The sequence below is a fragment of the Aquila chrysaetos genome, chromosome 26 (genome assembly GCF_900496995.4).
Source record: "Aquila chrysaetos chrysaetos chromosome 26, bAquChr1.4, whole genome shotgun sequence".
Lineage (NCBI taxonomy): Eukaryota > Metazoa > Chordata > Aves > Accipitriformes > Accipitridae > Aquila > Aquila chrysaetos.
In genome coordinates, this window is record NC_044029.1 from 5,408,457 (window position 1) to 5,552,635 (window position 144,179).

General features: G+C 40.2%; 1 long non-coding RNA gene across 10 annotated transcripts; it reads right to left on the reverse strand.

The window, feature by feature from the left end:
• Positions 1-23,049: 23,049 nt before the first annotated feature.
• Positions 23,050-78,689, reverse strand: LOC115336319. 10 transcript variants are annotated; one of them, XR_003921699.1, is made up of 10 exons: positions 78,358-78,689; positions 47,255-47,336; positions 47,091-47,153; positions 45,988-46,080; positions 44,481-44,521; positions 43,894-44,008; positions 43,527-43,646; positions 30,076-30,188; positions 24,413-24,490; positions 23,050-24,268 (listed from the first exon to the last, which is right to left on the reverse strand). It is a non-coding gene; the product is annotated as an uncharacterized LOC115336319 (long non-coding RNA). The 10 variants fall into 10 exon arrangements; XR_003921701.1 differs by lacking the exon at positions 45,988-46,080 and adding an exon at positions 64,465-64,615; XR_003921695.1 differs by lacking the exon at positions 45,988-46,080.
• Between the last annotated feature and the right edge of the window lie 65,490 nt (positions 78,690-144,179).

The window sequence follows — 144,179 nt, forward strand, 5'->3', positions numbered from 1 at the left end:
TGTTAAAGAAGTAACATGTTAATTCTACATTTCCTGTATTTTCTATTGCTTTCATTGCTAGTGTTCTTGAAAAGTTAATAGGCACTCACATCAACCAATATATGCCTGCAGCTTTAGCTTCATCTTAACATGTTATTACGTGATTATTATATAATGCACCAGAAATGACTTCTCATATTGTTTTTAATTATGATGATTAACTTGGATTCCTTCTTCAAAAGTCTAATTCTGCATCTTTATTTTAAATCCCAAGAGAGCTTCATTCAAACCTGAGACATGCCAGAACCAGCCAGACAAATTATGTCATCAACACGTATTTTATTACTGGTTACAAGACAAGTTTGCACTCTTTGGTGGATCTGTCCGTGTCAGTGAAGTAAACAACCTTGTTTGGTCAGGCTGTCTATGGATAGTGAATAACACGTTCAGTTAACCAGCTTTCTACAGAGGCAGAATGTGAGGAAGCAAAGATCATTTATTTATGGCATAATTCATATTTCAAAGCTATCATTTATTTATATTGTTGATGCAGTTTTCTTACTAGCGTCATATCACAGTTGAGTATGCTTTCAAACAACACCAGACCCCATATATTCCACAAACCAACACCCAGTCATCACGGGCTGTTAGTGCAGCTTTCCAGTATACGCTGCACAAACATACACATCCAGCAGAACATCAGAGCAAAATAATCCTTCATGCATAATTCACACTTCCAGTCTCTGCATGCTTTATGCACTGATGAATTACTCGGTTGTGCTGAGGTAATTCAGAATGAACTAAAAAGCAAATTATGGCAGGCATGTGCTGTAACATTATTATTCTGCAGGCCTCGATTTTGAAATTACTGTCTCTGAGACCTGATTCTGAAATATAATGTATTCAGCCTCCATGATATTTCAGCCCAGTGCCTTATGTCTGAGGATGTCCGTGGACTCGTTTCAAAAGCTTACACAGTCCAGAAACCCAATTTGATTTCTTTCTTTTTGCCTGAAATGGGCCTTGACATTTTAAAATCATTAAATGCAATCTCTTTCAGATGCTCACAAAAGGTCACAAAGGCTATGGGACTGCCCCTGTTATGCTACACCACCACAGCTCTGATCCACTTTAGCAGGGGAACTAAGTGCTCAAGGCATTCAAAATTGAGCTCCTAATGTATTAAGTGCATTAGTAATAGTCACAGTTCTGCTAAAATTTCCATTACAAGGTCTAGATTACCAAGAGGAACAGGCTGTTTGGGATGCAGTTGACATTAAAAAGGGTTTTAGTATTGTGTTGGATCAGAGCCTGAGCAAACACTTGACATTTTCAGGATTTTTTTTTTTCCTTGAAAAATATGGTTTTGGTTTGGGTTTTTTGGTTTTTTTTTTGGCGGGGGGTAGGGGGGGCAGGTTTTAAAAAAATATAGTTTGGGCACAGTCTGAGGGAAATACCAACATGACAAAACAGGGTGTGGATGACTCAGGACGTGCATTCTTGCTGCATGTAGCATATTGCATGTATCAGCAGCTGTTTACAAGCCTCTCTTTAATTTCACACCAAAAGCAGATGATGACAACCTAAGAGAAAAAGGAATAGCACTAGAAAACAGAACAGCTGTGACATGAATACCTTTCTTTCTGTTGTGCTTTAACCCCAGCCGGCAACTCAGCCCCACACAGCCGCTCGCTCACTCCCCCCGCGGTGGGATGGGGGAGAGAATCGGAAGAGTAAAAGTGGGTTGAGATAAAGACAGTTTAATAGGGAAAGCAAAAACCGCGCATGCAAGCAAAGCAAAACAAGGAATCCATCCACCCCTTCCCACGGGCAGGCAGGCGTTCAGCCATCTCCAGGACAGCAGGGCTCCAGCACGCAAAGCCGTCACTTGGGAAGACAAACGCCATCACTCCCAACGTCCCCTCTTCTTTCTTCTTCCCCCAGTTTTGCATGCTGAGTATGACATCATACAGTCTGGAATATCCCTTTGGTCAGCTGGGGTCAGCTCTGTCCCATCCCAACTTCTTGTGCCCCCCCCAGCCTGCTCGCTGCTGGGGTGGGAGGAGAAGCAGAAAAGCCCTTGGCTCTGTGTGAGCACTGCTCAGCAGAAAGGAAAACATCCCTGTGTTATCAACACTGTTTCCAGCACAAATCCAAGCCCCATACTAACTACTATGAAGAAAATTAACTCTATCCCAGCCAAAACCAGCACAATTTCATAAGCTACATTGTTGCCTGTTTGCCCTTAAAAAGACAATTTCTCAAGTTAATGAAAAGAAAACGTTCATCTGTTTGGAGAATACAATCCAGAACGCACTAAATTTGCTAAATTTAATTAGTTTTACTTAGTGTTGGACCAAGTATTAAGGCTGCCTTTTTCATTCAGTGACAGCAGGAGAAAGCCCTAAATCTCTTCTGGCAGGTCAGACTATGACCAGACAGACCTTTTTAAGAAATCCTCGCTCTCCTATTTCCAGCCCTTCCTCCTCCCTCCTCTCCACTGTGCCAGGGCAGAATTTACCGGGCCATGTGGCGAAGCCTATTTCTCACCCCGATGCCGTTCGTGGCACATCTGTGTGAAGAGCTGCGCTGACACAACCGAGGTGGCTGTAGAGGGTCACAAGTGGCCCTGGGTACCCCAGAGAGCATTCCCACTGAGAAATACGTACCCAGGGCTGCAGCCGGACTTTCGGTTGGGTAGTCCCATGCCCAAGTAGTAATATCTCAGTCTTAAATAACAGCCACCAGGACTACATGAGCATTGCTGTAGGAGAGAAGCATATGTTATAATCTAGTTTATCCGGAGTAATGTTGCCAATCTCACCGTTTCTCACAGCTCTCCTTGGTTAACAGATAAGGCAGGTATCAGAACCTGGAGCCACTTACAAAACCACATGCAGCTGAGTATTTATCTGTGCGTCTTGCATGTAGTGAGAGGCTCAAAAGCAGTAGGTGGGCATGCTGAAAGGTCGCAAGCACAAACATCCTTAAAAAAACCCAGCTATTCTGTTCAATGTATTTATTTTTATGTATTATGCTATTTCATCAGAGTAATTCCTCCTTTCTGAAAGTGTTTGAAACTGTTTGGTTTGTCATCATCACACCTATCAACAGGAAAGGATGTGGCTTGACCTTATGTAGGTGGTCTACATTAAACATTGCAAATCTTTGTACTCTGAACACTGAAGTGCTACTGCTTTTCTGAGCGTACAGTACAAGGGACAGAGGCTGAAACATGCATGTGACAGATAAATGAACATGGCAAAATATGACTGGAGCCCTCTGTTCTGGAAACATGTGCAGCATCTTAGCTTTACCTTCCTGAGAAGTTCCTCCAAATCCATAAGGAACAGGACCAAAAATAAGTGGATTTGCAAGTTCACCTATGTGAAAACATGCTGATGTCAAGTAGGAGAAAGCTGGCATGAACAGGCACTGTAAAATGAATGATTTGTGTCCACTTGACTGCAAATAATTCTGCAAGTGAGGATGACAAAAAGCATCTACCTGCAGAGAGCAGAGGTGGTCCCTTGGTTCCTTTAATATCTGTTGTCCAGTTCTGGTTTTCTTATAGGTAATAGCATCAGCTGAGTCTATTTTTACTACTCTGTGTCCCTTGTGGCTTTCACGTTACTTTCTTGGTGTGCTCTGCACACAATCCAGTCTTGTCCTCCATCCCTGCTGCTATTCCTTTACCACCCAGTATCTGCACATAGCACTATTATTTACGCAGCTTATGCAGAGACTTGTAATTCCTTGATTATTGTGAGCCATACCACTGGAGCTATTTCTTTCTGACAATATCCGAGTATTAGCTAGTAGTTTTTCTTCCCTGTACTATCTCTGATTGGATCCATATACTATCTGTCTGCTATGCAATGTGTCAGTGTGTAGGTCATCATGTGATGCCCTTTTCCATGAATTTCCACTGCTTAGCTAGAGCTCAGACTTCCCTAGAAGGATTCCTCATATCCAGGTTTCTGTGTTCTCTTCTGCAATACTTTTTTTTTTTAACTTTTCTTATGGGAATACAGATGCCAACCCAACAAAGCATTTATTCACGTGTTTCCCGAGTACCCCTATTGAACACAGATAACTATTTGTGTGCTTAAAATTAAACACTATTAATCAAATACTTTATTGCATTGACACCTTAATTTGCATCACATGTATCACCAGAGGTGTGATGTGGATGAAAATGTGAATGCTCGTACTAGCTCTGAACCTTGTAATGAAGAGCTGATTTCTAACACCCATCTACCCTGGTAGAAATCCAGCCTTTTTTGCAACTGAGGAGTAAGAGTTCAATAAAATGGTCTAGACTGATACTAGTGCAAACAAAAACAATGTTTGCATTGAAATTTTTTTTCAAAAATGTATACACTGTTGGTCTTGCAGGACAAAGAACTCTTGTTTGCAACTCTCTAGATCAAAGCCGTAATAAAATGCTACTGCACAGCTCAGAGAAACCCATCCATATTAGTGACATTTTTTGCCAAGTTCAGCTCCAAAGGAATGCAATTTACTGTATGCATATTCAGCCAAGATAAAGGCCATAGTGCACCGGTGTAGACTGCCACCGGTCTTATTTGTACAGCAATGTGGTAGTTTTCAGAGACTGCAAGGGCCAGATTCAGAAAAGGCTGTAGGTATCTGAAGTGAGAGTTCAGAAGAATTTAAGGTTGTGGAGTGAAAAGTGGGATCTGGGAATCTCACATCAACCACCGTTTATAACCTACAGCCAGGACTGAATTTGTCTGGGAGAAGAGAGGGGATGGAAGTGAAGGTCTGCCCAGTGCAGCGGCTGTCCTAGGGGTCCAAGGGTGAGACTCCTCACTCCTCATTTAGAAGTTCCAGCACAGACTTCTGTCTCTGAGCTAATCGTCTAGACTCCCTTTATAGTCACTAGAGAGAAACAGGCACTTCTAAAAGGCAATTTATCTGGCCCATTTTAAATGAGTCTGTGAGGAGAAAATGCACTGTGCTTTGGAAATACCTGTTTCTCACCAGAGACCAGAAAGGGTGTGTGGACGATGGCAAAGACACTGCGAGTTAGGCAAGGAGGATCCCACTTCAAATTAAGGATTCACAGATAAATTTCTTCTGGTATTTCCCAGATTTAGAGTGTAACTAATCCCCATTTGTCTTCTGTTATACGTGGGCAGGAAGAGGTGACATCTTACAGATATCTTTCTCTGACCTTTGAGTAGCATGGTACTTTTCGTAGATTCGTTTGATAGGCATCCAGATCTGCAAGCACCCTTATGCTGATATCTGAGAAGCGAAGCGGTGCGGAATACACAGTTACTAGCAAATGGAAACTGTTGATAAGTGAAATGTGCGTGTCGTAACATCTCATCAGCTCTACAGGTAATACCATTGTAGTCTGGGACAAGCATGATTTTGTAGCAAAGTCTGGCAGCGCCAGCAACAATTAAATGCAGGTTTATTCTAAAGAACTGATCTGTAGAAGCAGCATGAAATGCCTGCAGACACCTCCAGCCCTCCCCACCTCCCTGTTTACTAGATCATCAGATTAACTGTAGCAGAAATATCACTTCTTATAAGCTAGTTTTGCACCCAGGAACTTTACTCGGGGTTCTTGTAGCTAAATGAAGCTCCTTCCATCCCATCCCTCACCACCCGTAACAGCTCTCAGGAGCCAGAAGAGGCATCGTCGGAAACCCGCTACCATCAAATGCCCCATCCAAGCTCATGGCTCTCACACGGTTCTGTACCACCGAGGGCTGAGGTCACGGCAACGCTCACGAAACCCCCCCGAGCACATCATCCTGCCGGGGGGCTGTTTCCCCAGTCTCGGAGACGAACCTTCGACTTAGTGCACGTGCAAAGAAGCCAAAGAGGAAGAGAATTCCCTGCGGTTGTCATTCCCACCTCGCCCCCTGAGGTTATCTATACACAACACATGCCTTTTCCCAGATTTTCTCCGTATTTAACTTACCCTTAGCTAGGTGTTGTCATGCATTTGAAACCTGATGCTGAAGATGAGTATATCCGTGATCAAAATACAGCAGATGGATAAATTTTACATCTGAATAAATCTACGGGAACTGGTTCAGAGAAAAGAAAAAGAAAAGAAGAAGTGACATTACTAGCATTTAGGTTATGTTTTGGTGTCTGTACAATTAATTCAGAAAGTCATCTAGAGCAAGATAGCAAGATATTTTTAGCATATGACAGTTCAATACTGCTAAGCTTCTGTAATCCTCAAGTAGTTCTTTTATGGTGCACTTTTTAATTACATTTTACATGTATGTATGGCAGTTTGTAGTCTTCTTAAAATAAATATTTCCCATATATCCATATGCATGATCCACACTTATTTTGTAGTACAAGATGTGCTGACAGAGATTAAAAGATTGCAACACAGCAGAAGGCGTTGTGCTATCTTGCAAGTGCAAAATAGGTACCTTTATCTGACTCAGTTTTTAGCATCTGTCTTCCGATTCCTAACAGCTATTGTTCCACATAAAACTATAATCACCTCTCAAGCCTCATTTCTTCAGGCACTGACATTGTAGGCTCTTTGGGGTTGTAGCAAATAAAAACCTAAATGGAAGTTTAAGTCCCAAGGGTGAAAATGCTTAAACTGCAAAGTTTTCTTATTGCAGCCTTCAATAAAGCCTTCGCACTGGGGAAATACACCAGAGCCTTTCAAGTGGGTTAGACAACAGCTAATAATACCTGTTTTCATTACAAGGATGTAACACCTTGCCTCTCAGGGTGGGGTTAGGAAAAAAACCCCTTTCATTAAACCCTTTTTTTCCTTCCAAAAATGAGTACCTTGCAAAACTCTGGAAGCAGGGGTTTTGACTGAGGGGAAGGCTCGTAAAGGTAATCTGATTAGCTTAAAGTTGTGCCCAGGCTCAGTTAGCAGTGAGGCACGCGGAGCGCTGCAGTGAGCGAGGAGGTGACACGAGGAAGCTCCCTGTGCCTTTTGCCCATCCGATGGGGACACCAGTCCCCATTCCTGCTGGGGAGACTGAGGAATCGGGGCACAGCCACCAACAAGCGATTTGGGCTGTCCATCCCCGAGAAGGCTGCAGGAATGGAGGCTCCCTGCAGCGATGCTCCTCGGCATCACGCCGCATCCCAGCCTGCCCTGGGCAGTGCTGACCCTCGTCTCCCTCCTGTCCCACTCCTGGGGCACTGGTGTCAGCCCTCCTCCCTTGCTTCACTCACCAGCACCTCGGATGGGGGCACAGCGCTGTGGATTTGGCTCTGAGGAGTCGTGGGATGGGTTTTGTTTGGCTTAGTTGTCTTTAAAATATTTTCCTGTTTGACCTGGAGCCTGGTCAAAGCCAGGCTGGCTGCATGGGAAGGGGAATGGTGTTGCCCTACTGCTAACACAGACTGTGGGACCATAGATATAAGTTACAGTAAGAAAAGTCTTAATCCTATATTTTGTCTGTCTCCACCTTCGCTCCTCCCGTTGCTGCCAGCACCTCCTTTTTGCACACTTGGAAGGGATTTTATAATGTTTTTACTGGCAAATAGCTATGCTTTCTGGATAACAGGCTTTCTTGTAAGGAAAGAAAGATCAAATAAAGAAACAAACTTTAGACAAAACTAGTATCAGAACTTGCAAGTAAATGGGGGAGACATTGAACTGTGGTAATTCTATTGCACTTCCTAACACAGGCTAAGAAATAGGTCCCTCACCTCTCAGCTCATCACCTCACGTGTTCGACAAGGGGAAACCCCTGGAGACTTGCCACCGTTTCAGACATAAAGGCTGAGAAAAGAATTTGACATCCAGCAAACGGACAGGACCTTTAAGCGTCCGACTTTCCCGTGGAACTGTGGTGGAACAGGCATACTTCACCGGGATTGCCTGAGCTGAGCATGGGCTTCCTTACGGAGGAGAGACTCTGTGAAATCTTCCCCATTTACTCCACACTAACTCTTAAGCAGTAAGTGAAAAGTAAGTAAGTAGCATGAAGCGTCACTACCGAAGCATGAGCTACATGAGCCACAGGCACATCCACTGTGGAAACAACTCCTTAGGAGAAGAATAAAATCCTTTGAAATATTTAAATATTGTAATTAAAGTAATAAATAATATAAAATCTGGAAATTAATAGTGTAATTGTTAAAAATATTTTTAAGCCACCAACTTGCTAGGGAATTTTGTGAGAACAGGAGAAAAAACAAATGCCACCTTCTCTCCTAACGCAAACAAACTCTCTTAAATCCTTGCTCACAAGGTCTATGTTACCCAGATATGTTTGCCAGCAATGGGAAAAAAAGAATCTCTGGTATGGAAGCCTCTTACTTTGCATAGTTTTCACAGATTTTTTTATAAACTCCCACTACCTGTGAAGGTATTTCACAAGACACTATATGATTAGCTGTTGAAACTGTGGTTCAGCCAATATTTTAAAAGACTAATACTGAAGTGGAAAATTGAGTCGGTGTTAGTAACCTTGCAAAGAGGAGAAAACCTACCCAATAGAGGAAAATAAATCTATGACAGGACACTCATCTAGGAGTAAGGTAAATTATCCCTACAATCTATTTTCTGACTTTTTTTTAAATTTTAAACTGCAGTGTGTGCAGATCAATGGAAAGCAATGGGCATTTAACTTAAGTCCCACAGTATGAAAACCATTTTTCTGAAAAAAGACTTGACAATTTGTAATGCTTTTGCAACTCCTTTTTCTAGAATGAATGGCCTTTCCAGGTCAGTAGTAGAGAAACAGAAAGAAATTCTAAAAATTTTACAGTTACAAGGCCAAGCACCGTTAGGTCAAAAAGTGACAGATAGGGTTTCTAGTAATTTAATACTTAATATTTATTGCAATACTAAGTTGTGCCTATGGCAATCATTGCTGCACACTTAATTTTGCACAGAATTCCTGCCCCAGAGAACAGACAGTCCTCCCCGATCAGCAGCTATTCTGCATCTTACTTTGGTGATTATTTGAATCTAGACCTCATCCTCTCTACTATTCAAATTATTTTTAAAATTTAGGTTTGTTATATTCCTCTTCGTATTTTCTCTTCTCATTACAACCTAGAGGTGCCAATAGCAATTTTCGTAGTTGCTACGTAAAGACATACAAGAACATTTGTTGGTTTTCTCTTCTGATAAATTCCTGTGGTTTACTGAACTAGTCCTGCAGAAACTAAACAGCAAATGCGGCACGGTTGTGTTAATCTACTTTCTTGGATGAGTGTGGGACAAGCCAGGGACAGAAGAGGCAAAGGTCACAGCCATTGAGAGCAGTCACCATCTCCTTTCCCTGCACTTGAAGGCTTTGGGTTTGGCTGGGTTGGCAGCCGTGCCTCCTGCCTCCTCACCCCTTTGCAGCTCCTGACTAAAGGATCGTGATGGGTAGCAGAGAAGTAACTGCCCTTGCAGGTCCAGTTATTATTGTGGACATCAAAACATCTGCTGATCCCTGCCTCGCTCCTGCTGGTCCTTCTGGTAACGCAACGCCTACCCCCAGCGTTGTATCCTGCACCTTCACACCACACTCACCCTGCTGCTGCAGGAAACTGAAATGTCACCGACAAAGACAAAACAGGAAAAGAAAATGCAGTTTCCCCTTGCACCGTGAGGAAGATTTATGCTGAAAGTGGAGACGCTGCTGCAGCCAAGAGCCATCAGGTGCTGTGATCTTTCCACTTGGAAACCAGCAAAGCTCTCTTCCTGGCCAATTTTACTAAAGTATGTTTGCGGGTCCAATTCAGTGACGCTAGAAGGCACATGCATAGTAGGTCTCTGTCAGTAAGTGAGAAAAACACCTGGGAATTTCAAGGCAACTATAGTTTAAGTCAACAGGGCCTTTTACTTATTTACTGCTTTTCCTGGATTGGTTTATAAAATGATAGCTGATCCTAGCTTGTAAATACAAGCAAGTTCACCAGAATGAACTGAGTTTGGCGGAACTTCCCAAATGTGCCTCCCTACCTGGGAAATTTACTCATGATGCTGAGGTGTGGGTAAAGCAGAAAATTAAAGCACGTATGTCACCAAAGTACCATTAGCCCAGTACTCTGGAGCCCATGAAGAGAAGTGAAGACCAGAATCATAACACCTATATCCTTCTAATAAGGATACTATAATTAACCTTATTCTGTATCTGACATGTTTGTGCAAATGACACGTCGTTCACAATAGCAGCTCTTCTGAAAGGAGCTCATACTTGCTACAACTTCTTTGTCACAGTGAGGGAAAATATTGTGTGCCCAAAGCAACTGGACAGAAGGGTGGCATGGTTGAACAATAAGAAAGGTTCTCGGTCCTCTACTCAGTCTTCCCATGTGAAGCAACGTGCCTCTTAAGGAGTAAACCCTTTGGGTTTTATCCCCTTCTGATCCTTTTACCTAAGAAGCTGTGGTGAGACATGCCTACAGGGATGAGCCATTTGTGTTAGATCATCTACATATTCATGTTACCAGCTGAGTAAACCAAGGAAAAAAACCCCATACAGCAAAGGAGAGAAAAATATTTGCATGTAAGGTAATAGTGTCAGGAACACAGCATCATTTCTAAGCCACAGGCTGCTCACAGGGGTTTGTTTGTTGTTGTTATTGCTTTTTTGAAAGAGAGATATTAAACTCTGAGTCTAACCCATGCAATATTAGCAAGCTCTCACAGGTAGGGGTGGTAATTATAAGGCTTCATTCATTGGGAAGAATGTTGAAAGCCTGAGGGACATGGTTTCTTGGTATGGTATAATTGTACTTCCTTCTCATAAAAGGACGGTGCTTATTTCCCATAACAGCCTCGCAAGCTTAAATAGTTACCTTTACCAGACCCAAACCACTATCCATTCATGTCAGGGGAAAGAGTTTCATTGTCCTCACTGAGTGCTGCTGGATTGGGTTCATAAACCCTGTCAAATAAAGCATTTAAGCATGCAAATAGACTCATTGCTCTAAATGGGAACATTCATGTGCTTTGCTATGCTAATTATAGAGATCAAGAAATATCCGTATATCTACATGAACAGCAAGTCAGAAACAAGAACAGAATTGCAAAGACTTCATTTGGAACCAAAAGCTAGAAACCCTCAGCTGGACAATATTGAGTTGAGGTCCCCACCACATGGGGCCCGTGTACCTTCAAACCTTTCTTTGACTTGAGTAAGCTGCAGCTCTGTCCCTTTCTGTGGCTTTTCTTTAATTTTGAGGTCCTTTAGTTTCTTTTGCTTGTTTCCAGGGTTCTTTTAGGCCTTTTAATAAACTGCCGCCGCCTGCCTTTGGCTCCCAGAAATAGATCCGACCCTCCTCACAAAAATCTTCTCAACTTCAGAGCACTCTTTCCCACAGCTCTCTTGCGATGGATGTTCTGGGTCCAAGGATCCACAACGTTACGGTTGAAGCAGACTACAGACTTTATCAAGGATCCCGTACATAACTTTGAGGAAAAATGCTAAAGCTTTAGTCTTTTCTCTACCTCTGGTTTTCCAACAGTCTTTTATTCCTGGTGATTAAGACTGCAAGGAAACAAACACTCTCTCTCTAGCACATATGTTGTTTTCTGGAAGACTATTTTTTTCATCTCTTGATCCAATCTGGTAATTTTTTCCATATCTTTCCACCTGCTCTCTAAAAAGAGCAGTCTGACAGCTTGTCTCCTTTTTAGGAGTTTCCTAATTAGTCTAATCAAAAGATGATAGTCTCCCCCCAAATACCCTATTGCTCATCTACCCCTTTCTCTCCAAGGTTCAGTCATTTGCAGGTACTGTCTCCAAGACTGGTTCATTTGAGTGGACTGTCATCAGATTTAATAACTCTCATCATTCTCCTAATGACAGCTCTAAGGATTTCTCCCGTCAGCTCCTGTGGTTTAAGCTCAAGATGGAGGAAGCTGATAACGGAAAAGACAAACTCCTTCCTCCTGTCTGTCGTCCCATTCAACACAGCAGTAGAAGCATTACAGCACACACCTGGGGAAAGTCCTCTCTGTCAGGCAAAACGAATTAATAATGAGTGTATTCCTCAAATCCTTACTTAGGGTGTTAACATCCAAATAAAAGCCAAGAAAAAAAAGCAAAAAAATGCATTAAATTCTGCTTTATTTGGAAATCTGGGTAGGAAAAGGCAAAGCCAGATGCCAGGAAGATTACCAGTTCATCCACACTACAGGGCTGGAAACCGTGGGGAAGGGACCGCACCACCTCAGGCATGGTCTGTCTGGAGCTGTCCTGAGAAGGGCACAGTCACCATTTTAGGCCCGTAGCTAAATGTCACAATCTGGCTCTTAATCAGCTTCTTGCATTTAAAAGCTTCTTCCATGGGACCGTGTGTTTAATAACCACTGAGGGTGGTGTCTCCTAAAACGTTGGGTGTGAGCAGAACCTGAGGGCTCTTCCGTGGTATTCCAGCTGGCTGGTACATCTGAAAGCAAACCTCAGCCTGCTCTAGAAAGATGTATTCAATGCATTTCATCACCTCCCCATTTATTCATTCATGTACCAGTGGCCTGTGCTCCATGACTCAAAGTCTATTGAACTCCACAATAGTTGTTCTCATGAACCTCCCTGGGTATTTGATTCAGCCCCCCCCAAAGCAATTTGTTTTGGAGAGTTTTTCTTTCTAAACATTGTTCCTTTATAGATGTTTGAATCAAAGTTTTCAAGACTCACAATGTGTTTGGTAGCACATTTGGGGAGGGGCTGGGAAGTTGCATTACACAAAAAGTATAAAAGTCAGCAATTCTTTTTTAATCTGGAGAAGGAGATTATTGTGTTTTGGCTACAACTAAGAAGGTGTTGATTCAAAAGACTGCCATGATGCCCAAAATTAAAATTTATACTTTTCCAGAAAAAAGCTTGTAGTATTATGAGTCTTATGATGAGAATACACTTATAGTCAAACCATAGTCATAAAAAATCATTTCACCATAACAACAGAAAATAAGATGGAATGGAATAACTACCTGTTCTTTTATTAAAACAATAATAGATGAAAATCTGTCAAATGAGAATTTTTAAGGAGTCCTTCTTAGAAGTTAAAACCGGGTAAATTTATTACCTGGGGTAATTTGACCAAAGAAATTGATTTAAGGGGGATATACTAAATTATTAAATGTGAAGGGGAAAACAGGAAAAATTGTCTTCTAAGCAGCAACAAGTTTCTTAACTGTCCGTTAGTTTTCAGGATATTCCAGTTTATTTATTTTGGAACTAATACTTGTCACAGTTGCAATAATGAATCACATTTAATCAGAAGTCATTAATTTAAGTTCTAAAGCTTAATTGCTTGAATTCAGTAGATTGAGAATTACAATTTACCTAAATTTCCTAAATTTGAGCAAGAACTTTGCTTTATGCAAAAGAATCTTCAGCGGTACGCCTCTGACCAGACACCGTAGGTTCAGTCCTGAGAGCTGTGGTTACCATCAAAAGTTTTCTGCTGTTATTTCACTGCAGAAGGTTCAGACCAGGATGTAATCTCGAGTTATTTCAAAATCTGAAGGGAATTTGACTTTGGAAGAAGCATGGGCAGAAGACAGGATGGCTTGGTTCACATGGAGCTCTGCAAGAACTCTTAGCATGGCCTGTGTCAAAATGGAAAAGTCGCTAAAACTTGCTCTCCTGAGCTGTTACGCTCCCAGAGGACGGGGCCAGAGCAGCCGATGTGAAACGCACGCCACGTCCCGCCACATGGGCAGCGCCCACGTCCAAGTCCAGGGCTGGAGCTCTTCCACCTCCCCTTCATCCCCGGCGGGTGGTCCCGGGCAGGCTGGCGCAAAAGTCCCTTTTTCACCCTACGGAGCTGCGCTGTTTGTCGTGGACCAGCAGGACGTGTGCCAGGCTGGGCTGGTGACTCACGTCTCCTTCCCCCAGAGCTGCCCCTGCCAACGGCAGGAATTGCCCACCAGTCGGCCGGCGCTAACGGGAAAAGAGCAAAGGTTTGGACGCAACCCTGAGGTGGCTGGTTGGATGCCAAGGCAGACTTCGAGCTTGCTTGAAGGCACGTCTGTGTAGACATAACAAAGGGCAGCTCTCTCCCATTCAATCTCAGTCAGCCCATGGAGCTCACTTCTGTCTGAAAGACATGAGATTGTTCCTGCTGTCTGGTAATACAATTAAAAATATTTTATTTTCCTCCTGAGTCCTTGCAAAATGTGTGTGGATAAGTGCGTGTGAGTGTGAGAGACTAAGCACAGGCAAATGTGACCTCTCTAAATACGTTAGCATAGACTAAGCATTTTGTACTGTTTAAGCTATTCCGTTTTCTAATTTAAAAAGTCAGGGCATTAGTTCATTGTAATTCTATCTTGGAAGAGAAAAAAAAAGAACAGCAAGATTAGAAAAGTAAAACACATTAACGTCTTAATGTTCTGGTGAGCACACCACTGTGTGCAGACAAAGCAAAACTAAGTCTCTGCTTGGAGTCACAGTTTGCACTTTATATAGGTCAGAATGCAGCAGCAATGTGAGTAGGGAGCAAGCTAGTCCTGCATCCATGCTTCTAGCATACATATATCATATAACTTGAGTGGCCCACCTTCCCTTCCCCCTCAGAAAGCAAAGAGAAAAACAAACATCCTGGGAAAAATGTAACAAGAAATGTGTAAAATGTAAAATAATCTCACAGACTATAGTTTGACTGTTTTGTGAGTGCCAGGAGTTTTATGAATGAACTCTTTATGGTGTTCAACCAATAAACTTCCAACATTTGGAGGCTTTAATTACTGCTGCATTTTTCTTTTTTTTTTTTTTTTTTAATGCTTCATTTCAAACACCTCCAGTGGGACAGTGTAAATCACAGAGCTCAGACCTTTGTGAATATTATTATTCTTTCATGTGGCTCATCTATATTACCCAACAGTAAAATTCAGTGTCAATATTTCTGAGACAATGTGTACTTAACTTCTTTCTTTTTTTTTGGTCAGGTGCTAATTTATTATTCCCGTGTACCAGGAGCTGTCTGTTAATGATGCATAATAGGACTATTTTAGCCCACAAAGCGGGAGGAAATGCATATATAAATCATTCTCCCCACCACCACAGTCTTTTGGGAAGCACAAAGAGCATACATTAATAATGACTGTAGTGAATGCTAGCACTTTGTTGGAGCTAACGTGAAGAAGAAACAGCTTCCTCTCAGGTACATTCAACACTTAAAATAGATATCTACTAAGTGATATTTCTTCTGGTTAGCTAACAAGGATTGCTGGTTTCCTAGGAATGATCAAGGTTTTCTTGGCACCAAAACTTTGTCCAAGGGACATGAGAGAGTCTCTTCTAGTTGGAAAAGTCAGGAGGAACAAAACTTGTCCTAAACCCACCCACAAAGACTTGACCAACTGGAGTGATGCACTAAAGGCACATGATCTTTGACCAAGTGCTCTCTGGCTTAGACCTCTCTTTTTTAGAGCACCCTGGAAATAGATCCAGAAATTCTCCCCAGCATTCTAGAGTTTAAACTTCCCCCCAGTAAACGAGAGCAAACCTGTCCTTCTCCTCTGTGTCCGAATGTACTGGCGAGCGCAGGAAAAGCTCAACTGCACCACGTCAGGGTGCAATCCTGGCCTTGGAGCCCATTTCCAGCACTCACCTGCAGTGTCTGCTTAGGACAGGAGGGAACCAAGGTCAATGTATAAGATCCCTCCTGCTTCCAGCAATTAGCGATTTAAGGATTTCTCATGTTGGAGGCTGCATTCAGACTTCCATGTTTCATCTGTCCCCCATGGGTTTGTCTACAGTACACCCTTATCTCCCTCAGACATTTCTGCAGTGAGTTCTCATTGCTCCTCAATTGGTAGCTGTCCCACATCCCTCATCATCATAGACATTAAATAGTGCCATCAAAGATGAGATAAGCAAAACTGCGTGTAGTTTTCAAGCTACGTGCACATCAGTTATATATACAGTGGCCTAACAATGCTCTCTGTTCTGTCCTCCGCTCCTTTCCCAATAGTTCATAATATTTTGTTTGCTTTTCTGACTGCTGCTGAGCACTGAGCTGGCACTTTCAGACCACTATTCACAATGATGCTAACATCACTTTCCTGAACGTGGTAAAATAAAATCTAGAGTTGACATAAGTTTCTCCTGGACTATTTGGCTTCAATTATACTCCCCACCATATCGCTGGAGGCTGGAGAGCTTTTTTGGCACATGCCAGACTTTTTTCCATAGACAGCCCCTTTATCATCAGCCCTTCAAGTGGCTTGTGCAGCTGACATGGCACTGTGTATTCTTATTCTTGGGATGTTCTGGAACAATGTATTGTGAATTTGTACCCTGCACAAACACTCATTAGCTGTGGTTTATTCAAGAGACAGTTCGTTCTGTCTCTCGCTGCACTATTAACTGCCCTCCTTCTCCAGAATATCTCCTCCTCTCAGCAGAACACTTAACTTCTTAACTTATGGAGGGTAAAATGTTCTTTTCAGCTGGAAACCCACTTCATAAATCTGTGTGTGAATCTTTCCAGTACATCAGACTTGATATTTTATATAAACATGCAGATTTACAGCCATATTTTATGCAAACGTACATACCATTAATGTATGAAGTTCATTAGTGGCTCTTGATCGGGTCTAGACAAAACAAGGATCTCTTCAAGGGATACAATGAGAAGAGCTCATTAAGTATATGCAGCTAAGTGGGATGAGATCTGTAAGCAGAACTAATATCTTTCATTAGACAACTGGTATAGTTTGAAAAATAAAAAACAAGCTCTTGGGCACATAAGATATTCAGATCTGAAAGAAAAGCAGCAGCTTTCAAAGCTAAAGACAAGCACAGACCAATTGCTCAGAGTTTAGTTAAATATGTATCAATTAGATCATCTCTGAAAAAATGACAGCTGGTATCAGTGAAGTAGAGGTAGAGTACCACTAGAAAATGTAGAGTTAGGGTTATTTTTTCCTCAGCACTTGGCTTTTATCAACATTGAATTTCATTTGCAATTTTATCACCCTGTCTCTCCAGTAACGTGAAAGCTTTCTGCAGCTCTTCACAGCTCACTGTAGATTTGATTATTCTGAATAACTTTGCCATCAGCAACCTTTATCACCTCATTATTCCTTGCTTTTACCAGATGATTTACACTGAGTATCCATACGTCCTGCCTTATTATACAATACCAGCATACTAGTACTATATGGCAGTACAGCCATAATCTGTGCTGTACCCATCATCCAGTTTTTGTAAACTTCGAAGCATAGGAGAGTTTCATGAAGGTGACCATTGCACAGTGAGATAGTTCCTCAAACACTTGAGGATATTTGAGGAAGGATTCACTTGACAGCTCAATTTAAAAATAAAACAAATCCAGAAAACTTGGGGCATGCAGTATAGCTCCTCTGAGAAATGTTTATTTACATCAGCTGAAGATCTATCCATGTGTATTTTCTGCTTTTACCTACGCATCACATTCTATAGGTGCTCAAAGACCTTTACAAAATACTTTCTGTTTTGCTCTGAGCTGTAAATGTACTGGCCAATACCTCCCTAACTGGTGAGCCAGACATCATATCCTTTGACTTAGAGCCTTGTAACTGAGCGAACTTTAGTGGAATCGCATCTGCTGTGCTTTCAGATCTAACTTTGATTTGAACACCAGGCAAACAGAGGTATGGGGGGTTTGTTTACAGTTATTTCCTATATCTTGGAACAGAACTAAAAAAATCAATTCACCAGTAAATAAATGACTTGCATCATGGATTGGTGTTTTTGGCAGGAAATGCAATTTCATGATTGGACGTAGTATATCCACATGAGATTTGCCTGGGTTTCTGCCAAATATTTAACATAGTCTACATGTATTTTTGGAATTGGACAAGCTATTATTTAAATGCTGTAATGTGTACTTCAGATAGAACAATGTGCCTGACAAGCACGGTAGATAGTTGAAAAAATACTAATTATCATTATTTTCAGTTTCAGTAAGATTCGATAGTTCTTTTTCTGGAATTCTGTTGCCTTCCAAATTTTGTGTTAAAAGTTTGGGAAATAGGAGGATTACTATTTTTTTCTGAGTTTGCCTATTACCATGGAAATATGAATTCTTATAGACATAATAAATAAGATATCAGTCACAGTAGACTGCAGACCCTGATCCTGTCCCTGGGCTCTAGACTTTCTGTGCTTGTCTCCTGGAAGGGGAACAATAGATGGGCACGTCTCCGAAGCATTCCCTACTTGGCAGCAAAATGAGACTTCGCCCACTGTAAACTGTGCAGAGCGATGCCATGCCCTCTAGGTTACAACAGCTGGAAATGTTAATCCTTGATAATTATCAGTGGGCAGCTGAATTAAGACCTCACTGAAATGAGTGAGGAAGCTGGTGTTGCTCAGCACCATAGTGCTATGCCCTCTGTTAACCCACACTGTGCCAGTCTGCAGCAGACAACAGAGCCCAGAGATCCTGAATATTTTCCCCACGATGGTCACTCCAATACTAAAAGCCAATATATTAAGTCAGTATAATGTTCAATCAAAGATCATTTAATCTAAAGTGAGACTGAACTGAATTATGTTGCAGCACGTAGGTTTGCCCCTCCAAGCATTTCTACATGTAGATTTGCCCTCAAGCATTTCTGTATTTGTTACTCCCTCTTCAGCTCCTACAGTTTTCCTTAGAACTATGTCATGTAAGAAATTACTTTATTATTAAAGAAACGTGGATGGCAGGTCAAGGGAGGGGATTCTGCCCCTCTGCTCCGCTCTGGTGAGACCCCCCCTGCAGTACTGCATCCAGATCTGGGGTCCTCAGCACGGGAAAGACACGGACCTGTTGGAGCGGGTCCAGGGGAGGACCACGAAAATGATCAGAGGGCTGGAACACCTCTCCCATGAGGAAAGGCTGAGAGAGTTGGGGTTGTTCAGCCTGGAGAAGAGAAGGCTCCGGGGAGACCTTATTGCAGCCTTCCAGTACTTAAAGGGGGCTTATAAGAAAGGTGGGGACAGACTTCTTAGCAGGGCCTATAGCCATAGGACAAGGGGTAATGGTTTTAAACTAAAAGAGGGTAGATTCAGACTAGATATAAAGAAGAAATTTTTTAAGATGAGGGTGGTGAAGCACTGGCACAGGTTGCCCAGCGAGGTGGTAGATGCCCCATTCCTGGAAACATTCCAGGCCAGGCTGGACGGGGCTCTGAGCAACCTGATCCAGTTGAAGATGTCCCTGCTCGTTGCAGGGGCGTTGGAGTAGATGACCTTCACATTCTGTGATTCTATGATTTTAATTTCATTTTTAAAAATTAAATGGAAAATGCTGAAGAACATGATTTGTAAATGTATCTTTCAAGATATTTTTCACGGAAGGTGATATTGTCTCACCCTTGTCACTGCAAGACCTAAGCCTCATTGCTTTAACTTAACTTCCATAAATAAATATTAGTCTGTCAGAACCACTTTACTGCTTTGTTCAGGGGTTATAGCAGTCATAAAAGAAAAGAAGTGGTTTGGTGTCCATGGTGTGAAAAGAATTATTCACTTTCAGATTCCTATTTTTCTTACAAGTTAGACCTATTTTGTGGAGATATATTCAAAAGGGAAGATAGAAGCATGTATGGTAATAACTAAGATCAGCCTTAGCAGATTCTGCTGACTGTATTTAGACACTGTTTCATTTTGGGTTTAGGTCTAGCTGAAAAAAGGGCTTATGTGTCCAAAGCCAGGACTGTGAGAAAAAGTCCTGTTCATCTGTTGTCAAAACTGGAGTCTCATAAATATCACAAATGCCTTGGCTTTCCATTTGTAAAGCTCTTGAGAGTGGAGGAAATGCAGCTCCTCTGAACCTGGGAAAAAGATAAATTTTATAAAGTGGGGTTGTATTTTATTTTACTTCATTATCAAGGAAATAGACTGCCTTTTGTTATGTTTCTTTCCCAAGATAAGATGTTGGAAACTTTAAAGAAGAACAGATGAAAATTTGTTTTGAAAGGATATAATTAAGGATCAAGAGAAAACTAATCTGGATTTAAATAGCTTAAAGATGTTGTTGTATGTATTAATGCAAGAAAATATTAAACTGCAGTGCAAGTCAGAGGCTCTTTGAAAGAAGCCCAAGGACTCCAATGTATGAGCAGTCATGCTGAAATTTGGTGCGTATGGAGATAATCCATATGCATGGGTGCCAAAATTATTTAAAGAATTTTGATTGCAAGATTTAACCCTGGAAAATTCAACATTCAGGTCTTTCTGGTTTAACTCCTCCTCCATCCTCTCTTAGGTCTTGATTCAGTGAATCCAGGAAAAAAAAAACCCATGACTGGGAGAGGCAAAGATCCTGTGTTGTATATACATATATATATAAAGGTAAGTGTGTACATAAATATTTTGCTGTGCAGAACTGGCTTGCTGAGTTGTGGGACATAAGGATCACCTGGTTTCAGACCTTTCCAAGATCATTAGCAAATTCTGAAAACTAGTACAAGGACTGAAGAAGCAGCCACTGTGCCACCATGTGCATTGCTCATTCTATAGGACAGAATATATCACCTCTATACTGAAAGTTTTCAGTAAAACTGAGGTGAAGTATAGTGTGATGCTGTTTCCACAGAGGTCCTCAACAAAAGAGAAATCTCCCATCAGCCTCCATGGTGAAGGATTGTCCAATTTCATTGATGAGAAGATCACATACTGTTCCTCAAAAGGAAAATACAGTCATATATGCAAAAAGTTGTTCCAAAAATTAGGGTGATACCTGTGTCAGTATCTTGGTAAGCTACCTGACTGGTAAAGAGAAGTGCCATGTTTCTGGATACTCCCAGAGAAAAACAGAGGTTCTACGAGTCTAAAAATAAATTAAATTGTCTAATTCGTCACCTTCTTTGAATAGTGATTAGAAAGATAATCTCCATTCTCCAGGATATTTGATAAAACTTTAGTGTAACAGGCTGAGGATTTTCAATTTTATTTGTCAGATGTCAGCATCCTGGTTCATGAACATAAATTAAAATTTTTCTTAGATTTTATTAGATTTTTATTGGCTTTTAGGATCACTTAGGTTGTATTTGTTGGAAATTTTGACATACACATTTATAAGCTCTTATGTTTGAATTTTTGGTAGATTTGTTTTCTTCTAGGGAGTGGCTGCATGGATAGATGAGGGGAAAGAGCTTGATTCCTTTTATATTTGCCATGGTGAGGTGTATGAGCAATAAAGGTCTAAAGTTTAAGGGTAGTTTGTAGTGGATGTTTGGGGGGGGGGGTGAGTAGTGCTTCACTTTTTTTACCAAATTAATGTTTTAAATGACAAATAAATAAGAAAAAACCCCTCACACCTTATCCCTTGCCTTAATGAAATGCTAATTTAATCATTCTAAACATATGGCACTTTTAAATTATGGATCTGAGATAATAGTTCCAAGTGCAATAAACTGTCATGTAAACTGTGATTAAGCACCATAATAATACGAACACCCACCTATTGTATTAGAAAACCACTTTTACAGCGTGTGTCAGTGAGGCAATATCTCAAAAGATTGGTAATAGCTAGACCCAACCCTCTCCCCCGCACTAAAATATGACACAGGCGGGATTTGGCCAGCTGAGTTCAGACTGATCCGCTGTAGCGTTGCCCTCGGAGACTGGCAGAGAGCAGAAGACCCCGGTGGAGGGTGAGCGGTGGGCTTTCCCTGCCACGTGTCCTGCTGGTGGGCTGCGGGGTGATGCTGCTGGTTCCTGGTGGTTTCCCTCAGGCAGTCGCCTTCACCGCGGGGAGCTTATCCTTGCGGTTTCCCCATCCGAAACAATATTTGCTTACGGGATTCCTCCCTACACATCAGGGTGTAGTGTTTGCTCACCCAAGTCCTTGCCACTCTTGCTGCGCTGTGACCCACATCAGGGAACTGACCTCTTCGAAATAACGCCCCGACAAAAAAAAAAAAAAACAAAAAAACCCAATTACATTCCTTACCCTGAAATCATACATGAATTTCTCCCCCCGACGTGTGCTTGTCACTTGTGCAGTGCCCCCTTCCCACTGTCACCAGGGACGGTCCTGGGTGAAGAAGGTCCCACCTTCCCTTAATCCCGCGCACCCATCCCCGCAGCTGGGCACGTGGGGTTCTCTGTAGGGCCGTGCTGCCGCTTGATCGCTCGTACCGTTTTGTGGCACGGCTTCACAAACAGCTTAATCAACACAACTGAGGGGAAGGAAAACTCAGGAGGGTGGTGGTGGGAACAAAACCCTCAGGATGGGAACCTCTCGAACCAGCTTTGCCAGCAGAGATATTGCAATATGGAACTACACCCCTAGGCACCAGATGCGGCATCATGAATCCCAACCTAAAGCCAGCACCTAATTTTCAAGCGCTGTAGAACTGAGCTTTATAACAGCAAAAGCTGTTCTTTTCCTTTTTTTTTTTTTTTTCCTAAAATAAATCCTAAATGGCTTGTGACAACAAATCTACCATTTTAAATCTGAAATCTCTAGTCTTAGAAAGGTATAAAAACATCACTTGTGGGCTTGTTAAAACTGTTTAATGGAATATGGCATAGCATCTTATTTCCTTCTCAACCTTTTAAAATGTCATTTGGCATTGGGAGTATAGAGAGCTGTTGGAGCTGCTAATCAGAAATAAAGAAGCAACGGGACAACTCAGTGCCCAGACTTACATTCTCAATTAATAGTGATGTGACTTCAGGGAAGCCTGCACTTACATATTTCCAACATATTTCCAACACGTATGACAGCCTCTTAACCATTAGATCATTCCAGATCTTCCCTCATTCTAAAACCAGTAGTTTAATTACAGTTTAATTTAGATGCATTGTAGAAAAGTTCACTGATCATCTTTTGTCCCTGATAGCAGGCAAAACTAGACGGTCTGTGATGTCTTGACAGTTATGCTTGATACCTTTTTTTCTGTCTTATTTTAGATTAAATCACAAAACAAACTAGTTTCTCAATTCAAACATTAAAGTCCGGTCTATCTCACCAGCCTCCTTTTGAATATGCCACTGGTTCCTTAATGAAGTATGAATTACTGATTATGAAACATGAACAGATAAAATAAAATCTAAAATGAATAGCACACACCCTCTTACAGTTGAGCAGGAACTAAAGTCTGATTGTATTAATGAAGAGCATGATCTTTTTATGGATGAGAGGAATAATTCATTGGAATTCATTTGATTATTTTTTTTTAATATATTTCTTTAATTAACTGTATGGCTTGTAATATAATTAACTAAATGAAAACTGTGTCACAACCTGTAGCTCTGCGTGTATACACCTATGCACAGATCAGATGGGTGCTACGAACTCAAAGCTCCTTTCTGGAATTCAGCCATTCCCAGGGGTGGAGAGCATCGTCGTTCGTGCTTGAGCGGTTGGTTTGTCACCGCTGGAGGGGATGTCACCACCCCTCCTCCTGCAAAAACCCGCTTCGCCCAGCCGGGGAGGCAAGGGGAGGAAGGCCGTGCAGATGCACAAGTCCCTCTTGTGATGGGTTCTTGTTACGGGGAAAGAAAGTCTCCTTGCAGTCTCTGCGTAGTTCTTTAAACAACTTGAATTAAGTTTGAAAATCATTTGCCACTTCCTCAAGTGGCAGGTCTGTCTCTGGTAGCCCAGGAGTCCGGTCTGGAAGGTGACTGCCCGTCAGATCTATCATGTTCAGTAGGTCCAACCTGGGAGACACTCAGTTTACTGCTTCCTGACCTGCTAGTGTTGGCACGATTGCATTTTACAAATCCCAGCTCAATATGCAAAAAAGTACTACGCCAGGCCAGCTTTTAGGGTTGCTTCTAGGTTGAATCTGACCCGTTGTGCTTTGAATAGTAAGTGGCAAGCACAAAGAAGCTTTGATCTTGACTCGAGTTTATAGACAGACTATTTTTACTATACTTGGTAAATCAAGTGGTTTCATAGGTTAGATCTTAGAAGTTCCCACATGGGTATTTCCCAGTTTCATTCTCAAACTTTGCTGAAGGTAACTAAAGAACAGGAGTGAGGGAGGTTAAGGTGAGAGCAGACCTGTAGCAGGGTTCAGGTGGCTCCAGCTGGGCTGTGACCGCTCAACCGGCACCGGGCAGAAGGTTCAGCTGCCAAGGCTGGATGCTCTTCTGGAAGAGCCCTGCCATACCCTGGTGCTGCACCTTGGCCCCTGCCCCTTCTACTTCTGTTCTGCAACAGCTTCTCTGAGCACCAGCTGGGTCTCTGTGAGCTGAAATCCATGTCCGAATCTTCTGTTCCCTCTTTGAAGCTGAGTCCAGGTCCAGGAGAAAATTCACTTTGCCCCCAGTTCTTTGATAGTTTGAGCTCCCTCGAATCAATGGAAAACAATAAATGCTGAACCCTCTCTGGTCACAGCTCTGTGTGGTCTGAAAGGGCAACCTTAGAAAAGCTGCAAAATGGAAAACGAATTTGATTTCACAAAATGGATACTGCTTCATTGTCATTTTTCTATCGTCTCCTTTTGTACCTTGTTTATTCCCCCTAATTGCCTGTGAGACTTAGCATTTGTTGATAGCAAACCTCACCTACTTACCTGAAAATCCTCAGGGCCATGTTCACTTCAAAGCCCAGCCTCCCTGAGTGTTTACAGCCTCTCCAGTTTTGAAGTTATCTGGAAATATCAGCATATTTGAATTAATGTTATTAAAACACTCACCGGCTGTAAACATACTGTATTCATTCCAAATGCAGAGTTGTCATAATTTTTCACTTTAATTTTATCTAGTCAGTCCCTGCAAGGACTAAAATTTCTAAAAAGGAGACACCTATGTGCAGATCACTGGTAAAATTGTTTTCGATTTCTTTTTTTTTTTTAAATGAAAAATTGGCTTTGTGAAGAAAGCAAGTACAGGGATTAAGTCTGCTTAAATCTTGCCTGAACTGGAGTTCAGGTGTTTAGAACCCAAGTAATCCCCAGCCTGTGAACCACATCTGCCTCTTTACCAGGACTGCCTAGCCCTGGAGCTATTTATATTCACTAAACTCCCTGCCCAGTTTGGGAATCCTCTTGGCATGTATCTTGGCTTGTACATATGATGTAGAAACAAGGAACAGAGACTTTTATGCTGTATGCTCTAAGTTTCCTATTTAAAAATTCAGTGAAGTGGTGCCTAAAGTAGATACAGGGAAATAAAGGGGAGAATAAGGAAAAAGCAAGTTAAGGAGTCCACATATAATTTAGGAGTTTTCAAATTAGTTGGGCCAGATCAGCTTCATTTTAGGATATTTGAAGCACTACCTGAAGCAATCGCAAAGCTACTGTCTTTGAAAAGCGATCGTGAATGATGAGGTGTTGAAAGATTAGGTAAGGACAAATACACTGTACAACTTTAAAAAGGAGTCAAGAAATTAAAGACTAATCAGCTTGATTTCAGCTCCCAGGGAAAATCCTGGAACAATCAGTCAAACAAATATTTGAAGGCAGTTGTTTTAAATGCGTGCTCCTGAGCAATCCAGGAACTCAGTCTTGAAGAAACTAGTGTAAGGAAGGTGCAAACCTACCTGCATATGCATAACTGGAGATCAGTTACTTATGGAAATATTCAAGGGCATAAAAGGAAAAAAGTATTCTATAGAAAACCTTAGAAACCAGATTTAATTTCATTCAATGCTTTTATTACTTCCCAGATAATAGAATAAACATGATCTTTGGGGGAAGATTGAAATAATTAGTTCTTTGTAGCCTAAAGGAGAGAAGACTGGAGCTAGTCAGGGAATAGGGGAAAAGACCAGACTAAGCATGTAAACACTTTTGCCAAGAGGAAGAGAATAATCATTTACCCATGTACAGGATTGGTAAAAAATAGGAAAGGATGAGTTTAAACTGCAGCAAGAAATGCTACAGTTAGACATTAGAAAATCTTACATGGAAAGGTTATGAAATACCATAAGTGATGACCAAGGAGCCTGTGGATATGCCAGTAGTAGAAGTTTTTTGCTAGTTAGATCACTATATGTCAGAATACGTATAGCTGATCCTGTCTTGCAGCAGAGGAATGCAGTAGATAATAACCTCTTGGGATCCTACTTTCCTGTGATTTTATTGTTGTATGAATACAACAGAAACACTAGTTCACATAGAAAAGATGGCTCTTTGCAATTAATTTATAACTTGTTGAAAAAAAACAATGGCCTTTATTATGAAAGCTGAACCCACTGGCCTCTGTCTTCCATTCCTTTTCTGTTAGCCTGAAATACACTGATGTGAACAAAAAGCTCCTTTTTGTCCCAAGGAGGAGAGGCTTCAGGAGAGAAGGAATAGCAGAAAAGTCCATACTCCACATGGGTCACAGGAGGTTCTCAGCACAGGAGAGCTGTTTGTTACAGTAAAAAAGAGTCTTAGGCTACAGCTAAACAAGAGGTGAATAATTTGGGGAAAAAGTGTATGTGGACATATGATGAGCACACATACTTTGGTGTCTGGGGCATCGACGCTGTAAGCTGAGCTGGGTGCTCTGAACGCCTGAGGAAGCTCTCTAGGATCTATGTAGCTGCACCATAAAGGCTAGAGCCCAAAGGGAAGAAAAGGGAAAAAATATCAAGCTCAGGATTTGAAAGAACCTCCTTTAAGTAGAATACATCTGGGTTTTGATCACAGCAGTCTTCTGGAAATTCCGTATCAAGTGATCAACACAGGAAATACGTGGAAAGAAATGTTTCAGGGAAGAAAAACATTGTTGTCAAAAGAAAACATGGAGATTACTTTCTTTTCTTTTTCCCTGAAAGACTTAGAGTACAACTGAGGTCTTTTGTTCTTTTATATATTTAAAGAAATTTACCCTGGTAAAGGTGGCACAGCACTTGGTTAGCACTACTGCACACTCATTTGTGTTAATCTCATGATAAGCATGAAAAAGAATAGATTTACTTACTGCCTTTTGCGAAGACAAAGTACCAGATAAGTATTATTGTTGCCAATGGAAACACTATTCAGGTGCATAAACATGCAATAACATCCCTGCGCTATCTTTAGCACAGACCAATAATTCTGGTCACTATGGTTTGCTTGACAGTTACTGAATTTCTGCTGATGTGTTTGGCATTTGGTTGTAATTACCTATTCATCTGAATTAAAAGATTGATCACTGCAGTCAACGACTGATACAAAACAACATAAAAGAGATACATTAATACTGGAATTTTATGTAAGCATTGTTCCAGAGGGAAAAGAACATATGCAACAGGAAAATTGAGAAGACATCTGTCACAGTAGTCAAGCCTCTATCAAGCTTGATAATGATTATGAATCCATTACCATTGATATATTGCATAAAGCTGTGGGAATAGGAAGCTTTTCACATTACACAGAGAGTAATCAACATCCAGCAGAAGTAGTCCCATCACACACACACCTGCTGCGTGCCTCACATCAGAATATGTTATTTGAAAATCTAAATGTTATTGGCATGGCAGAAGGAGACAGACAAATAATGAGATTCACTTATGAGCTATTTTATTCCTCTCTTAATGAGGTTTTCTAGTAACAAAACAAGCATTTAGTAACTTGCATATATTCCTCAGAATGTGTTGACATACGTAATTTAATCAATACATTTCAAACACAGCCAAGTAATATTTCCAGACTGTCTCTTATGAGGAAAGTCCAACTGCTTGTAATAGAAAGGCATATTTCTTTCTTATATATTTATGGATATGTATTTTTCATATGCATTTATACTATTATTAAAAAAAAAAAAAGAAAAAACTTGGGAGTATGGGGGCATGAGTGTATGCCCTAGAAATCTGTGGCTGCAAAAAAATCTTGTTTCAAATTAAGCAGAAAATGCCTTTATTTCAAGCATTTTTTCCAGAGTTGAACTAAATTCAAATGTGTATAACATGAATAGGAGCCTGTGTTTTGAAGACAAGAAAACTACTAGAAAATGAATTCCTTCTAAGAAAAGCAACGTGCAGCTCAGAATCTGTTTTTGTTTTTTTTTTTTTTTTCTAAAACCAGATAAAACACACATCTCAGATGGCGGATTTATGTACATGAACTGCAGTCTATGTTTTTCAAACAGTTTCAAAATTTGCCAAAATATGCTTACCCAGCATGAGAATATACACACACACATATGCATATGCACATACCCAGACAGGATGTTTCAGCATATACATACACATACATACATATAAACAGAGTATATACACATGAATATATTATAGAATGTGTATATTGTATGTTTCAGCAAATATTTAGGTACTTTTTCCTACTAAGTGGTGTGACTTTTCAGATCTGTATCATAAAATTTAGGTGCCTTAAACCAAATGATGTGATGTTTTAACATTTTGGCTGCAGGTATTTTTGACACTTGAATCAACAAAAGACCTTATTACTTACTACCCTTTTGTTGGATTTATTTACATCACTAAAAAAAGGGGAGATGTATCAATTATATAAACTAAAATCAAAACAAAACTTTTAGCTTTTTAAATTATAAAAGACATTTTAAGATGACAATAGAAAATACACTTTTTACATCTATCTGTTACAGAGAAAGTGTGGTAAAATAGGCCATCAGATATGAAATCATATGGTGTCGGGGGAAAAAAGTCTAAAGAATAATAAACAACTAAAGTGGTGAGCTGGTGTGACAGATAAAGGACAACACAGGCAACAAAAGGAACAATAGCACAACTAGCAAACCAAAAGTAGTTTAAACATTTCTCTCAGACGTAGCAGCAGTCTGTTCTCAGAGTGAAAATGAATACATAAACATCCCTTTCATTGCAAATCACCATAGTCTAGCCAGGACGAGACAAAGGAAAAGCCAGATAATTGTCACTGTTCTATAAAAAGAGACAAATGTTATGTGACACAGAAAAGGAATCCTAATTTGGTCAATATGAGGAAAGTTAGGGTAGCTTTGGGGTTTTTTTTTTCTTCATTTCTTGTTTCCTCAGCATAATCCAAGAAGAAGCGTGTATTGCTGCAGGGTCTGTTCCGCTAGACATGCTCTGAAAATGGCAACTGAAATGCGTCCTTTAGGTGGAGGTACATGTGGTCTGTAAATCACGAAAGCCCTTAGCTCCTGGGCTGCTCAGCACTGCCAAGGCTAGGAGAGACCCGGGTCTTTAGGGAACTTACGCAGGAAAATTCAGGAAAAAAATTTGCCAGCCTCGTATGCCTTACGCAAGAGGAGAAGAGTTTGCCTCAAACCAGCAGCTGTTGGGGAAGTTCATTGGTGCTGGCACTGCTAAGTGGGACAAGAGTTTTTATTACTTCGCTGTTCAATTCCTTTTTAATACAGTAGAGTCATGTTGGGTATTGGCTCTAGTTTAAACAGCTCTTAAATCCCACTGAAGAACATGACGTAGTATCAGCTAGGTGTTGTTATGAAAGATCAGTGAATACAAGCAGGAGTTGAAGCAGGAGGAGTAAAAACTGAGAAGAAATGAAGATGGTGAGAAAAAGTGAAGGGACAAAAAACTGAAGTTTTTTTGGTTTTTTTCCCCGAAAAAAACCTGCTTGGCCAGGAAAATTTTGTGCTTATGATAATGAATTCATGAAAATATAGCACTGCTTTATAGAATGGTGTCTTGAATGGTATCAGCTGCATATGAAAGAAACTAAAATGCATTTCTGAAACCTCTGTAACCTATTAGAGAAATGTGTTCTGTAGTTTCAGATCTCGGTTTATAGCATGAGATCTAAGTCTTGGGAAAAAGATTCTTCAGAGAGTCTGATTTCAGCTTCGAAGAGACAATGGCGATTGGGAGGCCACACGGCAGAACCACAGAAGAATGAAAGCTCTAGAGATAAAATAAGATAATTCTACGATGGTCTGTATTACTAAACCACAAACTTACAGAAACAAGCAGTAACAAGAATGCGCTGAAGACATTAAGAGAGAATCTGAGAAGCACAGCCATACTGAGGCTGCAAGAAGCAGAATGCACTCGGTGTGGAAGAGATCGTAGCACGTACCCCGTGGACAGAACTGTTGCATCTGCAAGAAACTAATGCAAATGCCCACAGACAAGATTGCCCGTCCCTCTAAGGAAACAGAGTAAGCATGCCTGCATTTTCCACATGGATGCAGGTTTCTGTAGCACACCCTGCAGCAAGGCATTGCTCCGCGAACATTTAAGAGACTTTTCTTCAGCAGCCATCAGCATTTATTTGTGGGCACTGCTCAAAAGAGATTGAATGGGTGGAATACTGGTTGGAATAAGAATGAAAAACTTACAACATACCGAACACAGAGGTCTTTTGGAAAGGGTAGATCTAAGCGTAAATGGGCTGGTGAGACACTGGGACGTCCTGCTTCAAATCAGCTGTTGTTCATGGATTCCATTGGCACTTGTACCTACAGACACGGGACACAGAGAGCTCTTTCTCTTGCTCACTTACGTATTAGTTTTTCTCCAGTGACCTAAGGAAGTCTTCCTATGTGTTCTGGCACAGGCCCTTCCTCACCACCCAAAAAATGTCACCTAGCCCACTCTACCCCATCCAGCGTGACGGTGAGGTCCCCAGGCTGGCAACCACCGGTGCCCAGCTGGGAGTAGTGGTTTGATGGTTGGACTCGATGATCTTCAAGGTCTTTTCCAACCTAAATGATTCTATAATTCTAGTGTGGCTGAGCACCGTGTGCTTGAAGGACCAAACCCTGCTGAGGGCAGGGGGGTGCCTTGGCAGAGCTCCCCGTCCCGCGGCGCTTCTTCACGGCACAGCGTTGGCCCAATGTACAACCTCGCCCAGAGCTAGCTTATGGATCCCTGAAAATCCCTCCAGACTCTGCACACATCCTCGCAGAAACACTCATTTGTAAGTAAGCCTCAGTGGCAGCGGGGAAAGAAGTGTTTGTGAGCCAAATTTTGAAAGCAGCACTAAGTCTCTTAAATCCTGTCTGGTCCTCTGGGGTTCTAGCGTAAAGTGCTTTCAAGCTAGCTGTGTGAAAGAAGTAGCAGTAAAAATCCTTGGCTGCATTTTTCTTTTTATTTTTTGTTATTTTAGCCTTCGTTATTTTAGTGAGATTGAGGTGGATTGAGTTTTACAACTTGCTTCAGCCAGAAAATGTTTCCTTACTTTTTTTTTTTTTTTTAGTAGTAAATATTGCACTTAGATGATTTTGGAATAAAACGTTGAATTTAAGAATTTGAAAAAACCACTTAGTTTTGAAATTCAATTCACTACAAATGCGTACCTCTAAAGGACAGCATTTGCCTCACTAACAAACATGTATTTCAATTTTTCTGTTGAATGAAATTTGATGAAATTTGGGGAAACAAAATCTAGTAGTTTAGCCATGAATGCACTTTTTTGTCCTTGAAAGAACTGCTGTTGGATCAAAATAGGTATTGTCCATACATTTGTTCATGTAGTGCAAAATTTGCCTACATAAAATGGTCACAGGACAGCCCAGCCAAATGATTATTCCTCAGACTCTCTCTTCCTGCTGGCATCCCTGAAAACAAAATGCTGTTCATATAAGTGTTTATGGAAACTTAATTCGATAAAAGCAAAAATGCAGGTTCTTTTCTCCAGGCTAATTTTATTTGGAGATTCTGCTGCCTTTATTGCTGAGGCGTACTGTAAACAGCTTGACTAGTCTCAAAGAAATGAATGTGTCTATTCAACAATAAGGCTCTAATTAGTGTGAGTAACTGGGAGAGAAGCTGGACCTTACAAATTTGTCTTTTTAATCTACATCCATTTTGTTGCATCATGTTATTATTCATGGCTGGAAATTTTTTTGACATTTACATTAGTGACATCAAACCACAATTTTAGTCCAAATTCTTTGAAGTTAGTGAAATCACTTCCATTTACTTCCGTGGGAATTCGATTAGTCCTAATGAAAGTATATTAAAAACTAAATGTGTTTTTTCTTTGGAATGGAGGGAAAAGATAGCATCTTTTCTTTTGTGTACTTGGTGTACTTTAAAAACACAGATAAGCAAAATCAGTGTAACTTTGGCCATTACCAGCTGAATCTCATATTTGCTGGCGCACAATTTTGGCAGGAACATAACTGAGTTTACAGTGAGTTTTACCAGTGCCTCCAAGAAGGCTAGGATTATAAACACTGCAGAGGAGCTTTTGGTCATAGTCTTTATAGGGATCTCCTTTCATCTGATGAAAGTACCGTAAAACAGATTTAGAGCTTTGTTTTCTTTATCTTCTCTCCAGTTCAGGCGTACAGTAATTAAGAAGTATTTTTCTTGAGAGGTTCAATTATTGCCATGCGTTATCTGTAATAATTGGTCTTTTTACTTAAAGCAGCATTGAACAACAAAAAAAGAGCCCTACAGATAACATTATGAAGTATGGCCAGACACTGATGTTTGCCTTCTCATAAAGGGGAATGTAAATGTGTGCATTCACTGAGTTTGATAATTATATTCATGACATAATTACCAAGAGAACATGCCGAATCTCATTGCTGAATGCTTCTGTAACTTTTAATGATTCACTTACTAAAGGAGCAAGCTCTCAGAAGTGCATAAATATCAGATACAACTTGTCCATTGAGTCTTTGAACTAATTCAAAAGGTCAAGCTTTTATGCAGGCTGCTTTCTTACAAAACAGTTAAGTAAAATATACAAGCAGTAGATACTCATTTTCAGTGTTTGTTTCATCAGGCCATGCAACGTGAGATGGGTTTTTGAGAAAGCAAATTAGTGTGTGGTCTGCTATTTGAAAAGTGAGTAAAATAATCCCTTGCAGAAAAGCACAACAGGTTTCAATTTAAAAGAAGAAAGAGCTTTTCTATGGACTTTTGGACCCTCTTATTAAACTTAATAGATAATTATAATCTTTAGAATTCCAAAGATGAATATAAAACACTGTAGCATCGACACCGATGCCCTCAATCTCTAACCAAAAATTTAATTTCTACAGAACATTATTAATTTCATCCTTTTAAAAACATGCTAAGATTCTTAGGTTGCATGCAAATTAGTGCTGACTCTATTTATATAGTTAATCAAAAATACTACAGGCAAAGAGCAAGACTGGGACCACCTGCGTTATCAAGTTCACTTCTATTCAAAGGCAGGCAGGCCTGTAAGACAATATATGCTGATAAATCTGTCAATTCAAGGCAAATCTAATGGAATCTATACATAATTTTTGTTTTAAGCAGCAATACTGATATCAGTTGGTTTGAAACACAGCACGAAGCAGTCTTCATATTTCCTACTCCAGTTGAATAAATATTCTTGAGGGACTACCAACGTCTTTGATGTTATTGCCCTGAATTCAAAGATTGGCACTGTGTGATTCACACTTTGCTGAAGCTGCAGAAATTCTGCTTTCTGAAAGTCTGCCCAGTGACTTACGTACAGCTGGTCGGCAATTTTCTCCTGCTTTTCTCTCCCACGACAACTGTGGCCTTATCAAAAGGACACTTTTTCCTGCAAAAATGTATGGATTTCATCACTCTCATTGCCTTGCCCGTTTCTCTGACTTTGGTATCATTTGGGTCTCAAGAACCTGGGCTTGATGAGTGAAGGGCTGACCAGGGCTCCCAGGCACCCCAAAGTGCCTCTGACAGCGGTGGCCACGTCTCAGCTCGCAGCCGCAGAGGCAGGTGACTCAGTTTAGTCGCTTTTTCGTACTCACAGGGTTAAGCTCGTTTGCAACCGGTTTCCCTATGAGCTTGGAAAATAGATTGCCTTGCTGGTTTGGGGGAGTGCAGACCTTGTGAACTCTTTTTCATCTAGTCCAGTATTCTGTCTCTAATAATAACTACCTCCTATGAAAACAGGGCAGGATAAACTCTCCCTGTGACTTGCTGGTCCTCCCTTGAGCCCCTCTGAACTAAGTAATGTTTTCCCTGGCACAATAAATGTTGTATCTGGGGGAAAAAAATGGTAACCATAAACAGATGCCTAGGGAAGGCTAAGAATAGAGCAAGCTTAGATGATATTTCTCCTTAACAGTTTTCCCATCTCGAGTCACTTTCAGCTAAGGAGATTTCCTGAGCCTACTATGATTTGCATGTTTGGTAATCCACAAAATTTCTCTCTTCCAAGATCGGTCTCCTCATGAACCGTGTTGAAATTTTTGCACGCACAAAACCCTTTGGTGAGGAAGTCAACAGAGCGGCTCTCTGTTGTCTGAAGAGCCACGTCCTTTTGTTTATTTTGAACCCGGTTTCTGCTAGATCCATTTGACCATCAGTAGTTCTTGACTGGGAGGACTGATGAACAGTTGAACTCCCTCCACCCTCTCAGTGCTGCACATGCTTTGGTCAACACCATCACTTCTCTAAGCGCCCTGTGAAAGATCCTTAGCTGTTCCCTCTGTGGAAGCAGCCCTAGATCTCCCTTCCAAGTACTTCTCTGTACCTCCCTCGAACAGTGCCATGTCCTTCTAGTGCCGCCCAGTAAGATTTAATCTTTTAGCTGTCCCTTTTGGTTGCTTTTAAACAAACTCCCTCATCTTGCCATGGTTGTGTTAGAAGCTGAGCATGGCTGTGGTCGATCTGTAGAGAACCCCATTTGGATAGTGACCTATGAACCTCATGCCCGCTGTTACAAAGCAGCACTTCCAAACCCAGATTTTTGAACCTCATCCTGGACATATCTTGGCATCAAGTTAAGGATGCTACTTCCTCTCGTGCACTCAATCGGCAGTCACAGAGAGCACCTAAATATTTCAACTCCGCTTCATGCTCGCCTGGGACATTTGCCCAGTTAGGATGGGGGTAATTGAAGTAATCCAATAAAGTTGTGTTTTCTGCCCTTGCTGCCTCTTTGACCTGATCTGTCTCTGCACATTACAGTCAGCGTTGCTGTCCCGATTGGGCCGTCAATGATATAGACCCAGCACTACATTCTCCCTGCTGAGGCCCCAGATTTCAATCCATACAGCTTTGGTGTTCCACGCAGATGAACCCATACAGACTCCATTGAAGCAGCTAGGGCATTAATTTGATTTGACTTTAAGGTCTCCTTAGCATATAATACTAAGTTGCCACTGGCACAGTTCCTTCCAACTTTCATAATACACTCTCCTGTTGATTGTCTTCCCCTACCAAGTTTTGTCTGACCAGTGCTTTGACTGGAAGCCTTTCATGGTTTAACCGCAGCCAGCACCCCAGCACCACGCGGCCACTCGCTCACTCACCACCACCCCTCAGTGGGTGAGGGAGAAAATCGGAAAAAAAAAAACAACCCTCATGGGTTGAGATAAACACAGTTTAATAGGACAGAAAGGAAGAAAATAATAAATAATAATAATAATTACAACAATAACAATAATAATAATATTACATTAATAATAATAAAAGGATTGGAATATACAAACGATGCATAATGCAATTGCTCACCACTGCCGACCGATGCCCAGTTAGTACCCAAGCAGTGATCCCTCCCAGCCCCACTCCCCCCAGTTTATATACTGGGCATGACGTCCCATGGTATGGAACACCCCTTTGGCCAGTTTGGGTCACTGCCCTGGCTGCGTCCCCTCCCAACTCCTTGTGCCCCTCCAGCCTTCTCGCTGGCTGGGCAGGAGAAGCTGAAAAATCCTTGACTTGGTCTAAACACTACTCGGCCAAAACTGAACACATCAGTGTGTTGTCAACATTCTTCTCATCCTAAATCCAAAACATAACACTATACCAGCTACTAGAAAGAAAATTAACTACCAGGACAAAGCCATACATCCTCTTTCCTAGATTTCTTCTACCATTTGTGCAGAAGTGGATATACTGCTGGTTTGGGTCCTTTCTTGGCATTGTATTTAAATGACAATCTGTTTGTTTTCCATTTCCTATTTCATGGGTTTCTGAGTTGCCGTGGGCCTGAGTTCCTCTGCGTGGGACAGAACTAGGCTAAAAGCCAACATATTTGGGCAATCAGTGTATTCTGATGTGAACATATACCCTGCCAAGACCTGAACCTGAGCCTACCCGACTGTATAGGTAGCTGATCCAGGCTTCCTGCCACAAATCTCAGAGTCTGTGAAGCCTGGTAACCCTGGCACTGAGCAAAGCACCCGATTCAATTTAAAATGACTGACTGCACAATCACAATTAAGATATGCAATTTAGCATAAAATAAGGCAAACTAGCATAAAATAACTGATTTGAATTTGTAATGGGATCATAGAAGGAATTAATTCCCCCTAAGAAAAAAGTATGCTTAAAGAACAAATAAGCAAAAAATTTTAAAGGGAAAGAAGTAAGAAGCCTACCAGAGAAACCTCAGGTGACAGAAAAATGTTAGTGGAGCTTACAGAGAAAGTATGAATAGTTCAACTCAGGATTTATTAGTGCCCAGGGATTTTTTAGTTCCCTATAGCACTGCCAATATTTGACAATCCTCTACCAGAGAATTTCTTCGTTTTCTACCCTAAATCCTATGTGTCAGGTGCATATCATTCAAACAGAGGAACAGGGAAAGCAGAGGAGTCTATTTACTTCTTTTGCCACATACACAAGCAGATTTTATGTCAGAGATACCAGATCAGGGGCAAAAATATTGCCAGGCAAATAGACCAAGTGCTGTCCTTAACAAGCCTCAGCAGAAAACAAACAGGTTGCACATACCATAGCACAGACCCTTGGAAAGGGATCCTAATTAGAGAGATTATAATGTGAGGAAATACAAATATATTGGGTGTAATAGGCTGCATACAAAATATTAGCTCTTTTGGAGAATATTGGTATGTCCAGGATTTAATTATAAAACTAGTCAAAGTAAATGCCTACATGTAAACTTGCAGGCATGCAAAATTAACTGCATCAGAGAAAAGAATATTTGCCTTTCTGCTTGGCATTTAAACTTCCCAATAGTGCAGCTCTGTGTAGTACCTAAGCAGGCTGATCAGGATCAACAGGTAAAACACTAAAGTTCATAATCACTTTGTAATGAATCAGATCTCAGCTGAACTCAGAAGGCTTTCTGCCTGAATATGCACTTCTGTATTTTGCTTACAGGGAGAATTTTACTGCTAGACATGCTAAGAATTTTTTTTTCCCCTCAGTTCTGGCCTCCAGTCCCCAAAGTGTCCTCCTTCCCAACCCATTGTTTTGTGGTTGGGTTCTATCCATTATTGTTCCAGGGTGATAACAGTCGCAAATGGGATTTGCAGGAACGGTCAGGGTTTGCTTAGCTCTGTCTCCACTGTGGTTAGTATGACCTTTACTGCTGATTTCAGCAGAACAAAGTTAAGACAACAATGATCTTTTGAAAATTTTGGATTTTTGAAAATCCAAGTTTACAATAGGAGGGACTTCTGCCAGGCTTCCTAGATACTGCAGGTCATTCTTTGGGAGTAAAATGAACAACTCTTTTTCGTAATTGTCTTTCCTAAGAGCTTAAATCCCAAGGGAAATAGTGTCATCTTTATTCCAACAAAACATTAATTTCCATGCAGGCGTAAGCTTCATGTCATGGGTGAAAGGAAAGGAAAAAGGCTGAGGTTCCTTTTGAGATAAAACACTTTGCATAAACACTGTGGGACTGCAGACAGGCAAAACCACACAGATTTACTGCCATGCGTCAAGGCCTGTGTAGTAGAAAGTTCATTGACTAGGAGTCACAACATAAATGGTGAATCAACATAACGCCGGCTCCAGGCTAGCAGCAGTAGTGAATGAGACCTGAAGCACGGATGTTATACTTTAACACGGAGAACAACAGAAAGGCAGGAGTTTTGGCCAAGAATGGGTCATCTGACATGTTTTAAATATCATACTGGGCCCATTTGCTACAAAAAATGTCTCAGCTGATCAGTGCTCATATTAGTAGAGCTAACAGGGTTAATAGGCATGTGGCTGTTTATTACTTAACATTGTAGATTCTTCATTACTGAGGATGAAAATACCTCAGAATAGACGATCTTGCCACAGGTCAGGTGGGTGGAATAGAGAACTTCGATGTCTCTTCCAGACCTATTTGATTTTTTTGTTCATTTAAAATTTCTGCTTTATGCCCACTTCAGTCTCCAGCATTGCCTTTTGGCAAAACAGCGGTCACGTATTATCACCGCTCAGTGTTATCTTAGTTAGAGAGAAAAAAGGGTAATTTCATGGGGTCATGACAGGTTATTGCAGGGTTTCCTTTTTTTAGATTTAAAGAAAAAGAGAAAAACAGAGATTGCATTCCTGCAGGTTAGCTAACCAAAACAGGAAGACAAAGTAAAACAAGGCAGAAGATGATACAGGAGTGAAGCAGTTGCAATCTCTTGATTTTAAACTCTGTCCTCCAACTGCTCTCCAGTTAACTGGATGGGAAATACCACATTTTGTCCTCATTCTGCTGAATTTGTGGGGGCTGTGTACAGCCCTTCACCTGCCTAAGATTAAGGCAATATATTCAATTCATTTTTCACAGAAAGAAAGAAGCTATTGTTTCATGAAGTAGCCTGCCTTATCTGGAAAAGCCTGAATTTCGAGTTTTCCCTAATCCTTGGCATATCAGATAGTGACAGGCAGTGAGTGGCCCAACGTGTTATTCTCTGATCCCCCCTGGGAACTGAAAACTTTAATTCTTTCCTAATGTTTTGACTGATACAGGAATCATAGCCTAATTTCACTAGAATATATGTGTTAGGCTTCAGGTGTTACATGAGAGAGTAAGACCAGCACATGCATAATGAAACCATTGGAGTCGACAAGAACTTTAATCTGAACTTTGCCAGCATGTTTAAAGCGAAATGTGGCCATGACAAGAGAAAAAACAACCAGACAAAACCCTCAAACTTTTCTGCAAGTAGGCACAGCATAGGAAAACCCTGACCCAGATATCACAAAGATGGGGACAGTTCAGGTGATTCACAGATTTATTGCCTTCAAAGTAACCTCAGCAACAGATTTCCCCTCTAAGCAGTAGTGTTACGCTCAAAACAAATACATTCTCCTTAGGAAAAGGGCTTTTTGGTCTGAGTGGGCTCTGGTTATGAGTGTGGCAGCTGCAGAGAGCAGGTTGCTCTGCCTGAGAGACAGGACAGTTAGATATACCACCTATTGAAACAGATAACTTCTATTTCCAATCCCAGCAGGAGGTGGGATTTAGCGAAATGTGGTATCTCACACTTCTAATATTCCAATAAGCTATCAAACCATCATTAGCATGTCCTCTTCCCTTCCTTCATAACAATAATACACGGAGGCTTTAACCTTCAGGAGATTTCGGATCCAAATCCCTAGCAAACTTAAGCTGCTTTTGTGCAAATTTAAACATGGAAGCTCAGTAGGTTAGATGGACCACCACGTAAGGTTTTTTCCTGTATTTCAAGTAAAGCCTCGTTAAGGTAGCAATATATTTCCACATCTAGTAATAGATACTCTTGGAGACCTTTGTCTTTGAACCTGTGTATTACATTTTGTTATAGAATGTTTTTGCGCAAATACTATTATACAACTTGTACCAGGAAGTTACACTCATTAAAGAGAGGGAAATATTTACATTTTGATAGTGCTGAAGATAAAAGGAGAAAAGTAACAGAGTGTCACCCTGTTCCACGCAGTTGCCAGGAATTATTTCACTGACATCACTCAGGCCAGGATTTCATCTCAAGTTCATCTCTGACAATAAGGGAGGCTTAACTAAATAAATGCGAAACAGTGGGGTTGTGTTTCTGTACAAGCCTCCTGAGAATGGAGGAGAACTCGAAGCAGATCTGAGAATTTTGCAACCCCTCACCTCTGGAACTGCATTGCCTAAGAGAAATATGAAATCTTAACCCACTAAGAGCAGACGACCTCTGTGCTGTGTCTTTTCTTCTTTACAGTTACTGTTTCTGAGCTCTGACTTTCCCTCCTTCTCCCATCTCCCACAGTCTTTCTACAAACATGGGAATAGGGAAATCAGAAGGCAATAGTTACTGCATCTGTATATACTCCACTTACTGTAGTTAACTGACTTTTCAAATGCTAGGTATCTTATTTCTCTGGCTTCAGCTTATATGGAAGCTGAAATGTACTCAGTCACTAGCTCTGCAGTATGAGGTGCTCAAACCCAAGACTACTCATAGATGTTAAAATTAAACTAGCAGTCTCTTTTTTTAGTAGCATTACAACTTTTAAGATTCCTTTTTTATAAAAGGGATAGGCCAGGCATAATGACATGAAATGAATAGAAAATAGCCCTGAAATATGAATCCATCCACAATATGCATCATCAGGTTGCTCTGGAAATGGTGATGTGAGCTAGAAGGAGGAGTCACTAGTTATATGACATGCAATTTAAATTAATGGCCTTTGAGAAGCAGAGATTAATTTAAGGAGAACAGACCTACAAAGCCTCAGTCACTTGGAAGGCAGTTTTAGTCACTATTGACATTAAACAACATCACTTGTACTGAGTCCAAACTATGTTTACTATTGTTTCATTTCTTGCCAAAATTCACATTTTATTATCCTGGCACCCCAGAACTTGGAAGCTGTTAATGCAATTGGAAGAGAAAAATAAACAGAATGAAAGAAAAAACCCTCAACCCTCTAAATATCTGGTTTATTTAAGTTAATAGTAAAAGTACAAGTGTCTAAAAACTAAGCCTTTTGTGAGAGAATGTATCATCAACTATTGCTATTCATTTTTCATGAAAGATAATAGATAGCTGCAACATTCTTTTTCAACATGTTTCCATAATGATAACTTTCTTTAAAAAAATGACATCAATGCTTACTCAAAATTTGTGTTTTTGAAGAAATAGAGCTTTGTGAAGGTTTTCATAAATGCTTATCATACATAATGTGTAAGTATTGAGGATCAGTTTCTGAAACACTTTTACAAATTTTTAAGAGAATTTTGAAGAATAGTCCTTTACTCTTCTTTCTACACTTCTCTTATTGCTGGCATGAACAGACAATGATGATTTAACAACAGTTGAGGAACTGTGGGTTTTTTTAATAACTTCACTGAAGATGTTTGTGTGTTTGGGGGATAGAAGAAGAAAATGAAGCTTTTAAATCTTGCTTCACATTCCAGCTTCAATTTGAGATTAGTCAGCGGCAGAGCCAGACAAACCTTGAGTAACTGTTTGGGGTGGCAGGGCTCAGCACCAAGACAAAATATCCCGCCCCCGCTTATCTCCATATAAACCACAAAATATAAATACGGGAATATGAAGCTTTAGAATATAAAACACCAATTGGGTGCTCAGGGTGGAGGGGAAGAAATACATAGTAACACTAAGAATACGTCAAGGTTAAAAATCAGAGCATCTGAAGATTTTACATGCAATTAGCAAAGAAAAGGGAAGGTAGACCACTGGCTAAAGAGTACATGCACTTCTGAAGTCTATTTTCTCCTCAGATTATATTATTATTAAACAGAATATGCTGCGAGTATTTTAAACCATACAAGGAAAAGTGAGCACAGATATCACAAGATCCTAGATTTCATGGTGGTGGTAAATCACAAGAATATAGTTCCCAGAATGATGTATTTATAGCAGTAGATGAAAACTACAATAATCCTGCTCATTTTAAAGTTATTTTAGGAGCTAACACAGTTTACAGCAGTGGAGGGAAAAGGGAGACACTTTCACAGAGGAAAGAAAATGTCTGAGAACACAAACCGTAAATTCAGATGCCAGCACTTGTCCCGTTCATTATGTCCTGTTCACTTGTGTATGAAAACATGTGCCAATTGCCCAAGACCATGAGTACAGTTACATGCAAGATAAATCACCTCTCATGAAAACTAGCAACATAAAGGTTCCCTTCCTACCACCTCTCTTTCAAGTAGTGCTGCAATCTCAAGGAATTGAGGCAAAGCCTCCACTCGGATGTACAGTCTATTGCATTGTAGAACCGCTTGAAGTCATTAATTGTGGAAGAGATTATTGAGCAGCTCCTTTTTCCTAGTGTGTGTAGCAAGACAGAGGTTTTCCTTGTTATATACCTGTCTATAACTGATCAAAGACTCTGTACAAGTAAAAAGACTTTATACATGTCATCATCTAATATGTTAAATCAAAGAGCTAGCCTGTTATAAATAGGGTTAAACATAGCAAATAGTGATAGTTCTTCCTCACAACACAAACTTTTAACTGAATGCTATTCTGATGATGAATTGTTTAGAATTGCAGTAGGAAATGTATACTCCTGTAACTATAAAGTAAATGTATTGGTTCTTCAAGAGGACTAGTTCTTTTCTTTCTGACATTAACACATGAAATCCTGGCCCGTTTGAGTCAATAAAGCTTTGGCTAATTATTTCATCAGAGCCAGACGTAAAGCCTTCTCTTATGTCCTTTAATCAAAGAAATGTGATCTGCTGGAAGAGATCAAAGTCCATATGAGCAGTATTCACTGATGCCAATTCTTCTGATTTGTTGCTGTAATTGGAAACTCATTAAAATGCAATGGTTTTAAAATGCATTTTACTTGCAATTGCTTTATTTCTCCTTGTAGTTCAGCTTTTCCCTATGACTATGTGCATACATAGGTGATATAAACCTAATTAGGGGACATGCAGCTGTGCAATAAGATTCAGCTGATGAATAGTAGGTATTTAAATCCATATGATAGGACCAGCTGAAGACAGACTTGGTGAAAAAATTGAGCTGTATGGCTATCTTAAAGACATGAGAACTTTGAATATACATTTTATTTTTGTGGTGAGCCATGATCTCTAACTAGTTGACTGGCATTAAAAAGAAATCCAGAATAGAATCTATTTTAATTGCTATCATCAGATAAAAAGTATAAATTATCCCATTGATGTTATATTCAGAAAAACTTCCTTCTGTTATTTTGACACTGGAACGCTAAATTCAGCTAGTGTAAACTGAAGGTATCTACAGAATTCAATGGTGCTGTCTGCTACAGATGTGGTTTTGATCCAGCAAGTTGACGGAAAATATACCGTGATCTACTTTTGTTATAAATCTGCTGAGTTCCTTTAGCATTCACCTAAAGCATTAAATACTTCAGAGCAACCTTCTCAGAGGTTCACAGAAATGCAGCACAGAATAATTTGGCCTTGGAAAATACTACTTTACACAGGTTTTAAAAAGTGAACTCTTTGAATGATTTGAATATGAAGTCTTACTAATGTCTACTGGCTCAGCTATGTCATCGACTCACTCAGCAAAATACCAAATATCTGTTCCAATGGGTAAAGGCACATTGCAAAGAAAAGCATAGCAAGTTGCATTATCCACAGGACCAAGAAAATCACGCAGCATTTCTTTGGCTGTTAAATAAAGCTTAGAAGTGTAAAAGCCTATCTTGTCTCTGAGGGCTAACTATGACCTCCCAAGAGAAAGAGGCAAAGAGAATTTTCTCATCCCGCTTTTGTGAAAGGCATAAGCATCAGAAAATAATATGGCTACCATAGCACAACATTTTGCACTAAAAAATCAAGGAAATTTAAATTCTTTGGAACAGTAACAGGGACTTTCTTGATGGTTTCCTAGGAAACTAGGTGGCCTAGACTCCTCCTGTGCCAAGAAGCTGCTGGGACATCAGGTCAAAGGCTTAATTAACTTTTTATGTGAATTACTCAGCAATAAAACCCAGTTAGCCTGCTCAGGAAAGAAGGTGCTTCTTAAGTCAATCAGAAAAGCACACACTTAGGTGGAAAAAAACTCCACAATTAAAAGCAAAACAAGCAAAAAAGAAGCACTGAGATATAAATGTGCCTGCTTTATAATTTAAGGAGCTAAGCATAATAAATATTTCAACCCTTTAACTCTTCTTCGCAGCTGATCTTGACTTTGCTACTTGTTTCTTACCATCAATAGAAATGACCTAAGAGCAAGAGGAGGCAACTCCACACGTTCATATGATATATGCCATGATCATGAAGTTGAAGAAAACAAGTCTCAGATACGTCATAGAAATTCATCTTCATGCTGTCAGACAAAAAAGAGCATGCAACAGACTCCACAGTAACCGCTTTAAAATAAACAAAAGATTATCTTGAAAAATCTCGGGGGACCTAATCTTTACGAAGTATACGGAAAGGAGAAACGAGACCTACTCGACAGACATCTCTCCTCATGGTTTGCAAGCTGGCTTCTGCTGCTCCCGTGCACTAAATAAATTTTGACTATTAAAAGCTACCCTTGAATGGCAGATCCTCCACACAGGCTGCCTTACCTGGACTTCTAAAGTCAGCAGTCTTCATCGTTGGTGTTCGCTTTGTGAGGTCCAACACGGCTTGCACGGGCAACAGAGCGGAACTTGTGAGCCAAATTCTGTTACCGTTTCACTGCTGAAATAGGGTTAAAGCCAATGGATCTACCCCAAATTTACACGCATAAACAAAATGAGATTTTGGCACCATTTCTTAACTTTCTTGTTTATAAAGTATCCCTGTGACACTAATGCTTGACAATTTGGATTAATAGCAGATTAATTTAACAGATAATGTAAACCCACATAACTACACGTGAATGTGATGCAGCTATACCAATTCTTTGCAGATGAAATTCCAGCACATAATACTTTTCCTTTCAAACTTTCATCTAAGTAGTCACAATTTTAAGGGGACTTCTATGTACATACAATGTAAAACATTTGTCAGTGCCTATAGAAAAGTTCAATGTTCTGCTTGCTTTTAAAAAAATAAGTAGGAAAATGTGGGAAAACACCCAAACTATAAGAATAAACATCTTACTGACTGAACTTCTCAGGGATGCCATAATATTCAATTTTGAGGTTATCATCTCTTGGCAGCAAAATACCTGTGATATCGCTGTTTCTGTACCATGACTTCATTGGCAGACTGAAAAAGAACAGCAGATGGTTTGCAGAAAAAGAGACTTCTTTAATTAGTGAATATTTTTAGCAACTAGCACCCCCAAAAGTCACAAATAACATTTCTGATAAATAAATATGTTGAAATATTATTAGTTCTATCTTTAGAAGCCTTCTCCCACATAGACATTCTGCTATTTTAAGTCAAATTCATTATTTTGGAAAAAAAGATTTAGATGAATTTCATGTCTGAGAACACAGGGGTTATTAGGACAGACCAAATGTAATATACAATCTCAGCATTTCCAGTTCCGACCTACATATGGCTATTATGCCAGCTGTTACTGGGTTTCTTTTCCCCAGATTTCTATTCTGTTGGTAGCACACTATTCACTGAGGATTAATATTTTACCGGGGAATTCATTTCTACTTGAGGTTGAATATCGAATTCGATTCCAACTTGTGAATTTTAGACTTGGCAATAACATATAAGAAGATTGTCTATTTTGGTAGGGCAATCATTCTTTTATAATTAGCTTTTTAATATTTTCATTGCTATTAGAATGTGACTTACACTTCTGTTTTTCAGACTTTAAGCACCAGATTTTCAGGAAACATTTGAAAATACTGAGGTGAATATTGTGTGTATATATGTCTAAGGCATATACTGCTTTTTAATCTATGCGCAAAATGTGTTCATCCCGATTGCAGACTTTATGACCTTATCCAATTTAACTTCAATAAATATCTTCCTTTCAGCAATAAGGCCTCAAGATTTTTTCTCAAAGGCAACCTCTTAATACTTCAATATGGACACCCCATATTTCTCATGACCACCTGAGGTAACTTCACTCCAGCCTGTGCAGGGAATAGGCAAGTGGGAATGAGAAAATCTCCGCTCATCTGCACATTTTGGACCAGAACTGAGACCGAAGCAATCTGGCAGCATCAGTTTTAGACGATCAAACATGGAAACAAAGGCAGAGTAACAAAGGAATTGTATCTGCTGGAGACCAGCAAAGTCCCTCCGGGTAGCACAGGATTTCTGGTAATCATCAAAACATATATTTTTGCTGTACGAGATCTCACAAACTTTTCCTATGTTATTGTAAAATCCTATTGGGAGCAATAGACTATTACCATGAGGTAGAATAAATAATGACAATTATGGGCACACTTATAGAACTAATTCTGCCTAGCTACCTCTCTGATAAATGTAGAGTTAGTGCCCATTTAGATCGAACCGTAAAACAACTACTTTGCTTTTATTACCTCATTATAAAATACAAACCACTAAAACCTGCCAACCTTCTCCTCTTCTGAAGCAGTGAAGACAAACATGACCCATTGGTCAGTTCTCCTTGCAAATGAAAACACGTTGGAATACAGTGAGTGAGGGGCAAGCCGCAAAATGAGTCACAATGAGCAAAGGAAATAAAAGGGAAAATCAAAGTTTCACAAAGGCAAAAATGATAAGAGAAAATGTAAGCCCACCACTGAAAGAGGAAGGAGGACAAACAACTTATGACCCAAGGAAGGGTGAGGTATTTAATGCTACTTTTTTTCAGTCTTCATAATGAAGCATTTCTGTAGACCATAATAATAAGGCTTAGTTGTGACCATCAATTTAAGCAAGACAATAAGAAAAATAGAGGGTAGTATTATTTAATCAGAATCCTGTGTCAAACCATATGACCAACATTGATGACTTTAATATAAATAAGTAAACTAATAAGCATTGGGGAGTTTGTAGAAGAGAAATCTGTGGTTGCCAGAGAGTCAAACTGTGAACCATATGCAGGTTTAAATACAAATGTTTTGTGGAATGTTACCTTTTATTCCAAATCTCAAAAAGAACAGTTATCCTCATACAGGCCAGAATTATGAAAAAAAATAATGTTTAGGATAGTTAGATTTTTCAGACTAAAGATCCTGATGAGTTTCACTTCAGAAAAATCTCCAGCATTTCAACAACTAGGCATTATCTCTGAGAGCTCGCATAGATGAGATTCAAAGGCATTGAAAAAAAAAGTAAACACAACGAATATAAGTATCTTATAAGACACAGGTCTGGAGGCATAGAAGCCAGTCATTTTATATGATCTCCAGGAAAAAAAAAAAAAAGAAAAAATATATTAAGTCCTCATTTTATAGGATTACAGAACATACAAGATGATTTAAATCATCCAGTATAGTTTTTTCAAGAAAATAGACATAAGATTTTTCCTCTTTCTGCTTTTTCAGGTCAACATTCCTTCAAATATGTTCAGCATGCTTATGCCTGATCTTCTCTCCCTTCCACTCATCTGCCAAAATGATGAAGTTCATATTGCCTGACTTTTTATAGACCTTTTTGGTAACAATCTTCCTTTTATTTTACTGGCTTTAACTGAAGTCTGTAGTTCTGCTAAAGAAATGCTTTGCAGTACAACCATCATGGTGTTCCAACTGTTCAGTCAAATCCAATTTTCTTTGCAAATAGCACTGTTGATTCAGCTTACATTATTGAGATTAAGACATTTGTTGTTTTATTATATTTTTATACAATATATTGTATTCCTTTAAACAATATATGGCTTAAAGTGGTCAATACTTACAGAATTTCTGCAGGAGTAAGCAAAATTGCTCATGTTTGTAGTCACTGATAAGATGAAAGGTTGCTACAAGAGAAGCATGCCAATGTTTTTACATCTTACGTCATCACTATAGAAGCAGATTTCTGATTGTCTGGGTACTTATGTTTTTAAAAGCTTAGACTTACTGAGAATTGAATCTTGATGCTGAGTACTCCACGCTTCTATTGGTTAGTTGGTTTGCTTTCCACAACTATGTTGCTTTAGTACCTGTGACAATATTAAAACAGTACTGGAAATAATAGATACTATGGTTCATGTTCACTAAGGAGAGGCACAGAAATTACATGCAGTACTTGATGGAATTCAGAGGTTTCACCATAAAAGGAAATTTGTGCAAACGTATCTTTCAGTTTCAATCCACAATGGCAATATCCATATGACAAATTATCACAACTTTTAACCTCTCATCTGTCTTCTACACGCTAATTCATTTCTACAGTGAATGCATCTAATATTCAAAAGTCTGGAGCAGCTTCAAATGGAAGTCATTATAATATTGTCTGGGGTGCTAGTCAAGCAATAGTTCTGAAGCAAGGGCAAATTTAAAAATCAGTTGGTAAGATTTTTTGTTTATTCTTCTGGGAATTTTTTTTCCTGATTCAATAGCTTCTAGCCACATTGTTGCTCAGCAGATGTACACTGTATTTAATTGGAATTTCTGCAATATTCCTATTTTACAGAGTGCAAACCCCAAGTTACTACCTAGAAAGAAGTCATTCTGAAACACATTTCTGTGTGTATACCATTAATAACAGTTACAGACGTCTGACTTTTTTCAGGAAAGCATAATGCAGCATTCCAGTCAAGGAGTTTAGCTGTACATATTTTATATTTTCCTTCTAATACCTGCAACAAAGGGAGGCTGCTTTGCTTCCATATACAGTATGAAAGCTGGAATATCTATGACAGAATTGCAACAGTGTCTGTTAAGCCTGTGCATGTCTGACTCATGTTGATGCAGAAGCTGATTTGCATATGCACATATACAAATACGAGTGTTGAAATGCGGGGCTGCAAGACCAAAACCTGGTGCGCTGCATATGCAGCCTGGGTTCAAACACCTGCACACTTTTGTCCAACCCTTTTGGAAATCTCCCTCTTATCAACTTACTTTGTGGCTGCATTGTCATTTCATCGCTTGGATAACTAACATGTTCAGAGGACTACAAATGGCATAAGTTGCTGAGAAGTAAATTGGATTTTTATTGCCAAATTTTTGCTCCAGTTACATTACTAGCTTACAACCTCCAGTGAAGTGAACAGAAAGGCTATACATGCATGAGTGTTGGTGGACTGTGACCTTTCAAACCAAAGCAGATCTGAGTAATACAGGAAAAAAGATACTGCTTTATCCTTCGTTTCCAGTTTGAACCTGTTTTTTTTGAAGAACCTTTATGTTATTCTGGATGCTCTGAGCTACTAACATGGTCAAGTTACTAATACCTTTTCCCATTCCCTCTCCTTGACTAAACTGCCCTACAAAAATGTACTTCTGCCTTGGAACTGTCCTGTCTTCTTCCCTTGTGTTATCCTTGGAAATGCCTACAGACATGAACAAATGATGGGCCTATAAGATGCCATTAGACCAATCTATATCCTTCAGTGTAGTTTTTATTTCATTGGTATCTTTTTGTGGTATATACCTGTCACATGCTCTTGCTTGAGAATAGCAAAGCAAAGAGTCTATGGGTGTTTCCATACTTAGACTTACAATATGTTTTCTAGAGGTTACATTCTACGTAATTCAAAATTATTCAAAAAGCTACATCATCTTAATACTGGATTACGAGAATTCTTTAATCTCTAGTTCACACAAGGAGCTCACCACAGTATTTCTAGAACCCCAACTCACAATTTCCTCTTAGAAAATAGAGAAGTGCTTGATATATCCACTTAGCTACTAGCAAAATCATTGTAGAACAATAGAAGCACCTATACATTAGCAATATTAAAGTCTCTGGCAAGCAACTCCTCGCATGGGATAAAACCCTGCCTTTGAACTGTTCCAGGGAAAGTCCTGCTGATTGTAGTGAAACACCTTGCATGTGCCTTAAAACTAATGGTTGCAACTCTCAAGCTAATGTTTTATTTGGTATTCTTAAAGGAAGCTAACAAGTCTAGGTCTGCGATTACATATACGGATGGAAGGTTGAAGCAATCAAAGGCTAAAGGCAAATACCCTCACATATATGAGGAAGAGATGGAGATTAGGACTCAACTGTTTCGATCATGGTCTCTGTAGAGATTCATGCTCTAAAAAAACCCAAAACATCACAATTAGCTGCCACTTCCAAAAATGAATGCACATAGTTTTGATCCAGAAAATGTACATGCTGATAGTTAAAAATTTAACATGCAAAGAACTCAATTGGCTTTGATGGGCTGCTGTAAATTACGCTCATTCCTAAGGTTTCTGTTTGTTTGTTTTAGAAGAACTGGGACACAAGTAATTGAAATCATCCTGTGGGTCACTCTCTCGGTCACACAATGACTCATCTGCTGAGCTGGTAACAGAACTGTCTCTGCTGGATCTGCATTGCTTTCCCCGTGTTTCTGGCACCGGGCTCACTGCTAGCTCAGTATGATCTGCAAACTTAACATCACCATCTGCTACCACTCAAGTGGTACAACTCTTTCCCAGCATTCCTGATGTTTGATGTGCCAAAACCAGAGATTTTAGAATTTGTCAAGTGCTTTGAAGTTGGAAAGTGCTAAACTACATCAATTTTATGTCCAGTCTGCCTCTCCACTTGCATAACCTGAGTCAGATTTTGGACATCTCTGAACCTGATTCTATAGAAACTTAAAAAAATACAAGAAAAATCAGAATGCAAAGGTCCCTCTGGGGGTGTATGTTTATGATGATTATCATAAGACGCACACCCCATGTATTCCTACTGACTCCAGCATAACAGAAAGATAGAGACAAAACACAGTTGACTTAAATCATAAAAACCAGTGAATCATATCCTTGCCAATCTTGAATGGGAACAGTTGATATAAACACAGAGGACTTTGACAGAAAAGTTAGCATTGGTAAAAAAACTCAAATGAAAATGCCATCCATACAAAGATGGAATAAATTCCAGGTAAACCTATCTGAAGGAAGGCTTAAAATGACTACATTTCCACTTAAAACTGCCTATATGGCAAATCAGGAGGACTGCAAGAACAGAAGAGGTATGTGAAGGCAAAAGTATAACAATTTGTAAACTGATTTCCTTTGTTCTATGTTTATACCCACTCTTTTCCCAAATGTTGACCAAGGTGAAGGGGACAGTGAGTGTCTGAAAGCTGTTGACCCAACAGTGAGAGGAAGGGAATATGGAAGTACCTTTATATCCGCTAGCAAGTGCAAGACCATCCCAATCATGCTCTTAACACATCCTCCAAATAAATTTCCAGAGACTTGATCTACATGTCTCTTCAATCTGATGGGGAAAGAAAGAGAAGTGGAAAATCCTACAGTGGTACAATAGTTTTAAGTTGCAAGGACAAGGCCTTGAGCAATACAGTTTAATGACAAAGCCCTTCTCTGAGTGAGGGGCTGGACCAGATGACCTCCAGGGATCCTTTCTGTGATTCTAATTAGCAATTGCTCTATTGCTTTATTTTACTACCATAGAAACACATATTGGGAAAGGACATTTGCTTCTTGAATGTTCATACATTGACAAGAAGAGTGGGAAGTTACTATGCTGGCCATGAATATGAGTGTACATACTTAATGAGACAAAATGACTGCCAAAACTAGTACTCTATACCTCCAGCGACAGCTAGTTGTGTATGATAAAGAAGGGGGTAAGAATGGATCAAGCAGTCAGTGATACTTCCTATTGCTGTTATTCAAGTATCATAATATAAATGACAAAGAGAAGTAACAGAAATAATAAATGAAACATTGTCCTTTTCATTTCCAGACACCTCATTCTTTCACACTCAAAAAAAAAAAAAAAAAAAAAAGCATTTCAATATATCTGTCTTGGTTATACCTTTTATATAAACCTTATATTGGTTTGTTCAGCATGTACTGCTGCGGACAGCATGCAGTGCCCTATGGTAGGCAAGAGAAGACCTCCCATTTGCTTCGTCCTGTTGTCCTGGTTCACAAATAGCTGCCCAAAAGCAGGGGAACGTGCACCTAAGTGAGCCAAGGCTGGAGGAATTATTTGTAGTGCAGGGTGAGACAGGCAAAGGAGGAAACACCTTGCTAAGCCTCCCAGGAGAGTAAAAATAAGATTTCTCCTGCAATTTGAAGGAGAAAAATAGTGGCTATTGCAGTGCAGGAAGCTACTGAAAAATTGCTGGCCTGAAAGCAAGCAGATTGGAGGGAAAAACACTGTCTTTCTCCAGGGAGATGCTGGGCAGAGAGAGAATTGACTGTCATCCCTTCTATTTTGGCCTTCCTGCCTAGTACATCTGAGTTTTCTGTTTAAGAACAGTTAACTCTTCCTAGTACATTAGATGCTGAAAATACTTTTGGTGTTCTTGATGGACTCATTTCAAGTAAAACATACAGAAAGTCCACCTCCACAATGGTTGATCTGAGGTATCATGTTCCTCGCCCCCCGCAAATTGTGGCTACCTAAAAAGAACCCAAATGATTTAGACACAAAGAAATGAAATTAACACGAACATCAGGATCTAGAAATAAAAATCCTGCCCTATGCTTAGACCTACATCTGTTGAAGTGAATATAAGGTTTTCATTATGATTGTTATTCCTTTGAGAGCTGGAAAGCATCTGTAAGGCTTTTGGATAAGGTCTAAAATGAAAACAACTACCCCATCTTCAAATATTTCCCAAAACTGGAAGGGCGTTTGGTTGACATCTGCTAGGGGATAGGGAGGATGAACTGGCCAGCCTGAAATAGATCTGTTTTGCTTGCTTTGTGTTATGTCCCCGCCCAAACTGGGGGGGACAGACCCTCTCTGTAGGTGCTTTTGGCTTCCTCCAGAAGCTATAGAAATAAATCCCAGAAATTAGTGGTTTTCTTCCCACAGCCTGCTCAGAGTCAAACCTTCCTTCCCAAAAATAACTTCACATGAAAAGTTCCAGAAGAAGACTTTGTAGATAAGATTTTTCCCTTTCCCAATTCAGCCTCCCAGACCCAATTGTCTTTTCTGCAGCATATAATAAAACAATATATAAGAATTGGCAAAAGGCAATTGGACAAACATTAGAGGACACTGGCAGATCTGGTAGTATTTGTAACTTGACCTTTTCTGGCTAGCATCCTTGGGTGTGGGAAGCCCTCCCACAACCATTTTAATTCTTTTAAAGAAAGCCAAGCAGCCAGTCCCACGCTGTGACCCATCACTCAATGTAGTGTGTAGCTGGAGCTGGAACCGAGGTCTCCTTCTGGGGATTCAGAGTATGACAAAATTGCTGCTGGGCCCACTCTGCTAAACAACATGCATTCAGCAGGGGCCTCTGAGGTAAGTGGTGGTCTCTACGGATTCGCTTTGTTTAAGTGAAACTTGTGTACGCACATCTAGAAGTGAAAGCCACAGCCGACTGAAGTCAGCGGGAGTCCTCCCACTGTTTCCAGCAAGTTTGAGAGCTGATTCAAGAGGATGCTAGCTTGTTTTGAGAAAACATACACGCAAACATCAGCATTTCTGCCCACGGCTTTGCAGATGCATTCTTCCACTCAATGAGACGTTTCTCGTGCATAGCGCAAATTCCTCAGGTTTCTATCCTTACTTATCTTTTTCTAATATTCAGCACAAAAAGACCTAAAATGTGATCATGTCTTTTAGCTACTTCTGTAATGCAAAAGATTAACATAATCATCAAATCAGCTTGAGCTCCAGGAAACCTGAGGCTGCTTTTGATATTCCCCACCGTTGAAAACTCATCTTGAATGCTGTCTTCTAGCTGCTAAGTTCTATGTGCTGTTCAAGGATCTTTGGAGGATGGAAAGATCTTATATTTTGATATAATAAATTGAACTTTCGAATACATCCAGCTGAAAGGATAGAAAGAACTGCCTGATGACTTCGTAAGATAAGCAATTATATCCACACAGCCACACTGTGAGAGAGAGAGAGATGAATTAACTGCAGACGAGACTCCTAAAAGCTATCAAAAAATAAAGAGGTGTTCAAAAAATGCTCTACCTTTTAAAATAAAGATCAAGTTGGAAGAAATTGTCAAATAGATCTTTTACCAAATCTTCCAGGTATGAAATTTTAACTCATGGTTGGAAATATCCCTGGTTCTTTTTCATCACAACTCTTTTCCTTAAGATTATATTTGCACAGAACTACACAACTGAGTGATTTTCAGAAGTGGGGAATGGACAAAAAGTTGATGTTCAGTTGTGCACCTTTAAGGCTTTAACTGATCACAGATGCAGCAGATAACACGGTGATTTACCTGTGTGAACCTTGTCAGCCATGTGAAGCTTGTAATTATTCAAATTAGACAAGATTATGGAGTTTGCAGAGAGAAAAAATGGCACGAGAGCCTTGAGTTCTTGTTTTCCTCATATTCCATTGATAACCCAAATTTTGTCATGTCTAGATTCTTCAACATTGAAATTAAGTGGAAAATATAGTTTGGCAGCTCACTAATGGTTTTGCCATTTGCAAGAAGAGTGGCTCTAGGTAGAAAAAAAAGTGTTAATAGTTAATGTTCAGCATGCTCTGCAAACCAATTTGGCTTTCAAGTCTGGCATGGCTGGTTTTATATTATACTGATGGATTTTTTGCAGCTAGAACTAGTGCTGTCAGACATTTCATTTTCCTTTGTTTCATAAATATATTATGTTGCTCCATTTTCTCTAGTGATAAAGAATGGTAAGATTATTTTCAATATTTCCAACCTTTAAATCTATTTCATATTAAATTACCAGAGGATAGTTCATGTTTGGTTTCAGGTTTTAACATAAATTCCTTGGAAAAAATGCACATTGGAATGATCTTTTTCCCATACGCATTGTGCTTTCAACACCTTGGATCTCAAAATAGCAAAATGATATTAAACATTTCTTTGTTTCTATTGCAACGGAAAAACTGCAAGGACTGGAGTTCTGTTTGGAAGTACCAGTTGTGCAATGGGATTTAATAAACAGTAGCTAAGAAAAAAGGCCAGGGCAATCCATATGGAGAAACCAGTAGAGCTTTTCTGCAGCACTCTCAATAACTTGGCTAGGTTTATTTGAGAAAGACAGGAACTGTTCCTGCTGAGTCCTTCTTCTACGAGCGCTATGCCACTTGCCTTGCAGCAAGAGAACTTGGGGTACGCTGTTTGTGGGGGACAGGAAAGGTCCACGCAGCTCCGCTCTAAGCAAATGTTGCTCCTCCTTGGGGGACGCGTTCCCATTTTGCCGCTCCTGGGTGTTTCTTTGGTGGCAAAGGTGAGTCCTGAGCTGTGAAGTAGGCAACCCCAGGCAGTCACAGAGAAAAAAAGGGCTGCTGATAAACAGGGAAACCTGTTGAACCAGTACCTCAGGGAAAGTAAGAGATGCTATCATCAATGGCTCCCCAGGAAAAAAAGGAATCTGAAAATCGGGTTTTGGCAAATAAATATAGGCACAAATATTCTTAAAAGAGGTAAGTCTGTGTTATCGGACACCTTGAACTAAAAAATTCCTTCTCTGTAGGGCTTTGAGGACATAAATACCTCCAAGTAATCATTTTTCTACTTTTTTTTTTTGCAGACTCTTGGAAAGGGTCATCTTTCTTTGGCAAGATCTGACGAGCTCTCTGCAAAGCCAAACACTGAAAACTAAACTTTCAAAAGAAAACATTTCAATGAAAGACATGTAAGTTTTGACACTTAGTAAAAAACAGTTGGAAAGCAGCCAGCGTCTTATATCCTACCTAAGTCAAAATCCAAAGACAAAGTCTTTTTAATGTGATTTCAGGAATGCGACTCAGATTGCTCTGAGACCTCGATCTGAGGCCATCAGGCCCCGTACAAAATGCACTTGTCATTTTCTTAACAGACCTAGAGTGTGCTGTTCCTTCCTATAATGGCTCAAACATTTACCAAGGCAGAGGAAAAATCTGAGTTTGGTTCTCTGTTATCCTAACGATTTTTCCTGCTCAAAACATTACGGTATGGGGAAGGGTGATCCTATCTGTTGAAACTGTGAGTGCGAGAGAGAACAGGGCTCTGCAATCTGGTGTGGAAGGGCAGGAGTGGACAAAAGGGATCCTGGCTTCCTGTCCCCACTGCATAAATTTAACCTGCAAGAATTGATCTGAGAAAACACCGTCTCTATTCCATGTGTTTAAAGGAAGAACTTATGATCCTACTTTCAGGGGCAGATCTGGGAGACCGGCTTAAATCGGTAGAATCGCTTTGCTTCAGCATTTAGCAAGGAGCTAAGTGCGCTAGAGGAGACAAGATTTAGGACACATCATTCTTCTCATCTAGCTCTAGGCTGTGCCTACCTTTCTCCTACAGAAGTACTCAGGTTGTCTCCAAACCCAGCTGGCGCTCTGCGTTAGGAGGTCAAGGTACACCAGTGTCCACAGCCAGCAGCACACCGGGGAGCAAAATGTTTAATATCGCATCGGCTGCTGTGCCGAGTGCCCAGTTGTGCTCACTGGGGACCATGTGAAGCCAGGGAAGCCTCGAGCTTCCAGACCTAAAGCTGTGGCAAGGCGTTTGCTGCAGCCCGTGGTGATTTAGGGCAGGGATCTGAATTCTACCCCTGGGACCAGGAACATAAAGTAGGTTGTATTTGGTTAACATGGTGGGATAGAAGTCCCTCTGTAATGGTGTGACGACTGGTTTCTAGTCTTAGTGAGGTTTGAAAATGTTCAACTAAATATATCTATAAGAAACTGGCAATGAAAACTGAAAACTGAGTTAGTTGCTAAAAAAGACACCAACAAGAAAAAGCAAAAATAAGATTTGGGGCTTATACAAAAAGAGCTGTCTTTTTGACAAAAAGAGATTCCCTCATACGTGTTACAAATTGTTTGCCTAGATTATTTTTGCAATCCAAACAAGAACCCAACTGAATTTCAGAGGACTTTAACGCTGGCTTGCTCAAGGAAGGCTGCAAAATTGTTCGGGTTACGAAACATAAAGCACAGCTTTGAAAAATCTGCAACGGCTGATACGGTAAGAATTCCCTCTCTCGGAGAGATCTCTGAATTCAGCATGAGGAAGCCAGGAAAATCACTCACACTTCAATTCACTTTAATTCCCTTAACAGGATAGACCAGTAGATGCAGAAAAATAGTGAAAGACACCATTAAAACTAGGCTTATTTTGAAAACTGGATTGGAAAGGACCCCATGTACTTTGGCACTGGAAACGGTTACTTCTCTGAATTGCAATGGCTGGGATTCATATCTCTGGAGAGGGTTGGGACATCAGTGGAGAGAAGCCGACCCTTTCTGCCTCTGCTTACCTGCGAGCCCGCTAGCCCTGCTCCTGAAACAAAGATGCTAAATCTTTGTTGTTCTTTTTTCTTCTTTTCGCTTAATTGCTCTCTGGGCTGTTTTCTTAGACTCTCAGTTTAAACAACCAATCATTAATTTGATTTCTTTGGAAGAAGAAATCCAAAAATATCAAAAGCGGTGCACTTTAAATAATGACTCAAGCATGGCATTCTTAATTCCTGTGAGAGCCAGGGAGATTATTCAATACATTTCAGGCAAAACAAAATGTCACTTTCACCACCAATCTGAAAATCTAAGTAAGTCAAGTGAAAAAAAAATGAATCAAAAGGAACAAAATTTCTTTTGTTGCCTCAGGATACTTGATAATAAGCATCCTATGAGGGATACGTAGAGATTTGTAATAATGATCCAGGAGCCTGTCTTGTGCTCATTTCGTACATGAACAGGACCATGGAAGTTAATGGATCTAACCATCAGGAGTAAAGGTCTGCAGGATCAGGCACCTGGTCAGCAGTATTTACTTCTGCTCTTTCTGGAGTGTACAGGATTTTGGAGGGGCTGGGGTGCGCAGAGGAGGAAAATACCATGGCAGAAAATACCATAGGACTGGTAAGGTCATCTAAATAAATCATAACTAATGAGGCATCTGCCATTAAAAATAAATCATCATCATTTTGTCACTATCCAATTTCCCATTAAATTAGTTTCCAGATATGACGTCAGGTCCAATCTTTTCCTATAAGCATTGATGCTTTATTATTGTAAAATGGGAGCACTGGAAGGATGAAAATGCTCAATGTGCATTAGTAATCAGATTCAGTAATCAGGCTGTTTGGAAACGTGTTCCTCTTGCTGTGTTCCCATTCCTGCTGGCATTTCTGATATACAAAATATAAACTAAACAACTAACTCCTACTTGTGCACATTTGGCAAGGTAGTGTATTCTTCACATAAGTAATTATTGCTTGATTTTTTTTGAACTTGTACACATTATTAGTAGAAAAATAATACTGTGACAAAGACTGTCAATCCAAGAATTTCAGAGCAATCTAACAATTTTATCTTAATTAAAATGTTTCCCTGGAGAGAGTCATTTTCCCTCAAAACACTGCTCAGATGTGCTGGATGACATTATCTTCCTAATAATAATTTAAGAAAATGCTGTCAGTATCATTGTCTAACCAGTTAATCTACTTTGCCTGTTCCCCTGTGTCCTTATTGCAGGTTTCTTATTTCATTTGGAATTACGTTTCACTGAACTATAGCAAACAGTTACATAAAAGGTAATAATTCAGTTTGATCAGTTGCCGGTGTTTGTATAACCAGCATACTAATGGTTCTCTTTCTCTGTAGCAGGGTAGGCTCACTTACAAAAAGAATTCTTCCAGATTTAAACCAGTTGTAACAGAGAACAGAACTTGGCTCATCATATAGTTAGCATATACCTATGTAGTTAAGAGTGTAATTGCTAACATGTGACAGTTGCACCAACAGTGGGCACGTTAAATGAGATAAAGGGCATTGCTTGATTAACTGCACTGGGAACTGTCATAATAGATGGATGGTTGAAGGAGTGCTGCTGTCAGGACTCCCTGGCACTCCCTCTCCGAAATTACTAGTTTCAAAAGTCAGCCATGGACAGCATGCAGTTGTGAGCCCCATAGTTTGTCACAAGATAGGAAGAGTTCCCCAGATAAGAGGAAGCTCAACGGGGCTGGTACAGGCCAGGAAACACTGGGTTACAGTTTGGTTGTGACTGGTTTCCATTGCCTCATAAATCTGCAGCTTCAGCAGTGCCTGAATTTTCCATTTGAGGGGAAATGGATTTGCATCATACCTTACCCGCAAAGGGTGATAACCTAACTGAGCAAATGGCTTTTGCAACTTCAGCGGAGCTGCTCACAGACGGGGCTCCTAAACCTTGCTGTACTCTTCCAGTCTGATTCACAGTTGTTTGTGGTCTTTTAAGAAATACCTTTGTTAATAGTCCTCGAGCCCATAGCCATCAGCCATCTGTACTTTAACCCCCAGGGACAGTCCAGCCCAAGCCCGATGAACTTCCAGGGATGAAGCTGATCGCTTACTTTCTTGTCTGTTTGTCTTACATCTTGGTCAGCATCTAAAAACACATCCTGGCTTTACACTCAGGAAAGCTCAAGCAGTTTGCCAACTGCAGTCCCACACTTCCTTCTCCCTGCGTTGTGATTTTCTGCAATTTCTCCATAGCATACAGGAGACGAGTTGCACACCCATCATTTTTCCAGAATACTTGGCTTGACACAGCATGTGGAAACCTTGAGTCTATTTTGGTGCTGCACTTGCAAAACATACAAGGCAATGTTGGAAGCTTTGGTGCAGGCTAAGTGATATCATGAAATCAGGGATTCATGTGACTTGGACTGATGAGAAATGACCCCTTAGTTGGGGCTAAACATCACTGAAGACAAAAATTTACACGGTAGTTTCTGCAATCCTGATCTTATAGTGTGACTGGGGCTTCCCCTTTGAGGTTACTTCTCCTTTGCATTTGCTCAGGTATGAAGACAAAATCTACATTGGCAAGAAAGCTTATGCTGTACTTTGCAAGAGGCATGTACGTCATTGCGTTGATAACACAACATGAAGCTGTTGCACACAGTGTGTCAACTAACTGCCTGGGAGAAGGGTAGGCTGTTCTACCCTGAAAGCAATTGTTACTGTGCAGCTTTAAGAGCCTTAAAACACAAGTGTTATGTAGCTGTTTAAATTAAGTTATTGAAAATCTTACCAAAAGGGTACACAAATAGCTTCACAAGAAGGAACTAAAACTTTAAATGAAATAAAAGGAGTGCAATTTATTCTGAACTAACACAGAGCAACTAAAAGCTAATCATGGTCCAGAGCATCAGAAGACCAACACAAACATTTCAGAATAACAACAAACTCCTCTTTCTTACAAACTTAACTTCTTTTCACTCCCAGTGATAGTTTAGGACAGGTCTACCTTGAGCTAGGTTGTCACAATATTGTGTTTTCAAATGTGTCTTCCACCTATAAGTGCTTATGTCAACAGGTACACAGAGACTCAAAGTGAGAAGCTCTGCTTTTCTTGGCTGAGGATACATTGAGGAATTTCTTGTCTGTATTGTGCAAAGGTCATTCCCAAAACAGGCTATTCCCATGGAACTAGCAATGTGGAGTTGATCAGGAGATGGAAATTCAGGCCCCTTGCCAATTTTGATATTTGAACAATTGCTTTCACCATAAACGAAGAGTCAGTATATTACAATTTTTCATTAAAAAAGTCTAAAATTTGTATTCAGAAAAGTCAACATATTTCGCTCTGTGTTGAGTCAGAGTTAAGCTGAATATATCTGAGATACTGAGGCACCTCAAGGAAGCTGTGCTTCAAATCCTGAATAGCTCTGTTCACCCATGAGTCAGGTTTCCTAGTTGGACAACTTTGTACGTATTCCAGGTTGGGCCATGGTTTTAGTGCAATGCACAGCCTCAGGGGAGACCATGTGGTGTCATGGGCCAGGGAGGACCATATCCCAGCCTAGTCCACGTGAGGCATCCTTGGCCTCATTGGCTTGGATTAACCGGTGGAAAGCAAATGTCTTGATTAGATTTTCAGAAATGGTATAACAAATATTTTCAGGAAATATTAGAAAGATGGGAAAAATACCATGTTCAGAAAAAACCCTGATCTGTTATTGAAATGCAAGTGCAAAGCAGTAACTGAAGTTGCTGGAGATGATACCTTCTACAGGCGCAGAAGACACCTAGCACAGCTCTGCAGTATCCATCTCTGTTACATGGACTGGGCCCAAGGGCTGAGGATTTACCCTCTAGTCCCTACCTCTTGTAACTGCTGATTTAGCCTGTATGAATGGAATTTTAGCCTTTTGTAAAGCAACGTTAGCGGCATTTCAAGGTTGCAGGTTGTTCAATGAGCCTGGTATATTGGTGGGAAAATAAATCAGTTTCTGTAAATAAGGAAGAATAAAGTACTTCCAAAATCTGTCTGTGGAATTTGGAGGATGACCCACTAAGTTTGACTCGCTTGTTTTATGGTGCTCCCAGGGGCTGTGTTTTGTTTAGAGTTTGGTATTAAGTAGTCTAATTGTGACTGTAGATGGGGGCTTTTTTCATTTGCATAATCTTCTCATGGGACTACAGCTGCTAATTTGGTGATTAATTATCCATATTACACACTGTTTATTTGACCATGCCTAGATTAATTTCTCTTTCCAAGCAAATCACATTTAGATATGAATTTGCATATCTTGATTACATTTTAATGCCTTGGCTATCATTGTTTCTTCCCTGGGTACCTCATCAGATTAGAGAAGAGTGCTCAAGCAGGGAATGATGGAATGTCTTAAATGACATTGTGTATCAGTGGACAGACCATGCACATGACTCCATGTTAATGGAAAATGTGTTCCTTTTACCATCAGGAAGGCTATGACACCTAGACTGCAGGTCCTTTGTGAGTTTTGTGGCATGATTACCTAACGAAATGTTTCAAGCCAGATATTTTAGCAAGGTAATATGAAGAAAATAATAATACGTGTTTACAAATTTAAAAGATACTGATGTTCATAGATTTTCATCTGCACTCCCGCTCTTCCAAAACTTTTCCGCCTTTATAGGACAAATAAACATATGTAAAGCTTCTCCCTCATTTAACAGTAAGAGTTAAGTCACAGGCATAGAATAAGTATTTTGAGAATAAGGTTCAGAATGCAACATGGCAAACTCTTGAATATATTCCAATAAAAAGCAGAAAGCCAATTTGTTCCTGACATGCTTTTCTTGCAAGTTTTTGCAAGAATTGCATTCTAACACAGCTGGAATCTGTGCAAACAACAGGAAAAACTGGATTAGTAAATTCATAAAAAACTTTCCAAGGATCACTGCAGTATTTCAACAGACAACTAGGAAATTCTCTTTATAAGGCAAGCTGCTTATTCTGAATACCTTCAAGTTTATGTATGCCTTGTATATTTGGAATTTTGTGTCTCTCTTTTCTTTCACAGCACATGCACTACAGAGGCACTACAGCTAGGTATAGCCTTAAAAATAGAACAATATTTATTGTAGGAAGCATGAATTTTTATAGTTCTTATGATTAAAAAGAGTGTTCTCTTATATACATTTGTCTATTTCATCATAGCAGTGTTCTGTACACAATATAAATTATAAAAGGCAATACGTCACTGTTGTAATGGTAATTAGTTCTATCATTTTTTCCTATAAGATGAAGACAAAAAAATACACTGAGATCTCCAAGCATGTGGTTACACACAGGCTTGCAGGGGAGGGGAGAGGAATATTATATACACTGACTTACAGAAATCATTAACACTAATTCTATTTGATCTTTTGTAAATGCTTTTCCAACGCTACATGTATCCAGGAAAAGAAAGCTAACAAGCAACATTATAATTGTTAAAATCCGATAACCCAAACATATTCCTATCTTTTGGAGGGGAGTTTTTTGTGTGTTCAGAGCATCTTATCACCATATGAAAGTCAATGGCTCCTATCCACAAAACATTTCAGGAAGTATGTCAAAATATTGGGAGCCTGACCCTAAAAACACCTCCCTGTTAAAATCAGTCTGATTATTCATATGAGTGAAGTTATTCACATGTGTTAGCATTTGCTGTAACAGACCCTTGACCTTTGGCTTTACGGGAAGACAACACAGTTGTCATGATTTCACAATATAAATAGACACTATTAAAAGACCTAGAGTAACGACATAGACTTACTGGGATTAAAAACAAAGCATCATAAATGTTTATGGATGTCACAAATAAAAGGGCAACTTCAAGTTCATGTGAGCTGTGCACATTTGTTGTTTGAAGTCCAAGTTCATGGGCTGCAGCCCTCCTCAAGAAATGCCTTGCCAACACATGTACGCATATTTCGGTATCAGTTTGATCCTCCTTTTAAAAACAAACTGTGTTTTGTTGCACAATGAAGATGAAAAACAAATTAAACCCGAATTAATACTCCCTAAGGAATGAAAACCAGCTTTGGAAATTGCATAGAAACTTTTAATTATTATTATATTGTAGCTTATAAAACTTTCAAAAGCCAAACTAACATTTAATAAAGAAGCGGGTAGGCAACTACATCACGAAGCCCCCAAACGCAATAAACAAAGCTGCTGGCAAACATGACGCCTTTCTCTGTTCCAAAATAGTGTTCTTTGTGTTACTGTCCTCAGTGAGGCATGAAGGGTTTGGATGACATTCTTGCCACATTGAAATCCATGGTAAAAACTATTGACTTTGAGCCAAAACCTCACCCTCTGTATTGAATTAAGAAGGGAGAAGGGGGGAGAAGACGACGACTGAACCGACCCACGGCACAGAATCGAGAGCGTGGGCTGCAGCCCCTGGCCGGTGGTGCTGGCTGGCCCCCAGGCTCGCCCCTGCTGAACGGGGGGTGACCTCGGTCCCCGCCGGCGCGGGCAGAGCCTTGCACAACCGCGGCAGCCGCTCCGCCCCTCGCTGGCATCGGCGCTCCGACCAGCAGCAACTTGTCTTTGCAAACGTGCTGAGCTAGCTTAGGAGAAGTAAACAGGGAGGAGGACCCTAATCAAGAGCTTTCCTGAACCTGCAAATACTTGGGAAATTGTGCTAGAGAAGGTCCTCAATCGGTCCAGCTGGAAGTCTCCCTCACGCCCCCAGATATATTTGGTTTGGTCCTGACTGTGGGATGCACAACGTGGGCGACGCAGTAACGCTTTGTACGGCTAGTGTACCTATTCCCCTTGTCTAGCTGACAAGAAACTTCCCCGAAGAACCTTGGTCGCATTCTTTCCCCACCTGGAAAGCACTGGGAGAGAAGTGTAATGATAGCTATGGAGTCACACTGGTTTATACCCAAAAGGGTCTGAGAGAAACTTAGATGAAAGTGTGTTTTTCTGTCTGCTTGAAGTCAAGAGGTGAGTTTTACTCCTTTTCCAGGTGTAACTCTCCAGATGGTCTGGCATCTTGAATATGGGCGAGCTATTCTTATGTGACAAATCTAGGAGGGAGTTCAGGAAGAAGGCAATGAAGAGAAAAGTCCATTGTTAAAGGGAAAAGTTGAAGAGGAAGAAAACCAGCAACAACAAAAATACTCTACCAAACAGCTCAAACATCTGCCTGAGTGAGATTTCCTGCATGGAGCCAGTGAATATTACTGTTTCTGGTGTTATAAATTCATAGAATGGTTTGGGTTGGAAGGGACCTTAAAGGTCACCTAGTTCCAACTCTCCTGCCCTGGGCAGGGAGACCTTCCACTAGAAGATTCCATTAACATAAACTGGGTGTGTATTTACTACTTGGACGTGTTCCTTAGTCTTATGTTTCTTCTGATAACAGAAAAGGAAAATTAAAGAAATGACTGTAAATGGAGGAAATTAGGAATGTGTTTCCAAATGTTCTGGAATTTTTCCGTAGTCCTTAGGGACTAGGTTGGAAGTCGTCCTCCTACTGTTTTGTTAAGACATGCAGGAAGTGTACCTGTATCTAATAAAGACACAAGGGTGCTAAATTTGGACCCAACTACTGCTCTTTACAAATCAGCACGATGATAAGCATTAAAAGTCAAAGGGACTTTGTCAAAACTCTTGCAAAAGCCTATTGTGCAATCTGTTGGGGTTTCTTCTCTTTACATTATGTATACTTCTCTTTGATTAGAAAATATGTCTCTATACCATTGTTCTGATTATACTCACATATAATATATAAACTCTTGTATCTATCTGTGAGCCCACTTCCAGCAAAATGTTCTAAAATATTTGATAGAAATCTTTAAAGTCTCCACATTCATGGTAAATGTCAATGTTGCATGAGAACAACCCATTGTTTGGTAGCTTCCACTCATTGCAGCTGTTCACAGCTTTTTGTAAGTTGTGGGTTCCTTCACTTTTCAAACTATAGCTCTATGTCTAATAAAGTGTTCCTTAAACTACTACATACCTTTATAACCCTTGGAAGCAGCTGTCACATGTATGTTAGCTCAGATGTATTTCAGCAATTTTCTCGTGGCAGTGGCTGTACTAGGGAACGGGAAATGTGTAAACACACATGGATGCCATCCTGCGTCAGAGTTCAGCTTCTTGCAGGCAACCTCAGAAGAGCCAACATTTGGCATGAATTAATCTTTTGAACAGTTATTCACAAGAGGCAAATGTTACCCTTCTCATTTCTGAGTGAAATTCCCAGCAAGAGGAAGATAATATATCTTTTAATTACATTTGTATATGACTCAATGTATTAAAATATGCACAGTTATTTAAAGCTAGCAAAACAGTAATTTTTTTTTATGACTAACATTTATGACTTGCATTCCTAAAAATCAAGTTGGTCATTACTAAAAGCATATTTACAGGATATTTCTGTATGAAATTTACAAAAGAAAACAAAGCTGGTTGGATGGTATAAAGAAATAAATATAGATTCTAATGAATAGCATCAGCAACATTGTTTTCTGTCTGCACTTGGGACAATGTCACTATAAAAAAACAAGAGCCTGGGAGATATATGGAGAAAAGCCCTTCAGAAAAATTGTCAAGGGAGTCAAAATTGAGTGCATGGGTTGTTCACCACAGGAGATTAAAAGGAACGTTTGCCTAAGAGTTGATACATGCCCGTAGGATTATTCAGCATCCTTCTTCATCTGCTCTCTCTTAATCAGGGTGAAATTAAATCTTCTGCTAATCAGTGTAAGATCCCGCTGGATCCTGAGTTATCAGCTGAGCAGTGAGCATGACCTAACCAGCCTCCCTAGGGAAGAAATTCTCCTTGGACTCTGCAGCCAAACTCCTCTTGACGGAAGCAGGGTCAGCGTTGCACTCGACCCAGTCTCCCCTGCCTTCCTTTGCTCCTCCTTCCTGACCAAGATGACGTGGAGCAGCACTGCGACCTCTTAACCGGTGATGGGAGCTAGCAGAAGACATGTGCGGGTACCGCGCCTTTCTCTCTGGCATCTTTCTAGCGCCTTTCTCTCACTTACGAAGTCACTTACCTGCAGAGAAGTGCCGCACTCTGGTGTACGCCACTGCTAATTCAGAAAACCCACATTCCTTTGAATTTACTGTTCCTTGAAAGCAAGCTCTTGGAGAACCTGCCATGGTCCATCAGCCTCACGGGCTTCCCCATGCAGGACGAGAGCTCTGGGCCGAGTGGGAAAGCCCAGGTTGGCTGGGTTGAGAGCCTTCCCCTCTCCCCTACCCTCGCTGCTGGCTCCTTGAGAGCTCCCACGGGAACGAAAAAGCCTCTCGCTGACCCTGCGCCTGGCCAAGGGGCTGGCTGGTGCCCCACGAGAAGCCAAGCTGCTCCCTTCACGGTGGAAACTGGGTGCCTTGGATGAGGCTCTGAGGCACCCGGCTGGCCGTGGAAGACACTCAGATGGGGCCAACCACCCAGAAGACTGAGACTACCCTGACACAGCAGGTCTTGGGTTCTACAGCGATGATGGTGAGAAGGGTTTTTAATCCCTCAGCTCCCCCTTCGCCCCAAACCTGGCAGTCTGGAGACAGCCTGAGAGCTGCAGCAAGCGGGTGATGAACGGCAGCTCGTGGCTCTATGCCTTTTAAATCCACACCTGCCTGCCCCGCAGGCAAGCTCCCTATGTTATCCTCCCACAAACAGTCCTGCTTTGGAAGAATTAAAGGTGGAGGAGCGGTGTGTGAATGTTTTTTAAAAGGCCACTGATAACCTGTGGGCCACAGGCATGAAAACACCGTACCTCCCACTGATGCAGGAATTACCCTATTCATTTTGTCAAAAGTTTCATACGCATTTCAAAGCTAGTGACATATCTCCCCTGAACTTGTGCTCTGCCAAATTAGCAAAGGTTTCTGCATAAGCATTCTGACCCTGATTCAGCAAGTAATTAAGCATCTACCTCAAGGCCGCCTAAATCAAGAACTTTGTGCTGATGGAAGAGCATTGTAAGTACCCGGGTTAATTTTAACCTACTGTACACATCAGCATTTCTTTCACACTTTCTCAAGCTTAAAGGACGTTAGTTTTTATCTTCTTGCTGCTTTCGCCAATTCGAAAGGTACTAAAATATTTCTCCAAAGAGCAGTATCATAAGGGGCACAAAGCATATCTTGGTATCTAGTTAGGTCCAAGTCTATAATTTAGCCAGTGAGGAGTTGATATCGTTTCTGTTAAAGCAGCCAGCAGAGGCAAAGGGAAATAAGTGTTCATATATATATAGTCATAACGCAGCCTAATCCAGCCTGGATGACCTGCATATTCTGTAAGCTGTATATAATCAGTGAAATTGGCTGTGATGTAAGAGATCCCCTGTTATGATAAACTAAGGAGCTATCGAAAGGCGGCCTTACGCATACACGCTAACTGTACAAGGGAAATTGTATATTAGAATTTGGGAACAAATGAAAACAAACAATTTACACCATAATAGAAGAGGTCAACAGAAGTTAGCAAGAGACAGAAAATTAATTTGATTTAAATATATAAATTGTATTATTGCATGAGCCGTACTAGAAGAGAAAAACAGACTTTCCTGATTGCTTTAAATAAGCAAATAATGTTTCTGTCCCATTCCCTGAAGTATACAAACACTGATAATGTAACTGGCATGGTGTCCTTATAAGTTTCTCTAAAACAATGCTGTGCTTCCAAAAAGGGATAGCCTCACTTCTTTAATGAAACAGATCACTGTACTGGCATAGAGAGATCCACTTACTTGGGAAGCCAGGCATGGTTTGCATTACAATTGCCTCACAATCCAAATTCTCCAAATTTAGAGGGCTTTAAACACTTAGTGCATTAGAATCATGTTTTGGTCAGAGATTTCAGAGCTGCATTTGGTGTTTCCTTAAGCTGCCTCGGCAATGTGTGTGCCAGGCCTGAGGGAGTGGGTTGTGTTGTTCACTACATTTTATTTATTACAGTAAATGCCTTAAGTTAGGCTGGTCAAAACCAGAACTGTTTTTTGGTTTTTTTGTTTTTTTGTTTGGTTTTTTTTTTTTTAATATAATTTGAAATAAATTGCTAGCTTTAGTGTTTTATTTCTTTAACCTTTCCTCTCTATTTTACATTTCAAATTTTTAATTTAATTGGAATCTGAAACAATATGAAGAAAATTCTCTTCAAAATAGGCTTTGGAAACATTTGTTTCCATGGGACAATAAACAGGAACCATCTTTCTACCTGCCCTAATAATTAACAGTCCTTGCTGGGTGAATCAATGTAAGTAAAATGGTTTTGCTGGTGTCAAGGCAGCCCCCTCCAATCCCACGACTAATGTTCCATGGGAAATTTACCTGCCTGGCCTTGAATAATCTGCTGTCCTGTTAGCTGGCAGATCCAGGCGTCAAGAATTTGGATTGTTTTGGTAATGCTAGATGAAACATCTTGGGGACACATCCAAAACACACTGAGCAACCTGGTCTAGGGGAAGGTGTCCCTGCCCATGGCAGGGGGGTGGAACTAGATGATCTTTAATGTCCCTTCCAACACAAACCATTCTATGATTAACAAAATATTCCGCTAAAATGTCCATTTATAACAGTCACCATGAAGTATGATAAATGGAGGGGATGATGCTATTTCCCTGCAATGCACCTGGAACCAAATCTTATTTTAAACTACAGTTATGTCTCATAGTATTATGCTATGTCATATAAATTGGATTTTCTGATCCTTTTTGCACATGCTTATGGAAAGTGTGCAGGGAGGAGGGTAAAGCATGGAAGGGCACCGTTGTGAGACAACCTTCTTTAGACAACCTTAGGATTCAATTTAATGGTCCCAGGAAAAAAAAATGGAGCCAGTATTTAATTACTGTGACTAAAATTATGTATTTCATCAGCTGTAAACAAAAGTAATCAGATTTGTTATGATGAAAAATGATGCAAATACTTACTTTTGATTTTGAGAATGCCAGAAAATTAGAGTCCTGTTACATTATGATTAATTGATTCAGAATGGTTCTTGTCGAGTAATTTTATGCTTAATGAGAGTCCATCCATTCAATTTGTTATCCATTCTCTTTTCATGGAAACGATAATGGTCTCAGGTGCAAATTTAAACTGTCTTTCATAAAATATAGATCTTTAGAAAAATAAATTATATCTCCAAGATTTATGAACACTCTTTAAAATAATGCAATTTCAAAGAATTCAGATTGATTTATAGGTTTCAAAAAGAAAAGGCTGTTCCAGTGAATTCATATTTTTGCCTACCTGCAGGAACCAGAAAAAATAATCAGAATCACCTGTTAAGAACTGCATGGTATACAGGTAATATCTCTGTAAGTCTGTATGCCAGCCTGAAATATGTCACACAGATACACAGTACCCATACTGTGCCCTGTTTCTGGCAGCTAATCAGGAAACTATTACTAGTTAGTGATTAATTAAGGGAGGTACACCTGAAGTCATTATGACCGGTGGGTATTGGCAGGAATCATGTTTATTTTTTGCAAATTTCATCTTGTCAAGCTGCATCAGGACACAAGCTGTCATATTAGCTTATCCTTTACGACAGCTGATACGATCACACTATGACACAATGCACACCGAACAGTGACATGCAATATACCGAAATATGACAGCAAAGGTAGACCCCGTGAAAAAAAATACACGTTTCTCCAAAAATGAACATGAAAACACACTGGACAAAATGTCTGCCTGTAATCAGTAATTTTCATTAAACAGAAATGCCTTGTCCTCCTCACATCACATGAACAGGATTGCAGCTGAATCTCCTGTTACAATTAACGTGAGCGGAGGATCCAGACGAACTGCCAGTACGATGCCGGCTGCACCAAGGGAACAGACTACAGGTCTGTGGAGGTGCAGTTCTATAGCAAATAAAGTTTATGATTTCAAATATGCTGAATGAGTCTTTGTTCTTTCCACAACGCTGAGAATAGATAGAAATGGCAGGACTTGGTGAGTTCCTTGAAACCGTACTTAATCCATAACTTTTGAGCTACACTTGTACACAGCCGCTCTGGAATTTGGGCAACTAGCTCAGTAGCTCCCAGGCTACTCAAAGAGACATTGTCCTGCTCTTGCAAACTCGGCTCTGTCTTTTCCCTCTCATGACTACGGAGGGGACAACACTGGAGCAGGAGGGGATGCGATCCTGGCAAACTTTGGCCGGGGATGCAAATACACGTAGCCCCTAAGTTGCTCAGCTCTCGCTGTGATTCCTTTTGCCTTGTGCATAATTTGGTCTTGCTGGCGTATGAGAACTGATGTAATATGCAAAATTTACTTCACCTTGTTTATCGACGCCTATGGCAGTCTAAGGCTTGCAGCGATCAGACTGGTACGCTTCTGTTCCTGGCCCACCCTGGGAGCCCCCGCAGAGCGCTTTCTTAGGCACCCATCTGCACTCCCTCTTGCCAAACTCCGCTCCGTGCAAGTAAAGTTGCTTGAAATGCATAATTTTTCATTGTGATATGTGTGATTACTATTGTTTACGGCTGATGAAATGCATAATTTTATTCACACTAATCAAACACGGGCTCAATTCTTTTCTGGGAGCCATTAAGCTGAATCCAAAGCTGTTTAAAGGAGGTCATCTTGCAGCAGTGCCTGTCACACTTGTTTGTCACAGCCGGGGCGGAACCTTTTCAGAAGTGGCTTAACTGTGCCTGTGCTTCCACCCCGCCACGTGGGTGCGTTCCTCCTCTCGGCCCTGCTGAGCCGCAGTCCCTTGCTAGGAGAAGGAAGGGCTTGTTTACCCCATTCTTGCTCCTTTCTCCAGCCTCGGTGTGAAGAGGTGCAAACACATCCCCACAGCCTTGACTTTCTGGGGGCAGCAGCAATGTGATCCCTTCTTCCCCTCCCGTCGGCCAACACGCTCTGCTACGCTGTGCCTAGGGCGTGCTTACCATAGCTAAGAAATCCTCCTCCAGCAGATCGATTTTTGCAAATGGAATCATCCCGTGGCAGATGGAAATGATATGTTCAAAACAGCATCCCACCCCCACTGGTAAATGATCCTCTTACATGTGCGAATTCATTATCTCTGTAGGGGCAATACAGAATTGAGCCATGACATAATCCAAGGTTATCTTTCAGGAGGAGATGAAGCTGCCTGGCATAATGCATTGATTGATGAAGATAGAGTGTTGACAAATGGATATATGATCTGCTCAAATTAAAAGAAAATGCACTTCACAGGGTGAAACAACATTTAGACAGCATTAAGGATGAGACAGAAACCAACAAGTCAGGAAATTCTGCAGCGAAAAGCGTGTCCTATCTGTGACTTTTCTGGCTTTTGTAAGTTTACGCACAAATGTAATCACTCAGCTACAGTTATCATGTGTGTCCTCATTTTTTCATTTGTGACACAGTATTTTACAAAACATCTTTTTAGCATCAACTACGTAAAATCATTCCTTTTTGTAAATACAACACAATGCATTTAACATACTCTTGACTCGCACAATATGTACCTGTAGGTGTTTTTTGATGTATCTAATAATATTTTGATGTTAAGTCATTACAGAAAACAAGAAAAAAATAGGAATGTCTTTTGCAGAAGATAACTCTGCATAATATTTTGATAACCAAATGTGCTTATTTTGTTAAGCACTTTGTATGTACGTAGATCACACAGTCACCATGCCAGTCTACCCACAGAAACAGTGTTTTGGTTTCAGAGGACCCATTATCGTATAAATTGTTTATGGTTCACATAGTGTACAAAATGTTTTAAATGGAAATTTATAGCTTTAAATTAAGTGTGAAATTTTAAAAAGGGCAACATGTACTTATTCTGTATCTAATCTTTCTAACAGTCTCAGTAGTTGCATGCACTCTCTCACACACAAGGCACACAAACATTCCTTTTTATCTTTATCGTGGTTGTAATTTTTTCAAGAGCAAAAAATCCCCAAACTGAAAGCCTAGCATTGGCACTGCTCCAGCCGTGAAGGCTGAATCGGACGCTCATGTCAGCTGCACATCTGGCCTCTGCCAGGCAGCTCCAGCTTTAGCCTGCAGACCTTGCTGGAGTGGCCACAGCCTCACCCAGTCCCTACTCGGGCTTTTTGCTATCGTTTCCTGAAACAACATCCAGCGCCAGCAGGGATTGCGGATGCTCCAAACTGAGCGGGCCGGAGAACTGACCTTTGATGGTTGTTCTAACAGTGCCCATGGACATCGCTTTGGAGTATTGACTTGGTCTCTTTCGCTGTATTTTTAAACTACATGGTGTCATGCGATAATATTACTGCACCCAGAGGCAAAGGCAAGACTCTGGGCTTGTTTCCGCACCCCCTTCTGAGACTGCTGTTGGACAGAAGAGTAGGATTCCCAGCAATACAAAGACATTTCACAGCAGAATTCCAGTAACTGAAGTTTCAGAATGCATTGGATGTGTTTGCATATGAGGTATTGCATTTTCCCTGTGAAGAACTGCATCTTGTTTCCCCTATTTTTATCCCCTGGACTTGTGCTGAATCTAAACTGCATTAGATATCCAGCTCCCTTTAAATTAGGTCAAAGATATCCCATCTCAGGCCTTGGAAGACTTCACAGGTCAGGGAAGAAGGCCCTCACCCAAGTCAGTTATGCCTGGGCATGTTAAATAAAGCCTGGCCAGCCAGAGAAAATAGTGCTGGAACAAATGGCTGATATCTCTGAATACATATTTGCCAATGACGAAGCAGCTGAATTGTAGCAGATTAGAGTTTTTTTTCTATCCATCCTGACATTTGTTGCCTTAGGTGTTTCAAGTCAAAATTTCCTAGCTCTCAAAAAACAGGTCCTTGAATGTATATACTTCTGCACACTCTTCGATGTTGGTAAAATGGATTTTATGATCGAAAAATGTAGCTATTTGTGCTGGTTTTGGCTGGGGTAGTTAATTTTCTTCACAGTAGCTAGTATGGGGCTATGTTTTGGATTTGTGCTGAGAACAGTGCTGATAACCCAGGGATGTTTTCGTTTCTGCTGAGCCGTGCTCACACAGCGCCAAGGGCTTTTCTGCTTCTCCCCCCACCAGCGAGGGGGGCACAAGGAGTCGGGAGGGGACAGAGCCGGGACAGCTGACCCCAGCTGAGCCGAGGGAGATTCCAGCCCATAGGACGTCATGGGGGAAGACGAAGGAAGGGGGGACGTTGGGAGTGACGGCGTTTGTCTTCCCAAGTGACGGCTTTGCGTGCTGGAGCCCTGCTGTCCTGGAGATGGCTGAACGCCTGCCTGCCCGTGGGAAGTGGAGAATGAATTCCTTGGTTTGCTTTGCTCGCATGCACAGCTTTTGCTTTACCTGTTCAGCTGTCTTTATCTCAGCCTACGAGTTTTCTCACTTTTAGTCTTCCAACTCTCTTGCCCGTACAACCAGGGGGGAGTGAGCGAGCGGCTGTGTGGGGCTGAGTTGCTGGTTTGGGTTAAACCATGACACAATTATAATAATAATTATTATTAACACTATTATTATTACTATTTTTGTTCATCCTTATAAAAGCATCTAAGGATTTAATGTTGGCAAAAAAGTGGCTGCTTCTAAGTGTGTACGTCTATTGTGTTAACAACCTTTCTGTCTGCTCTTAGTGTGTTTAGCAGCATTTTTTACTTTGAATTGACAACTTTAACACTTTCATGAATAATAACAACAACAATAATAATAAAAATTAAAATCTTTTTGTTTACTCCAGTGTATAAGTCAGTGCAATCAAATTCCAAGTGGAGCACAAGATACTTAAGGCTGACCCTATTCTTCTTGATAGAGTTAGGGTCCTGTTAGAGTTACGGGACATTTATTTTAATTCATTCCCTCAAGGATGTAGATACACCCTTGAAAAAGGTTCCAAAATTATATTGACCTATACAGTACTTTGTTCTAAGGGACATATTCTGAATCTGCTTCTTGTGCTCTTTCATATTGAAAATGTGTTAATGCATTGAAATTGCTGCAGGAAAAATGCACTTAAACCTAAAGGTGACATTGAGCAGCAAGACAAAAAGTAAAAGTGGATTTGAAGTGACAGGCAAAGCTAGAATAGCAAATATGTTGTTCCGATACTGGTATTTAATGTATGACCATTACTTGCATAAGTGATGATTCAGCAGGAAGACTTTAACCACGGTTGGAGCCCCATGACACCAAGTGCCACATTGCATGGACATAAAGCACAGCCCTTGCCTCAAACAGTGTTCCAGCTTACAAGCAAAAGTAGAGTGGAAGGAAGAGTGGAAGGAAAACCAAGCCAGGACTAGTACACTCCATCCTAACTCCATTTCTTACGGCTACTGCCCCACGAAATTAGTTTGACAAATCCATGTATGTCAGCTGTCTCCTTGATTTTGTTTGGTTCTGCCTTTGAATTCAAAGTTAGCAAACTTTCAAGATGCCTAGCTTATGTCTGAAAATAACACTCTTAGCTAGATTTTTAAAAATATCTTTTACTCGCTGAATTTTTCAGAGAAGTTAAGCACCTAGCTCCCATCATTTCCAAGGGAGGGAGGCTTCAGAGCCCTTTCAGAAGGATCACCTTGATGTTTGCAGTGCTGACTGCTGTAGCAATTACATTATTTAAAAGAAGGCAGAAAACTGCATATACTGAAATGATCACTGGAACGTGCCCTGGCACAACTGTCTACTGCCAACTTCAGCAAATCGGAGACACCACACTGCAACACTACCACAATACCTGGTGATGATCTTCCCAGCTTCGATTTGGACCCTGGGGTGGAGTTTATACAAACTAACTACAGATGTTGAAAACCTACAGTCCTCAATAAGCCAGCCATGGAAAATGAATTGTGGAAAAGATGCACTTAGGGGTATATTCCGTCTCACCCAAAAGCAGAAGTCCAAAATAGGTCAGGTGAGTTTCCATTTTACAGCAAGCTCTATCTGCATCTCAAAATCAGTTACTCCTTTTGGAAAACTACTCCAGACTACCACTCCTGTGAACATTAACCCAAGCTTGCTACCCACTGGGTGACAAGAGTGCCTGAGTCTCCCTAGTGAATCTAGTGCAAAGGGATTTAGATCATGCAAGTGCCAATTTAATAATGATCCTATAAATAGACTGTGCATTACTCACTTGAAGCAATTCAGTACAGAAACACAAATCTAGGTCAGCAGTATCTTAGATGAACTGTACCATTCTTGAAACATAAAGCTTCATTTCTCAGCTAATGAACAGTACGTTGTTTGTTGGTTTTTTTGGGTTTTTTTTAATAATTGGCAAAATACTCATAATTGTCCCCTTTTTAGATACATAATACACACCTTGTGACTGCTATGAACTAGAAGACCGCTCCTAAGGAGTGAAGGGGAAAATCAGCAGCGCACTGGTTTCAAACTTCTTCTCCAGTTGCATGCTAATAATGTATGTGTCACTGCCTTCACATATTCACCATGGAGAATAAAGGTAATTAACAACTACTTATGCCAGAGATATTTGTAGCTATAAAGAGGATATTGTGACCAGTATGGGGTAATGAGATCTGTGCTACTAATGTGCAGAATTTTAACAAAGCACGAGGCTTATCAAATCCAGGTATATTTTGGGCAAGAGGACAAAGGGCCAGAATCAGCCAGGATGTTTTGGCTTTTAGGATTTTGCAGGACAGGATTTGGCTGCTGTCATGGCGAGGGGGGCTCTGCAGCTACATGTGAGTAGGCGGCACTATTAGGCGAGGGAGCTACAGGCACCCTTCTGCCCTGTTGTCCCATTATTGGTCTCTGTGACACCTAGTTTTTACTGTTCTGGCATCAGTGGAGAACGGAGAATTGTACCTAGGCTCCCAATGTGCTCAGTGGCCCTATGGAAATGGGACTCAGAGGAGACCCTGTGAGTCCCAGAGCAGGAAGATGCCTTGAGCTACCCAAGAGGAACTAAGCTGAGGCTTATGCCCGATGTTACAAGGAGGCTCCGGAGTCTCAAACGTGCCCCCCATGGGGCAAGGATGCCTTGCTCCTGGTTCACAGGCTGCAGTCCATTCGGATACCCAGCCTGGAGGAGTTTCCCAAGAACAGGTACCTACCAGCGGGTAGTTACTCTTTTGAGTAACTGAGCCAGGTTCACTCATTCTGTTTTCAAACAGGGGCAGAGGAATAGCATTCATGCTATTCAAACACCATCTTATTTGTGTTACAGTCCTGGGGGAAGGTATCAGAAGCAGGTGTTTCCCTTTCAAGCATAATGCTCTAACTGCCCTCTTCATTGGTTTGCCAGCTCACTGATTAGGACACTCACCTGAAATATTTGGAAAAGAGGCTTAAATCTCCTGCTCAAACATAAGAGTGTAAACCTGGTATATCCATTTGCTGGGAAGATAATTTAACAATACCACCACTAGACAGAAAATGATCATCACCACCCTCTTCTTTGGGTATGTCTTAAAGGCAAGGGGAACCAGAGCTTCATTTTGGCAAGGAATCCTGCCCAGAGGTCTTCAGGTCACCCCAACAGCATTTCCAGGATGGAGGAGCTGGCCGTGGACTACCCAGGTCCCACACCCTGGCTGGATTAGAATAGACCTAGCCACACTGTGGGTGTTTGTGGGTGCCAAGAGATCCAGTTGCATCCACCTGGAAAAATGTCTCAGCACTTCAGGCAAACACAAAAGCAGACGCAAATAAGTGGGGCTTTTCGAGACTGCAGTTTTGGACTGGTGCAGAATTACAGCACGTTTTACATTTGGCTCAAAGTCAACAAACAACATGTTAATTCCTGATTTGTATCCCATTATAGCAAGCTCCCAGCAACAAAATTCTCACTAGCTTTAACTAGAAAAGGCTACAGCTCTCGATATTGTTGCTTATTTCAGCGCAGTAACACCACAGATGACCTTGCCTCATAATCTCAGACAGGGGAAACAACACATTTATGCTGAGGCACCAATAGCAGAAGTGTCTACTGGACAGGCCAATATTTACCAAACCAGGCTTGCTTAAAGCATAAATAAATGACAAATAAAATCAACGGAACCCTTTGTTGTGTAAAACTGGAACAGAAAAGAAAGCAGCCCAATTGATCACTGTTATATTCGGTCTCTCTGGAGTCATTGCCTCCTCTCTGGAGCCTGAGGAAAAAAAGAAAAACCCTATCAAAACTGGAGTTGCATAATGCCCTTCGGGTGACGTTGCTTACAAGGAAAGATATGAATCACTGTTGTTTTACTACCTGTGAGTTGCACCATTGGCTTTAAAACCTTGTAGAACAGTTAAATAACGCTCTTTTGTTTTTGAAAAAACCCTAAACTAACATAGAGCTAACATCTTTTTATTGTGTGACAAAAGAAGCGAAGAAAGATAAATAAAAAGGAAAGCGGAAGAATGTGAATTTGAAGAAACAGGTAGGAAGAAATAGTTGATATTCCTGAAAGAGTGCTCATAAAGGATAAAGGTAGGAATGAGGTTTTTTTCTTTTGTTTATTGGCATGATCCCATGAAAAAGAAGGACTCAAAATAGTACTGGCCTATCTTTAGAGACATCTATTTCATTTTGCCTTCTATGGAAAAGCTGAACAGAAGGGGAGGATCCTGGCTGCTGGCATTGAAGCTGTTTCAGTCAGAGCAAAAGTGAATAAAAAGCACAGCTGCCAGAAATGATACATTGCTGGCTAAAGTGTAAAGTCCAAATATTCATTTTCTCATTAAAATGGGGCTTTATTGCTAGTGGATGCAAATAGGCTGGGAGGTTCATTTCTCCCTGTATGGAGAAACTAACAATGGAAAACATCATTCCGGTATCAAAGGCAACATAAATAAAGCAAAGGTTCAACCTCACCGCCACAGCGAGTGTGACGGTGCCGGTCCAGAGTTCACTGACACTGCACTGGGGCCAAACCTTGGAAAGGTCTCAGTAGATTCCCCTGCAGAAATGCTGTAAATGCAGAGGATTCCTCAGTAAAACAGATTAGTCACAATATTTTAAATGTCTTCATCGCTCAGGTTGGCAAAATTTACAGTAAACATACAGGTCATAGTCAGTATATGATTATCTGACTTTTTTTTTAAAAAAAAAAAAGCTTTTATAACTAAGTTAACCATCAAAGTGGGTGGTTGATACAAAATACAAACACAATAAAAAACCTGCTGCTGCTTAAATGGTCAAATTTGGCCAAGCTAGTTTAAGGTTAATCTCTGCTTTTAGTCTACAATAAGCCCCGCAGGGGTGATCTTTACACGGTTGTGAAATGAATTGCATGGCTGAACTATTGGCCTGCCCCACAGGGATTGTAGGCTAGGACTGCTCTTCCCATCAGCAACATCCAGTACGGGATGGAGGTGTCTCCGAGTTAAGCGCTTCTCTACCTCGCATTTAACAACCAGCTCCTAGCTGAGAATACAGAATTAGATGCCTGCAATCATTATAGAGGGAGAATTGGGTGACTCAGAATGGCAATCCAATCAAACCCACATATTGAGTTGCCTAGAGCTAGGAAATAAGAATAACTGTTCAGGCACAGACCTGAGCAGAACGTTTGAAAGCGTTCCTTTCTCTTGAGCGTATTCAGGCTTCATGAAACAGCTCCGCTTAGGGTCACCAGCACACCTTCTCCAGGTGGACTCCTAGAGAATTCCTCCGAAGAATCGCGTGCTTTCCCCGAGACGTCCTGCTGGCGGTAGCTCACTCCCCCGCACAGCTGGGTGCAGGCTACCACCAGACCCACGGGAGGACAGCATAGTCACGGGACACGCACCCCACGCTAACGCTGGAGACTTGCAGTTCAAGAGCCAAACCCCTTTCTTATAGTCAAAACTCACTCATACTGATCCTCAACAAAGATAAAGACAATAATAATATTACCTTGCCAGCTTGAAGCAAGTTACTGAAGTCTTAGTCTTTCATCAACTACCTGTCCTCCACCCACAGGCTAGATTACATTCTCTCCCTGTCATACCCACCTGGGGTTTGCATTCAGCTTTTCTCTTGCACCCTGTTTTCATCCTTTGGTTTCCTGCCTGGCATTTCAGCCACAGAGCCTGTCAGAGCGTCCGTCTTCTCTGAAAGATTTGCAGGTTTGGTCCCAGCAGAACAAACAGCAATGACGGCTTCACAGCCACAACTCGGCCACGGAGAACCTCATCTGGGGCCAGGACTTCACTGCTGGAGATATCCTGAGTATCAGTAACAAAAAGGTGATCCAAGCACCAGAGCACTTTGAGTCTAACTAGAGGCCAAAAAAAAGGGCAGGAAGGTACAAATGGAGCAAAACTGGTCATTGCAAGCAACGCTACCTGCCTGACCCTTGTGGATTAATTATCAACACGGAAACTAATTCGGGAACCCCCAAATAGCTCCTATTTCAGGTCCTTTATAATAAGGGTAAAGTTTAAGCTGGCCCAAAGCATTCTCAGGGTTTGTTGAGTCCCACAGATGTCCCTGACGAGGCTTGTTGGCCGTACTTCAAAGAGAAGCTACTGCTACCCTCCCGCAACCCAGCTCCCAAGTGACGGAGGCAGCTGGGCTTAGTTAAACAGTTACCAAGCAAAAGTCATCTTCTTGCTCTGCTGTGCAAAAGGTTGTTCTAAATATTATTTCCACTACTTATTTAACTCTACTAAAAGGGCAAAACATTCTCTTGAGAATAATTCTTTGGCTCAGCCAGTCAGTAAATAATGTGTTTTGAGTATTGCTGGCCTATCTTAAGTAAGATTTATTATCTAGGTCTTCATTCATTAAGTAGGTTTTGCTTTATTTTTATTTTTTTATGGAAAGTAATTAAATGTTTCTATAATTCATAGACTTACAAATAATTTATACAACAATATTACCTATTTTAAAGCCTACTTCATGGTATATAAAAATGTTTCCTCGTGCTTTTGGAGAGTTATAACAAGAAAATCAGTCTCATAGGAAGAATCCTCCACAGTGAAGACTAATTTAAAAGTTCTGTGTTGTGAAGACAGGCTTTTATTTATTTCAGTTTGATTTAAAGACTTTTAACAGATTGTTCCGTTCATCTTGTGTTTGTCCTAAGATGTGGATTTCACTCGATGAAAAATCCCAGCATGTACTATCCCAATTTTGGGTCAGCTTTCTTCATATCCAGATGGAGCAGAGTTCTGGCTAACAAGCTACATGTTCCTCACCTGGGATAATTTTTCAGCAATCCACAAGCACCAAAGAAACTGTGGATATTTATATGAGCAGAGGACCCTCATCTGTGTTTTTACTGATGGAGCATTTAAGCAAAACAAAGTATGAAAATGTTTATGCTTTACAGAAGACCTTGAATCCAGCTTTTCCCCTTGATAACATTTCTAGTCTTAACATAGAAAAAAACCCACCATCCTGAACTTTAACATAGACGGATGTTTGAATTAGTTGCTTCATGTATCACAGAATTTTATTTTAGGTGTCTCAGCTCCTATTTAGGTTTGGTTAAACTTAGCCACACACCGACACTAGGGGACATTACTCAAGTATTCAGAGCAAAAGCTATTTATTATCTCTTGGTGGATCAGAGTTACAATACTCAAAGAAACATTTTACAGGTTTGAGAGCAAGTTGAGGAAACGATGTACAGGTATGTAATCTCTCTATTTCCCTGTCCCTTCTGGGAAGGAAAGGAGGCAGTACGTGAAAGGAAAGTGCCTCCAAAAGGAGGGAAAAAAGGTCCAGAAAGGGGTAAAGTAATTGCTTAATATAATCTGTGTTATTCTATCACTGACCTCTTCCATTTCTCCATGCTTGCCTGTACTCCTTTGACTGCCAAATAGTAGCTGGTAATAGTAGCATGTTATTTACAGTTGATTAAAAGCACTAATATGTTCAGATATTATACTTTCTATTGACATTTACCCAGCAAAGAGCAGACTGGAGAATGACATAGTCCAAAAGCACTAACGCATGGTATTGATAAAAGTGCTGGAACGCACACTGAAAAATCAATCTATTGCTTTAGTGACTGATGCCTGCTTATTTTGCAGTTTTCACTGTCCGCAAATGTGCTAATTACATTAGTTATTGCTATGGTGCTTGAACAAGTTTGTGCTGAATGGGTTTGTGGCTTCATAAATCACCATCAAGCATTAAAAAAGCCTCACTCATATGAAGAAATCTGCAGTTCAAACAGAAAACATTTAAGAGTGAGAATTTGTCTTGATTTTTCCCACAGTTCCTGTAATGGATGCAGATCCTAATTAGGAGTGGAAGAATTGGGAAAACCACTGGCTCCCAAACACTGAAGCTCTCAAAAGTAGAAGGAACTGAAATCAGCACCACCAGAATCATCACACACCTGGTACCTGAACGCTGTATGTCAGGTCCCCCAAAATAATAAACCTGATATCAAACAGCATTGCTAAATACAATAGAAAGTACATTTGGGTGTCTGGCTCTTTCACTTCTGTTTCCCAAGGTGGGTTCACACTGAGTGAAGGCTGAGACTCTCACAGATCTGTGCCGTCACACATTTACAAGACTTGAAGATCAGAGACTTTTAAAGACCTACTTGTTATCACAAGATTCACAGTACAGTTATAAGCGTTAGCAACCTTGGATTCTTGCATTTTATTCACAGCTGAATAATTACTTTGCTCTGTGATTCTGAATAAGTCATTTCCTGTCCAGCAAAGGATGGAAGCTTTAATATTAAATATGGAATATCCAGGAGTGGTGATAAATTCAAAGTGACTCTGAAGAGTCATACCAAGCAAGTCCAAAAAAAAGAGTGAATGAGTCAGAAATTTTAACATCAGAGAAAATAACTCATTCAGATTTAGCCTAAAACATGGAAAAGTAATTTCTTTTAGTTAGATTTTTAGAATATACAAGTAAATATGTGCCATTTCATTTCCAGAATCCTGGACTAAGAGCCATTAAAGATGGAAACATGGAAAGGAATGAACATACAGCATTCAAAGAAAACAAATTGAATCCAATGAAAAAGTCCCAGTAAAGATGACACGAGGGAAAAAAGGAATAATGTGCAATTGATCAGAAAAGGAAAAGCAAAAAAGTGTACTGTAATTAAAGTGGCAAGGCAGCTACTTGATCTTAATTGCAAATAATTTTTCTGTGTCTAGCAGCTCTTCCAGGACTGACACAAATAAGGTTGTTCTCTAGATTAAGAATGTTTTTACCATTTCAGACAGAAATTTCTGTCAAGTGCCTAGAATTCTGCAATCACAGCCTTTTAAAACTAAAGCAGCAGATGTGCTCCAGCAGTCAAGCTTCTTACGAACTGCAATACCCTTTCTAGAATAAAGCTGAAAAAAAGATTTAAAAGCAGTTGAAAAGTAGCATTTTACTTGAATGTAGGTCAAGAATCCATAAAGGATTTTTTTTTCTTTGAGCGTGTTAGCCACTCATAGTGATCTATCCTTTTGTTTCTGGAATCTAGAATTTTGACCTGGTTTCCTAGGGCCTGATTTATTTCTACAGTATATAATTTCTGCACCAGTGTGGCAACACTGGTTTTAACAACAAGAAGACCTTTGAAAGAGCTGTTTAGTGGTGAATCACAAAACCTGCAATACCCAGTTTATTTCATTCCTCTTTTGCATTGTTATTCTGCAGTATTCAGACCTTGGATATAACAGCCCAGAAAAAAAAACAAAACCAAAAAAACCAACCCTCCTACTGCAGTCTGTGAGTCACTCATGTTATTTTGTCACAGTTTTACTCTCCAATATTACCCCATGGCATTGTGCTGAATTTTTCTTCATTAGGCTACTCAGATACCAAATAGGAAATTCAGGATGAGCCTGTTTCTGACAAAAGCCTCCTCAACACTTCAATCCACGTACTTGACAGGGAATGAAGGCTGCAGAATACACAGTCACCAGTTGCACTGCTTTGAAGGAACTGAAAAAATCTCTGGAGCCAGGTTCAGTGCTTCACCTCCTAAGGGAGGGAGAGAGGGTGCACAGAATGGTTTTACAGTGCTCTGGGAATCTGAGGGACTGCCCCATGCTCTGGGCTTGAGAGATTGCAGCAAGTTGCCCACTGTCCTCTTCTGTCCTTTGGCTGGTTCCCCAGAAAATCCTTGTTCTGGGAACTGCAAGAGAAGGTAATTATATTTTATTTAATGAGTCATTTCTCTATTGCGTCAGCTCTCCATAGGGGAGCTACTTGGAGCTCAGAAGACGTTTAAGACCCCTGTCAATATTTGCAGGAAGCAAACTTAAACTCAGAATTTCGCTGGCAACAATATGTGGCTGTGGCTGGCAGGATGGTCAGAGCCAGGTTCAGCTGTATGGGAGAAGAGGGAGACAGGCAGCTCAGTTTGTGTATCTGAACCACAGCTGGCTGCTGGGGCACCTCGTGAAAATGATTTTATTACAAGGAACTTGAGCTAAGGCTGGGGAGCCACCACTGAGCACGCGTCTGGTGAGTGGTAGACGGCTTTGACACAAACGATCACAAGGATGCTGCTTGAGGTGTGGGTGCGAGGGTGCATGGGCTCCTTCAGGGAGACTTTCTCTTCACGGACAACGAAGGTCATCAGATTCGGTTCTCCACCAACCTGCTCCGATGGGCAGAGCCCTTCCCAGGCATCTGCCAGGACATATGGGTACAGCTGAACTGCTTTTAGGCTCTGTGCTTGTCAGGCCATCCCCACGAGTTCTTGCGGCAGCAGAGGCTGATGATGCCACAGATGTCAGCCTATATCACCAGCGGAAGAAGAGAGCAATGAAAGGGTGCTCTGCTTGCCGCAAGAGAACCGGGTAGATCCCTGTAAGGTGTGGGTGTCATGCATAAATTCACTGCAGCTGGAGTTCATGTGCCTGAAGTGGAACAGCACCTTTACAGCTGCAGTAATCACAGGAACTCTGAGCAACTCCATTAATAATCTCAGCACAGCTGGACACCTTACTTTTCCAGACCCCAGTGACGATAACTGGCATGTCATGGACAGCAGCGTGTTGGGGAGCGTTTTGCAAAATTTCAGTAACAACAGCAGAAGGTACTTGACAGTACTGAACTGCTCATCTATTCCCATACAGGTCTGGCCTACCAAATACCGAAAGGGTAATACTGATTTCTGAAATAGGCTGGGCTTAGAAAAAGAGGTACTGCTGCTCCATACCCCATACCAACTGCTGGAACCAAGCCATGTGAACAGATTCCTGATCCTTGTACCCAGAAAACGGCAGCCCACTGTTGACATGGAGGCCAACAGGCAAACTTAGGGTACTATCAAGATACAACAGGGCTGATATGGACAGCAGGACTCTCCAGTCTTCCCAGGGCTCTGAGGACTGGCAGGCACGTGGCTGGAGCTGGTACCCACTGTGAGACTGCATCCCTGAGAGATGACAGTGGGCTTGCGCCGTGGAGAGCACTCACAGGGTCCTCCCATTGAGGATGTATAGTGCTAATATGGATGGGGATCCTCTCGGGATGAGCATTTCTCCCAGGAAACCATGACTAGGACAGCCTTAGAAGTAATTCAGACATGGTAGAGTAACTTCACGCTATTTAGAAGTAAATCCACTGGAGTACATTTAAATGAATGCTAGCTCGGGACCAGGCACACACTACCCCTGGCACGGTTCATGGTCAACTTGCAGGTAAGCATGTTTGACATATTAAAGCACTGGAAAATGCATTTTAATGAAGACTTACTGTGATTTTTACTTGCAAATATGTTTCCATATTCAAAACCTAATTAAAAGCAGGCTTAATACATCCATCATTATGGACTCAAAAATCTCCCTGTAGCTTTAGAAAACAAATAGCTTTCATTTCAAACAAGTAATGCTATTACAGCTCTTTAAAAGGTAGGGGGGGGCTCAACGTAAACATTGACAATTTTTTTTAATGTGTGTACTCATCAAATACCTTCCAAACCATTACAAATCCTGTGCTTCTCTACAGCGTTAGTTTATCATTTCTACAACTAATGAATCCAAAGAGCATAATGGGGAATGGATGCTGGGTGAGACAGACAAGTGTGCTAAGTCCATTGTTGTATTTCTGTAGAACTAATTAGTCCAATGTAAATTTGGGAATTCAATTTGAAAGGACGCTGAATGTTTTCAGATCTTGCTGTTAATTGATTTTGAATAAGGTTTCTTGTTTTGTTTTTCTTCTATGAATTATTGTGCTGACATGATGTCCGGAAAACATTACCGAGGAAAACCTTTCCATTTTAAAAGCCTGTAAATCTCTCACATTTATAGATTTGAAATTACAGAATTAAAAAAGAATTGGGAAAGAAATTCCCCACTTTCCAGTTTCCCCTACCTTTGGGGGGAAACCGATTCTCGTGCTAGGAAAATATTGGAAATTAAATACCATATTTTGGCTTTTTCCAAATATTTTAACAGATTTCTTTCTAGAATGAATACACATGGAATAATTTGATCATTTGAATCACCCTCCTTGGCTTGGAATCACCAGGCGTTCTTGAAAACCATGAGTGCTACTGACCAGCACCAACCAACTCTTCATTTTGGGCCAACGCCATAAACTGGGGCGTGATACCTGCTGACTCAGTCACAGTTCACACAAAGGCAGTTGTGATTAGTGCCCAGCATTGCACCATCTTGAGTGAATTATCAATGTGCTGGTGCATTAATCCAATTACTCATAAATTGTTCTGTTCTCTTTCTCTGTGGCTGAAGAGTCCAGCCTTGCTGCGATATCTTCTTTCTGTTTCTAGCACACGAGCTTTTGGTCCAATTTATTTCCACTGATTAGAAACAGTTGTTGGAATATTATTCACTAGGGGCTACAGTTTAATGCAGTATCACTACAGTGCATATACATTCAGTAAATTAAATAAATGAATGAATAAATAATACCTCCCAGCTCCACACAAAAGTGTCGTGTGTATCACTGTGCTGTACAGTGTCACGTCAACCCAGCAAATCCTTTTTCCTGTCACAATATTCATCATTATACCACCCAGGGTTCATAAAGCACAATTTAGAGATAATGGAAAAAATACAGGACACAACATGTTTCTAGCTGATAATATTGATTCCAGGTGTTCTGAGAGAAAATTAATTCAGTCATATGTTCCAGCTATAGCACTGCTTACCCCTTTTATGGATGCCTGTTGAAACAGCTCCTAATATTCTGCAGACCCCAAACCACAGATCAAAACTAATTACAAAAATCAAGCTAATTGTTTAAGAGCTTGCAGCAGAGTGCAGATTAGAGACACCAGCAGCTGCACAACGCCACCTGACTCTTTTCTCGCCCATGTGGAGTTTATGAGAGGCATGATACTCAGCCGAGGATTAATAAAATCAACAGATACTGTCTTAAACTTTTCCCAGGGTATTAATCTCTTGGAGCCTGGCTGTCACAACCATGATGTCCCCTCCTTTTTTTAAACTTGCACATAACATATGTCAACAGATGCAAAGCATTTCCATTTATTTCAGTTGGTACGTTAACCAGACTACTGGTTAGTAGGGCAGCTGAATTACTCATCATAAATACTGTCTTGTTAGTCTGCAGATCTTCAGCATCTCGATTCACATTTATGCAAGTGAAAAAACCAATTTGCCAAGCAGTTCACTTGTGGCCAAATCTGAACTTAGGACACGCTTGTGATCTACTCTTTTTGGCTATATCCCTGACACTTTCCCATGGTTATTCATCCCGCACAATGTGTCATCTCCTGCTATGTGATGTTACCTTTGTCTCACGACTGACATTGCTGCGTGTGAGAACATCCATACAGATGTCGAACAATGAATACTGCACATTGGAGATGAGTCCTTGGATGAAACTGCATTTCTGTTGAGTAAAATAAACATTTCAAGGCCACAACATACACTGTTAAAATATTTCCACATTATTTTCCAGTGTTCCAGAAAATTAACTACTCATTTTCAGAAGACCAAAGGTTTAATCACCTCTGACTATAAAAACAGTGCAACGCAAGAGAACTGCTGTGAAAGACATCTTCGCCTCTGGAGTCAGGACCAGCAATATCAAAAAAAGCGAGGATTCCCTTGTGCTGCCCACAGTGCTGATGAGGCAGAACGCTCTTCCTTCAATCCTCATTCAGAGTTACAGCCATGAGTGAAAACACAAATGTGCTAGCCATAAAGCTCACTTGGATTTTCCAGAATTAATCTGCTTTTGTGCTTAAAGAAGAATTGTTTTTCATGTCCAGCTTGTAGTCTTTCTTCTAAAGGAAGGATGAGTTTGCTTAAAATTCACAACAAAGGCGTGGTGGCTCTTGGTGAATCAGATTTTGGGTGTGAATAAGTGTGATCTAGGATTTGCACGAGTAGTCAGTCTTTACGTTCATATTTACTAATCCTGGCCTTAAAAAGAATAATTGACAATGACATATGAGGTGGTGAATCTGAATTTCCAGGGACTTCTGCAGAGGATGAAAGTAAGCAAGTTCATTCTGGCATTCTACAAGAAGGTACTGAAAAGCAGTCTGACAGCAGAGTTCTTCTTATTTACTTTATTTCTAGATTATTCAATACAGATTCCCTTGTGAGACATAATTCTAATTTAAATTTATTTTTATTTTAATTTAGCTATGAGACTATTCTGGAGCTACTTCAGAGCTGATTAAGCTGTTCTCTGAAGATAGCAAGCAAATTCCACTGCTGAGAAGACAAAATAAGCTAATTTTTATCTATGAAACTCTGTAGTGTTGCTGTCCTGTATCTTTTTTTCAGTTTATATTAGAATTCATCTGACCAGACATTTCTATTTCTTTGTCCTATTTAGCTGAGAACTGCCAGTATGCAGTATGTATCCTGCTATCATGGGAGTGAAACTGTATACATTTCATGAAAATTTCCTCTCCTTGTATCAGATTTATACCTAGTTATATGGCATTTATCGTAAATAGTCCCCAAACCCATAACTACATAGACTTTCTCTCTCTTCTTTGAGGGTTTTGGGTTTTTTTTTCCTGGGTTTTTTTGGTTGGGTTTTTTTTGCATTACACTGTAACTTTAAAGCAAGCATGTGGGTACTTATAAGGCCTTCTGCAAATGAATGAAAATGTATGCAAATGGACAATCTGGTGTTCCTTCATAAAGGACATCAGGAGGTACAATGACTTGAAATTCACATTCCTATTTGCATTTGCCCTCCAATTTATTGAAAATACCCAGACAGAATTTGCCGAGTTGTGTATTTATCCATCCTTACAGGCTGCATGCAGAACCTTTTGAAGACAAACCAGCCATTAGCAGCTGGAAGAACAATGCAAACCACTGTACTGTGTAACAGTTTTTACAGCTTAACTAGAACAAATAGCCTGATCCTTTGTCAATATTCACAGGGCACTGGGCTTATTTGTTTTAGGTTTAAAAATGTACAAGGTGTGCCACTGGTTACGTTCATGTAGTATATTCACAAGTCATGTTAAAAGTAAGGAACTTCAAATCACATTTGTTAACAGCTAAAGATACCTAAGATTTTAAAAAATACTTATTAATCTCTTTTCCCGTGAATCTTGTAGATCTTTTTGTCTGTAGTGGGAACGGGCAAGCCAGAAACCAAGAAGTTTGCTTCCCGTATAAGTTTTTTCCAGGCACCTACTTCAAAGTTTTACAAAGCTGCTCTAAATAGCATATATTCAAAATGAAAACAGGTGAATACTCTGTGTTCATTGCTAGGACACCACTGAGAAACCATCGCCACTGGGGGAAGGGGCTCCCACTGATCCTGACTGAAACTTTCACTGAGGAATGAACTATAGGAGACTCAATTCATAATCCATAGTATGAGCAGATTTTGTGACAGTTTCTCTGTTAAAATAGTCTTACACCAAGAGCACTCTTCTTCCCTGCTTATGAAATTGCATACTGTACTTGTGAATTACTACTAGGTTAACCCACCAGATCAGATGAGGAGTTAGGAACACGACTAACCCAAATAATAAACTGAACAACTTAAATACAAGTCAGCCCTCAGGTTTTCCACTGATTAAACTACGAAAATGTGGAGGAACCAGGAATGCCAACTGACAGAGGAAAGCAGTGCTGGCATACTGTGGCCATGAGCCTCTCAGCCAGGAGAGTCCAAGCTGGTGGGGTTGACAACAACAAAGTCTTGACTCCTTCTACAATTTCTGGGAGGGAAAGTCTGATAAGTGCAGTATCCATAACAGCCACGTGGAGACCATGCTCTGACCTGTTTGTACCTGCCAAGAACCTTATCAGCCAAACCCCACAATTTTTCAGGAAAATAAATGCAATATTAAGGGCTGAGGGCAAGGCCTGGAGGCGGTAACATTCTGCAGAGCTTTATCTATTTGAAGGCTCGGCCTCTAGCGTAAAGCAACTGCTTTGCCTTTCTACGGCTGGTGGAAAAGATGACACCTCAAAAGGGCACTTAATTCCACTTTCTTCAGACATACTTTACCTAGCTGGATTGTCCTCCAGAGGTTAGTCTCCCTCCATTGACCACAGAAAGAGCTTCGGTAACTACTTCACACTAGAAGTCTAACTTTTAAATTGCTGAGGTTAGTGAGCTGAATCCCATTTCAATTCCGCAACTTCAGAAAGGTGGGGAGCTGGCCTGAATGATCATTTGTTCGGTTATTTTGCCAGTGCTGTGCCTGAGCAGATGTTTCTATTGAGCTGTCCACAATGACTCCAGAACTTCTCCCGAGCGCTTGCCATTAATTTAACAGTCAGTCATGTGTGAGTAGTTCAGACTGTTTCTCCCAGGAGTCCATTTCCTTCGTACTGAATTTTATCTATTTAAACTAATACACATCTGTTTTGCTTTCTCTAAATGCCTGCGCAAACAGTAAAATGTAATAATCCGAGTCTGACCCATGATGCATTTTAAAAACCTATGTGTGCTAGTATACATGGGAAACTTTCTTGACTCACATTTTCACTGTATATGAAAAGAATGACAGAGATGCAGATTCAGATGATGAAATTAATAGATTCACAATTAAATACCTGGCAGTCTGCCTCAGGAATTCTGAAGAATATCATCTCCCATCATTAAACGGTATTATTTCAAAGTATATACACACACCTTGTGTTCATCATCAGACCACAAATAAATATTATCAAGAGACATGAAACCGGGCCAGATGGAGCACGAGCCCAAGAGGCAGTTAACAAATAAATTAATTAACATTCAAATTAAAATAATTACAATTCTGATCACATACAAATATTGAGCTGTCAGATCTGAGCTTTGTTTGGAAATATAGCATTTGCCCATATTGATGGATGGAAGAATCAGAGTAACTATTGACTTGAAAGCTCAAAGTCTATTAAACTCATCATCTCTGGATTCCACCCTTTGTTCACTGACACGTCTGAGTGACATTTGCTTAATGGTTTGGTCTTGATAATATATTTAGTGTAATCTCTTCCACAATGTGATTAACTGTACTGGAAATGCAGATGAAAAGGTGTATTCAGTGTTTTGCAAAGGGTTACATATGAGGAGAATTACCTTCAACTTTTGTAGTTATCTAGGCACAGAAAGAGATAATCCATACTCAGAGGTAGACTACCAGGGCTTTTCATACTACATGTAATGACCATACATTATAGATTTCAGAATAAAAACTAATCATCTCATCATGCAATGCAGAGACAATAATAATCCCTAATAATTAAGGAAGGAGAGCAACAACTCATTATACAATGGTTAATATGAAGGGTTGGAGGATTTAATTACCAAGAGCTCTCGCTTAGGTTCAGCCAATAATAGAGGTCAGACATGTGAGAGTAACCGGATTCTGCAAAGAGATGCGTATGTGTAAATACTCACACGCATAGGCACACAGACACGCACAACCCATTGTGAATGGCATAATTGAAATCAATGGGCCTACTCACAGGGTCTATGACTTATTTACTCTGTGGTTTCTCTAAAGTGGTCTGGTAGCAAGATTGGTCTGAAAGTAGTCATCAAGTACATTTACATTTATTACAATGATGTAAAAAGGCCTCAGTTTAACTAGGAATAAGGCCTAGGGTACATTAAGTTAAATACATACATAAATCTTTGCACAATCAGAGCTTAAGGGCATTATGCAAAAGGTGGTGCTTTCATATGAAGTCATTTGATATAAGCAGTTAGCATAATTCATGTTACTAAACAAATATGAGTAAGGCAAGAAATGTATATTTAAGAGAAATTTCTCTGAAAAAGCTCATTACTTTCTGATTGTTATTTCTCCTCTGCCCTTTCCTACCTCACTCTTTTGTACGTACACGTTGATACCTTCTGTGGCAAGGAAATTGAAAGCATGTTGTTCTCTTTGCTTTAAATTACTGATCTGTAATTTCATAGACCAGGAAAACTTCCTTTGCCCTCATTCTCTCTCCAACAGGACCTGTCTTCTGAGCAGCAAAATAAAAGCCAAATTTAGTGACCATTGAATTTCTTCTGGACTCCCCGTGCGCCTGTCCCAGCCCAGAAGTGCTGATGAGAAGTGAGGTTGTCCCTTCTCCTCGCCGCACCACTGCTCACAGAGGACAGGGTCTGTGCTCTGCAACCACAACTGCACACCACACGGTCCTCTCCCCTGGCCGCGCCGTGACAGCCGCTACCCATGCATGAGCCACTTACCACCTTCACAAAATATTTATTCTCCATATAAACGTTTGGTCCCTCTTGCGGAAATATTATTACGACGGTTTGCCGTTCGTGGGCTGGATGCAGCGGAGTTTTGGAAAACAGTCACATGTCCTCACATATGGAGAACATATATGAATTAATATAGCTGCCAAAGGCTTAGATTGAATCCACTTCTCTTCTATCAGTCACCAGTTATTAATCATGGCCAGACTGGTCTCAATTTGGCCTATTAGGCAGTGGTTTAGGTTGCTGGCATTTTCTCATTCTCCTCACCATTTTCTTACAAAAAGAACCAGATAGGGCAAAAATGAGGGTGATATACTGATAGAACTGAAGTAATGCAGCAGCCCTTCCCAGTCTGGGCAGGGTTACAGTGGCACTGAGGTATGTGAACACGATTATATGTGTGTTTACATACTTATCACTAAAAGATATTCCTATACTGGGAGGGGAATGAACTACTGGAGTAAGCATATTTATGATACTGAACTATGCCCATCCTAGTCAAGCTATATTAGTAAAAATACCAGGATGTCAGCATATAGGGAAATAAAACCTATAGCGTTTGGCAGCTTAATAAACTGGTATGATAAACCCTGTATATGCCATAGCTGTCACAATTGCAAAGGAATATGCATCAGCTTAAACTACCTCTGTTGAAGTTTAGCTGATCGCATTTCGCTTCACAAGGGGACTGGTTAAGCATATGCACATGGCCAGTTAGTGCAGCTCATGAAAATTTGAAACTGAGTATGCTATGATAGCCAGGTTGTTCAAAATGTTCAATTGCACGTCTCTATCTTCCATTAAAATGACATGGGAACTGCTAATGCCAGATTTTTGTCTCTAACTGTTCCAGTTGTGGAGAAAACTTTGTCAGTGTACTTTGTAGCTCACCAACATGACAGTTTCAAGATTTTAGACTCCAAGAATTGACATCTCCAAGAAGTGTGGATAGCACTGCCAGAGGATGAAAGCTCAGATGCTTAGTGGTGGCTGTTTAAATACACTATTTATTAATTTTGCTCACAGTGGTGGACCAAGTATCGTATTTGGAAGGGCAGCACAAAGTACCCTTCCATATATTGTTCCCTTAACTGGGTATTCTCCAGGGAGCTCAATGCCATAGTAATGGCAATGTCCCACCCGGGTGGACACCTGAGCTGCAGGGAGGAGAGCTGAGATCCACGAGTACAAATGGCCAGATTTAAACTACAGATTTACATCTGTAGATCCTAGAAAACTGGCATGGATCACATTCAGAGCATCCATCCAGTGTATCACAAGTAATGTTGCACAAAGATGATTAAGGGACTGGAGTATCGACATAGGAGGAGAGGCTGAGAGAGCTGGGACTGTTCAGCCTGGAGGATCTTGCCAGTGTGCATAAATACCTGATGGGGGAGAGCAGAGAAGATGGAGTCAAATTCTTCTCAGTGGTTCCCAACGAGAGGACAAGAGGCAATGGGCACAAATGGAAATACAGGAAATGCCACATAAACAGAGGGAAAAAAAAAAAAAAAAAAAAGAAAGAAAAAATCAGTGTGGTGGTGGTCAAACACTGGACCAGGTTGCCAGAGAGGTTGTGGTGTCTCCATCCTTGGAGATGCTCAAAGCTCAGCTGGACACAGTCCTGGGCAACCTGCTCTAGCTGACCCTGCTTTGGGCAGGGAGGTGGAGTAGATGATCTCCAGAGGTGACTGCCAACTTCAATCATTCTGTGATTCTGTGATTCCACACTGACATGATTCAAAGCGAGAGTTAGTTTGTCTCTGGAACTGGGAAGATTGTTACCCTTTCTTTCCCTTCGGTTACCTTCTCCCACTTTGAGCCTTTGTATCAGTGCTGCTGTTTGTCCAGACTGTGATTATTTCCCTCTACTCTCCCACTGACTTCAAAGGGAATTAGTCCATGTTCTAAAGGACATAATGTTAAGGTGTCAAAGATTGTCTCCACTGAGGAAATCAGTGGGAATGAGATACTTAGCCCGCCTGTGAATTTCTGCGAATTCAGCTACATTCCTAAAAAACATTTTTTAACATTTTTATCCATACATATATCTGGCCTTGATAGTTTCCTGACCCAAATCAAATTCTTCTGTGGTTAAGAATTCATCCCCTTTGTGGATCTGCAGCTTTAGTCACAGCATTTATTCCATTCACTACTTTCCAATTTTCTATATTATCTGTTGTGGCCAAAGTTATCTTTTTAAAGACGAGTGTTTTACAGGCCCTTGTTAATTCTATTACATTGACTCCTGTTTTCCCTCTTTAATTCCTCCCCCAGGTCCATCTAGATTTTCTTACGGTTTCTGTTTTCCTGTCAAAGTAGAATTGCTTTAATAACCACAAGACCCCTTTAAGCATGACAAATCCAGCTGCACTGAAGCTTACAGAACTTCTTCCTGGACTTCAGCAGTAAAAGCTGAAGTTGCATTATAGCAGTCAAAGTTGATTTTGATTCTGACAGGAACCACTTCAAGGTTTTGAAGATCTTTGCATGAACTGATTACATGCCAAGTAATTGTGAAAAATTAACACTGGGACACCTGAATAGGAAGATATTGTATGGTCTTATTACCTACTCTCTCTATATATATGAGAGAGAGAGAGAGAGCGCAAGAGAGTGAGCATATGATTATATACATGCATATACATAATATGAATATACATCTATACTTCAGTCGTATATATACACACAAATACATATATATGAATATATACACACATACTTCACTCAGTTATAATCACAATATATTTTATTGATTTCGGTAAATGCAGCCAGTATTTCCCTGTAATGAAAACACCTCTGCATGACTGATTAGAAGGCAATATTGGATATCACCGACTTCTCTTTACTGTACTGCAGGTGTTAATGCACTTAGAAGTGCTACACTTCCATGATTAAATTTGCCCTCAGGAAAAAAGGAAGTATTTGTTCTTCATTAGCATTTTTGCTAGATGGGATCCCACAATCCACTTTCAGGAACAAATGAGGCATTTTCACTCATCACTGCAGATGCAGTATATTTGTGAAATAGGCTTTTAAGAAATGCAAATTAAGCAAAAGCTATGAAAATACATGCAGACGGGAAAAAAATCCCAAACTACTGATAAGAGTGCCACTCCTCTTTGGCAGAGCGCTCTCCTGGAAAACCGCAGGGCCTGAAGTCACCACCCCGACTGCTCTTGGCTGGCAGCAACTACGAATCCCTGCAGCCGAATGCCTGTCAGTTTTTAGTAATCTATATGAAACAGGCTACTGCTTTCAAGCATTTTTTTGGTGGCCCACTGCTCCCATCGCAGATTCACTCCACTAACCTATCCTGTAACCTTGGCAGAGAGGGCAATTTGTGGCGAGATAAAAACTGACCGGCTCCTTTAGCCTTGAGAGTGGTTTTCCAGACCACATTATACGGGTAGTGTGGTGAATTTTTTTATGGCAAAGCACCTCTTCAGACATAATACATTCAGGCTAAGAGGCTGTTAATCCATCCACTGTCATGAGCAATGTGTTTGTTTAATTATGTTCCCAGGCAAATAAAGATCTCAGTTGGCTGAGTCCTCATTCTCTCCTCTCTCCTCTCCTCTCCTCTCCCATTTATTAATGATGGAAAGGTCCTTAAATGTGGTTAGGTATCTTCAAAGAGTCATTTACTGTAAAAATCAGCAGGCTTCATCCTGGATAACATGTCACTTAGAGTACTAAGGAAAGACTGAATGTGGAATCAAAGATAGTGGGAGTCACGAATTAGAATTCTCTGGGAAATTTTAATGTTTCCGTATATACCTTACTTCTCATCAGAAACTTCCAGAAGAATATAAATTTCAAAAATAAATACTGACTAAGGATTACTGAAGCATTTATTTTCCAGGAAAAAGCGGTCATAATTTATGGAGTACATGATATATTGTGGTATATTGTATAGAGGATGATACATTAATATGACTGAAAAGTCTAAACAAAAGAATTTAGAAGTAAAAATAAAGTATTTTTATGTTATCAGAACAGCTCCTTGGAAAGATTTACCCCAGTGGATTTCAGTAGAACTGATTTATTCACTCAAAATATTTCCATTTCAATGAAATTGTGTTTTCCGATGGAAACACTTTGCCTCATTTTTTTAATCACCCCTGTTCAGTATTTTGTTAAATCTGAAAGCATATTGCTCAATCTTTTCTTCCTGGAGGGAAATGCTCAAGTCCCAGACACATTTCATTTGGTTAAACTTAGAGATACTTATAATATTTCTTAGCACATTGTGCACACTCCTTGTCAGAAAGCTATTGAAGTGAATATTTTTTTAAGCCATTACCGAAGAATTTTTATTTAATAGAACTCCACTCAGTAACTTTAAATGCTACATTTTCTGTCTCAATTTTCTGTAAGTTTCACACAGGTAATTTCTGAATTCCTTGAAAAACCACACAGATTCAGAGTCCAAGCTAATATTTCTGTTGCCTGCCATAGATATATATTGTCAGACAGAAATTTAACGCTGTGTTGCTAAATGTTTCCTTTCATCACACTCTCATGAAATATTGATAATGTGCCCTGAAGAGGTCAGACCTCGTTCCTATGCAGTATTTTTTTCTGTGAGGCTGTCATAAAATTCTTTTTTCTTACTTTATTATCTCATTGGTAATATCCTGGGCCTGTTATTCATTTTTTATGCATGCATACTGTTTTCTTTCATTAGGCACAGTTCAACCCTCCTGCAAGGGCCAGTCCGTGGCACACAGATGAGGGAGGAGAAGCCATTTGAAGAAGTTGTTGACCGGTTTGCTTCCCTCATCTGAGCTGCTTGTCCCGTCGCCGCTTCATGGTTTGTTTTTCCACTGGCTCAGCAGTACCCGTGGCACTGCACTGACTGCGGGGTCACTGAAATAACGGGTTATTTTGGGGAAGGTTCTTCTTTTGACCGTTTCTGTAGCGTGCAGTATGGCCCCATAAACTACTCCTTCTGTAGATCCAAGAGGGCGAGGGAGAGGAATCGGCAGCGGGACAGATGGGAGACGAATGAAACTTCATAAGCCAGCTTTGCTGCTGAAACCCAGCTGCCCCAGAACTACGGCTTCAGGCAACTTTGCTAATATTATGGTAACTGATGGGTTGGAAGAATAAGGGCTACATGTCAGCTATTTAATTTTCAGTTTTGTGCTTGACCAGGGTTAAGTAAAATGATACAGGGTAAACAAACCAACCAACCCTGAATCCTTTGCCCAGACCTGATTAAAATCAAACATTTGGCTGGGGTAAATCAAGGGGATCCCATGACCTTTTGGAGGAAGTAGGATGCTCCAGTGGAAGGGAGGAATGCAATGGAAAGAGAAGTAGGTGACCAAGGGAGACATCAGAGCCCTCTTGAAGGCAACGCGAGATTCCCTGTTAGCTTCAAGAGGACAGAGACATCACACTGGGCTCTGCTCCTTGCTCTGAAACAGAACGTAATTATGCTGGCTGCTGTGTCTTCACTTACAGCTTTTCCAAATAATTCCCTACGTGCTTTCAGCAATTTAAAGAGAGAATAAGCTTGTGGATACAACTCCTCAGTGACCCCAGAGAGCTGCATAACGCAGCTGAGGCGACTTGCTTTTTTGCCACCTTTTGTGCTCGTCCAGGCTCCAGGCTAATATGTCTGTGAAATCCCTGTTTGTTTTTTGTCGGACAAAAAGTATTTTATCCAACACAAGGTGACTCTGGGTTGGACTTTGTAATAGATAAAAAATTAATTAATAACCAGACCAAAACTTTATGGTTGCTTAAGGACTAGTCATCATGTATTACATAGAGAGAAAGTAATGGGATCTTCCAGAGAGAAAGGAAAAAAAAAAAAGGCTGGAGACTAGGCACAATCAAAGCAGAAAATAGGTACAAATGATTAACAAATTAGTACACTAAATATCTTGTATTGTGAATTTGACCTCCCTTGGCCTCCCAGGTCCTTCACACTTAGGAAACAATTGTGAATAAAAAATTAGGAAAAAGTGATTTGGATTCATTAGAACTTGAAAATTCAGCATAATGAATTTCAATTTAGAATACTTCAGGAAAAAAAATAGAAGAAAAACAAAACAAAACAAAAAACCCCAAAGCACTAAACAACATTTTCACAAAGCTAATTTTGTGACAAAATAGTCTGAAATGGCATGCCAGAATCTGTTTGCCTGTCAGCTCTGCTGCTATATAACTTACAAATATGCTATTAGCATTCTAGCACCTCATCCTAGCACTTACTTTCATACAAAATTAGCCCTGCATACAAGATGTACACACATGTCTTTTTGTGACATAGCGATGCTGATTTAAAAACTGGAATTCACAGTAACCCAATAAAAATGAGGGCTGTAAATTAACTGGGCATAATGTAGTCTTTGCAGTTCTCCAGAGTCCTTGAATAAATACAAAATTAAATGAGGAAGAAATGTAAGTGAAAAGAAACAGCCTTTTCTTCAGATGGTCTGCATTTCTAATTGAAAATTTTGGCTGGCATTAGTTGGCAGGAGCATGGAACACACAGCGTGAAAGGTCAATAAATGAGTCTAATATATATGGAAAAAATGCCTTACGGGAGAAGTTGATGGACACCATCAGTTTTAGACTTACATATCCTGCTTGTTTACCCATTTCAAAGCCCTTTCTAACACTTTAGTGATACAAGTCCATCACATTGACTGACAAGGACCTAGTCAGTTCAGGTTCCAAATTAGGAGATATAGGGGAAAATATGACAGTACTTAATGTCTATCCAGTTCACATAGCTGGTAGGAAACCCATATTTGTAAAAGAATAATGCTGAAGAGAAAATACACATTTCATTCTGCAACACTAATAGGCTGTGCCAGGGGTATTTTAATGGCTTGGAAAATGCAAGTGGTGCACGAGAAGAGACAAATTAAAAAGAAGCCTTACAAAACATACCTGAATCACAGTGACACTTCACATTCATCCAGTGCTGTTTTATTTAACAATTCACCATAATTGTATTTTAGACTATTTTGTGCTTAGCCTCAGGGGAATTCTCTGCTGACTTCTACAATACAAAATGAATATATTTCTTTAGATGGTGAGTCCTCCGGGGGCAAAGACTGTCTCTTATCATGTGTCTTTTACTGGACCTGGCACAGTGGGTTTTGTCTTCATGGTGTTGTAATACAAACAAGTAACATATTTGAAAGCTGGAAGGTGCACTGTAATCACTCGCTTTGATCTCCAAAACAAAATGGCAAAGGTTTAGAAGGATCCAAGTCCTGCTTGCTTAGGAAGCAAATGTGAACTGTACAGTGGAAGGAGTTTAATGGCTTCCTACATAACAGAGTCATTCATCACTAACAAGGAGAATATGAATCTTTTTGCATTCATTCCACAACCCCAAGCTACTCACTAATAATAACAATAATGAATAATACCAGAAGCAAGTGAAATATACTTTATTTCCTTTCATTTCATTCTTCTCAGAAACTCAGCAGTGGTTCTGTATGAAATCTGGTGGTTACATTAAACTACATTTTCAATAGTGTTTAAATTAAAACTATGCACCCAGATGCCAGCTGACCCTGTATTTGATGGGTCTGATGATAAAATGGAAGAAAGCCCAACTCATGGATTTAGGAAGCCAAGGTCTTTCGGCATGGCCAAGGCCTTGCTCTAGATAATAATGTAAATTTTTTAGATAACCTTTTGTTTTCATTATCTGTACATGGCTTTGACCTGTTTTATTTTTTTACTTTCAGCCTTTAAATCCTCAAGGATCACAGCTTCAGATTAGCAAGAAGCCCTGCAGTTACTGAAGCACAGTGAAGGGTTTTGAGGAGGCGATCGGCACCTGCTTTGCAGCTTTCATTTGAGTTATTCTTCAGCTATCTGAAGAGTAAGAAATGCCTAGTAAAAAACCAGAAATGGCCAACTCAATGTCTGTAACACCTTTTTCCTGGCATATCTTTCAAGTTCATTCAAAAACATTTCACTAGACCCTGATCCTTAAGTGAATATAAATCAGTGCAGCTTCACTGATGTTAAAGAACGAACCTGGACTTAACAGCAGTTGAGATTCAGGCCTGTGCTCTTTATATTGCAGAGGCTATATTTACATTTGCAAGTAGTATGGTGCATAGAGTAGGAGGAGAGTGGATCTCAACCTACAGAGTGAAACAGAGATACAGAGGAACCAATGCCCATACTGTGTGGGATACAGGGATTTTACTTTGGGTTAGTTTTTCCCATAGAGTGAATACCCAGTACCAGTTGGCATACAGTAGAGTGCTGGGTGCTTCTGGTTTAGTTTTGTCCTAAAGGATTCTGCTTTAGGTGCTCCGAGACTACACCAATATGCAGACCAAAGCATGTTTAGGTGAGATGACTGGGAAATCTGCATCAAAAGCACAGTCCCGATACGAACAAACACAAATCAACAGCATGAATCAACATAGTAAATCTAGAGCGTTCTCTTAGAGCACATAAATTGACCTTAATTTTGAAACGTGCCCCTTCAGGACTGCACCAACTGTGTGTGTTATTATAATCCTGAATATTCTTCAGAAGACCATTTTGACCTACAGCCATACGAACGTAATCTGCTTTCAGCATTCTGAGCATTATTGAGGCAAACATTTGCTCAGTTATGAAACTCTAATTTTCATATTCTTCAAGGAATTGCAACATGGAATACAACAATAATGTGTTGTCTCACTAGCTACTTCTTACTAGGGGCACAGGGCATAGTTTCAGGTTCGGACTCAGGGTACCTGCTTAGATGCCTAGAATTAGGTTGAGAGAATACCGCCAATGCCCTTAACAACAACAAAGTCTCCTTCTAGTAAATACCATTTCACTGTGCTGAAGGTCTACTGTAAGCAGAATGGATGTCTTTAGACTACTGTTGAATTAATCAAACTAAGTTTAGGTTCCCTTAGGCTTTAAGTTTAGTATATAACAAAGGCAGACTGCTTTGCCAAAACTAGACTTCCAAAATGTGTGGACATAGCATCTGCCAGCCAATATTTTCTAGAATTACACTTTCATACCTAACCTAGACAAGCCAGAAAAGATAGAGAAAAAGCCACACAGTGAGGGCTGCGCCAAAGACATTTTGAGGAAGCAGAAGATGTTTATGTATTTATAAAATATCCTGTTAAAAAAGAAGTCCTTTCTTAGACTTCAGTCTAATCTTGGCAAAAAAATGACTATTGTTTTCATTTGTATTGCTGCAGCATCTGGGAGGTGCCCCTGTTGTGTTAAAAAGAACACAACTCTAAAACACTTTTGCTTTGGCTGAACATATTTTATCCAGTAGCTTCGGGAAATTTACTGCTAAGCATCACACAGCTAATGCAGAAGATCTAAATCTCTCAGCTGTCCAAGCAACACTTAGCTTTCTGATTCAGAATACAAAATGCAAGGCTCAGAATATATCGCAGGCAAAGGACTGAAATCCAGAACAGCTTCTTGAAAACAAGAAAATCATTTTGTAAACATACAGGAAGTGTGTTTTTTATTGTAAATGTTTTGCAGAGGAATCTTCCTTTAAGGAATGTGTTTAAATGTCTCAGGAGAAGTTGAAAGTACCAATGCTTCTGAGCAATACTTACATAAGCCTCGGAGTGACATGGAGTATTATCTATTATTTCTACTGCAAGTCCATTGAAGCACAACAGGAAGACTTGTAGAGACTTTGTATGAGATATCAAATGGAGAAAAAGGCCCTTGCTACAAAGTCAGTAGCACCCCGGTATATAGGGGGATCAGGAGAAAAAGTACAACAATCTCCTCTTTTTAGATTAGGAACAGAAACAAAGGACAATATCCTTATAGGTACCCAGATGTCTGACTCTGAACTATTTCACTTAAGTTGTGTACGGAGGCAGGAAACATACTGGTGATATATAATCTTTAAATACAGACAGCTTCCATTTTCTATTCTATTTTCTTGGCAAGCAGGTCTGAGACACATCCTGATTCTTCCCTCACTGCAGGCAAAAAGGGCAAGGAACTGATTACTTAGACCAGATGCACAACTTTGGATTTTTAAGTCTTTTAAAGCTCCAGGGATGGCACAATGAGAGAGTTAAACACCTGGGAGGAGGAGCTGCCTTAGGCTAGCGTGTTGAGGAAGAGGCTGTCTCTAAAGCCAGGTATCTAGCAGGCAACTTCACGGAGCTAGAGAGTAGGAAACCTGGCGCACAGGGGTAAGTCTCACCTCACTCTCATGCACCATCCATCCATGTAGGTTCCACCGTGAACACTGTCAACGCTTGAAACTTTTGGGTGATGCTTCTGGATGACGAGGGCTTGCGGTGGGAGACGGGCTCTACTCCTTCCCTTTGAAGGCAGGTCACCGTGCAGCAGAATGTTCAAGATTTACACGAAGAGAGAGAAGAGAAGGTGAAGCTCACCAGCTTGGTGTAGTGGGCACTTGCGTCGGAGAAGATGCCTTGACTTCTGATCTCTGCTTCAAGGAGACTTTCAGCATTTGCTGGTAGCACAGACGCGTTTTGCAAGGACCCCTGTCCTGCTGGGTTTGTGTTCAGCACGCTGAACAGACCTGCCGGGTGAAACAAGCCGAGGAACAGCCATGCCCAGGCGTGAGGAGGTGCTGAGCCGCTCAGAAACCAGCATCAGCTCTCGGTATGGGCACTTCTCTGCGCTTGGAGACCTTCACATTACAAAAAGAGGAGGCCCAGTAAGCTCAGGCACATCCAGGCTTAGGCAGGAGTTATGATGTTTATTTTCATGGTTATGACTTTGTTCTGTAACCCTTTTGTTTTAGGCACTAAAGTTCTTAATTAGAGTTGGCCCCGAGCGACTTGCCCAAGGCTGTGGAGCAACAGTTCAGAGGAAAGCTGGATCTTCTCAGTGCCCGTCACAGCAGAGGACGTGGTCATGGACATGCAGGAAGGAGTCCCTAAAACTGCAGTGACCTGCGATGAATCAGCTCTTTTGCTCTCCAGATCCCACCATGGTAATACTGACTTCGGTTTGCATGGGAAAGAGAAAGATTTTTACCCAAGGCACTGTAACTGTTTTGTGCTTGCACTGGTCAAGAATCATCTTTGTCCAGCCTGCCTACATTACGCAGTAACACAATACACTGGATTTCTGTGAGATAAACCACTGTCAGCTTTATTAAGGAAGAATTTTACCTCACAGATTAATGCAAGCAACAAGCCATTTCGAAACACCAGTGGATGGATTGTGGGAATCAACATTTCAGTGCAGCTTGTTCAGGCTTGTGCTGGTATTTGGTGCTGAAAAGAGCTTTTAGTGATGTCTGTGGGAAACTTCAAATAACAGCTTTAAGAATTTGCCTGACAATGAGCCTAGAGAAAATACCCTGGAATTACAAGATATGTTCCTTTCAAAATACTCACACGTTAATCATATATATTATAATGAGTAATATCACTTCTTCACTCAAGAAAATTCAATTTCTGTATTTCTAACACTTGAATCTGGGCTCAAATCACAGGTGGTAACTACTATTTGCAGTTATCATTTTTCATTGCTTTTCAGTTAGAAGTCTTTTTTTTTTACTTTGGTGGAATGAATAAGACAAAAATATATATGTGCTCAGGAAATGTATCTGTTTTGCCTGTCACTCAAGCAAAAAGAAGAAAGCAAGAAAATTTGTTGGAAGAAAAAAGCCAGCAATACCAATTCAAATCAATAAAATATTTCTTACAGTTTAAGCATGGGATTCAGCTAATTCAATTATCTTTACAGTGTGAGGACCTACCTTGGAGCTAGTTATCTTAGATCTCTTTTCCAATCAATAGAGTGAACGAAACACTTTTAAGGTGCAAAAACCTAACCTATTTTAGATATCTACTTTAGGAAGAAATGAATTTGTCCTTTGTTTCTTCCCACTGACCATCAAATGGTGTCATACAAGTAGGCATCTACCTGTAGTCTGGTGAATTCTATTTTAATTGACTAATAAAACCAAGCTCCATTGAATATAAGCAACAGTTGGGGTTTTGAAGTGTTTTATCTGAGGGTTTTTTTGTTGTTTTTTTTTTGTGGGGGGGTTGCCTTCATATGAAGCATTACACTTGTGCCACAGCTAGTTATGGCTGAGATGGACTCACGTTTCTAAATGCATTACAGCCTCTTGAGTGGTTGTTCTGCTAATCCACTGGGGCTAAACCACAAGCAGTGGACGTAAGGAATATTTCTACCCTGGGTCAGATTGGCTGAACTTTAGGATTTTTTCGCTCTCTGTGAAGTAGGGAATTTGCTCCTCTTTCTAGGCTCCTCTGAACATTTTTATGTGAGCTCCCCTACTCTTACAGGTGTCCAGATTTTCACCTCTGCTCTCCTTCCATTCTGGCCTGTTCCCGCACTGTGTTACGGTTCTGGCTGGGTTTGCTGTTGTTTAGATGCTACTCTGGACTCTTGAAAGTGTTGTGTAGTAGTGAGGTCGTGCAACGAAGATGTGGACCCTTCTAAAACAGACTTTTTTGTTTAATGTGGCACACATCACGCTATGTTTACTAAGATCACAGAGACCTGGATTTGAGGGTTCAGACAGTCCTCTTGAGCCCTCTGTTCCCATATCCCCACAAAAGCATGTGATACAATCAGCACAGATCTTGATCCAAAAATTCACTTAACTGCAAACTCATGAGTAGTCATACTGCCATCAATAGCATGAACTAAAGTTAGGCACGTGTTTGTCAAGGGCACATGCAGGTCAAGAAAGTTTAAAATGAGGCTTTTCATAAGGCAGACGTACTTGCATAATTGTAGGTATTCTGTATCTTCTGAATTATTTGCCAGAAAGGTTATATCAGGACTCATAATTTTTCCTGGAATATTTCCTAGGTCCCTGCAGAAATAAAAGTGAATACAAGAAACCTAGGGAATTCACCCAGTTTCATACTAAACCTAAGGAGCCCCAAAGAGATTTTATTTTTCACACCATCTGGATAAAGCCTGTGTAAATTCCCATTGACTCAAAAGGGTGATGGTATCTGTTTTACCTGCCCATTAATATCTTCATGTGATAAGTATGAATACGGGGCATAAAAAGGAAGGAAGGCCACCAATAACAGGATAGAAAACAAATCAGAACATTACTTGAATTCATTTTGAAGATTTCTTGTGAGAGCTTCAAGTTAGTCAAGCCTCTTCACATCATGTAAAAGGGATGAGGCAGCAGGAGGTGTTCTGTAGGCATTGCTAAAACTCTGCTTTCACAGAAGGGTAATTCCTCCGGCTTAAGTGCCACAGAAAGCAGTCAAAAGTTTTCAGTCTCTTAAGCCCTGGAAATGGTGGGGGGTATGTTCGGCATAGGACAGCGGTAGTGATGGAGAACCGAGGGACACTTTGGTCCATTGGGCAGCATGAGGTAAAGGAGGATGTCTTTTAGGTCTGGAAAACCTTCTAAATTATGCCTGGGGACTCTTAGTGTTTAATCATCACTCATAGCCATTGAGTGTGACAGAATCTGTGTATTTCAGTGTCTGAGATTCAACCGCGAATCCTCATGTAACGTTAAGAGTTTATGTCACTTAGCGATAGCTAAGCAATAGCGAATGTGAGAGCCCCTTAAAGTATGATCCTTTACAAGCAGATGTTTTCATGTTTTCACTTCCAGCTTATATGTTCCAAAGCTGTGTACTGTCACAGTGAAGGGAGTGCTGTTAAAGTTTGAGACTTGAGAGCATCCCCCAGCCACTCCGTGTCTTTCTCCTCTCTTGAACAGTAGTTGGAGAAGTGGGAGGTGATGCATTAAATTTTGTTAATACTTTTGGTTGGTTTATCCTTTCCGTTTTGACATTGTATCTTGTATCTGTCATTTTTATAGATGTACATAAAATTGGTTTAAGGAACAGATTCAATTTGGTATCCAATTTTTAACCAGTGTTGCTCATAAATCATACACAATATGTATCAGTTTTAAGAGGAAAAGGCACGGATGCCCAAGGCTTATGAATTCCTCGCAGCTCATAAATTCTCCTGGAAATCTGGCTTGTAATAATGTGGGCATACAGTTTCCACTTCCATTTTTCTGTAACTTTGATTAAGCCTCAGACCAAACTTTAAAACATGATTTACCATAAAGAGGTCATGAATTGCATCTGTTTATTCATTTTGTTAGAAACTCGGCATTACTAAGCCTGACAGATTTTTCTCTACCTGATTATACTGATAAAGGGGACAATATTGCGGTACACAGAGGGAATGAAGGGGAAGGTTTACTTTCCTAAATTAGCTATGAAAGTTTGAATCTGAAAGCTGCAGAACCACTCTGTATGCCACTGATTTCCGGCAGAGCTGTGATATCAACTTGCACTTTTGTTCACCAAAGTTATATCTTTGTCTTTTTGCTTTTTCACATCAGTTTTCTCACCTCTTAGGCAACTCTTAGAAAACTTCAATGACTCTGAGAATTTTAAAATCCTCCGCCCAGGAACCAAACCAGTACAGACCTCTTAAAGGCGAGTATTGGAGAAAGGACATCTTCTCCCAGGAAAATATCTTTGATATGATAGTACTATCATATCAGGAAGAGTTTTACCCACATACCGAGGCTGACCATAATTTCTGAGGTTGAATTGATATTTTTTGCTGTTTCTGGAGGAATGAGACATTTCCTTTATAGAAACAGTGTGGATTTCAAACAACACTAATGAAATACTTTATCAGCCTACTGAAATGCATGTGTGATGTTTAGTGCATATCTAAAGGAAAAATGGTCACTACTGAAATTTTTGAGAACTCAGCTGTCAGGAAAAATCAAAGTATTTTCATAAAGTCATATTGACATTTTGGGGGGGGAGGAACAATTAAAAGTATTTTCATACAAAATTATATAACAGTGCTTTAATTTAAAGCAAAACATGTCTGATAATATGTTTGGAGTTCATGCAATTTAAATTTTGGACTTCTGATTACATTAAATTTATGTGCTGCTTTAAGACATTTAAGACTTCACTTTTTCTTATTTCCGTGAAGTGAATAATCCTTTTCTTGGTTAGCTATGAACTTGAAAAAAAATGACCCTTCCTCTTTAAAGGGTAATTAACTGTTACAGTTCCTCCATGTTTTCTGAGCTCTTCATATATACACAGTACAGTGATCTGGTACCTGGATGTCTTGTACCTGGTTTTGCAAGGGGAATTTATATCCATTTGGTCGAAGTCTCGTAAAACTGCAGTTTAGATCCAGAGATTTCCATTCACACATGAAAAATTTACACAAATTATTTCATTAAGAGCTTCCACTGCCGTTGCACACAGAAATGATTGTGTGCCCATTTTTTTCTTAACCTCTTGAATGCTGTAACCAATGCATTTTTAGCTCTAATATATATCGTATGGGTAGAGGTTGACTTCCTGCTTTAAGAAGGAGCTGCATTTTTCAGCTGCAGTCTGGGATAATAATCATCTTTTATTGAGCTGCTGTGCTTGTTCTTCTAAACTAGTATTTCCAAAATTATGGTCCTGACCTCAAGTCATGACACTTTGTCACTTTTTATTTGTGACTCTTACAAGGAATGCAAGCCCAAGGGGAATTCAACTGCAGAAGTCAGGCTCACAGGTGGAAGCAAAATCAGGGTTTGCAAGGGAGGGAATATGCCAGAACAGGGCAGTGTGATTCCATAAACACCACTAGCAGGTGGTTTTTTCCCCTATTCCTACTTTGCAGATTCACTAGCAGCTTCTGTTTCAGCTAATTGTCTTTCAGAAGGATTTTCTGAGAAACTGAAGCCAGTCTACGATCAAGGACGTGCAGAAGCAGAGGAGAATTGAAAGCTTTTCTCTCCTCAGCTCAGACAGGAGAGAAATTGTGAGATCAATTTCCCCACGGCACGGACTTGTCAAGTTTACCTGCGTACTCCTCCAGAATTTCTTTGTTTGAATTCCCTCTCATCAGGAAATCAAACCTGCTTAAAAGTGGTTCCTTTGTGGACTGGCTTTGGTGTTACTTGGCTGCAACACTCTGCCGATGACATTCATTACAACCAAATGTTATCAACACAGCCTTTAGGTTGCTAGAATACATTCTCCTTGCCATTTCGAATCCAGTTTAAAAACAATGCAATCCCGATAGTCTGGGAAGGTTCTGGTGCATAGAAGAAGTTTATTTTGATAGACAGTGAATGCTTTTTTACTTGCCTGGATTTAATTTAATTTTACGTATTTTTGGGACCCTTCACTAAATGTTCTTCCTTTGAAATTAAACACGAATTAAGAGGGAAATGTCTCTGCCAACTCTGAAGTTCAGTGATACATTCTCAATTGATGTGATGTACTGGTCTGTAGTTTACCATTTTCTGGCAACACTAGGTTTTGCGGTGTGGCTTGTATCCAATGCAATAAACATATTATCTTAAGAATCAGTCCAGAGTGTTCTTGCTTTATAGGTATTAGAGCCATGGGATAAATTAAGTAAAACCAACATCCATTAATCAAACCTTTAAATTATTGTTTTCAAGTTTTATGGACATAAAAACGTACATAACTTGAAGGCAAGTTTGATAATATAAACGTTAAGTTATATTTGCATTTCCAATTCTTTGGCTTGATTCACCTCAAAAACTGGGAGGCCATTTAGAAGATGAGCAAGGATTCCCTTTGCAGTATCATTCCTAATGCTTCCAACGTGATAATGTAATTTACAGTGAAAAAGGAAGATTGAAAGAAAGCGGAAGTGGAGGATTTGTGTCTCAGAAACAACATTTAAATGATCTGATATAGTGAGGACTGTAGGTTAAATTGTTCCTTGCATAGCTTTTCCCAAAGCAGGAAGGATACCAGTTAAAGAATTATTCCTAAAGTGCTGTAACTTTAAACAGAACGTTGAGTTGAAGAGGTGTTATTTCCAGAGAAAAGTAAATATTTAAGAGGTCTGTTAAACTTACTAACATGTCCTGCTGATAGAGGTAATGAGTTCAACAACGCTTGGAAAACCCTGGCTTGCGTGCTGTAAATTGATTACATGGTTGTTTATGCAGTGGATTGGCCGGTGGAGGAAGTCAGCCTGCATTTATCCTGGAGTTTGCAGTTGGAAACAGGTTCTTCCCAAACTTGTGGAGGGTGAGGGAGGCTGCTGATGGAGTTCTGTAGGACTACAGGCTGTTCTTGCAAGCACACAAGTGATTAGGTTAATTAAAGGCCATAGGCTTAGGTAGTATTTAATTATTAAAAATGGAAAGGAGCTGTTTCATTTCCACTGTGGCATGTCAATTCTTTCTTTTCTACTACAGAGCGCATAACACTTCTGATTTGGAAATCGTAGGCCTGATCATTTAGTATGCTGTTTATCTGATCAGGTCATCCCACTAATGCCAACAGAGATACGGGGGGGCGGGGGGGGGGGGTGAAGATAGAGAAGAGCTGGTACCATAAACTTAAAAAAACCAATCCCTAGCTTAAGTGCCCAATGACTACCCTGAATTTCAGCTTCCTCATTTTCTTTCAAGTAGGTTTTTTCTCTTGCCTGTGTTTTGTGGAGTAAAATGTGGTAATTTAAAGCCATAAGGATGGAAACACAGAACATAAACTACAAGAAAACCCCAAATACTGGGTTTTAATCGTCATTATTTTTAAACTGTTCAGTGATTTTGAAAGCAGAGGTTGATGGTATCTCCTGTGACTTTGGTTGCAAAAGTAAACAAGTCTGAAAAATCTGCAAACTTTCCCAGTTTTGAAAACCTGTGTATCTAACCTGGTTAACGTCAATTCATTGTACATATTCTGGCATAATTTTTTTTCTTGGTATATATGCATCTATTTCTGTATTCACTTTGGTTAAAAGTATTTCTGTATATGTATTTCATCCTTTATTCTTTAGGAAGATTTCCTATCCAGTCTTTGTCCGTACACATACCTGTTACATATTCAGTCAAAACAAATACGGGAAACAAGAAAAGAAAATGTTAAAGATTCTCCTGTGCAATACTGTTCTTCCTTGTCTCTGCTATTAACATAACAGCAAAAACTATGAGGTCAGGGTACTTTTTATGTCTGTGAATGTAGTCTGTATCTGATCTTTGCTCTTTCCTGAAAGCGTTTGGTTTAAATAATCCCAGTAGTACAAAGTCTCACATCACAGTCTTCTATTTTAGTTCTCCTTTCAAGGGAATTACTGCAGTTTTAACCTGCCTCTTGCTCTCTTTCCTAGTGCAAAGCTGTGTGATTACAGGGGAAGGGTGATGAAGCACATCAGCTCTGTCTCTTAATCTTCTTATAAACCCTAACAGATTTTGAAGATGAAATTTGGCAAATGTTAATTGTATGTGCAGAATTCATGCTGGGAAAATCTCCTTCAGAAAAAAAAAAAAAAAAAAAATCCAAAAAAATAGAGAAGAAAAAAAGCTGAGTGCACAGCCGGACTGTTATGTAAGATGTTTATTTCCATCAAATCTAGCCCAGTGGAGGCTATGCAGAAAATAGGCCAAAGCTGCAGAGTCGTGACATCATAACATCATCAGAAAGGTCAGAGAAAACATTGGCACACTGAGAAATACTAGTTTATAGTACTGGTCATTTTGCTCTATATTTAATATCTTTTTTTCCCCCTACATATTGGAATAGAGCCTGATAGTGGTAAGCAAGCCTGAGCTGTTTTAAAACTTTCAGAGAAATGTGTTTGTGATAGCACATGGCAGCATAGGAACATGGCTGTGAGAACTACTCATTGTTTTGATGACAAAACTGAAAGCCAGGAAAAACAAAGAAAAAATTTTGGTGGAATGTGAAAAGTTGCATTTAGCTAAAATTTGACTTTGGAATTTTTCTTAAGAAGTTGTAACATTTTGCATACAGCACATCTGAATGAATCTACTGATTCCTTAAAAAAAATTAACTTCATTTTTTTTTCCTCAGTCAGTTCAAGACCAAAATAATGAATTAATTTAAATGTCATGAAACTCTTTTTTCTGTTGAATAACCTCGTGATTGGAAAGATTTCTCCAGCTCTCGCTGTATTGTTGTCAGGCTCAGAATGGCACTGATGCACAGTTGCTGTTCTGTTCTGTCCTTGAGGAATTTACAATTTAGCCAGGCATCCCATTACATTCACATGGATCGCCTCTTCTCATGTTATGACTAAAGCGAGGCATATATATGCTTAAGTACATAATAAATTCTACACAAAGTAAATATTTTTAATCCAGATTTATTTTAGCTTTCATGCCTCTTCATAATTGTGGCTAGATTTTAAAAAACACCCAAAACAAAATCAGACAACTCTATTCACAAAAAGTTGTTAGTATATAGACACACTTGGCCTGAGTATAATAATAATTCTGACTAGTTTCTTACATATTGGTTAATGCCCAATTTTTAAACTGATTTTGTTTTCTTATATGCTGTGTATAATCAAAACAAGTACCAGGGGTGTTTTAAGTGATCATATGTAGGTATCTTGGTTTGGGTACAGAGGAAAGTACTGTTAATTCATGTTTTATTCCCTGCCCTGTGTGAAGTAAGTTATTTCAAGAAAGGAGAGAACGTGATGCTGACAGGCTAGTGCTAGCCCATAAGAAACACCGGTGGGAGCACAAGGAGGTCAGGAGAGGTGCATCAAGTTTTCAGGCTCCAAGCTGCTGCTGCTACGCAGGCGAAGCCTCCTGCTCTCCTTCTGGCCAAAAGCACCTATGTAATACTCACTAGATGCCTTGCTGCTAAAGAAATAATTAAAAACATTGAATCTATGCTTTTTTTTTTTTTTTTTTAAGCTACACAGATTGGGTGACAGTCTTCTGTAGACTCTCCAAACAGAAATTTGGAAACCAACCTTAACAGCAGATTGTATTTGCCTCAGCTTGTGTACGCGAGGGGAGGAGAAAGCAACAAGGCTGAGGATTCATCTGACCAAGTGTAGGTACCTACAGCACAGTTGCCATGTAGGCTGTTCGGCAGATTCATGGAGAGAAATGGGCATTTCTAGAGAGCAATTTTTCTCTTCCTAAAGTGGACATCCAAAACAGGTCAGACAAATCATGCCATAAAGTGTCTACTTCCGCACTGTTGCACGAGGGGAACCCGAGGTGACTAAAACACAGGATCTGCACTGTAGATGTCTGAAGTCAGATGAAATTAATCTCATCCTAAATCTCCTTTTGCACCTCTGTCCCTTCTGGGACAAGGAGTCAACATGCCTTCCCACATGGAAACTTCTTTCACGCTCATTTTTTCATGTGTGCTTGTATGACGCCTGGCACAATGGAGACTACTGCAAGGTTTTGTCCGTATGATGCAACATCTACCTCCCAGAGATCCTGGGAAAATATCCTTATCTCAGGGGTAAGGATATTTTCCAGTGGCAGAACCATCCAGCTCCAATGTGCAGTGATATTTCAGGATTTCTACATTGACTTCTGTCATCAACTCAAGTTTTTGAGCCAAAAAAGAACCCCTAAACATCTTATTAGCCAGAAGTTTAATTTATGATGGTAAATTTTTAGCTCAAGACTTTAAGTTTTCTTTTGGGGAATGCAACCTACTATTGGTTCCTTCCTTGCCAGTGGGCACTTAGGTACATGAGATGATCTCACAGGCACCTGCAGGGTCACGGCTACAGGTCTGTGCTGCCTTTGCGAAGCAGAGGACCAGTTTGTGCTCTTGTGAGAACTTCAAGGCACGTACTCAGTGTTTGTGATTGTATACCTTGTTTGTGACTTTATACCTCCAGCGGCACGCTTGTCGCAACTGAGGAATGGAACCTGTAGATAACGGCACACAAATATTTATTTCACTCCCAGGAAACCATCTGGCCTGTAAGTCCTAATGAGCTGTGCCCTTTCCTATTTGCACCGTGTAAGCCAATGTCGAGGGCTGACGCTGGACTCTGAAGGCAGTAGAGGTGCTTTCAGCCTCAAAGCTCTTCAGATAGCTCAGCCTTCTCTTTTGCGGCATTTCTTCTTCATTACAGACTAAACGCTTGTCCCACCAAGGTTAAAACTTTGTATGTCAGGAAAATCAGTTCTTGATTTACTGTCATTTGCTTTAGCTCTCTCCCTTGGCTAACTTCCAGTGGGATTTATTTGATTAGGGTATAAATGAGACAAAATGGAATTATAATAGGTATTCAAACAAAACCAAACTTTGTCATGATTGTTCTCTGATTTATAGCTGATATCCAGAGGACGGAGGAACACTAATCAAAAGAGGAAAATTTTGCACATAAAAACCAGACAATCCTGATGCAATCAAAATTGAATCAAACAAATGACAATTCAAATTAGCCAACATCTATTTTTCTCTTTTCCTTCCAGTGAGTGAATGACTTTCAACCTAGAAAGGGTTTGAGATGATTACAAATTTACGTCTGCTGCCCTTTTCCGCTTTAAATTAGTTTCATATTTTGAATATATTAATCTTGCCTCTGTCTTAAACCACCATGGCTCTCACCACTCCCTGTAAAAATAGCTGCCTTATTAAGGCTCATTCTGTGCTGAATTCCAATGAGCGCAAGAACTTACCACTTTTTCAGTATATGTGAAGTGTGTTTTCACAAAAAAAAGCTTTAAATCAAACTGTTGTGTGCATTTTCTTGATGGTGGTGGAATGAGCACTATCTTCATATCAGGCTTTTCAGAAGGATGCTCCTGGTAACTGGTTTTTTCCTTTCATTTTCCCTCAGCTGTTATTTTGCTGACCAAGCAAAATAACTTTCCTGAACAATATAAGCATACTTTGAAGGCCTTCTGTATTGGAAGGCTGCAGATCTTTATGCTTGGCCTTTCAATTTTTTATGTGACTGACAGTAAAAGCTGGCCCTGATAAAATTGTTAAGAGGTTTCATTGTTATCTAGTGTTCCCTTTTCATCTTCCCAACCTCTGCACATCATCAAGATTAATGTTTCAAGTTACAGAAAGCTCAATTGTTGGAGCTTTCATATGGCAGCTATAGATGAGATTTCCCAATATTGATCCCCTCTCCCCCCATTTCTTTTCTTTCCACGTCTGAATCATATCTGTCTGAATTATGAGCCAGCATAGATTTCTTGCTCTGGCAGATTGCATTAGAATCATGTAGCGCCGGGCTTTGGGTTATCGATTAGCAGCAGACTGACTCCGCGTTAACCAGACGTTTCTTCTTCTGCCAGAGACATCTCCATTCACAAATCCCCGGGTGGAGACACAGAACCTGCTGTACTGTGGGGAAAGCTGTGCTGCCATTGTCTGAATGGACGTTAGCAAAAGGACCAAAACCACCCTCTGTCTTTGATGCCCATCGGAACTGACATAGACACTGTCGAGCCTCTTTTGACAGGAGGTGTGCGTGTTGGGAAAGACCAAGTGACCCCGAGGTCTGTTTCAGGCCTTTCTTCTACGACAAACAAGTAGGAAAACCACGTGCTCCATGGTTACTGATACAAGTGTAGTGATTTAAATGAGATCAAATTGGGGGAAACTTGGTCATGACTGTTAGGCTTGGTTCACAAAAAGAATTAAACATGGCAGCATTCAACCTCATTTTAAAGTGCCTTTTTGTCAGTCGAATCTGAAGGTGACTCACCACATCAAGCGTGGAAATGCAAATGCCTTTGATGGATTCTCGTGGTGGGGGTGTGCACGCAGCACACAGTAGTATGGGGTATTGATTCGCCAGCAGCATGTTGTGTTATTAACCAGAGCAATTTTTTGTCTTATATTGTTATTTTAAAGGGGTCATCCATGAGTGCCAACATTTTAAGACAGGAATGTATGCAGAACTCTAATTTTATAAAGCCTGGAAAATATGCATTGGAAAGGAGAGACAATATTGTAGTATTTTAATGAGGTAGTTATGAAACATGGCTCAGAAAAAATAAAGAGACTCTAAGATATAAACCAACATAAAGCAGTACAGGCACAATGGGTACAGCTGAACGACTAAGACTCTTTCAAATACAGAGTTTAAGAAATCTGGTACATAAGGTACAGCAAGCGACAGAATTCCTACATGTAGTTCACTTATTTCTCCTTCTGAGGAAGAGCAGCAGTGAAGACAGTTCCATGTAGTGTAGTGAAGTGCCAGCCTCGGAAGAACAGTCACCTGAATCTCCTTGCATGGAGAAAGATAGGAAATGGAAGAAGGTAGCTCCAACTCACATGTGCTGGATTGCCTCCTAGAGTTGCCCGTATTCCCCATGGATAATTTAGGATATACACAAGAGGCAACAGTGGAAAGTCCCAAGAGAGGAAATCCAGTCGGGTTTCAGAACAAAACCTCTTCAGGATGAGGGTGGTTAAGCACTGGATCAGACAGGGAAGCTGTGGGAGAGGCCCTGAGCAAATTCACCTGGCTTTGAAGTTAGTGTTGCTTCGAGCATGTGGTCAGAGAAGAGGTTGGACTAGAGTCCTCCAACTGAAGCCAGCCTCAGTCTTCCTACGGTTCTGCATATTCTTAGCTTAGGTACTGTGCCTCCACCCCTCACTGCAAATCTTCCTCTTTTTACAGTAGTACTGATCCTGGATGTATTTACAGGTGTACTTGGTCACTGATCTCATTAAGAGTATTTGTATGCATCAAACTAAGCGTATTCATGGAACAGAGCTATATATATAGCGAGATACATATAGATATAGATATATATGTGGATATTGGTACAATCTTTTCCCTATCCTACCTTTCTGCTTTCCACAAATGCTTCAAAAGTTTTTAAATTTTCTTTTTGCCAACTCCCATTTCAATTGCTACATTTGCATATTGCTATAGCCCTTTATCTTTCTCACTGATTCCTGTCTTGCTTCCACTGAGATTGTAGTTGCCACTGATACAGAAATAAAAAATCTGTGATCTTCTTCTACACTCATCAAGAAAACATCTTGAAAATGACTGAAAAAAAGACGTTCCTTTTGGTGCCTCAGAAGTGGCTTGTAATTTTTGAATAGGAAAGGTAACTGTTTGAACGATATCTGTCAATGTTCAGAGACTGCCTCAAAGATGAGTCACTAGAACTGGCAAATGCAACCTTGAAAATGTCAATAAGCTGTTCTTCTTTCTGTTTGTCATTACACTGACTGAAATGTTTCCTTGATGTAATTTTCATATACTAGCATTGTGCTCTCCTACATTACACTCCATGCAAATTCTATTTACTACTATACTTCAAATGGTCAAAGGTGTATTATTTATGTTAAACGTTACAGAAAATTTTTACCAGAGGTGGTAAAAATCCCTACAGCCTCTGATGAAATCCGCAGAGCCTTGCAGGATCAAGTTAAATTTACTTAGCTACATAAACTCAGTAGAAAGCATATTTTGAGCTATACGGAGGCCAATGCATGCAATTTTGTGAATGCTAACTGTAAGAGACTGCACATGCTCTTCTCATAAAAATATATCCATATATGTGTGTCTAATTTTACCCTTAGTAAATATTCATCTTTTCTTCAAAAGAATGGGAAGGCAGAGCAATTGATACTATTTATTGACTGTAGTACAGGCCAGATAAGAGGACAATGAACTGACTGAGGTGCCAAGCTTAACGAGTTGTGATCAGCAGCACAAAGTCCAGCTGGAAGCCAGTCACTAGCGATGCACCCCGGCGGGTCGATACCGGGGACAATACTGTTGAAGCTCTTCATCAATGATCTGGATAGTGGGACCAAAGGTAGCCTCAGCACGTTTGCAGATGACACAAAACTGGGAGGAGCAGTTGATACCCCAGATGGGTGTGCTGCCATTCAGAAGAACCTCAACAGGTACGAGAAATGGGCTAGCAGGAACCTCGTGAAGTTCGGCAAAGGCAAATACCAAGTCCTGCACCTCAGCAGGAATAACCCCATGCACCAGTAGAGGCTGGAGGCAAGCTGGCTGGAAAGCAGCTCTGCAGGGAAGGACCTTGGAGTCCTGGTGGACAGCAAGCTGACCATGAGCCAGCAATGTGCCCCTGCAGCAAAGACGTCCAACAGAGTCCTGGGCTGCACTAGGAAGACCTATGGGTCAAGGGAGATGATCCTTCTGCTCGACTCACCCCTGGTGAGACACAGCTGGAGTGCTGGGTCCAGTTCTGGACTCCCCAGTAAAAGAGAGACAAAGATATACTGGACCAAGACCACCAAAGGGCCAGGAAAATTATTAAGAGACTGGAGCATCTCACATATGAGGAGAGGCTGAGAGAGCTGGGAGTGTTCAGCCTGGAGCAGAGAAGGCTCAAGGGGATCTTATCCATGTGTGTAAATACCTGATGGGGGGAAGTAAAAAAGACGGAGCCAGGCTCTTCTTAGTGGTGCCCAGCGACAAGTTGACAGGCAATGGGCACAAATTCAACTGCAGGAAACTCAAACACAAAAATATTTTTTACTGTGAGAGTGATCAAACACTGAACCAGGTTGCCCAGTGATGTTGTGGAATCTCCATCCTTGGAGATACTCAAAACCCAACCGGACACAGCCGTGAGTAATCTGCTGAAGCTGATCCTGCTTTGAGGAGGGCGTCTCAGTAGATGCTCTCCAGAGGTCCCTGCCAACCTCAACCATTCTCTGATTCTCCGTTATTTCACAAATATCTAAGAGTAGTGGTTCGCATAGTCATGAACTCAGGCAATATGATAAAAAAATTATCTAAAAAACTTGTAAGTTAGCTACCCTGAATAATTACGGAAGACCATTGTTCAGCATGCTCATTAAACAGTTGGATCTATCTGAATTTCAAAACAGATCTCTGCAACAGACTAACTCTCCTTAAAAATAGGACATGTGTAGTCTTAAAAAGAAAGGTAAAGCAAGGACATGCAAAACTTCATAGCTATTCACTCAAGTAATTAAATGTAGAAACTCATTACATATGGACAACTATTCTGAAATAATATAAAGGCTAAAAAGGCATTAAAAAAGAAGGGAATTTATGAGCTGAACAAACCATTCTTTAGAGAAAAGTCCTGGAAAATACATTAATGTGATAGCAAATGCTAACCTTTTGAAAGGTTTTTGCACCAGGCCATGCAATATAATGGAAAATTATATCATTTCCACAGAATTCTGTGGCATACTTCAGAAAATCTAGACAAAGATTTTAATTTTCTATTAAATCTGATAATTTTCATAGAGCCATATTACTTCTCTATAGAAGACTCTTGGCTTCCTTATGTCATTCAGATGCTCAACAGTAGAGTGAACAATCATTTATTTTATTGTTATTATTTTTGGCTTTGCTTTACTTTCATTGGATAAAAAACAAAACTCCTAATAATGATAAACTCAAGTCAGAGTTGCTTTGCCTAGTTAGCAGAGCATGCATTGTACCTGTCATGGTCTTTTAGGCCTCAGAGAACTAACAAATGCTTTTAGCTTTTGTGACTCCTTATAGAGAGTGCATACATTACTGTCTGTTTTTATACCCACTTCATGGGGGTGCAGTTCTTTTTTTACTCTCCAGTATTCTCTCTGAGGCATAACAGCTAAAACCACTATTTAACTTCAATTCTAGTGCAGGATGGCTATGAAAGATCAGAGATAGAAGAGCTTGCTTTTTTTTTTTTTAAAAAAAAAAGGACTGGCTTAAGAACTTTCTTTCAAAAGTAAAGTAAAATAAAATGAAATAAAATTATAAAATAAACTAAAATAAACAAAACCAAACCCCACCCACTGTTGTACCAATTCACCTGAAAATGTGCTTAACATTTTTTGACAGTTATTTGACAATCAGGCAGGTATGTGATTATCTCATTGGTGGAATTACACAGAAAGTGCATCACCCGATTGTGTAAAACTCTTCTGACATGCTTCCCCAGACACCGAGTAGAGAGCGTATCTGCCAGCCAAGCAATCACTGTAAGTGAACTTCAGGCTTTAATGTGCACCTGTGCTTGGTATTGGAGAGCATTTTAGTGCTGTACATGCTGTGGTTTAGCTGGTCTGTGCCTTCCCTTGTTGAAGAATTCTGACATTAATGAAGTGTCTTCCACTAAATCTAAACCAGTTCTTATCCTCTGTAAGAGAATTATGTGAAAGAAGTTACTGTGTGTGTTTTCATGGTTAATAAGTTTCTTCCTCTGCAATTTCAAAACTCACATGAATCCGGTGATTTTCTCCATTATTTATTTTTGCAGAAAAACAGGTATGTCAGTGATCATACAATGCACAGCAACTGATACGGAGAAAAAAATTCAGACTATGTAACGACTGCTCATTCTTCACTTGGCTGTTTCTCTAACAATCGTCAGCTAAGTGTAAGAATTTGGTACCTACCTCTTTCTTCCTTTGTATTATGCAAAGCTCTACTATCTGCTAAAAGTCGTAGTGTTACGGTGTAGAGAGAGGCTACACGAGATTTCAGCAGGTGCTAGGCGATGTTCTTCTATAAAACTCCACTTGTTGAGGAGGGCTTCAGTTACATTTTAGCAGGATGTTATTTATGTGCACGTATTTCTCCTCTAAAAGTTTTCAAAGGGCAAACTAGGTAATGTGATTAAGTGGCTGAACACAGTAAAGGTTCCAAAAACTAGGTCATTATTGAGATTAACGACTGGATTAAAAGGATTTAGGAGAGTGGTAGGATTTTGATTTGCATATTACTCCAAAGACCTTTGACTTATGTAAAGCCTCCTCTTAAAGACTATCAAGCCAAAGTATTACATCAAGCAATTTAGTTGTTGCAAATTACTCTTGCCTGTTTTTTGACCTTGTGTATATTACCCATATTTCTACACTGGAATTATTTTTCATAATTCAACACTTGGATTGCTCCTTTGGATGTGGCGAATGCAGGGGGAGCACTAATGTGAAAGAGATAAGTTGTAAAATAATTAAATCTTATTAAGTATAAGCTATGGGATTCTTGAAGGATTTCACCTGAGAGTATTTTAGCCGGCCGCTAAAACAGGAGACCTTGTTTAACAGCAGATTCTAGCAATTCATTCAAAACCAAGTCTTCATCAAAAGCCTCACAAATTTATTTAGATTAACCTTTGTGCCACTCTACGAGAGTATACACAGCCATTTTGGTATATGAAAAATATATCTAAGAGCTCAAGCCTATAACTGCTTTGGGAAATTAAACTGGAGGGTCTGCATGGCTGAGATCACCCATTTAGCAGCAGCTAAAGGAAAAAAAATAGTTTTAGGGGTTCCTTAGTATAAAAATCCCTCCATTGACAGCATGTGTTGTGTCTCAGCCTGTGTGAGAAGGCTGTTTATTGTACTTGTGTGTTTCAGCGTATGAAAGAAGGAGGGGAGGTGCTTCTGGGGGGGCAATTTAGCACAAACAGATGTGGTGGTGGGAAAGAGGACAGATGACGTTCTGCAGACGAGTGATTCTGTAAGACACGACATTTGTGACAACAGGCAAAATAGGCAAAATGCTTTCAATACACCAGAGGGTTAGAAAAGGTAAATAATTTTAGGATTTTCAGCACAAACTCAATAAATGACAGCAAATACTCGCAGATCATATTTTCATACATCATATTCTTCATATATTATCCAGTCACTCATATCTGAGGAGCACTCTACTTACTTTTATAAGGCTTTAACCTGGCAAATGCTCTTAGCATTTTACTGCTCTGCTTTTAAACAGTATTACTTTAAAATGTCAGTCTCCATTGGCCCATCAGAGTTGGGATGATGTCATGTCAGAAACTGCCTCAATCACCCTCAACCTCAAAAGCACAAAATCTACTCAAAAGTACTAGTAATACTGATGTGTCGGAAAAAAAAATATATGCGGTGTATGGGATCGTTAGTTCATCTGAGGGATTTATGTACATACGTTACTCACAACATGCATAAGTTGTTTCTGGGTTCAGGGGGAATGGATGACAGCTTTCCCATGAAAATCAATCTTAATTATGCAGTGAGTGAATGAATACAGAATTAAGGCCAAGGAATGGCCCAATATGATGAGTTTAGGTTTATCGTTCAGGAGTTGTTTAGCGTCAAGATATCATTTGTGCAACGTTGTATGAGACTATCAGAAACTTTTAGATTTTACAAAGCCCAAGCCAAAACATACAATTCTTATGTATAGAAAATAACAGAGCTGCTCTCTGAAGGCGGCTTCAGCTCAAACTGTAGCTTTCAACATTTTCTTCTTTCAGGACCTTTGTGGCAGCGTTATGATGAGGACCACAGCTTTTCCACCTCCTGGCTTCATCCACTTAAATTTTGCTTGCAGTTGAGCTGGGTTTCCAATTCTACAGCATTCAGATTTCGTCAAATATTTTCTCCACTCTAAAAATGTTATTCTTCTTCCTTTCCTTAAGCACTTCTCCACTGTAATTACAGAAAGCAACATTGTGAAAGTGCATTGTGAAAAGGTGTCATTCATGTAGAAAACTCCAAGAGACTGCATTTTTAAATCTGGTCTCTAAAGTGCCAAGGCTGGAAGGGGATAGAGGGATAGAAAGGGATAGAACAAAAGCTTATGTGGTAAATTGACCCGACTAGTGTCTGCAGTTCTCACCAGGTATTAGATTTTGATCCTAGGATTTTTTCTTCTCTGTTTTACTTAATTAATGGCTGTTGACTTTAAAATGTGAGGATCACAACGCAGGCTGCCTCAGTTAAAAACAAGCAGCCCAATATCTACGATGCAGATTTAGCTTCTCTGTATTGTTTGCTTATCCTCTTCTGGAGCCTTGGCTGTAATGTCTTCGGAAGGAGAGGTGGAGAGCTTGCCCTTTCCAAAAGTGCATGTAACCTGATGGCAAAGGCCACCACTTCAGAAGCAAGAACCGCGCCTTTGAACTTTGTTAGACTGAGGAGATGTCCAGCCCGGGAACCCTACACATCCTGGAAAAATGCCCTTGCCACCAAGCTGTAGCATTAGAAGTAATTTGTAGTGATAAGTTGTTGCAACTACCTTTTATGAAAAGTCACATCTTGTTGACTTACATTGGAGATGTCGTGAGGATAGCTAGCAGGTTACTCCCTTGAGGGGATTCACGTTGAGAAGTGCCATGTTGCTGGATTCCTTTCAAGTTTGAATGGAAGATAGATGCTGAAGCATCCAACCACAACACTCATGGTCCTGTAGAAAACAGACTTTTAGCTGCCAGGGAACCTTAGAAGCTCGAGAGGCACCTACAGAAGCAGAAAATAGCTAAGCGAAGGATCCGGGGCTGTTCTACTCAAACCCGATTTTGGTGTTTATGAGCCTTAACGAAGTCTTGTAAAAAGACCTTAGGTTTGGAAGGCACAGCAAGTCAGAACAGAAGTCTTGCGGCAGAGCGAGCGTGTGTCCCACGGGTTGTCCCCAGCCGTCCGCCGTGGGGTGACGGGGCTCCTTCAGGAGCCCTGCCCGCGGGTCCCGGGACGCGCGGGGTGGGAGCCTCGCCACACGCAGCCTCTGACCGCCGAAAAGCAGCGGGTAGCAAACAGGCACATACTGGTGGAACGACCGACAGAAACATGTTTATTATTGGCTTCGGTAGCTGTTTCTTGCTCCAGCAGAGGTTTCTGTTTAAGGAAGGATCAAATGATGTTCTCTACAAAATGAGGAAGAAGTAACGAAGCAATATTTCTTTTACTTTTGAGGATCAAAAAAATTGTTTCAAAGCAAATGCTGCAATGCACAAAATCATGACCATTTTAAGGGAAGATTAATTGTTTGTTAATTATTAATTCTTATTTGCAGAATCTAGATGGAAGCAGTCTTGAAAGAATAATTAGTAAACATCAGTTACAACAATACTGCAGAACAGCACCTTCATAACCCTGGAGTAAAGACACCTTCCTCTAAAATAATCAGAGATAAATCACAATTTTTCACCATCATTCTTGCAGGCATTATGTTTTGGAAGCAGATTCCTGGTTTCCCTCTGAGTGTTTCAGATCTCTGAGGCAGTGAAAAGTGGCTGTGTTCTGCCTAAACACACCCAGTGGAGAAAATCAATTCCAGAAAGAAGCTCCATATTGCCAGATAATTAGTGAAGTCAAAGTGTTTGGCCAATGATTGCTTAAGCAGCTTGGCTAATACAGCTGATGAATATGTGCTCAGAAACCTTGCTACCAAAAAAGTAAAAAAATTCAAGGTACTACTTGAAAATTCTTATTCTTCAACAAAGTGAATTTAAAATCTCTTATATGTAGGACAAGAAGAGGAAGAAGAAATTCTTGGATGATTTTTTTTTTTAATGAAAACAAATTTTCTTTTAAGAAGAAGCCACTTGAAGTGACAAAAAAAATTGATGCTATATCTCTAGTTTCACACAAAAATAATTTTAAATTTAAAAGATCACACCACAAACTTCAGCAGATCAACATAAGAAGAGCTCTAGCTCACAAGGACTGTGCAGTACCATTGGAAGTTTAAGATTTGGACTTACCAGTAGTTCCAGCAGGTCTCAAGCAGCCCTGAGATCTTGATGCCTTACTCAGGCATCTAGACATAAACGGCCAGCTTTTCCGAGATTCTCAAGATAGCTCGGGAAGATGCCAACAGAAAATTATTGGTAGAGGCCAAACATCTCTGTATGGGTTTAGGAGGTTTACTGTTGTTGTTTTGGAATGGTGGAATTTTTTGTGTTTGGGTTTGGGTTCGGATTTTTTGTGCGTGTGTGCGTTTTGCTGGTTTTTTTTAAATCCCACAGGTATCTACAGGAACCTTTGGAAATATTAAACTGTGGGCCTGAATTTCTTCGCCTAACAGCTTCCACTCTAAAGATGGGATTCACCTGCCCTTACCTATATAGTAGTTGGGCATCTACTCCAAGCTAGATGGCTGCATTCCCTCTAACAGGTAAGTGGGTAGCCCACTTCCAGAAGCCAATTCATTCCAATCTGGCTAAGTTACCTTTTTTAGGATAAACAGAATCACCCTCAGGGAGTTCCTGTCACTCTTCATTGACTCTCACTTAGACTAGATTATTAACTTCTAGCTGGCTAAAGTTAGGTGAATCCCATCTGAAAAGACAATGTTTAAATGATGAATGGGATAAAAAGGAAGGTGACAAGAAAGAAGGACAAGATAAGGGGTTTTTAAAATACATTTTAGAATTAATCAGCATAGTGTGTAACCCTTATCAAATCAGCACCAGAAACCGCATTTTTTTACTAATCTAAGTTTTTATTACTTCAATCATTGCAATGCAGAAGAATATCTATTAGTAGGAGGAAGCTGGGATCTGCCACTCAAATTCAGCCTGCTAGTCAGAGAAGTCCTTGCATTACAGAAATCAATTAAATTGTCTGTCCTTTCTTTTAACAAGAGGTAATTCAGATTACAGACTATTTCCATCAGGATAGGTTGTCATATCAACTTAACTTAAAGCAAGTGGTCTGATCATATTAGATTTTGAATACACACACAAACATGTATATGCTCATGGTCTTTTGATTCCCTTCCCTTCTTTTCCCTTCCCTTCCCTTCTGTTCCCTTTTTTCCTTGTGAACAGCAGCCATTATATTCAAAGAGGAAAAAATCAGTAAGGGTCACACATCTTTCTTTTATTTATGAACTAATTCAATTACCTCAGATGAATTACTGTTGTTTCCAACTATGTCTTTTAACACTTCCCACAAGTGATTTATATTGTGGGATTTACAGTCCACTAATTTTACTAGCCAGTGTCTGAGAGATCGGTTTACAACCAAAAAAATCTCTGCGAGATACAAAATTCATTGTAGCCTGGTATCTGTTCACACCTCACAGTTGAAATACAGCCTTGGGCAACCACCATCTCACACAACAGAATAGCATCTTCTGTGGCTCTGCATCCTCTAACCAAAACATCACCTATGCGCCTAAAGTAAAAGACCCAGCAGGATTAGACAGTATCTAGACTATGGGCGAGACATGCTCCACACCACAACCCTTACATACTCGTGATCCCACAACTGGCCAGACCGAATTCCCACCTGGAGAGCAGTGCTGTGCAGGCAGCTCCCTTCCGGATCCTGCCCTGGATCCTGTCCCGGATCCTCCTGGATCCGCTACCTGCACAAGGGGTTGCACGACGGCAGCATGGGCATGCTCTAGGGGACAAGACGTAGCTCAGGTCCTCCCAGAATTGGGTGTCTCAACGAAATCTTGAGGTCCCGCAACAAAAAATAAACTATACTCTGTTACTACAGGAGTTAATGGACACGTGCAGATCTGCGGAACCAAAAAGTCAACGTTTTTCAAGCAGAAAGATCAAGAGAAAATGGTATTGTCGGTGGTTCAGGCCAAAAATCTGTAGACAAGGTACTCTTTGAGTATCTGTTTATGTAATTTATTAAACAAATCTCACATTACAGACTCTGGAGAAGAATTTATGTGGAAACTTGATTCTTTTTCCCTCTTTCTTGGCAGCAGAAAGGAAATCAAAGTATGAAAAGCTTAAGGAAATATGAAGGATCCGAAATCAAGCCAAGCTGAGTCAGGAAAGTCACACTTGTGGCTGTAATTCATGATTGTTTGGAGGAGGGGAGGGGTGTCACTTTTGTTTTAGTTTAGTAAAAAGACCACTTTGGGCAAGGTTTAATTTTTCGGCTTGGATTTCTCTGTTTCTGGCAATATGGTGGTTCAGAATCAAAAGGTTAGATCCAAGAATCAAAATTTAAAAGGTTGGAGAGGTTCCTGTCAAAGTTACAGCCTAAAGTCTCACACTTTGTACAGATGGATCTCCAAAGAAGTGAGACATCTTCATATTAACTTTACCCACAAAAAAAGACCTTATAGATATAAATGAAAAAAAACCCTCAGTTTTGTAGTCAAAGACAGGTTTTCTCCTTTTGTCTTTTCTGTTTCTTTTTCTCAACACTTTTACCTATTTTTTACAACACCACAGTGAATTCAAACTCAGGGAAAAAATTTATGAAAGCTGAGTTGCCATTTTCTCTACTTCTCCATTTTCCAGTTTCCAATTTCATCAACGACAACACTAAAAAATACTGTTAATTTTCCTCATATCCAAGTATTCTCTTTTGAGAAAGTAACTGAAAATAAGAATCTTGACCTTTCAGTTAATATGTTTTTGGCTACATCATAAGTTAGAAGTATATTCAGGCTATTAATTTCAAGCTAATCATTCATTAATAGTATTCATAAGGCTGTTAATAACTTTATTAACTTAGTACCTCAGCACATCGCTATCTTCAGTGCTGTTATCCTAAAACTCCCCTTGGATATATTTACAAGTGTCCCCACAGAAGCTATGTGACATGCCAAGACAGTCTGCGTGAGACTGATCTCACGAAAGCTTCAGTATCGATGATTCAGATGTCTCCTTTTTGAGCTCCTTTTATAGAAAACTGGGAGAAATGGGTACTCTTGGGAAATGATTAATCTGACCTATCTCCTTTGGGATGAGAGAAATCATGTCCTAGAAATGTCTTTTTCTTTCCTTCGACAATAAAGGGACTCTAGACTTCTGACAGAGATCCTTCAAGGGCTGTGTGATGAATTCTAACTTTCCTGGCCACCGAGACATTGTCGAACATCTGGTGGAATGAAGCTCTTTGCTCCAAATGCTTTGAGCACAGGCTCCTCACTTCTGGGATGGGGATCTATGGAAGCTTTGGGCATTTGTGCGAATTTTAATCCCACCAATAAAATGGTATCTTTTAAAAAAATATCGAGGGCATTATAAAGGGTACTACAAAGTAGTATTCTTTTTTAGAGTCACTATTGTTCTGCAGAGTTAATTAAAATGTGAATTCAGCACCAGAGATCTTTTCAGCACTGTTTACATTTCTCCCTCTGACAGGTTGTTGGCCAGACTGAACTCCACTGAGCATTTTGCAGACTTTACATTTGTGGCATCCGCAAAGCAGGTACTAATTTCCCTTTAAGATGCCATTCTGAGGGCACAGATTGACCCCCGGTTTCTCCTAGGCATCAACAAAATTGAGTGCCAGGACACTGGATGCAGAGAACTGAAGACAGCTCCTAGACTGAATTTTCAACTAGGCCATGGCTTCAGTTGTTTTTTTTAATTTCTCTCCAACATGTGAATTCCTATCCAGTTTCTGCTCTTTCACTCTCCAGGGCATCCAGAAGATATTTGGAATGAGTTTAAAACAGCTTTGGGGTTCTTTCCAATTATGTTGTTCTAAGAGAGCATGTTGCACTGACCTTTGCACAGTGAAATTTCTATTTGAAACATCATCGTCATCTTCAGTGCTGTAAAGAATGGTACTTTTTGACCCTCTCAGAGCTCCTACAGTGTTCTCTAATGGTTTTAGGGTGGAAGACCTTGATGCTGTTCAGCAATAGATTTACCTCAAAATTGCTGACCTGCTTACCGTTGGGTTGGTCCTACACACTTGCGTAACAACAGCAATGACACATTGTTGAAAAAAACTTTGTGTTATTTATTTTAAAACCAGAAATTCCAAAAAGTAGTTTACTGTATATGAAGCCATCTTGTAACTCTTGTATAGTACAGAGTTTAAACATCCATGTGTATTCCTAGTATGAACAAATATGTATATAAAAGTATGTCTATTTTTCTATATGTGTGTACGTGCAAAAGATTGGGTACCAAGCAATGAAGGATTGGTTGAGTATCACACAAATGTCAAACAAACAAAGAAGGCTGAAAATCTGACCGTTCACCGAAGTGATGAAAAATTATTAACAGATACCCAGTGCCCCGCAGGAAATTTCAGTTTATCTAAAATCAAACATGTCTGATGCTTCAAAACAGTTATGGACTGCTCAAAAGATGATTTTCTGCACCCAGTCCTGCCTTCACAGTTTCCATACACTCAAAACCCCCACCAACTATTAGTAATTCCTCATTAGTATGCACCTGACCGTATCCTAGGAGAATATTGGGATACAGATGCAGCACTCTAAAGAGGGTATCAATTATTTGCCTTAATCATTGTCATCCATAGCATTTAAACAATACTCTGCCTAATGCTGAGAAACCACTCCTGAACTCAAACTGCATAATTATCTACACTATTGCTATTTTAAATTATTTTCCTATTCAAATCATCAAGTCAACCAGTAAAAGTGATTTTTCACTAGGAAATGAGCAAACCTCTTATCTGCCCTTCAGTAAGAAGGGTGACCTAGATTTTAGATCTAATATTTGTTTAAAGCCACTCTGTGCTTTAAAAATGGCTCTATACAATGGGTAGTAAGAACTCAGCAAAAGCCCAAGGCTATCAATATGGTAAGTAAGCTGTGTTTCTGGATGGGTTCTGACTCATATTCAGATGTCACCAGAAGTTTCCTGTCAAATCCGAGGCTGACAGGATGGAAAGCAGAAGACAGGGAATGCAATAATTATGGGGGAAAGACGAGAAAGTAAAAATACTGTGCAAAATTAGAAGCATAAAGTTGATGGGGCAGGGAGAGGATGACGAGATCCTTTCCATTCAATATTGAGATGCCTATCAGTACTGGGCTGAGGTGCTCCTTCGCTCTGTTCCCAGCCCTTCACAAACACCCCATAACTATTCCACATCGCCTTTAGATTGGCCAGCTTTGGGTAATACCACAGGCAAGGCACAAAGCTTGCCTGGATTCCTCTTTGGCAAATCACCCAAAGGCTCTCGCTCCCACTTGCAGTCACAGCCACCTTTCATTTGTGTGGTCACAAGCATTATTTTAAAGCCATTCCTGCTAAAGCCAGGTTATTATAAACAACTAATGGGCTTGTGGAGAGAAGAGTGACAGACACTTTCACCTTAGATCCTTCACATTTCCCTATTTAGGAAAAGCAGCTGCACTGACACGCAGAGGCATCTTTCTCCTTGAACTCCAAATAACACAACTCACATCAAACTGGAAAGAGTCTATTGAAAACACAGCACCATGGTCCAAGGTATTTTTAAAAAGCTGAGTGATTTTGTAGGACTTCCTTTTATTTATTAATCCTGGCTGCATATTCTTCATCTGATTTGTAACAAAGAGCCAACGCTAAAGCGCTGCTAATTCACACACACATCAGTCACCTAAAACATGTGGGACTAAAATGGGCTCTCGAGTCGTGGCCAGCAAGGGACTGAATAAGTTTGTACTAATATTTGAAAGAGACTTCTTTCCCCACTAATGCTCAGGGTTATTTAGGATTAGGACTGCAGAATAATTCTAAATCTTTAGAAGCAAAAAGACCGTGAGACCTAGAGAATGAGTGGGAAGCAAAGATGAGTGCAAGTTATGGAGAGTTACAAAATGCAGTAAATTATGAAAAAATGGTTGAAATAACAGAAGTTCTGACAGAATTTCATACTCAGATGAGCTGATGGAAGACTATGCAGAGAAATGACGTAAGTCAGTGGATTTACTGCTGGTTTCAATAGGACCACATAAGGCCACTCAGCTAGACTTTTCTGAGTAGGGATAGTCTTCAACTATCCTTAACAAGTATTTATGTTCCCAGATCAGAAAATAATGAGCTAAGAATGGATCTTTTATTTTTATTTTAAAATCCTTTCATTATTGAACTCTTCACATTAAACATCTTTCCACTTGGCAGTGCAAGTAGTGTAATTTGCAAAATATAGCTTGCTCCAAAGATTGCCAGCATACATTTCAGGCTGATAAAGATTACTTCCCAGCTGCTTCCCATTCACAGACAGTATGTGTGGCCTTCCCTAAAGAGGATGGAAAATGTAGTACTATATCCCAGTACCACATGTCTTATACCCACTTCATGTGTTTATGTTGGGCTTTTGCTTCTGGTTGCTAAAAAGCACGGTTTTCTCAAGATACTGCTTCTTGCTGTATTTTGTGTATAGCTATTGGGTTTGTTATTCTTATTGTTGCTGTCTTTTACCCTGCTGTTTAAGAAAACATTTGTGGGGCTTCAAATAGCAGACAAAACTGGGTAACCTCTTTGCAAGTTTACGCTGGAAGTTCTTTGATACTATCATCACTCTAAAGGAAACTGTGCCCCAGTAGGCTCAGCTGGTGTGCAAAACCTAGTGTTATCTCCAAATTGGTCATCTCACGCTGCCCTTTAAGTGCTGGCTCCACTGTCAGCAGTAATAAAACTAGGGGACAGACCTTGGGAGGTAAGCCAGCCATTGATTTGCTCCTGATACCTGACTGTGTTGGCTGATGTGTGATCTCTGGGTGTCACAGAGATAAAGTGCAAATTGTTTTTGAAAATCATTGCCAGGAGCGGAGCGGTTGCTTTTTTCAGAATGTCACACCCAGTGAGCTGCGACACACAGCCGAGCGTTGGTCCCCCTACCAGGTAGAGGAACTAGGTTTATGTTTTATGGAAAGATTCAAGATCAGCCCAGCATTGGGCTTTTTTAACCTCTTCTTGTCCTCAGTGTTCTTCCTGAGATAGACAGATTAACATTTTATCTGCCAGGAATTCAGCGAGCAAAGCAATAGCTTTTCAAAAGACGGTGAACGGCAGCATGCATTAAATGCACACCCTCCCGATTCGTGTTTATTTTCACACTGATGTATAAGGCACTGCATCGGTCTTCTGTGATGCTCGTAAAACAGTCTAGCTCAGGAAGAGACTCCGGGGTCACCTGCCACCCCCAAAACGGAGCAACCACGTTCCTCTCGTACCGATGGCAGAGGAATGAGATGCACCGTCCTCCGCACAGCCCCTTGCTGGGCTACCTGCGATCAGAGCTGCCACGGGTCTGCTCAAGGAGAGGGGGGATCTTACTCCTGGTGCTCGCCTGACTGGAAGTGACTGGAAGGGGGGTGGCTTTCCAAAAGCCTGTCCCTCATGAAGGGAAGAGGACATGATACGGAATGCCATGGCTTATGCCCAGGAGGGCTTTCACTGAGAATTTTCCTGCGCTGGCCATCTTTGCAGTGAAGCAAGTGTTCCCACGAACTGTTCTCCCAGCTCTGCTGGGATGTCTACAGTTAAATTCAGCTCCATGTTCTCTGTCTAAATCCCCCAGAGTAACGTCTGCCGATCTAGCTGGCTGTGGCAAGCCATGGGAATACAAAGACACAAAAAGCTCTTGGGCTGCAAACTGCTGGGGGCTGGGAGAACACCCCGTGGCAGGAGGCAAGTCCTCTCTTGCCCTGTTCTTCTGCAGGCAGCTGCTATGGACCCCATCACTGTCAGGACATCATGCTGCCTTGGCTTTTGGTTGTATTTGGTAGGACATCCTTATTTAAAGAGGAACAGCTTCCCCAGTAGCTTGGAAACATTGCAGTATTTCAGATTGCCCAGTCTGCAGAAATTGTTTGTATACCAGATACTGATACCTTGCTCAACTATGGCATTTAATATAATCGGTCTTGGTGGCAACAAAAGCCCAATTCTCAGCCATACAGGTTTGTGGAAGAAAGTTGGATAATCTTTAAGTACCATTAGTGGTTTCTATCCTACAATTCAGGATCTCCTGACATAGACTCCAAACTCAGTTTAAGATACTGAAAGGAAGGAATTAAATGGAAATATCTCAGAATAGAAAAGTAAAGGAATATTTTCTGCAATAGAGTGAGCCACTTCATTTGCTCATCTCCTTCTGGGTTTCCTCTGTTTTGTACATCAGCTTGCTCTGTACACTTCTTGGGCAGGCAATGTCTCTTTATATGTTTATGTATCTGCACAAAGCCAAACTCAACAGCATTACAAAATGGGCATTAAATCCTAAGCTCAATGGGGAAGGGTCCCACTCCAACTGGGTATTTGAAGACCCACACCACTGCACAGGGATGCCAGTATTATCTGGAACTTCTAGTGAGAACACAAGTAAAAAAGACAAAATGGGGAGGAAAAAAAAAAAGCAGCTAGAAATGGCAATGAGACTCAGCAAACAGCAGAGCCAAGACCATGATTTCTAATAAAAAAAAAAAGTGTAGGCAAATTACTGCATCACTAAATGTGGCTCAGCTTCAATCACCATCCAGAAAAAGAGGCCAGGAGCTGGGCAGGAATAAAGGGGGCAAATAACAGTCTTTCAGAGAAAATAAGGAGAGAATATGCTGAAAGATACAGACTGTGCAACAAGAGCAATTGCAGTATGCCCAGTGGGTTAGGAGGAAAGGTGGTCACTGTGCCACTCACTACTGCCCTGAGAAATTGCTTTGGCACAGTGTTCTCTACTACCTGCTTGATTCTGTTTTGCAGCTTAATAAAATTAAGGGGGGGAAAAAATCTCTAAATAATTCCTCTAGCAGTTAACAATATTTAAATGTAGTTATGAAAATGATGAAATTACAAATTACCTTCAAATATAAGGCATGATCAAGGCTGCCAAAATTCATAACCTGAATGATATTTATTTAATACACACATCTAGCACAATGCAAATGAAAAGCAGCTCCACTCAAAGTCCAAATTACAGGGAGCATAAAACCAGCTCTTACTAAGCAAGAATCCTTGGTACCTTTGCCCAAAACTTGGTCTGAACCCAAACTAAACATCATCCGAGGTTCACAAAGTTCAGATAACTCTGCTAATTTTTTAACTGCTACACGCCTCTTTACAGTTCCTGGAATTAGAGGCTGGAATGCCAAAACTGTCCTGGAACCTCCTTCAGTGCAGTTATGTGAATGACACAAAATGTTTTCCACCAAAACTTCTGAAATTGCAGCTGACTTCTGACTTGACTGAGGGCATTACCAGAACAGGCAGGGGAGAGACAATCCCAGGCATGGACTGGAACTGACAGAGTATAAAAAGGCATAAAAGTGCGCTTTTTCTCACCTGTTTTTTTACTGCTGGCTGCTGTATTTTATCCTCAAAATAGGAAAGAGGAGGAAACAAAGGAATTTGATTGCTTGATTTCTGTTTTTCCTTTTTTCTGCCCCCTGCCCAGATGTGAGAATATCCTCCTGTGCACAATTCCTTTACCAAAATTATTCCATATAATTCACTCCACCCACAACCAGTTCTCAGGTTCTCCTGTCCTTTGGAGTATTGCAAGGATGGTCTCTGCAATTCTGAAAATGTGGCTACTCCAGTGTCTCATCATCACTCCCATCATCTCAGAGCATGGCACTTACTGTGCTCTCTTGATCCAGAGCAAGAGAAACTTGGGCTAATTAACCGAAGGCTGAAGTCACAAAATAATTGTGCCCTTGATTCACAGAATGGTTTTGGTTTGGGACTGGCAGGAGGTGCAATATTACATTATGGAAAATATGTGCCGAAACAATGCCCGTGAGGTGAATGGCAGCCTGAGTGTGTGATGGGGTACTGTGGGTTTAAGCAAAGGAATGTTTGGCTGGGTGTTGAAATTAGAGCTTATTGTGTGCCCTTGAGTAAGCAAAGCTATAATGGGTTATTGAGACTGCTGACTTCTAACAAACAATGCTCTCTGTGTAAGCATGACATTTTAAAACCATGAAGCCTGAGGCATGTATGCTTATTATCATATGTCTTTTTATCGACTCATTTTATGTAATGCTTTTGAAAGAACAACACAGAAACACACAGTACACGAAGGGAACAGAGCTGAGGTATGTGGATAGGACTGTCACCAAGTATTGGCATATGCCATGATGATGGCCAAGGAACAAAAAATCTAGGACAACACTTTAGAAGTAGCTGCAACTGTAAATTAGCAACACAAATTTGTTCCAAAGGTGCGGCCTCTCGGGGAAATTTTCAAACTGGAACTTAATGATCCAGAGATGGTGCAGACATACAAAAATCCTTACAATAATGTTCACACAATGGACCAAGAACAGGCTCTTTTTCAATCCAACTTTGACTATTCTTACCATGAACAAGACCAATACACTTCTTTGCCAATATTACACTGGTGAGAAGATGGAGAAGCTTTACAGATTGTTTCTGAATGATTCCCACATCCTGGGTGTCTTTTCTGTATGCTCTCTGTCACCTTCACTGTTTTTACAAGCAGTTTGCCAGTTTCTTGTAGGATCAAGCCCTAGTGAAAAGGAAAGTGTATTTAGTTTTTCTTCTGGTTAATATTTTGGTTAAAAAGATGGGCAAGTAGAAAAAGCTCTATAAACCAGGTGTTGTTTGAGATTTTCAGGACTCAAAACATTTCAAAGCATATCCCTAGATGGAAACAGAGCTGCCCTTGTCCTACTTCCCATTCCTGTCACAGCCTGAATGAACAAACATGCTGCTGTCTTCCATTTGTGTTACAGTTGAAGGTGCTGGGATGGGAACGGATTCATCTTGTGCCGTGGTCAGTTCTTATTTCTGTCTGTGGATAATGAGTTATAGCAACACTGCAACGGCAGCAATTCTTGTTGTAGACTCATTGTGGAGACAGAGAGAGTAATAAGAACAGAAAAGCACATTAAAAAACAGAACCCATTTTACGATATTCTTAAAGTTGTGAGGAAAATACAGAGAAAATTAATCCATTTTTAGAGTATAAATTTTCCTGAAAAACAGAGAAAACGTCTTGCCAATCATTGCTCTATCACTGACAGCAGTGTCATGACAAAATGCACACATGATAGGATTTTGTCTGCAAACATATAAGCTCAGGAAGTATCATTCCCAGACACCACTGCAAAACGTCTTCCTTAATCCCAGTTTGTGTGATAACTGCCTAGCTCACAAAGCCCGATACTGAAGCAGACTGAATTTAAAGCAAAAGCTTTCTTGTGTGTTTGATTTAACTTGGCAATATGAAATCCCAAGCAAAATATTGCATCTTGATTTTCCAAATGGAAAGCAAAAGGAGGACTGGAAAAATCAGGAATTTCCTTAAGAACCAAGTGTCAAAAGCTTTAGTCATGACATCTCCTCTCCTGCCCACAGCTCAGCTCCACCTGAGATATCCAGCTTGAATGAGGGACTACAAATAAGACTTAAGTTTGGTGCCTATCAGTGCCAAATACCTTTTCTCGTTTCTGAAGCAGGAGCTCACGCTGTGGGTTTGGCTCGTCTGGCTCTGTGAGACAGCAGAGCTCCACTCCAGTCTTTGAGGTTGGGCTCCTCTCAGGGCAACCTCTCTTCTCCCCATCAGAAAGAAAGCAGCCCTGCAAGGGGAATGCAGAAATAGCATTTTTGCCATGCCCTTGCTACTTTATTACCTCCCATTTCCAGACAATGTACACAGAAACCCTTTGTGTTTACTCATTTTCCAATATATTCCAGGTAGTCTGGGACTGAGTTTTCATCCACACTCTAGACATGAAAATATTTATAATATCTGGCAGTAGCATACCAAAAGAACAGCTACACACAATAGTAACTTAGGTAAAGATGCACCCCACTATTGAACATGTTGCCTATTTCATGTAACAAAGCAAACCTTTTTTTCACATTTTATTAAATACAAAAAGAGACAAACACTACATTAAAATGCCCCAATTCACTTGGATCTGTGATTGTAGTAGAAGCTCAGAGAAGGGTGGAATGTCTCTACTTCTTTTGATTTTGACTGTCTTCTATCCAAGTTTCACTTATAATTGCAGCAGGCTTGAAAGACATAATGTAATTCACATCATTGATTTTTTTTTTTAATTTATGGCATTATGAATTAGAGGATGCATCTCACGTAAGATCAGACAGCTGGTACCAAGTTCTTTTTGTCTGCCATTTCTTAGTAGTGTTCTTAATAGTGGTTTTTTCTATATTTTACACAGAGATTAAATTCTCTGGGAAGAGTGTTAATATACTGGAATAAATATGGAAGGTCAGATAATGTGGAAATACAATTAATGTCACCAAATAGTTACAAGGAAGGGAGGTGCAAGAGGATTTCATTCAGTTGATTTATCACTACGTTATATATAATAAGTTAACCTCAGGATAAGGAAATAAACTAGTTTCCCAGGTGACCTGTATCTATTTCTGGCTCTGACATAGGGTGAACCATTTTATATATAAATAGACATTTAAAATACATTGTTTCTGGCCAGCAGTCAGACCACAATCAAAACCAGATCAATACCACAATCAAAAACAGAATCTAAGGTATGTTAGGCACCTGCTTTTCTTCCAAACCCTCTTTGTCTCAAATGGTCAGAATATTTTAGATACAGATTCTCATTTCTATGTGCTTTTATAACAGCCAACCCAGCAGGATCTCAGCTGAAACCTACAGGTATGATGCAAATAATAGCAATACTGTACCATCGCCATATGGATAGTATAAACTTTTGGACAAATATATCCGGTACTCTTTCAATCATTGTTTCCTCTTTTGTCTTCTTCCTCCTATTTCCTTTCCTGGCTTGGTGCAGCTACCGGTGCTTCAGTCATCACTCTTTGCCGCAAAAGGACTCTGCACTCTTGTTCTTGGTGACCCCAGGAGAAACATGGAAGAAGGAAAAGGAGATCATCCAAATTACTGATATGTTTTCTTCTTTACCATCTCACATTTTGCCTTGCTCGTGACTCGGCCTTAGCTATCCGCATTGCTGTAAAAATGTTTTATTGGAAAGGAGCATGCTAAAGGAACTTAAAAAAATATCTACAGATTAATATCCTTACAAACATCCTTTTCAGCATAAAAATGTTCTCAGCATTTTTACCCCAAACTCAATATATTCCATTTTGTTTCTGCTATTATCACAAAGCTGCAAATAAGCTTTTATTTCAGTTCCCTACTAACTTTATCTGAATTCATTCTGCATGAAACGTTACTTGCTTTATCTTATACTATGGTAAGATTAAACCAAGAAACATGGAGAAAATCATCAGTTCAAAACGATTAAGGCCATTTGAGCTAGCTTTGATGCTTATGCATGTCATCTAGAAATGAAAAAGAGTTACTAGGAGACATCTTTATATCTCTAATTAGTTGGTTACAGTAGTTCTACCATCTCTGTCATCAATCCTTGGTCTTTTGACTCTGCACAAGCAGTTCATTGATACCACTGAATATCTGAAATGTAAAAAATCACACTGCATTTTTACACTGTAGTTGGATACAGACACACAAAGTTCTGCAAACACAGTTTCCATCAGGATATCACATTTATCAGTTCTAAATAAATTGATTTTCAACGAAGTCTTTACTATTTGATGTGCTTTTTGGCTCATCTGCCAGAGAACTTTGCAAAGGGATAATGGTGGAGGAAGACAAATAAGAGGGGAAAAAAATATCTTTAGATATTTAAACCAGTATTAGATGCGTTTAATATATATATATGCTTATTTTGATACTAAATAACTAAAAGAATAATGATTAGATTCTAATCCGATTCTTGACACGGCTCTATTGCAAAACAGCTACTGCAAGACCATACACAAACGCTATAATTTGTATTAGTCAGGATGTGTAGTGATGCAGAGCACACATGTCTTAAATTAGAAGCTGCCGTTTCATCAGTATGTCAGCTAAAGACCACATCCTAATCTCAGCCATGTGCCACTCTGCACAGCACATGCGTCTGCATCTGAGATGAGAGCGCTGTCCCAAGATGTGGCATGGACAAGGGGCTGTTCATCTTGCTGTGCTCCATGAAGGACCTTGGGGGGGAAAAAAAACCCAAAAAACCCAAAAGAAGTAGGTGAAAAGTCAGCACTGTACAGAGATGTGTTTGACTGTGGGTTGCTTTAGAATGGTTCATTTCAAGCAGTTAATTTGTCAGTGTTTTTTCTGAAGTGAAAGGACAACACAGTATGAACACACAAAGAGTGTCTTAATCACTGCAGCTCTTGTCACCCTCCTTGCATAACAGCATTATGTAAGCATCTGATTTGCATCAGTGTACAGCTCTGATTGCTGAGAAAGCAGTTTGCAATTCAATAAGATTCATACACAACATTGCCTTTCTCTTATTTTCTTGCAGTAGTGTTGGTAGCTGGAATTATACAGATTTTTTCCTCACACTAACAAGCACCAAGGCTGCTGTGAATAATATGATTTTTATCTCTGGATGTATTAAAAGACCTTTCAAGACTGAGAAAGATATTGTTCATATTTCATATACTCGAGGCTCAATATGAAAAAGACAAAAAAATGTCACTAGGTCAGGAAGAACAGACATATTGATTACTTCAAAGAGAGGGATGGGATTGCTGAACAATACACTTTTAGCTCACAGTGGCTGAACCATTTGCCATCTGGAACTATTTTCTTGGTACTGATGATATCTAGCACCTCCGAGCTCAGCACATTATGTTTTGACTCAGAAAAGCTAAAGATGACATTTCTAGCCCTAATTCACTACAAACCACACTAAAGACCAGAGCTAAAATCCGGGACATTTAAAAGAGGTGGTCTCAGACATCTTTTACGAGTGATCTCTGCTACAAAAAGCCCTCAGTATAACCAGAGAAGACAAAGAGCCAAGAGGCAAGGGGAAAGATAGGTTACCCGTTCCAGTGTCCGCATAAACCAGCGAGCATTAAACAGCGTAAAGAGCTCAGCCACGAGGCATCGGCACATCCACAGCAGGGCTGGAAGTGGAACCTGTAGATCGATTCCTGCCTGACACTTCCATCGGAAAGCTGTACAGGAGAGCCAGGTGGAGAATGTGGATTACTTTTACAAAAAGGGTCTTGTACATTTTTAAAACAAGTGGAAATTCTTTTATCAGTGATGGCATCACTCATGAGGCTGTTATAAACCAGGTAGAGTTTGCTAGCCCTGTGTTTGAACCACCGGGTCACCGGTGGTTTTGTGAGAAACCATTCCAGGTTTGGGCTAGAAAGGGCTGAGGAAGAAGTTGAGCAACGTGCCCACCTGGAGAGCGAAGGGGATATTCAGTGCTGTGAGTATCCAGCACGGGAGAATGTCCTTCTTTAAAGAAGGGGTTTTATTGGTGAATTCTGAATATTGCCGTAATATCTGAATTACATTATGAAATATACATTAGGAAACAGTGGCAAAAGATTAAAGTGATTGAGTATTGTAGGGAAAGCTAAGGGAACATCAAGTATTTTTTGTACAGAAATGGATTACTCATTCTTCAGCTCTTTATTTCAAGGATAACGCACTAAACAAATGGATTAAAGCTATTTTTGAGAAGATACTATCTGGAAGTAGGCCAGTAAGCCAGAGTGTCTCAAATTGGCCTTTTTTCAACTCTGTGAATTCAGAACTCCCTCCTCATATATGACAGATGACTGAATTCAGGTGAAAGAAGCATAGTGAGGTTTTGGGTTTTTAGATTTCCTGTCCCAGTGTACCCAGATTTTTCAAATACTGTCATTGAAAGAACTGAGAATTTATTTCTAAAGACTTTTTCTCCCCACTGGAAGAATGGAACATTTGAGATACCCTTTGGCAATTAAAGCATGTGAAAAAAAGTAAAAAAAATGGCATATTTGAGCTGATGAAAAAAACCCTAGTAGTAAAACAAATGAGGTCTTTATTAACACGAACGAACCAAACACATTACATCAACTGCTTCTGAGCTGCTTATGGATTTCTGTAGCCAGAAAAGTTCATGACATTTGTATCTCTATTAGTCATTGTATTTTATTTGAGCTTATTAAAAGACTGCTATATTTCTTTCACCCTTCTTTTTAAATCATTTAGGTTTCTTTTCAAATTGTACTGCTAATGATTTAATTTTTTTATAGTGTTTTTAAATAATATTAAACTTTTGGAGGTATTACCAGCTTTCTACAGAAATGCACAATGGAAAAAGAAGGAATGCTTCTGTTAAAGCACTATTCTGTAGCGCTCTTACCACTGCCAACAATTAAGAATATTTTCTTTACTCTCAGCTCTGTGATACAGCAGTGAAGATCACTCCATGTTTTACAGCTCAACTGATGGAAGTGGACAGTTAAGATGCAATGCACGTATATATGGGTGGAAAACCACAAACCGTGGCTCTTTTAAAGTGCATGTGTGGGGAGGGCTATACTCAACTGCCTTAAAAGGACATTAATGTACAATTTCAAGCTCACAAGGGTTAAGGAAATGTAATGAGACACCTTAAATCAGTGGGATCGGGCATTACTTTACCAATTTTAAGCATATGTTCCCCTTTGTTTTCCACCAAGTGCTGATCTGCGTGATATGTTTCTCCTCATCACTGATTCCCAGTACTACTTACTTTCCTCCCCAGTTACCAGCCTGCCTTTCCCTTCTCAGCAAGTGCCAGCCTTCAAATCCGGCCCTTCTTTGCAGCACCAACAATGTCTAGTCTCAATTTCTTTATCTCATGTTCTTCACCCCAATTAGTTTAGATCAGATCTCTGTGCCATCAGCATCCAACTCAGATGGCTTTCTTCCCATGTGCATGGGTTACAGAGCAAAGAAGAGAGAACAAGAAATATGTTTAACCCACCCCGAGACCTCAGTTTTAATGTCTAGCAGGGCTCAGCAGATAAAGTGGACAGTTTTACCTGGTGTATAGCATGGTGAAGTATGGATGGATTTTTAAACAGAAGGCAAAATGAACAACTCTCACAAAATCAGCTAAGCCTTTTGAAGAGAAGAAACCCCCCAGATTGTGGCAGACACCCAGCATAAGAAAACTCAGTCTGCCTGGCTAATTCCAAGTGCTGAATAGTGCATTTTGTAATGTGAAACACTTGGCTGTCTGGAAAATGAGTGTTGGTTATGCTAGGAAAACCTCTCGTATGTAACACACACGGACATCACACACTAAACCATTCCTTTTTCTTTCTCTGTGATCCATCTCCTTCCCTTAAGTTTCCTAATTTCATTGTGCACTCATGTTGCTCCACATCGTGATTCTGCAGCTTATTTCAATTAAAGGTTGGTGGTTTTTTTCTTGTCTCCCTATTTATTTCTCTTTTTTCAGAAACCCTATAGACATTAAATTGAGCTTTGGAACACATGTTATTATAACAGATTTGAAGGACAAGACAGATGTAAAGGCAATACCATGCCCTCAAACTCATCATTACGGAAAGGTAACTGAAGAGGTTTTAGGAATACTACAAAAACTCTGAGGTGGCACAGGATACCATAAAAAGGTCTTATCAACAAGGTTTTTTTTGTCATCTGACTCAAATGCCTTTTCATTTCTTGGCTACAGGTCATCTTTAGAAACGTGTATTGAAAATGGCAGGCATTTCTGGCAATTTGATTTTTTTAAACTTCTATATTCTCTTACGGTTCTTCTTGCAAAACCTAACTTTCAAGGCCTAGTAGCACCAAATCCAATATTCCCTTTCAGAAAAAAGAACACGTACCCCCCCACACCTGATTTCACTTTAAGCCTTAAATTAAAGTCTGAGTTCCAGTCTTAACTTAGAGCTATGATTCATAATTCTAAGCCTATCCCTCAGCCTTCTGTATCACTCTTCTTCACCCTGCACATCAGTTCATTCAAGAGGCATTCCTCATTCCTCTCAAAATCAAGATCCATAACCACGGGCTCTGCCCTCCCCTGCAAATGAGTAACCCAGATGTGAGAGAAATGCGATCTGTATCTCAGCTCAAAGTATTTTTTGTTCCTTTTATTTTTTGTAAGACAGAGCAGGGTTTTCTTTGCCAGAAGCGAGGGCTTACACCCTCTCAGCTATGGATCAAGATTCATAGAAAGCCCCAGCACCAATTACTTCTGACATCCAACCACCACCACTCTGCCTACTGACAGCCCCACAGGGCTTCACAGACTCCAGCTGCCTTGTACACCACCTCAAAGGAGAGCTCTGGGACTGGAACCAGAGCGTGTGACAGGACACATCCAGCCACGTTGCCTTCAGACACGACTTTGGAGGACGGCAGAGACCAGCAGACACTGGAAACTCTCCCCTCGCCCTGAAAACTTTGCACAAATGTGGAAAAATCTCTACTGGATCATGGAGAGGAGGCAGAGCGGAGGTAGATTTTTGACCTTCACCACACGTTAAGGAGCGTGTGTCCCAAAGAATCTCTTCAGATGTTAATCCTCCAAATGAGCAAGAAAACAGCAGGCGTTGAGCCTGAAGGCACTGAGAGCATTAATAGTATGCCCTCCAAAATATTATTTCAGGAGCAAGCACTCCACCAGATGTATTCCTTTAGGCTTAAAGTCACCTTTCAATGGTTGCTTTATTGAAGGAGTTTTTCCTGAAACAGCAGTTGCATCCTGGTGCTGTAGCAAGCCCCACATAACTCCCAGTAACAGCAGTAATGAGAAATAAGACAATGAAATTGGTCAAAAAAACAGCTGTAGCAGCTAGTACTAAGACACACGCAGAGGATATACAATGTAAGGGAAAGCATGGTTTGAGTTTGTATTTGCTTTCAGTATCAGATATGGAGTAGGTAATCTCCACTTTCAATTCCAAATGCCTTTTTCTGTGCCTTCTCCACAAAGTGAAGCAAATCCCTGCAGATTTAACACAAGCAACTTTCAAAAGAGCCTTGTTCCACATAAAGCATGCTGATGGCACTATGAACAAACCAGCTCCCGTGAAGGGACTGAAAGGAGAACTGACTGTGCAAAACTCAGCTTTTGAGCCATGATGCAAAAATATTTTAACCACCTTGGAGTTTTTCTTCTAAGTGGCTCTTTTAGTGTGAAATTAGCACAGGTCGCTTATGACGGGAACACATTTGCATTGATTAGAAACTAAGCCAATCAAATCAAGAACTGGTATTGGTAAAGTCCACCAAGCTGTGGAGAACACAGGTTGTCTTTATGACCTGAGTTAATTTTTTGAAATAGCCAGAATATGATTTTCAAACATTTTAGAGAACCTTAGAGGGTCTCAACACACAGCCAGACTCCATCCCTTTCCTGAAAGTATTCCTATAAAAGTAGAGAAGCAAAGTGTAAGAGGGCCAACAGAAGATCAGCAAAGTAAAATGTGAAATTGCCCTGCGTAATGCACAGGGTTATTCACAGACCCAGGACTCAGTCTCACCTCTCCAGGTTCACAAGATGGCGATCCGTCATCTACTCCCTTGTACTGAAACCCAGGCATCACATCTCTTTGAAAGAACAATGCAAGGAGAAGGTCTTCCTCCTCCATCCCCTGCCACCACACCACCCACGAAACAAGAAATGAGCTGTATTGTGTCTGAAAGGAAAGGTGGAATTAAACCTTTAGCTCTTTTTTTGCCCAGGCGGTATCTGCCGTACTTAGCTGTCAGTAAGTATGTGAAGCTGATCCTGTTAGAGTGCACTGTATCTCTCCTCAGAAAACTCTCACCTCTCCAAAAGTGGGAATGGACTACTCACAGTTGAGCTGTCACTTTGATTCTGACCTTCAGAGTGCATTTTGTGTTCCTTCTTTACAAGTCTGACACTTGCAGCTTGTTTGTGTTGTTAGCATCTTTGTATGCTAAGCTGCACATACCAGGGTTCTCACACAGAAACTGAGGGGAAGACATAAAAATAAGATACCATACTTAACCAACTGGACAAAATCAACAAAATCCAGAAAAACAATAGCATTAGTGGACGGGTTTAGGTCTCTGGATACATTTCTAACCTATTGACTTTTATTTTTTTTAGCGATGATGGGATGAGTTCTGTACTGTGAGGAACAAAGAATTTTGGATGGAGAATTAGGAATTTTTTAAGGGGGATATGATTCACAGAGGCCACAAGAGCTTTGCTTCATTTGTGATCTACTCCATGGTCGGTAATAAACTCATTACCTTGGCAATACTGAACATAGATTAACAGGGGAACTCTGAGAGACAGAAAAGCAGAGAAGAACAAGACATGGCAAGATACATATGTTCAAAGAGCTATGTCAGCTGGCTTCTGAGAGAATAATGATACCACAGGTGCAAGGACTAAAAAAAGATCAGGTAAAAGCTCAGTATTTGTATTAAAAAGCTCCTAAAACTCACAGTGAATTCTGGTGAATATAGTTCAAATGTTACCTTAAACACACCAAAAATAGAGAAAACAATGGAATATTGTAATGTCACACTTTTGTAATGATGTGAAATTAGCTTACAATAAACAGCTCTCAACCAGACTGGAGGCTACAGAGTATCTTCCAACAGTGCACTGTCTTAGAAGGTTTTTACAGCAGCAATGTGGGTTCCTTTTCTAACATTTTAATGACTTTGTGAGACAGAAGACACCAGTGGAGATCCATCAACTCACCCAACAGTAGATTTGGCCTGGATAGTCAGAATTTCCAGTAAAATAGGATCACAGTTGAGATGGGAAGGGACTGCTTGACTGTTCTCACAGCGGAAAGTTTTTCCTTATATTCTGTCTCAGTTGCTCTTCTTTCAACCTATGGACATTGCCTCATTGTGAAGAGCTGATCATACAGACCTATTATTGCACTGGCTGAACTGATTTCTGACAGTGCTTATTTTCCCTCTTTAACTGGGGAGGCAACTCAGACCAAACAGCCACATTTCCTCAGTCAAGTTAGATTACAGAAAGTTCAACCATAATGTCACCCTTTTTATTCCCTTTGAACTAATTTTTCAAAAGATTTGTAAAAAATAAAAGAAGGGAAAATCAGTTCTAGGAAGTGGGTCACTACTTATGCTGCTTGCCTAGGAGTAGATACTTGCAGAGATCGACAAGAAAATGACACCAGTCAGCAAGTTTTTTGTTTACAGTTACTTTCACTCTCTAGTCCTACTATCTTCAATGGTTTGACTTTCATACAGCTCAGGAAGTTTCCTATTTTAACAGTAGCTTTCTGGCTTTGCTACTAACATCACAAAAAGATCTGTTTGTACTAGGTTTACCTCTTTTCCTCATTTTTGTTTCAACAAAGAGAAAGATGCTGAAGTGTATCAGTGCAGTATGATTTGTCAAAGCACCTCCTGATTGCCAGTCAGAGAAGCAAAAGAGTTCCTCTCACTTGCACTTTTAGGCATTGCACATATTGGAATTGATGCTGATTAATTAGATTCAATAGAATGAACCAAAGCAAATATTTAATAGAGCAGGGTGAACAGTCAAAGCAAACAGTTTGTAAATAACTCACTGGCTGAAAATTCAAATTCATCCAAGTAACTTCAGCAAACATGAACCACTAAAACACTGCCCAACAACCAGGAATGACTCTCAGTCAGGAAAAAAAAAAAAAAAGCAGCTAAATTAGCATGAATACTATTTGCTCAGCTTTAACCTTTACATGAAGATCTATGAGGCAAAACTGTTACACTTTGTTCAGCTTGAGGATTGCATAAAAACTCTCTACAAAAGTATATTTACAGCTCCAACCCCAAAAATCTTTCTTCCTTGAGTCTCCACCTAATGGGAGTATCACATTTTGTCAAAATTTTCAAATCATTGGCAATTACTATTCAAAGGTTTTATACCACTGTTCTTCCTTTCCAGCAGTTTTGAATGTTGCAGTTTTTTACAGATTTTGTTCATAAGCTCCTAGGTAAAACTCTCAAAACCACTTATGACTTATAAATCTTAATCCCTTTCTTTTAAGAACTGGTCTAAGACAATTGTCCATTTACCTCCAAAGTCAAAATTACAATGTTATATGAAGATTTCTTGATGTTTATGTCTTGAGCATACCCTTGCTTGATACACTGGTTTGGTAAAGAATATGCCTTCACCAGAAAGCAGCCCTTGTTCACTGCATATTGTATCTTATCTTTGCAGGAGAGCTGTCTTTGAACTCATATACTCATACAAAGTAAGATTTAATGATATACAACACTTGCATGCAACATAATTA